This window comes from Pan paniscus, chromosome 2, assembly GCF_029289425.2.
Source record: "Pan paniscus chromosome 2, NHGRI_mPanPan1-v2.0_pri, whole genome shotgun sequence".
Taxonomy (NCBI): Eukaryota; Metazoa; Chordata; class Mammalia; order Primates; family Hominidae; genus Pan; species Pan paniscus.
This window is the reverse complement of record NC_085926.1, coordinates 49,322,237-49,433,545: the sequence shown is the minus strand read 5'-3', so window position 1 is coordinate 49,433,545 and position 111,309 is coordinate 49,322,237. Positions and strand designations below refer to the sequence as shown.

The window sequence follows — 111,309 nt, the reverse complement described above, 5'->3', positions numbered from 1 at the left end:
GTGCCTGGCCTATTTTATTTTATTTTATTATTTTTTTTGAGACATAGTCTTGCTCTGTGGCCCAGACTGGAGTGCAATGGCGCAATTTCAGCTCACTACAAACTCTGCCTCCCGGGTTCAAACAATTCTGCCTTGGCCTCCTGAGTAGCTGGGATTACAGGCGCCTGCCACGACGCCCAACTAATTTTTTGTGTGTGTTTTTAGTAGAGATGAGATTTCATCATGTTGGCCAGGCTGGTCTCGAACTCCTGACCTCAAGTGATCCACCCACCTCTGCCTCCCGTAGTGGTGCTGGGTTTACACTGCACTCCAGCCTGGGAGACAGAGCGAGACTCCGTCTCAAAAAACAAACAAACAAACAAAAGCTCTATGAGAGCAGAACCTTTGCTGTATGTTTCTGTGAGAAAAGTGTTCAGTAAATAATAGTTTTTTATTTTATATATATATATATTTGTTTGTTTTTTCTTTTGAGCCAGAGTCTTGCTCTGTGGTGCCCAGGTTTGAGTGCTGTGGCGCGATCTTGGCTCACGGCAGCCTCTGCCTCCTGGGTTCAAGTGATTCTCCTGCCTCAGCCTCCCGAGTAGCTGGGACTACAGGTCATCATGCCTTGCTAACTTTTGTATTTTTAGGAGAGACGGGGTTTCACAATGTTGGCTAGGCTGGTCTCAAACTCCTGGCCTCAGGTGATCCACCCACCTTGGCCTCACAAAGCATTGGGATTACAGGTGTGAGCCACTGTGCCAGGCCTATATTTATTTATTTTTTTTAGAGACAGGGTCTCACTATGTTGCCCAGCCTGGCCTCAAACTCCTGGGATCAAGCAATCCTCCTGCCTCACCCTCCCAAAGTGCTGGGATTACAGGCATGAGCCACTGTACCCAGCAAAATATTTGTTAAATAAAAAAAATCATAAAGCTGAAACTAGATCTATATACAATTTGGCAGAAGGATTCTATGACCACTCATCAGCTGTGTGGCTTTGAGCAAGTTATTCAATCTTTCTATTTTTCCATTCAGTTTTCTTACCTTTCCACTCAGTTTCTTTTCTTTCTTTTTTTTTTTTTTGAGACGGAGTCTCACTCTCGTCGCCCAGGCTGAAGTGCAATGGCTCGATCTCAGCTCACTGCAACCTCCCCCTCCCGGGTTCAAGGGATTCTCCTGCCTCAGCCTCCCGAGAAGCTGGGATTACAGACGCATACCACCACGCCCGGCTATTTTTTGTATTTTTAGTAGAGACAGGGTTTCCCCTGGCTGGGCATGGTGGCTCACACCTGTAATCCCAGCACTTTGGGAGGCCGAGGCGGGCGGATCATGAGGTCAGGAGATTGAGACCATCCTGGCCAACATGGTGAAACCTCTTCTCTACTAAAAATACAAAAATTAGCTGAGCGTGGTGGCATGCAACTGTAATCCCAGCTACTCGGGAGGCTGAGGCAAGAGAATCGCTTGAACCCGGGAGGTGAAGGTTGCAGTGAGCCGAGATCACATCACTGTGCTGCAGCCTGGCAACAAAGCGAGACTCCGTCTCAAAAAAAAAAAAAAAAAAGAGCTAGACGGGGTTTCACCATGTTGGCCAGGCTGGTCTCAAACTCCTGACCTTGTGGTCTGCCTGCCTCGGCCTCCCAAAGTCCTGGGATTACAAATGTGAGCTGCCACGCCTGACCCATTTACTACAAGTTTATGCATACATCCTCCGAGGGCAGGAGTTCTTACCTTGAAGGCTGTGGGCAGTCTTTATGGGTCTCTGGAAAGAAAGAGAGAGAAGGAAGGAAGGAGGGAGGGAAGGAAGGTAGGAGGGAAGGAGGGAGGGAGGAAAAGAAAGAAGAAAGAAGGAAGGAAGAAAAAAAAAAGGGCTGGGCAGAGAATGAATGGGCTTGCAAAATACTTTCAGCCAGCCATTTCCAGAATTCAGGTGTGGACCATACAAAAGGGAGCCTGGCACAGTGTTGTTGTTTTTCATTGTCTTGGTAATGCTAGGACATAAGAGCAGAGAAAAACCTTTGGAAAGCTGGGGATCCAAGGTTAAGGTAAGGAATATCATTTCAGGCCCCATCAGCCTTGGATAGATGAGCTTGATTCTCAGAGGCAGGTGATGCTCCATCTTCCAGCAGATGGCGCTAACTGTCCTTATTATATCTGAGGGTTGCCAGGTTAGAGACTGTTCTCGGAGACCTGAGATAGGGACTGGTCGCAGGAAATGGTGCCAAGGAAACGGAAGGTCATCATTCACTAATTAAACACCAACTAAACACCTATGTGCCAAGGCCTATTCTAGGCACTGAGAATTTGGCCATGAACAAGACAAAGTCCTACTTTTACAAGGGGTGCATTTTAGAGATGTGTTGTCAAATATGATAGTCACCAGTTTACACATGGCTACTGAGCACTTGAAATGTGGCTAGTCCGCGGAGCGCGGTGGCTCATGCCTGTAATCCCAGCACTTTGGGAGGCCGAGGTGGACAGAATACGAACGAGGTCAGGAGTTCGAGACCAGCCTGACCAACATGGTAAAACCCCGTCTCTACTAAAAATACAAAAATTAGCCGGGCGTGGTGGCGGGTGCCTGTAATCCCAGCTACTCAGGAGGCCGAGGCAGGAGAATCGCTTGAACCTGGGAGGCGGAGGTTGCAGTGCGCCGAGATCGCGCCACTGCACTCCAGCCTGGGCGACAGAGCGAGACTCCGTCTCAAAAAAAAAAAAAGGGCCAGGCGCTGTGGCTCACGCCTGTAATCCCAGCACTTTGGGAGGCCAAGGCGGGCGGATTGCCTGAGCTCAGGAGTTCGCGACCAGCCTGGGCAACACGGTGAAACCCCATCTCTACTTAAATACAAAAAATTAGCCGGGCGTGGGTGCCCCTATAGTCCCAGCTACTTGGGAGGCTAAGCCGGAAAATCGCTTGAACCAGGAAGGCGGAGGTTGCAGTGAGCCGAGATCGTGCCACTGCACTCCAGCCTGGGCGACAGAGCGAAACTCCATCTAAAAAAAATAAAAATAAAAATAAAAGAAATGTGGCTAGTTCAAATTGAGATGTGCTGTAAGTGTAAAATATACACCAATGTCAAATATTTCGTATGGAAAAAATAACCTAAACTAATATTTTAAACATTAATTTTTATGTTGAAATGATCATCTTTTATATACAAGTGAAATATCCTATTAAAATAAATTTAACCTCTTTCTTTCTTTCTTTCTTTCTTTTTTTTTGAGACGGAGTCTTGCTCTGCTACCCAGGCTGGAGTGCAATGGCATGATTTTTGGCTCATTGCAAACTCCACCTCCTGGGTTCAAGTGATTCTCCTGCCTCAGCCTCCCAAGTAGCTGGAATTACAGGTGCCCACCACCACACCCAGCTAATTTTTGTATTTTTAGTAGAGACGGGGTTTCACCATGTTGGTCAGGCTGGTCTTGATCTCCTGACCTCAGATGATCCACCTGCCTTGGCCTCCCAAAGTGCTGGGATTACAGGTGTGAGCCACCGTGTCTGGCCTCACTATGTCGCCCAGGTTAGAGTTTAGTGGCATGATCATGGCACACTGCAGCCTCCACCTCCCAGGTTCAATCGATTCTCATGTCTCAGCCTTCCCGAGTAGCTGGGATTTACAGGCAGATGCTACCACACCCAGATAATTTTTTTTTTTTTTTGAGATGGAGTCTCGCTCTGTCGCCCAGGCTGGATGGAGTGCAGTGGTGCAATCTCGGCTCACTGCAAGTTCCACCTCCTGGGTTCATGCCATTCTCCTGCCTCAGCCTCCCTAGTAACTGGGACTACAGGCGCCCGCCACCACGCCTGGCTAATTTTTTGTATTTTTAGTAGAGACAGGGTTTCTCTATGTTGGCCAGTCTGGTCTTGAACTCCCAGCCTCAAGTGATCCACCTGCCTTGGCCTTCCAAAGTGCTGGGATTATAGGCATGGGCCACCTTGCCCAGCCGAGACTTTTTATTTAGTTAGTTATTTTGAGATAGGGTCTTGCTCTGTTGCCCAGGCTAGAGTGCAGTAATATAATCATGGCTCACTGCAGGCTAAAACTCTCCAGCTCAAGCAATCCTCTTGTGCCTCGGTCTCCCGAGTAGCTGGGACTACAGGCATGTACCACCATGCCCACCAATTTTTTTTTTTTTTTTTTGGTAGAGATGGGGTTTCCCTCTGTTGCCAAGGCTGGTCTTAAACTTCTGGGTGCAAGTGATCCTCCTGATTGGGCCTCCCAAAGTGCTTGGATTACAGTTGTGAACCACCTTGCCCAGCCTAAGGGAGACTTTAACTATGAGTTATATCTATCTATGTTTATGATATTATAAATTAAAACTGAGAAAACTTTAAACTATTTCTTTTTGTTTGCTTTTTATTGAGACAGGGTCTCACTCTGTCACCCAGGCTGGACTGCAATGCTGAGATCATATGTCACTACAGCCTTGACCTTCTGGGCTCAAGTGATCCTCCTGCCTCAACCCCCTGAGTAGCTGGGACTACAGGTGTGTGCAACCCAACCACACCCAGCTAATTTTTCTTTTTTTTTGCAATGTTTGTGGAGATGGGGTTTTGCCATGTTGCCCAGGCTGTTCTCTAACTCCTGACCTCTGGTGACCCGCCTGCCCTGGCCTCCCAAAGTTTTGGGATTACAGGTGTGAGCCACAGCACCCGGCTACTATTTGCCTATAAACAATAGGCCAGGTGGGTCACCTGAGTATTAAATCATATTTATAGCAGGCCATTGGTTTGGGTAGAACTCCTGTACTAGGCCCAAAAGACCAAACCAAACTTGAGTTACTTGTGCTGAAGTGCCATTCCACAAAGCTGCAACTAAATTATTTATCTAATCTTCCGAGAAATCAGGAGAGAGAGGCCGAGTGCAGTGGCTCATGCCTGTAACCCCAGGACTTTGTGAGGGCGAGGCAGGCGGATCACTAGAGGTCAGAAGTTCAAGACCAGCCTGACCAACATGAAGAAACTCCATCTCTACTAAAAATACAAAATCAGCCTGGCGTGGTGGCGCATACCTGTAATCCCAGCTACTTGGGAGGCTGAGGCAGGAGAATTGCTTGAACCCAGGAGGCAGAGGTTGCAGTGAGTGAAGATCATGCCATTGCACTCCAGCCTGGGCAACAAGAGCAAAACTCCATCTCAAAAAAAAAGAAAGAAAGAAAAAGAAAAGAAATAAGGAGAGAGAGAGATAATAGCCAAATCTCCAAACAAGTCAATTTTAGACAACATGATAGAGAAATTCCCTCTGCTTTAACCTCTACAAAGAACATACTTTTGAAAGAACCAATCCCCTTTTGTTCACTGTTTCTGCTTTCCTCAACCCTTTTCTGCCTACGCAGCCAAACTGCTCTGCTCAGTTCATCAGAACACTCACTGTATTTTATTTTATTTTATTTTTTTGAAACAGAGCCTCACTCTGTTGCCCAAGCTGGAGTGCAGTGGCGCAATCTCAGCTTATTGCAACCTCCACCTTCCGGGTTTAAGAGATTCTTGTGCCTCAGCCTCTGGAGTAGCTAGGATTACAGGCATGTTCCACCACACCTAGCTAATTTTTGCATTTTTTAGTAGAGACGGGGTTTCACCATGTTGGCCAGGCTGGTCTTGAACTCCTGGCCTCAAGAGATCCACCTGCCTCAGCCTCCCAAAGTGTTGGGATTACAGGCGTGAGCCACCACGCCCAGCCTCATTCTATTTTATAGAAAGAAGTGTTGCCTGATTGTGGAATCATAGATAAAAGCCAGTTAAGATCCTTAAACTAGCTGGGCACCGTGGCGTGCACCTGTAGTCTCAGCTACTCAGAAAGCTGAGATGGGAGAGTCACCTGAGCCCAGGAGTTCAAGGCTTCAGTGAGCCACTCCACTGCATTCCAGCCTGAGCGACAGAGATTCTATCTCAGAAAAAAAAAAAAGAAAGAAAGAAAAGAAAAAAGGAAAAAAAAGGAGATCCTTGCTGGGCACAGTGGCTCACGCCTGTAATCCCAACACTTTGGGAGGCCAAGACAGGTGGGTCACCTGAAGTCAGGAGTTCAAGACCAGCCTGGCCAACATGGTGAAACCCTGATTCTACTAAAAATACAAAAATTAGCCAGGCGTGGTGGCGGGTGCCTGTAATCCCAGCTACTCAGGAGGCTGTGGCAGGAGAATCATTTGAACCTGGGAGGCAGAGGTTGCAGTGATCCGAGATTGCACCATTCCACTCCAATCTGGGCAACAAGAGCAAAATTCCATCTCAAAAAAAAAAAAAAAAAAGCGATCCTTAAACTAAATTTGTTGTGATTTTGTTTTTGACAAGATTGGAAGATGGATTAAAAGAGACAAGATCCAGCTATATGCTGCCCCCAAGAGTCTTACTTTAAATATAAGGACACTTTGGGAAGTTGAGGTGGGCAGATTGCTTGAGCTCAGGATTTCGAGACCAGCCTTGGCAACACCATGAAACCCAGTCTCTACAAAAAATACAAAAACTAGCTGGGTAGGGTGGCCTATGCTTGTAGTCCCAGCTATTCAGGAGGCTGAAGTGGGAGGATGGCTGAGATAGGCCACTGCACTCCAGCCTGGGCAACAGAGCCAGACCTTGTCTCAAAGAATGAATGAAGGAATGAATGAATGGCCGGGCATGGTGGCTCACACCTGTAATCCCAGCTCTTAGGAAGGCAGAGGCAGGAGAATAGCTTGAGCCCAGGAGTTCTAGACCTGCCTGGGCAATATAGCGAGACCCCATTCTCCACCAAAAAAAAAAAAAAGACAATAAATAAATAAATGAACACAAAGAAATTATAAGAAATGGCCAGGCCCAGTGGCTCACGCCTGGCACTTTCAAAATCCTAGCACTTTGAGAGGCCGAGGTGGGCAGATCACATGAGGTCAGGAGTTCGAGACCAGCCTGGACAACATGGGGAAACCCCGTCTCTACTAAAAATACTAAAAATTAGCCGGGCGTGGTGGTGGGCGCCTGTGATCCCAGCTACTTGGGAGGCTGAGGCAGGAGAAGTGCTTGAACCCAGGAGGTGGAGGTTGTAGTGAGCCGAGATCATGCCACTGCACTCCAGCCTGGGGAACAGAGCGAGACTCTGTCTCAAAGAAAAAAAGAAAAAAAAGAAAAAAAATTGTAAGAAAAAATAGCTCAGAGCAGTCTGAATTATGTGTGGTGTGCAGGCACAGAGAGACTTCCGGTATGAAACTTCAGTCATGCTCCCTCCCTCAAGCCCATGCCTGGGGGCAGTTGCTTAAGGTTATTTTGGATCAGGCACAGTGACTCATGCCTGTAATTCCAGTGCTTTGGGAGACAGAGGCAGGAGGATCCCTTGAGGCCAGGAGTTTGAGACCAGCCTGAACAACATAGTGAGCTCCTGTCTTTACGAAAAAAAGTAAAGAAAAATACTCTTGCTGTAGCCTGAGCCTGCAGTCCTAGTGCTAGTCCCAAGAGGAGTGCTTGAGCCCAGGAGTTTGAGGCTGCAGTGAGCTATGATTACATCACTGCACTCCAGCCTAGGTGACAGAAGCAATAGCTTGTCTTGAAAAAAAAAAGTCATTTTGTTCTTGACTGCCTCACCCATTATCTTCATGCTCCTGGAATTTGTGATATAAAGAAACAATGGGGCCTGGGCAGGGTGGCTCACACTTGTAATCCCAGCACTTTGGGAGACTGAGACTGGAGGATTGCTTGAGTCCAGGAGACCAGCTTGGGGAACATAGTGACACCCTGTCTCAATTAAAAAAAAGAAAAAAGAAACAATATATAAGCAATCAATGGCTTATGTTATTTTAATATAAGTTATTGGTAACAACTCAGGAATTGCTTCTTCTTTCCTTTAAAAATCCACCTGTACAGCCAGCATGGTGGCTTATGCCTATAATCCCAGCACTTTGGGAGGCCGAGGCAGGCAGATCACCTGAGGTCGGGAGTTCGAGACCAGTCTGACCAAAATGGAGAAACCCCATCTCTACTAAAAATACAAAATTAGCTGGGCGTGGTGGCACATGCCTATAATCCCAGCTATTCCAGGGGCTGAGGCAGGAGAATCGCTTGAACCTGGGAGGCAGAGGATACAGTGAACTGAGATCTCGCCATTGCACTCCAGCCTGGGCAACAAGAATGAAACTTCATTTAAAAAAAAAAAAAAAAAAAGACCAGGCTGGGCTCAGTGGCTCACGCCTGTAATCCCAGCACTTTGGGAGGCTGAGGCGGGTGGACCACGAGGTCAGGAATTCAAGACCAGCCTGGCCAAGATGGTGAAACCCAATCTCTACTAAAAATATAAAAATTAGCCAGGTGTGGTGGCAGGCGCCTGTAATGCCAGCTACTCGGGAGGCTAAGGTAGAGAATTGCTTAAACCCGGGAGGCAGAGGTTGCAGTGAGAAGACATTGCGCCACTGCACTCCAGCCTGGGCAACAGAGTGAGACTCAGTCTGAAAAACAAAACAAAACAACAACAACAAAAAATAAATGGCTGGGCACTGTGTCTCACACCTGTAATCCCTGCACTTTGGGAGGCCGAAGGGGGCGGATGACGAGGTCAGGAAATCGAGACCATCCTGGCCAACATGGTGCAACCCCATCTTTACTAAAAATACAAAAATTAGCTGGGTATAGTGGTGCATGCCTGTAATCCCAGCTACTCAGGAGGCTGAGGCATGAGAATCACTTTAACCCAGGAGGTGGAGGTTGCAGTGAGCCAAGATCACACCACTGCACTCCGGCCTGGTGACAGAGCAAGACTCTGTCTTGGCCGGGTGTGGTGTCTTACACCTGTAATCCCAGCACTTTGGGAGGCTGAGGTGGGCGGATTACCTGAGGTCAAGAGTTCGAGACCAGGCTGGCCAACAAGCTGAAACCCCATCTCTACTAAAAATACAAAAATTAGCCAGGTGTGGTGGTGGGCACCTGTAATCCCAGCTACTCGAATGACTGAGGCAGGAGAATCGCTCGAACCTGGGAGGTGGAGGTTACAGTGAGCCGAGATTGAGCCATTGCACTCCAGCCTGGGTGACAGAGCGAGACTCCGTTTCAAAAAATAATAATAATAATCCATCTGTACTTGCTACTAATCAGCATATATATATATATATATATATATATATATATATATATATAGACTCTGTTGCCCAGGCTGGAGTGCAGTGGTGTGATCTCAGCTCACTGCAACCTCCACCTCCCGGGTTCAAGCGATTATCCTGACTAAGCCTTCCAAGTAGCTGGGATTACAGGCACCCACCACCATGCCCGGCTAATTTTTCTATTTTTAGTAGAGACGGGGTTTCATCATGTTGGCCAGGCTGGTCTTGAACTTCTGACCTCAGGTGATCCACCCACCTCAGCCTCCCAAAGTGCTGGGATTACAGGCATGAGCCACTGCACCCGGCCATCAGTGTATTATTATTATTTTGTTTGTTTGTTTGTTTGTTTTTTGAGACGGAGTCTCACTCTGTCACCTGGGCTGGAGTGCAATGGTGAGATCTTGGCTCACTGCAACCTCTGCCTCCCAGGTTCAAGTGATTCTCCTGCCTCAGCCTTCCGAGTAGCTGGGATTATAGGCGCCCGCCACTACGCCTCACTAATTATTTGTATTTTTTTTTAGTAGAGACAGGGTTTCATCATGTTAGCCAGGCTGGTCTCAAACTCCTGACCTTGTGATCTGCCTGCCTCGGCCTCCCAACGTGCTGGGATTACAGGTGTGAGCCACTGCGCCTGACTTTTTTTTTCTTTCTTTTTTTTTTTTTTGAGACAGAGTCTCACTCCATTGCTGAGGCTGGAGTGCAGTGGCATGATCTTGGCTCACTGCAACCTCTGCTTCCCAGCTCCAAGCAATTCTCCTGCCTCAGCCTCCCAAGTAGCTGGGATTACAGGTGCGCACCACCACACCCGGCTAATTTTTTGTGTGTTTTTAGTAGAGACGGGGTTTCACCATGTTGGTCATGCTGGTCTCGAACTCCTGACTTGTGTTCTGTTCACCTCAGCCTTCCAACGTGCTGGGATTACAGGTGTGAGCCATGGCACCTGGCCCAGTGTATATTATTAAGGACAACACAATAGTATGTTCTTGGGTAGAATATTAATCTATGTTCTTGGGTAGCAATCCTCAAGCTTGGCCCAAATAAACTCTCTACTTATATTAATTTTGCCTCAGCTTCCTCTTTTTAGCTTTACATAAGAAAAGGGTGGAAAAATATATTCCATGCAAATAATAACCAAAAGAGAGCTGGAGTGGCTATATTATTGTAAGTGAAAATAGACTCAAATCAGGTTACAAGAGGCAAACAAAGACATTATATGTGTGTCCTTATATATCTGGACAGACACACACAGACACACATGCATATTTTTTCAAGATAGGTCACCCAGGATGGGGTGCAGTGGCATGAATACAGCTCTCTGCACCCTCCACCTCCCAGGTTCAAGTGATCCTCCAACGTTATCCTGAGTAGCTGGGACTACAGACATGGACCACCACACTCAGGTAGTTTTTTTTTTTTTTTTTTTGAGACAGAGTTTTGCTCTTGTTGCCCAGGCTGGAGGACAATGGTGTGATCTTGGCAGCTCACTGCAACCTACGCCTCCTGGGTTCAGGCGATTCTCCTGCCTCAGCCTCCTGAGTAGCTGGAATTACAGGGGCCCACCACCACGCCTGGCTAATTTTGTATTTGTTTTTTTTTAGTAGAGAAAGGGTTTCTCCATGTTGGTTAGGCTGGTCTCCCACTCCCGACTTCAGGTTATCCGCCCGCCTCAGCCTCTCAAAGTGCTGGGATTACAGACATGAGCCACCTTGCCTGGCCAATTTTTTAATACTTTTTGTAGAAATCAGGCCTCCCCAGAGGTTGCAGTGAGCCGAGATTGTGCCGCTACACTGCAGCCTGGGTGACAGAGTAGGACTGTCAAAAAAGAAAAGAAAGGGCCGGGCACAGTGGCTCATGCCTGTAATCTCAGCACTTTTGGAGGCTGACATGGGCAGATCACCTGAGGTCGGGAGTTCGAAGCCAGCCTGACCAACATGGTGAAACCCCATCTCTACTAAAATTATCAAATTAGCTGGGTGTGGTGGCGCATGCCTGTAATCCCAGCTACTCGGGAGGCTGAGGCAGAAGAATCGCTTGAATCTGGGAGGTGGAGATTGCGGTGAGCCAAGACCACACCATTGCACTCCAGCCTGGACAACAAGAGCGAAACTCTGTCTCAAAAACAAAACAAAACAAAGCCGGGGGTGATGGCACACTCCTGTAGTGCCAGCTGCTCGGGAGACTGAGGCAGGTGAATCGCTTGAACCCAGGAGGCAGAGATTGCAGGGAGCTGAAATCTTGCCATTGCACTCCAGCCTGGGCGACAGAGCAAACTCTGTCTCAAAAATAAATAAATAGGCTGGGCGCGGTGGCTCACGCCTGTAATCCCAGCACTTTGGGAGGCCTAGACAGGCGGATCATGAGGTCAGGAGATCAAGACTATCCTGGCCAACATGGTGATACCCCGTCAAAAATTAGCTGGCCGTGGTGGCGTGTGCCTGTAGTCCCAGCTACTTGGGAGGCTGAGGCAGGAGAAACGCCTGAACCCAGGAGGCAGAGGTTGTAGTGAGTTGAGATCATGCCACTGCACTCCAGCATGAGGTCAGAGCAAGACTCTGTCTCAAAATAAAAAAATAAATAGGCCCATGCCAGGTGCAGTGGCTCACGCCTGTAATCCCAGCACTTTGGGAGGCCGAGGCAGGCGGATCACCTGAGGCCAGGAGTTCGAGACCAACCTGACCAACATGGAGTAACCCCGTCTCTACTAAAAAATACAAAATTAGCAGGGTGTGGTGGTACATGCCTGTAATCCCAGCTACTTGGGAGGCTGAGGCAGGAGAATCGCTTGAACTTGGGAGGCAGAGGTTGCGGTGAGCCGAGAATGCGCCATTGCACTCCAGCCTGAGCAACAACAGTGAAACTCCGTCTCAAAAAATATATAAATATAAATATAAATAAATAAATAAATAGGCCTGGCGTGGTGGCTCACACCTGTAATCCCAGCACTTTGGGAAGCCAAACAGGGTGGATCATGAGGTCAGGAGTTCAAGACCAGCCTGGCCAAGATGGTGAAACCCCGTCTCTACTAAAAATACAAAAATTACCTGGGCGTGGTGGCAGGTGCCTGTAATCCCAGCTACTCAGGAGGCTGAGGCACGAGAATCGCTTGAACCTGGGAGGTGGAGGTTGCAGTGAGCCGAGATCGTGCCACTGCACTCCAGCCTGGGCAACAGAGTGAGACTCCAACTCAAAAATAAATAAATACATAAATAAGGCCGAGCACGGTGGCCCACGCCTGTAATCCCAGCACGTTGGGAGGCCGAGGTGGGTGGATCACTTTAGATCAGGAGTTCGAGACCAGCCTGGCCAACATGGTGAAACCCTGTCTCTACTAAAAATACAAAAACTAGCCAGGCGTGGTGGCACGTGCCTGTAATCCCAGCTTCTTTTGAGGCTGAGGCAGGAGAATTGCTTGAACCTGGAAGGCAGAGGGTGTAGTGAGCCAAGATCATGCCACTGCACTCCAGGCTGAGGGACAAGAGTGAAACTCTGACTGTAACAAAGAAAATAAATAAATAAATAAATAAATAAAGCCAGGCACGGTGGCTCACACCTGTAATTCCAGCACTTTGGGAGGCCAAGGTGAGTGGATCACTTGACATCAGGAATTTGAGACCAGCCTGGCCAACATGGCGAAACCCCGTCTCTACTAAAAATGCAAAAATTAGTCAGGTGTGGTGGCACACACCTGTAATCCCAGCTACTCAGGAGACTGAGGCAGCAGAATCTCTTGAACCTGGGAGGAGGAGGTTGCAGTGAGCTGAGATTGTGCAACTGCACTCCAGCCTGGGCGACAGAGCAAGACTCCATCTCAAAAAATAAAAATAAAAAATAAAACTATGAAAAGGACAGTGGTAGGCCGGGCACAGTGGCTCACGCCTGTAATCCCAACACTTCGGGAGGCCGAGGCGGGCGGATCACCTGAGGTTGGGAGTTTGAGACCATCCTGACCAACATGGAGAATCCCTGTATCTACTAAAAATACAAAATTAGCCAGGCGTGGTGGAGCATGCCTGTAATCCCAGCTACTAGGGAGGCTGAGGCAGGAGAATCGCTTGAACTCGGGAGGCGGAGGTTGCAGTGAGCCGAGATCGTGCCATTGCCCTCCAGCCTGGGCAACAAGAGCAAAACTCCGTCCAAGAAAAAAAAATAAAAGGGCAGTGGTAGTTATATGTATATAAACAATTTGTTTTTGGAGAGTCAGGGTCTGGCTATGTTGCCCAGGCTGGAGAGCAGTGGCTATTTACAGGTGTGATCAGGTATGTGCAATCTCTTTTGGCTGACTGGTAATTTTGAAATGAATGCCAAACATTGTAAATTTTACCTTTTCAAATGCTGGATAGTATTGTATTCCTATAGATATTTTTGAGCATTGTTCTTTAATACATTTAAACATTTGATTATTTTGAGGCTTGATTTTAATCTTTGTTAGGTAGGATCAGAGTAGATTTTAGCTTCACACAAATTTTCATCCATAATGTATGGCAATACCCTTTTTTTTTTTTTTTTTGAGACAGAGTATTGGTCTGTCGCCCAGGCTGGAGTGCCCTGTCACGTTCTTGGGTCACTGCAACCTCTGCCTCCTGGGTTCAAGCAGTTCTCATGTCTCAGCTTCCCAGGTAGCTGGGCTTACAGGTGTGCACCAACAATACATCTGGCTAATTTTTGTATTTTTAGTAGACATGGGGTTTCCTCATGTTGGTCACGCTGGTCTCAAACTCTTGGCCTCAAGTAATCCACCTGCCTCAGCCTCCCAAAGTGCTGGCCAGCAATACCCTTTTTTTTGAGAAGGAGTTTTGCTCTTGTTGCCCAGGCTGGAGTGCAATGGCGCAATCTTGGCTCACCACAACCTCTGCCTCCCGGGTTCAAGCGATTCTCCTGCCTCAGCCTCCCGAGTAGCTGGGATTACAGGCATGCGCCACCACACCCAGCTAATTTTGTATTTTTAGTAGAGATGGGGTTTCTCCGTGTTGGTCAGGCTGGTCTCGAACTCCCGACCTCAGGTGATCTGCTCACCTCAGCAACCCAAAGTGCTGGGTTACAGGCATGAGCCACCTCACCTGGCCTTTTTTTTTTTCTGTTTTTTTTTTTTGAGATGGAGTCTCACTCTGTTGCCCAGGCTAGAGTGCAGTGGCGCAATCTTGGCTTACTGCAACCTCTGCCTCCCGGGTTCTAGCGATTCTCCTGTCTCAGCCTCCTGAGTAGGTGGGACTATAGGCACGCATCACCACACCTGGCTAATTTTTTATATTTTTAGTAGAGACGAGGTTTCATCATATTAGCCAGGCTGGTCTCGAACTCCTGATCTCATGATCCGCCCCCATCGGCCTTCAACAGTGCTGGGATTACAGGCATGAGCCACCGCACCCGGCCCAGCAATACCCGTTTAAGCATGCTACACAATGCCCCATGAATTAGGAGGGCTTTAGCTGTGGCTGGTGGAAACACAATTTCTGGCTCAGACTAAGAGTTGCTGATTGTTATTTTTACTCTTTTTGGGTAATTCTTTCACTGGCTTGGGTAGTTTCCTCACATACTCGTAAGATTTGGTGATAGTTATCTTATTCTTGTTTTTTGTTTGTTTGTTTTTTTTTTGAGACGGAGTTTCACTCTTTTTGCCCAGGCTGGAGTGCAATGGCACGATCTTGGCTCACTGCAACCTCCACCTACCAGGTTCAAGCAATTCTCCTGCCTCAGCCTCCCAAGCAGCTGGGATTACAGGCACCCACCACCATACCTGGCTAATTTTTTGTATTTTTAGTAGAGACGGGGTTTCACCATGTTGGCCAGGATGGTCTCGATCTCTTGACCTCGTGATCTGCCCACCTTGGCCTCCCAAAGTGCTGGGATTACAGGTGTGAGCCACCGCGCCTGGCCTAGTTATCTTATTCTTTTTGGGTAATTCTCTCCCTGGGGTTGGGTAGTTTCCTCACATACTTGTGCTGATTATCACTCAGCTGAAGCCTCAAGGAACCGCCTTGGAAATCGCCTGTTATCTCTCTATGGAGTTCTGTCCTCTCTAAGCTCTAATCATTTTTGCCTCTCCAAATTGCCACTTTGTTTCTCTTATTTTTTATTTTTCTTTTTTTAAGATGGAGTCTCCCTCTGTCACCGAGGATGGAGTGCAGTGGCGCGATCTCAGCTTACTGCAACCTCTGCCTCCCAGGTTCAAGAGATTCTCCTGCCTCAGCCTCCCAAGTAGCTGGGACTACAGGTGTGCACCACCACGCCCAGCTAATTTTTGTATTTTTTTTTTTATTTTCAAGATGGAGTTTCACTCTTGTCACCCAGGCTGGAGTGCAATGGCGTAATCTCGGCTTACTGCAACCTCTGCCTTCTGGGTTGAAGCGATTTCTCCTGCCTCAGCCTCCCAAGTACCTAGGATTACAGGCTCATGCCACCATACTGGACTTTTTTTTTTTTTTTTTTGAGACAGAGTTTCCCTTTTGTTGCCCAGGCTGAAGTGCAATGGCTCGATCTTGGCTCACTGCAACCTCCACCTCCTGGGTTCAAGCGATTCTCCTGCCTCAGCCTCCTGAGTAGCTGGGATTACAAGCATGGGCCACCACGCCTGGCTAATTTTTTTGTATTTTTAGTAGAGACGGGTTTCTCCATGTTGGTCAGGCTGGTCTCAAACTCCCGACGTCAGGTGATCTGCCCGCCTTGGCCTCCCAGCGTGCTGGGATTACAGGTGTAAGCCACCGCGCCCGGCCTTTTTTTGTATTTTTAGTAGAGATGGGGTTTAGCCATGTAGGCCAGGCTGGTCTCGAACTCCTGACCTCAAATAATCCGCCTGCCTTGGCCTCCCAAAGTGCTGGGATTACAGGTGTGAGCCACCTCACCTGGCCTAATTTTTTTTTTTTTTTTGAGACGGAGTTTCGCTCTTGTTGCCCAGGCTGGAGTGCAATGGCGCGATCTTGGCTCACCGCAACCTCTGTCTCCCGGGTTCAAGCAATTCTCTTGCCTCAGCTCCAAGTAGCTGGGATTACAGGCATGCACCACCACCCCGGCTAATTTTGTATTTTTAGTAGAGACGGGGTTTCTCCATGTTAGCCAGGATGGTCTCGATCTCCTGACCTTGTGATCTGCCCGCCTCTTCCTCCCAAAGTGCTGGGATTATAGGCGTGAGCCACTGCGCCCGGCTTTATATTCTTATTTTTTGTGATCTTGGCTCACTGCAGCCTCGAACTCCTGGCCTCGGTGATTCTCCAATGTCAGCCTCCTGAGTAGCTGGAACTACCGGCATGGGCCACCATGCTCGGCTAATTTTTGTATTTTTTGTAGAGACGGAGTTTCACCATGGCTGACCTCAAACTCCTGGGCTCACACAATCATCTTGCCTCAGCTTCCCAAAGTGCTGGGATTATAGGCATAAACCACTGTGCTCAGCCTTTTTTCTTTCTTTTTTTTTTTGAGACAGATTCTCACTCTGTCACCTAGGTTGGATTGTGGTGGTGTGATACAGCCGTGACTCAGGCTCAAGAGATCCTCCAGCCTCAGCCTCCTAAAGTGCTGGGATTATAGGCATGAGCCACTGTGCTTGCCTATCTGGTTCTTTTTTTTTTCTTTTGAGACGGAGTCTCACTCTGTCACACAGGCTGGAGTGCAGTGGCGTGATCTCGGCTCACTGCAACCTCTGCCTCCCAGGTTCAAGCAATTCTCCTGCTTCAGCCTCCCAAGTAGCTGGGACTACAGGTGCGTGCCACCACGCCCGGCTAATTTTTTGTATTTTTAGTAGAGGCGGAGTTTCACAGCGTTAGCCAGGATGGTCTCAATCTCCTGACCTCGTGATCCACTCGCCTTTGCCTCCCAAAGTGCTGGGATTACAGGTTTGAGCCACGGTGCCCGGCCGCATTTTTGAGATGAAGTCTTGCTCTGTTGCCAGGTTGGAGTGCAGAGGCGTGATTGTTGCTCACTGCCACCTCTGCCTCCCGGGTTCAAGTGATTCTCCTGCCTCAGCTTCTCAAGTAGCTGGGACTACAAGTGTGCGCCACCATACCCGGCTAATTTTTGTATTTTCAGTAGTGACAGGGTTTCACTATGTTGGCCAGGCTGATCTTGAACTCCTGATCTTGTGATCCACCCGCGTCAGCCTCCAAAAGTGCTGGGACTACAGGCTTGAGCCACCGTCCCAGCTTCCATCTTGGTTTTAAGTGGAAGTTCCTAACACCAAGCAATATGGGCATGGTGGCTCTGGGATGAAACCTCAGATATTAGGGAGGCAGAGGTAGGAGGATTGCTTAAACCCAGGAGTTCCAGACCAGTTGGCAACAAAGTAAGACCCTTATCTTTTTTTTTTGAGACAGATGGAGTTTCGCCCTGTGGCCTAGGCTGGAGTGCAGTGGTGTGATTTAGGCTCACTGAAACCTCCACCTCCTGGGTTCAAGCCATTCTCCTGCCTCAGCCTCCCTAGTAACTGGGACTACAGATGCGCGCCACCATGCCCAGCTAATTTTTGTATTTTAGTAGAGACGGGGTTTCACCATGTTGGCCAGGATGGTCTGGATCTCTTGACCTGGTGATCTGCCCTCTTCAGCATCCCAAATTGCTGGGATTATAGGCGTGAACCACCGCGCCTGTCCTGTTTTGTTTTATAGAGATGTGTGTCACACTATGTTGCCCAGGCTGGTCTTGAACTCCTGTGCTCAAGCAATCCTTTCACCTTGGCCTTCCTACATGTTGTGATTATAGGTGTGAGCCTCTGTGCCCTGCCTTATTGAGAGCTATTGGACATGGCTGTAAAACAGAGAGAATCAATGAGGATTTCACATTGAAAAACCTGCCTGCCACAATTGGGCAATGTAGTGAAGGGGCTGGAGTGAAAGTGGCTGTTTACCAGCAAGCTAAGAGGTGAAACTCATCTGTAACGAGGGGCCATACAGTTCTGTGTCTGCTGGTGGCTGTGCTCACAGAGATGGGACCTAAAGCCAGAGTTTGTCTGGATCCTCCTGATGCCCAGGGGGTCCATACTGTAATCCATGGGATTTGGGAAGGCCTCTGCTTCAGCACGGGCAGGCTTCCTATAGGGGAAAATCTCAGGAACATGGAGGGAGCTACACAGTGAATCATTAGCCTGGGTGCAAATGGAGATGGCAATGATCAGACCAGTCCAACATTAGAAATTGTCTTCCCCTGACAACACCCAAGGAGGAGGCAGGGAATGTTTTCTGTTACTTAAGGTCACCAGGCCTGGAGTGGGAAGGCACAGCTCCTCTAGGCCATTCCTTGGGATGGCCTGGAATCATGTGCCTGGGCTTGTTTGACCTCACATCATGAGAGCCCCATGGGCTGTGCAGGATCTGTGTCTCTGGGGCCCCTCAATATAGAGTAGACAGAGGTTAACTGAAGCTGACCATTGCCTGGGGGGTTCTGACCTGTGAGATGGGAGCCAAAGGGAGGCCAGGGTTCCAGCTTTACTCCACGCTGTTTTCCTGGGTTGGGGAAATCATTGGACATCTTCTGTCTGAGCTTTGCCATCTATAAAACAGGCTTGGCTGGGCGTGGTGGCTCACGTCTGTAATCCCAGCACTTTGGGAGGCCGAGGCAGGCGGATCACAAGGTCAGGAGTTCGAGACCAGCCTGAGCAACATGGAGAAACCCTGTCTCTACTAAAAATACAAAAATTAGCTGGGCGTGGTGGCACACGCCTGTAATCCCAGCTACTCAGGAGGTTGAGGCAGGAGAATCTCTTGAACCCGGGAAGCAGAGGTCGCAGTGAGCTGAGATCGTGCCACCGCACTCCAGCCTGGGTGACAGAGCAAGACTCCGTCTCAAAAATAAATAAATAAATAAATAAATAAAACAGGCTTAACTGAAAATCTCTTGGACATTTTTTCCACAAGTATTTGGAAGAATGGTGATGATAAATATGATGGTTAAATTGTGTGTGTGGTTTTTGCTTGTTTTGTTTTTGAGACAGGGTCTCACTCTGTCACCCAGGTTGGAGTGCAGTGATGCAATTTCAAGGCTCACTGCAGCCTTAACCTCCCAGACTCAAGTGATCTTCCCACCTCAGCCTCCCAAATAGCTGGGACTACACAGGCACACGCCCCTACGCCTGGTTAATTTTTGTATTTTTTGTAGAGATATACTTTCACCATGTTGCCCAGGCTGGTCTCGAACTCCTGAGCTCAAGCTATCCACCTGCCTCAGCCTCCCAAAGTGCTAGGATTACAGACATGAGCCACCGTGCCCGGTCAATATTTACTTTTTTGCTTTACCTTTTCGTTTTTTCCCCCCACAACCACTCCCTCCCCCATCCCCTTCTTGCTCTTTTTTTTTTTTTTTTTTGAGACGGAGTCTTGCTCTGTCTCCCAGGTTGGAGTGCAGTGGCGCAATCTCGGCTCACTGCAAGCTCCGCCTCCCGGGTTCACGCCATTCTCCTGCCTCAGCCTCCCAAGTAGCTGGGACTACAGGCGCCCGCCACCACGCCCGGCTAATTTTTTGTATTTTTAGTAGAGATGGAGTTTCACCGTGTTAGCCAGGCTGTTCTCGATCTCCTGACCTCAGGATCTGCCTGCCTTGGCCTCCCAAAGTGCTGGGATTACAGGCGTGAGCCACCGCGCTCGGCCCCTTCTCACTCTTAAGATCATGTTTATTGAGGTATAATTTAGATACAATAAAATGAACAAATCATAAGTATTCAGTTTATTTGTTTGTTTTTTTAGAGACAAAGTCTCACTTTGTTACCCAGGCTGGTCTCAAACTCCTAAGCTCAAGTGATCCTCTCACCTTCATCTCCCAGGGTGATGGGATTACAGGCCTGAGCCACCCTGCCTGGCCTATGCATTTCTTTATATTGATGAGTAGTATTCCATTGTATTGATATAGCACAATTGGTTTATCTGTTCATCTGTTGGACATTTGGATTATTTTCAAATTTTGGTTATCATGAATAAAGGACTTTGGTTTTGTTATGCTTTCATTTACCTTGGGTAAATACTTACGAGTGCAATGGCTAGATCATATTGTAGATATAAATTAAGAAAGACCCTGTTTTTCAAAGTGGTTGGAGGCCAGGTGTGGGAGGCAGGAGGATTATTGGGACCCAGGAGTTTGAGACCAGCTTGGGCAACATAGGGAAAAATAAACAAAACTAGGCCAGGCACGGTGGCTCAGGCCTGTAATCCTAGTACTTTGGAAGGCCGAGGTGGGCAGACTGCCTGAGCTCAGGAGTTCGAGACCAGCCTGGGCAACAGGATGAAACCCCATCTCGACTTAAAATACAAAAAATTAGCAGGGTGTGGCGGCATGCACCTGTAGCCCCAGGTACTTAGGAGGATGAGGCAGGAGAATCCCTTGAACCCGGGGACTCAGGAGGCGGAGGTTGCAGTGAGCTGAGATCGCACTGCACTCCAGCCTGGGCAAGAGCAAAACTCTGTCTTAAAGATTAAAAAAATAAAAAGGCCAGGCGCGGTGCCTCATGCCTGTAATCCCACCACTTTGGGAGGCCGAGGCAGGCAGATTACCTGAGTTCAAGACCAGCATGACCAACATGATGAAACCCCGTCTCTACTAAAAATACAAAAAATTAGCTGGGCACGGTGGCTCACATCTGTAATCCTGGCATTTTGGGAGGCCAAGGCGGATAGATTGCAAGGTCAGGAGTTCGAGACCAGCCTGACCAATATGGTGAAACTCCGTCTCTACTAAAAACACAAAAAAATTAGCCAGGCGTTGGTGGCGCATGCCTGTAATCTCAGCTACTCGGGAGGCTAAGGCAGGAGAATTGCTTGAATCCGGGAGGCGGAGGTTGCAGTGAGCCAAGTTGCGCCACTGCACTCCAGCCTGGGTGACAGAGAGAGACTCTGTCTCAAAAAAAAAAAAAAAAAAGGAAAAAAAGAAAAAAAAATTAGCTGGGCGTGGTGGCGGGCGCCTGTAATCCCAGCTACTAGGGAGGCTGAGGCAGGAGAATCGCTTGAACCTAGGAGGCAGAGGTTGCAGTGAGCCGAGATTGCGCCACTGCACTCCAACCTGGGCGCGACTGAGCGAGACTCCGTCTCAAAAAAAAAATAAAATAAAAATAAGAAATAAAATAGACAAATCTAGCAGGATGCAGTGGCGTGTGCGTGTAGTCCCAGCTACTCTGGAGGCTGAGGTGAGATCACTGGAGCCCGCGAAGTCGAGGCTGCAGTGAACCGTGATCGCAGCATTGCACTCTAGCCTGGGTAACTGAGACCCTGTCTCTAAAACAAACAGAAAACCCCAAAGTGGTTGGAAATCAGCAATGGATGAGGGTTCCAAGCACTCCACATCTTTGTCAGTCTTTAATTTTAGCCTGTCTAATGACTGTGTGGAGGTTCTAATTTGTATTTCCTCTATAAATATTAAGTATCTTTTCATGGGTTTATTGGCTGTTTATCTACTTTTGCAAAGAGCGTGTTCAAATCCTTTTTTTTTTCAACGGCTAATACGTATTTTTGAGGTTAATCTAGGCTAATCACTGCTGATTTGTGTTTATGTATTATATGCCTTTAACAGACTACCGCCCTAAGGAGTGAAAGAAACCCAAAGGGAGCCGAATGGCTTGCATACAGAAAGGCTGGGCAGTTGCTGCGCGCGGCTCGCGGGTAGGCTCTACGCCTCGCGCAGTGATTGGCTGAAGAAGAACTTCAGTGGGAGGGGCGCGGTGACCCACGCCTGTAATTCCGACACTTTCGGAGGCCGAGGCGGGCGGATCACTTGAGGTCAGGGGTTCGAGACCAGCCTGGACAATATGGTGAAACCTCGTCTCTACCAAAAATTAAAAAAAAAAATTAGCCGGGCATGGTGGCGGGCACCTGTAATCCCAGCTACTAGGGAGGCTGAGGCAGGAGAATCGCTTGAATCCCGGAGACGGAGGTTGCAGTGAGTCGAGATAACGCCACTGCACTCTAGCTGGAGCGACAGAGCGAGATTCCGTGTTAAAAACGAAAGGGAAAAAAACTTCCGCAGGCACTTCCGACTCCCGGCCGATCCTGAGCTTCGGTGATTGGCTGGGCTGGCCGTACGCGGGGCCTCCCGGGATTTGTAGTTCTTGAGGCTCGGCTGAGGATGCCGGGAAGGGCTGGTGGTCGGGGGCCTAGAGCGGCGGTTGCACTTAGTTGCGGCTGCTGTCACAATGTCCCGCGTTTTGGTGCCTTGCCATGTGAAAGGCTCCGTAGCCCTCCAGGTGGGCGACGTGCGGACCTCCCAAGGCCGGCCTGGCGTGCTGGTCATCGATGTCACCTTCCCCAGCGTCGCTCCCTTCGAGGTGAGCAAGCCTGGTGGGCGCGACCGAGGCTCCCGGGCGGGGCCGACCTGGAATCTCGGTCGTTTCCCAGGCATTTAATCTTTTATGGGAAAGCCTCTGCCGTCTTCCTTGCCCTTGCAAATTAGTTAATCATTCATTTATTTAGTCCTTCAGTTAACACATTTTTCCTAGAATTGAGCTTCCTGTCTTGTTCTCTGCTATGTCTCTTGCCCACATCCAGGACAGCGCTGGCATGCAGGTGGCGAGAGTGGGCTAGGTTTTGCTGGAAATACCAAATAGTGAACCAAAATAGAAGTTAGGGGTCATTTTGTCCCTGGCCACAGTTGGGGATCGCTAAGCAATGATTTACCCCAAAACCTGCCTCCCCATTTTTTTTTTTTTTTTTTTTTTTTGAGACGGAGTTCACTCTTGTTGCCCAGGCTGGAGTGCAATGGCACGATCTCAGCTCACCGCAACCTCTGCCTCCCGGGTTCAAGCGCTTCTCCTGCCTCAGCCTCCCAAGTAGCTGGGATTACAGGCATGCACCACCATGCCCAGCTAATTTTGTATTTTTAGTAGAGACAGGGTTTCTCCATATTGGTCAGGCTGGTCTGGAACTCCCGACCTCAGGTGATCCGCCTACCTCGTCCTCCCAAAGTGCTGGGATTACAGGCGTGAGCCACCGCGCCCGGCCACCCCTCCCCATTCTTATAGTCCCTCCCAGAGGTCACTTACCTCATCACCATACCCCCAATGACTCGAGTTGCCAATCTCCAGTTGCACTTCCACATCAGTTGATAGAGTGACTGGACACTGCATGACTCAACAAAGAGGGCAAAACCCACCTCCAATGGCGTGGCATTGAGAGCCCTCTGTGTCTGTGCCCCACCTGTTTCTGTCTCTTTTTTTTTTTGAGATGGAGGTTCACTCTTGTTGCCCAGGCTGGAGTGCAGTGGCGCGATCTCGGCTCACTGCAACCTCCGCCTCCTGGGTTCAGGCAATTATCCTGCCTCAGCCTCCCAAGTAGCTGAGATTACAGGCACCCACCATCACGCCCGGCTAAATTTTTGTATTTTTAGTAGAAACGGGGTTTCACCATGTGGGACAGGCTGGTCTCGAACTTGTGACGTCAGGTGATCCACCCACGGCGTGAGCCACCGTGCCCAGCCCTGTCTCTCTTGTCTCAGGAGCTTTGTGCTGTGGTGTGTGGTTCTCCCCCAAGCTGTTCCTTACCATCAAATGGGAAACTTAATTAAAGAGCCCAACCTTGGAAATCCTGACTTAGTAGACTAAGGTGAAGCCAGGACAATTTATTTGGTAACACATTTTCTTGGGTAATCCTGATGAGTATCCAATGACAAGATCCACTGCAGTAGTCAAGCTGAATCACTGGCTGTTCCAGTGGCACACCAGGTTCTCTCGCCCTTTGGTAATTATTTGTATATGCTACTTTTACATTATCTACATTTCTTTTTTTTTTTTTTTTTTCTGAGAGGGAGCCTCGTTTTGTCACCCAGGCTGGAGTACAGTGGCTTGATCTTGGCTCACTGCAACCTCCACCTCCTGGGTTCAAGCAATTCTCCTGCCTTAGCCTCCCGAGTAGCTGGGACTACAGGCATGCGCCACCACGCTCAGCTAATATTTTTGTATTTTTAGTAGAGATTGGGTTTCACTATGTTGGTCACGCTGGTCTCAAACTCCTGAACTCAAATGATCCACCTGCCCCAGCCTCCCAAAGTGCTGGGATTACAGACAGATGTAAGCCACTGCACCCAGCCTACGTTTTCTACATCTCTTTTTTTTTTTTTTTTGAGATGGTGTCTTGCTCTGTCGCGCCCAGGCTGGAGTGGAATGGCGCGATCTCAGCTCACTGCAAGCTCCACCTCCTGGGTTCACGCCATTCTCCTGCCTCAGCCTCCCGAGTAGCTGGGACTACAGGTGCCCGCCACCAAGCCCGGCTAATTTTTTGTATTTTTAGTAGAGACGGGGTTTCACTGTGTTAGCCAGGATGGTCTCGATTTCCTGACCTTGTGATCCGCCTGCCTCGGCCTCCGAAAGTGCTGGTATTACAGGCGTGAGCCACCGTGCCCGGCCACGTTTTCTACATTTCTTAGTCCACTTGGTGAACTCTTCCTCCTTCAGGCCTCATATGTACATTTTCTGCCTCTTCCAGGGTTAGAGCGCTGCTCTCTAGCAGCATCTTGGACGTGTGGCAAGATGTGCAGTCGTGGTTTGTTTCCATGACCTACTCATTTAGAGTGTGAGCACCTTTAGGAAGGCAGAATTGTCTTTGGGCCCTAGTGATACTTGTTGAAATTGTTAGTTTAGTAGAAGAGTACATTGAAAGGGGAAGAGGCAGGTGGATCACCTAAGGTCAGGAATTTGAGAGCATCCTGGCCAACATGGTGAAATTCTGTCTCTACTAAAAGTACAAAACAATTAGCTGGGCTTGGTGGCACGTACCTGTAGTCCCAGCTACTAGGGAGGCTGAGGCAGGAGAATCGCTTGAACCTGGGAGGTGGAGGTTGCAGTGAGCTGAGATCACGCTACTGCACTCCAGCCTGGGCAACAGAGCAAGATTTCCTCTCAAAAAAAAAAAAAAAAGGTGGGGAGAAGGAAGAGGTGGCACCTTTGACCTTTGAGCTTTTCAGGCCCCTGGGCCTGGGTCTGACTTGTTGTAATGGGTTGTATGTGTTCTAGTTGCAGGAAATCACGTTTAAGAATTACTACACAGCTTTTTTGAGCATCCGTGTCCGTCAGTACACCTCAGCACACACACCTGCCAAGTGGGTGACCTGCCTGCGGGACTACTGCCTAATGCCTGACCCACACAGTGAGGAGGGAGCCCAGGAGTATGTATCGCTGTTCAAGCATCAGGTCAGCTGGGCCTCAGGATGGCCAGGGCAGCCCAGATGAGGACTTACCAGAGGTGGGGGGATTGGATCAATATACCAAGAGGGAAGAGGGGGCCAGTCTGGCCTGAACTGTGGCTTCCAGGGAAGTGCCTTGGAGGGACTACTGTTCCTTCCTTCCCAAGGCCTGTGGGGTGGGCAGCATTCTGGCTCATTGCTGGTTGGGAGGCTTCTGGGCAGTGAGCTGGATCCTCGCTGGGTCCTTGTGTGTGTGTGTCAGATGCTGTGTGACATGGCTAGAGTATCGGAGCTACGCCTGATTCTGCGGCAGCCATCACCACTGTGGCTGTCTTTCACAGTGGAGGAGCTGCAGATCTATCAGCAGGGACCAAAGGTAAGTGACTAGCTCAGCTGCTGGCTGGCCCTTTCCCCAGAAAGCTTCTATGACTGGGAAAGCTAGGTGGTGGGGTGGGTAATGGGTGAAGATTGTGAATGGGGCCTTCATGGAGGTTAGCTGGGTGTGAATGCTGGAAGCTCACAATGAGAGGTGAGGCCATGTCCCCATATCCCCTGACCTTTGGGGCCACCTGCTACTTTCAGAGCTGGAGCCTTTAGGTGCTGGGAGACACTTTTGAGCTTGTGTTTCTGAGGACTCCGTCTGCACAGCAGGAGAACTTAGGTAGTCTGACTGCCTCTTTAGGTCTCTGTGGGCTCCCTAAACAGGGTTTTCCCAGTGTCTGAGGCCCAGCGGCCCTTCTCTCTGCTCCTAGGACCTTGGAATCTGGTCCCAGAGCTGTCCACTTTGTCTCACTCAGTGCAGTACATCTTTGCTTTGCAGAGCCCCTCCGTGACCTTTCCCAAGTGGCTCTCCCACCCAGTGCCCTGTGAGCAACCTGCACTCCTCCGTGAGGTAAGCCCTCACCCTAGGTAAGAACCATGTGTGAATGGCTCTAGTGTCCAACACAGGCCAGGTAGACCCCTTCCTGTAAAATTCTGGGGCTGGGCCCAGGGCCCTTGGGTGTTATCTTCCTCCTGGGTATTCTGTGGGATTTGAGGCATCTCTGTTGTGGGGCTACATCAGGCCCTAACCTCATGTTTCATAAGCCATCTGAGAATGTTGTTGGTCTCAGCTGGAGGGCCCCTAGCCCAGGTTGGCCTCTCTGGAGCCCGAAGGGCACTGCTGGGGAGAGACCCATGGCCACTGACCCCTCCTTCTGGAGCAGGGTCTCCCAGACCCCAGCAGGGTATCCTCCGAGGTGCAGCAGATGTGGGCACTGACAGAGATGATCCGGGCCAGTCACACCTCTGCAAGGATCGGCCGCTTTGATGTAAGTAATCGCTTCCTTCTGCTTGGCTTGCTTTGCCCTGAGCAGATCAGACCTGATGGTCTTTTGTATTTCAGGTGGATGGCTGTTATGACCTGAACTTGCTCTCCTACACTTGAATGGTTGCTCCTAGCCAAGATGTTGGCCTTTCTGTGCCCACCCAGACTTGGTTTGGGCCACCAGAGGCTGAAGTGTGTTTCCTGTGCATTCCAAGTGTTGCCTGCATGCCTGTTCTGTCTGGGCCACGTTCACAGATTCAGGATTCTCAGGGGCTTACCGTGTTACTTCAGCATGAGCTCCTGGCATGGGGGTGCTCTGTCTTCGCCTGGCTGCAACTCAATTCTTCCTTCTACCCAAAAACACTCCAGTCAGTTGTACTTACTGAGAATCCCTGAGTGCCCTCTGCCCCTTCTGGCAACATGCACATTCCTGTCTTCTGCCTGCTCCCTCATGTCAGTGCAGTTGGGCTGGGCTGACCTACTAAAACCTGCTCCATGTATGGACCTGGAAGGCCATTGCTGCCATGGCACTTGGGACACTTGAGGAAGAAACAGAAACCTTATTTCTTCCTGTGTGTCCCCTAGTGGTTTTCTTTCCATTTGTGTTATGCCACAGAGAGAAATTTCCTGTCTGAACTCTTCTGCTGCCTGCCTAGGAAGGAAACCTGAAGATTTGGGCAGCCTGAGTCTCTCGGTTTCTGAGCTGCTCCTGAATATATGTTCAAGTGGGTGTGCCCATAGGGCCTGGGCACGTGTCTCTAGCAAAACCAGGGCCTGAGAATAAGAACTGGGACCCTTCTAGGCAGGGTGCGGTAGCTCACGCCTGTAATCCCAGCACTTTGGGAGGCCCAGGCAGGCGGATCACCTGAGGTCAGGAGTTCAAGACCAGCCTGACCAACCTGGAGAAACCCCGTCTCTACTAAAAATACAAAAAATTAGCTGGGCGTGGTGGTAGGCACCTGTAATCCCAGCTACTTGGGAGGCTGAGGCAGGAGAATCTCTTGAACCCGGGAAGTGGAGGTTGCGGACCTGAGATCATGCCATTGCACTCCAGCCTGGGCAAGAAGAGCGAAACTCCATCTTAAACAAAACAAACAAAAAAAAGAACTGGGACCCTTCTGCCATCTGACATAGCCCAAAGCACATCTCTATCCTTTCTCCCAGTTGCCCCTCTCCTTTTTTGTTGTTTTTTTTTGAGGTTGAGTTTTGCTCTTGTTACCCAGGCTGGAGTGCAATAGTGCAATCTTGGCTAACTGCAACCTCCGCCTCCCAGGTTCAAGCGATTCTCCTGCCTCAGTCTCCCGAGTAGCTGGGATTACAGTCATGCGTCACCATGCCTGGCTAATTTTGTATTTGTAGTAGAGATGGGGTTTCTCCATGTTGGTCAGGCTGGTCTCAAACTCCTGACCTCAGGTGATCTGCCTGCCTTGGCCTCCCAAAGTGCTGGGATTACAGGCATGAGCCACCGCGCCCAGCCTGCCCCTTTCCAAGAGATATGCTCAGCATAATGAGAGATCAACCGTGGTGGGGAGTGGGTCCAAGTAACGGTTCTCATTGTTGCCTTTTAAGAGGCCTAGGTCCTGCATTAACTCAGTCCAACCATTAAGTGATGCAGGCTGCTCTTCCCTCATGTGAGAAAAACCTGTTTCCCTCTGGTTCTTCCTGGCTTTGCACCTGGTGGCTATTACAAAGCAGTACTGCAGTATGTCTTGGACCTGGAAAGTTGGACATGTGTGCGGCTCAACAGTTTTCTCGGGGGAGTTCAGTGACTTTTTGGTGGCCACCCTCTGTTCTCACCTGTGAGTTCTTGCAGGTGGCGACTTCATCTGCAAGGTCACTTACATAGCCCCACTCAGCTGCTTCAGAAAGCGTGATGGAGCAGTAGTCCTCAGTGTGTGTGTAAGTGAAGAGGACCTTGTGGTAGCAGGGACCATGCTTCATTTGTGGCTGTGTCTCCATCTGAGGGCCTGGTATGCAGTAAGATCAATAAATACTTGTGGAATGCATGACTGCTGGCTGCCTGTGTCTGCCTGGTGGGAGAGCTGTGGAACTAGGGGTCCACATGAGGACAGACTACTGTGGTGCTGCCTACCTGCCAGGCTGGCCCACCTTCCCCACCCCCACTTGACCTTACTCTCTTGAGGTCCTAAAGGTATGATTCAGACCTTTCAGCCCTTTCCAGAACTTTGACCCTCTGGAGACAGGGCGGTTCTGCAGGGGGCGGTCTAGCCCCTAGCTTTGTTCTGGGCAGCCCAATCAGCTCTGGATTGCCTGAGCTGCCCTGAAGAGTCAGCCGAAAGAGCCGGAGGCTGCTTCCCTGTGGTTGCGGGTTCCTGCATTCTCTGCTCTAAATCCCAGCCTGCCCTTGGGGCTGCCCACGCCCCCTTCAGATCCTTTGCTCCGGAGAGAGACCTGTCCGAGCAGAGGCCTGGACTACATCTCCCGGCGTGCCTGGCAGTGTGGTGGCCTCTGTGCGCCGTCTGCACTCGTTGCAGGCGACGATGCAGAGGGCTGTAAGTGTGGTGGCCCGTCTGGGCTTTCGCCTGCAGGCAATCCCCCCGGCCTTGTGTCATCCACTTAGTTGCGCACAGGTGGGATAGAGGGTGCTGATCTTGGAGGGTGGGGGAGGGAAGCGGCTGGGGGCTAGGGCCCTGGTGGCACTAAGCCCAGCCGCCCACAGGAGGTGCTCCGCAGGACACCGCTCTATGACTTCCACCTGGCCCACGGCGGGAAAATGGTGGCGTTTGCGGGTTGGAGTCTGCCAGTGCAGTACCGGGACAGTCACACTGACTCGCACCTGCACACACGCCAGCACTGCTCGCTCTTTGACGTGTCTCATATGCTGCAGGTGAGCCAGGGGAGCACACTGGCCACCTGATCAGGCCTTCCTCCCTGTTTACAGTGGTCCACTCCTTGGCTTTGTTTGCTGTAAACTGGATTCCAAGGACAGCCTTCTCAGAAGAGCTAGAGGTCATGGGGTTGTCATGGATAGGTCAATGGCCCCAAGGAAATGAGCTCAGAGGGTCTCATCATCTCATCCTTCTAGCTTGCCCCCATTAAGTGGTGTGCCTTAATGTCCCGGGTTTTCCAGGGCTGACACCCACTCTCATGTATTGGGCTGGATGTTGGTTTGAAAAGGGGTTATTTCAGGAAGGTGCTAGGTCCTGTCCAGTTCCCTGGCAGTCCCCCCACACAGAGTGACTGGGGGAGGTCAGGAAATCAGAAGGTGGTCCTTTGCCACGTGTAGAACCAAAAGACTGGTTAGTCACTTTGGGTGGGCTGGACTGCACTGTGGATGGCAGGGAGGATGCATCCTTGCTTAGTAGCCTTTTGGATTGTAGCTGTTGCAATGGCCTGAGGCTTTCAATCTCTTCCCCAGACCAAGATACTTGGTAGTGACCGGGTGAAGCTGATGGAGAGTCTAGTGGTTGGAGACATTGCAGAGCTAAGACCAAACCAGGTGGGCCCTTTTATTTCTGCTCTATGAGTTTTCTTAGTCATGAGCCAGCAAATGGGCTGAGTCCCTACCTCAGGCTTAGGGGCACAGAGATGAGTCAAACACAGCTTCTCAGGGCTTGCAGTCTTGGACAGAATCCCTGAGTCATTTCCAGAGACACAGACATTTGTAGGGAGGGGAATATCCCAGTCTTACTACATCAGGCTAGGAGGCCAGAAACCAAGGTTAATATGCTGCTCTCTGGCCATCCCTTCTGCTTAACCCCTCTCTATTCAACATGTGGTCCCTGGCCAGGCGACGTGACTCAAACACCTGTAATCCTGGCACTTGGGGAGGCCAAGGCGGGTGGATCACCTGAGGTCAGGAGTTCGAGACCAGCCTGGCCAACATGGCAAAACCTTGTTTCTACTAAAAACACAAAAATTAGCCGGGCGTGGTGGCGCGCGCTTGTAGTCCCAGCTACTCGGGAGGCTGAGGTTGCAGCAAGCTGAGGTTGCACCACTGCACTCTGGCCTGGGCGACAGAGTGAGACTCAGTCTAAAAAGAAAAATAACAACAACAAAGTGTGGTCTCTAAACCAGCATCTTTGGAGCTTGTTAGGAATATAGTCTCAGGCACTGCTGCAGACCTGCTGAATCAGAACCTTCATTTTAACAAGATCCCCAGGTGATTCATGTGACCCCCTCAACCTCAGGCTTTTTGTCCATCCAGTGGGGAGGCTAAGGAAGTTTTTTGGGGGCATTGCTATGGAGTACTTAGGAGAGCCTGGGATCATCAAGATGACCTTTGAAGCTTTTGTCCTGTGGGTTGCCACATGGGCTAAGTCGTCCCAGGTTTGGGTAGGTGAAGCAGCAGGTCCTAGGTGTCATAGATTAAGCGTCAGATGGGACTCTCAGTACAGAGTGGGGAGGGGTGCAGAGGTTGCACCAGATCAGGGAAGCACCCCAAGGTAGGGAGGGGATGAAAACTTACTTGGTGCATGAGGATCAATGACCTTGGACTTGGGCCCAGACTTGTACCTTGCACACCCTGAGTCCTTCACATTAGGGTTCATAACCTTTTGGTAACTAAGTGGGTCCAGGGTTGCGTCTGGCTCACCCTTGGCCTTGCCCTCCTGGACCTGGAAGCCAAAACGCTCCACTTTGGTCCTAGGGGACACTGTCGCTGTTTACCAACGAGGCTGGAGGCATCTTAGATGACTTGATTGTAACCAATACTTCTGAGGGCCACCTGTATGTGGTGTCCAACGCTGGCTGCTGGGAGAAAGATTTGGCCCTCATGCAGGTATACCCCCTCTGTGTTCTAGACACCTTGTCTTCCTTGTTCATAGAGCAGTATCCTTGTTGTCCAAGACAGGGTTGGCACAGACAAGGGACCTGGAAAATGGCTCTTTCAGTGAATGAACAGCTATGAGACTCAAGAGCAGGCCCTCTCTGGAGCATGCCAGGGTTTGGTGGTGGGGGATTACCAGGCATGGGGAGGGGGTCTTGGCCCCTCTGGTGTGAGGTGGCAGAACTGGGCTTGGGTCATCTCTATCACTTAGTAGCTATGTGACCTTGTAAGATGGGAACCAGCCTACTACCTTTTTTTTCCCTCCCTCCTCCTCCTCCTCTCCACTGTCCTACTACTGTCCAGCTCTGCAGCGTCCAGCCCATGGTAGCTGCTCAGTAAGTGGCCCCAGATGCTCTTGTGTTTCTGTCTTTTAGGACAAGGTCAGGGAGCTTCAGAACCAGGGCAGAGATGTGGGCCTGGAGGTGTTGGATAATGCCCTGCTAGCTCTGCAAGGTGAGAGGGCTGGGCTGGGGTTGGAGCCAACCTTTGCCTTCCTGGCTTCATTGACTGCTTAGCACAGAGGCCATACCAAGAAGAATGTGTGGAAGGTGTGATATTTGTGTGCCATAATTTTAAGTTTGGTATCTTGCCCTCCTCCTACCTACCACAAGGCTCCATGGGCTAGGGACAAGGGCATCTTCTCCCACTTGCAGAGTAAGACATGCTCAGGGCTTGTTCTGGTCCCTGAATAAGGCTTTAGTCCAGCTTTGAGGGATGCTGGGACCTGGATACTTGGTCACTGGCTCCCTGGGCCCAGGCCCCACTGCAGCCCAGGTACTACAGGCCGGCGTGGCAGATGACCTGAGGAAACTGCCCTTCATGACCAGTGCTGTGATGGAGGTGTTTGGCGTGTCTGGCTGCCGCGTGACCCGCTGTGGCTACACAGGAGAGGATGGTGTGGAGGTGTGTCAAGAAGTGGTGTGGGGGCAGTACAGGGCACAAGATGCATGTGAGGGGTTGGGGGTATGTGGTACAGGGAGCTTCCCATCTGCCCTCTGGTGTTTCATACAGATCTCGGTGCCGGTAGCGGGGGCAGTTCACCTGGCAACAGCTCTTCTGAAAAACCCAGAGGTGAAGCTGGCAGGGCTGGCAGCCAGGGACAGCCTGCGCCTGGAGGCAGGCCTCTGCCTGTATGGGAATGACATTGATGAACACACTACACCTGTGGAGGGCAGCCTCAGTTGGACACTGGGTGAGCTGGGCCAGCACTAAAGGATAGGGTCCTGGAGGTCGGGGTGACCCTTGATAAGACTAGCCAGCCCATGACTCATCCAAAGGTTATGTAGCCTGAAGCCTTCCTGAGCCTCCCTTCCCTGAAGGTGCCACTGTGGCTTTGCCCATTAGAAACTGCAGATGTTGGCCGGATGCGGTGGCTCACATCTGTAATCCCAGCACTTTGGGAGGCCGAGGCGGGTGGATCACGAGGTCAGGAGATCAAGACCATCCTGGCTAACATGGTGAAACCCCGTCTCTACTAAAAACAAACAAAAAAAAATTAGCTGGGCATTGTGGCGGGCGCCTGTAGTCCCAGCTACTCGGGAGGCTGAGGCAGGAGAATGGCATGAACCTGGGCGGCGGAGTTTGCAGTGAGCCGAGATTGCACCACTGCACCTCCAGCCAGGGCGATAGAGCGAGACCCCATCTCAAAAAAAAAAAAAAAAGAAAGAAACTGAAGATGCTGCCGGGCATGGTGGCTCACACCTGTAATCCCAGCACTTTGGGAGGCCAAGGTGGGTGGATCATGAGGTCAGGAATTTGAGAATAGCCTGGCCAACATGGTGAGACCCTGTCTCTACTGAAAATATAAAAATTAGCCAGGCGTGGTGGCGGGTGCCTGTTATCCCAGCTACTCGGGAGACTGAGGCAGGTAAATCGCTTGAACCTGGGAGGCAGAGTTTGCAGTGAGCTGAGATCGTGCCACTGCACTCTAGGCCTGGGCGACAGAGTGACTCCATCTCAAAAAAAAAAAGAAGAAACTGAAGACGCTCGGCGGTGGGCAGCATGGCCTCCAGGGGATAGGAGGTGGTTGGTTGGCTGACGGCAGTGAGGGGAGGAATAGAGCCTGGAGTAGCCCAAGCAAAGGGGCCTTGATGCTAGATAGTGTGTTACTTGAGGACCTCATAAGGACCTCCTGTGGCCAGGGCTTCTATGGGCTGTGGCTTATGTCTCATGTGTCATTCTCCAGGGAAGCGCCGCCGAGCTGCTATGGACTTCCCTGGAGCCAAGGTCATTGTTCCCCAGCTGAAGGGCAAGGTGCAGCGGAGGCGTGTGGGGTTGATGTGTGAGGGGGCCCCCATGCGGGCACACAGTCCCATCCTGAACATGGAGGGTACCAAGATTGGTAGGTGGACCAGGGAAGCTGGGAAACCCTTGTCTCTTCCCCAGGAGGGTGGGGGCACTGGCAGGGTGGTGCTGATGCGTGGCTTATGCTTGCTTGACAGGTACTGTGACTAGTGGCTGCCCCTCCCCCTCTCTGAAGAAGAATGTGGCGATGGGTTATGTGCCCTGCGAGTACAGTCGTCCTGGGACAATGCTGCTGGTAGAGGTGCGGCGGAAGCAGCAGATGGCTGTAGTCAGCAAGATGCCCTTTGTGCCCACAAACTACTATACCCTCAAGTGAAGCTGGCTCAGGATGGGGCTGTCCCTTCCAGGAGTTTTGCCCCTACAAGGGGTTAGTCAAGAAGCTGAGGCAGAACTCACTGGGGGTGGGCAGTTAAGGTGGAGGCTGATTCTAATTGTCTGGTTGAGGGGCCACACCACCTATTCCCCCCACCTAACTCATGCCATTCCAGCTTCCTTCAGGACCCTGCTTCTGAGTGACGGACCAGCTCACACAATGTCTTGTTTCAGTCCATGATCCCACTGACCTACTCTTGCCTGCTGAAGGGTAATGAGAAGCTTTGGTTCTGCCATCTCTCCCACTCTGCCAGGTGCTGGCTGTGGAGCAAAGGCTCACCTTTGTGGGGAGGATAAAACCTGCCCAACCTACCTCACCATGGTTTTTCACATTGCAAAGGGTAATAACATGGGCAGTGCGGACTTAGGCTACCCCCTCCAGTTTGCTTTCCGTAAATGCAAATTGTCCCTACTGCAAGTCAGGAATGATTGCTGACTCACAGTAGGGCTGCTATGCCTGTGTGTAAACTTGGGGATGGCTGAGGGAACATAGACTCACTCTTCCACATTCCCAAGTTGGTCTAGTGTGCTGCCCAGTAGCAAACCATGGCAGGCTCACCACCTATTCTGAGCTCCAGGGCTGCTGTAGGGCAGGGTGGGCTTCCTCCCAGACTTGCCTTACCCTGGGCTGATCTTTGCCCCTGGTATGCATTAATGGACTCCACTGAATCCTGAAAAAAAAATTAAACTTCCTTCTTACTTGCCAGTCTCTAGCTTCATTGTTCTCTGTTCACAGGGTTCCTGAAATGCCAACCCAATGCCTGCCTTCCTGGCCTCCAAGACAAGCTTGGAATAGGTTCTCCTTGAAAGGGGCCAGTCTATAAAAATGGAGATATTGCCCCTGTTGGGCACCCCATCCCTGCTCCTCCAGGGAGCTGCATCACCTCTCCCCTCCCTGCAAGTTATTGCATCTGGGTCCCAAGGGGCAACAGCTTCCAGGATGTTCCCTCTCTCACTGCCCCTGTGCATGCACACCCTTGTTCTGTCTGAATAACCACAACAACCGATGCACTTCCGTGTTTAATAAGCCACATCCTCAGTTGAGCCTGGGGTGAAATGTGAGATCCTGACTCTGTGCAGTAGTATTAGTGGGTGGGCCAGGGGCTGTGAATAACATCATCCTCAGTACAGCCGCAATTCCAGGGCCCCTCTACCACAAAGATGGCTTAGGCAAAGGCAGCCAGATGGAAGTATGATATCCAACAGGGAGGAAGTAGGCAGGGGTCACTAAAGTGGCTGGTGGCCCAGCAGATGGAAACAGAAGTATGGCCCCGAGGGAAGGAGGCAGGTCCAGGGCTACAGTGCTTTCAGGTACTGGTGTTTCTATAGGGGCATTTGCCACCCACATCTTTGGAAACTCCCCTGGCCTATTGTGACATGGCAGGGCTGCCTGGTTCTTGAAGGTAGAGAAGATGCTAGTGGGGAGGAGCTGAGCCTGTGACGTGCATTTGTACCAGGTCCAGATGGGAAATGATGAGGCTGCAGGCTATGATGGGGCCACTGTGCACTAAATGCTTGGTACCATCCTATGAGAGAACAAGGTACAGACCCACATTCCCATAGGCACTTAAGCAGTGGTGGATAGGAGGCTACCCCAGGGGTTCAGCTGTCCTCCTTCAGGTAATCAGCTTACCCCCAAGAAGGACTGAGAGGAATATGAGTAGGACAGTTGGCAGATGACAATTTCCTTTGCCTGGCTCACGGGAGAAGTCTGGTTGGGCCAGGTATGTGGGTGTTTGGTGCCTCCATCTGGATAGTGCCAGCAGGTACACCACCCTGCCTTATACCTGAATGGCCAGCTAAATAACCATAGAGCTTAAGGTCTGGCTCAGGTCAGGATTCCCTGGCTCCTTGCCAACAAAGCAAAACCAGAGATTCAGAAAACTCAGGGCCTAGGAGAAAACAGACCTGCCTTACAAACCCCAGAGCTGGTCAACCTCAGGCTTCCTCTCAGGAAAAAAAAATTTTTTTTGAGATGGGTCTTGCTCTGTTGCCCAGGCTGGAGTACAACGGCGCAATCTTGGCTCACTGCAACCTCTGCCTCCCAGGTTCAAGCAAATCTCCTGCTTCAGCCTCCTGAGTAGCTGGGATTACTGGTGTGTGCCACCACACCCGGCTAATTTTTGTATTTTTAGTAGAGATGGGGTTTTCACCATGTTGGTCAGGCTGGTCTCGAACTCCTGACCTCGTGATCTGCCTGCCTCAGCCTCCCAAAGTGTTGGGATTACAGGCGTGAGCCACCATGCCTGGCCAACTCAGGAAAAATTTTTATGGGGTCACATCTTGGGGATGGGAAGAGGGACAGGAAAAGAAACCTAAGACAAAAGAACTGATGGTCTTCCCAACCCAGAGGCTCCCTGAGTTATCACCCCTGAGAGAGGAAGAACACAATCTCTCTCCTTAAGGCACCCAGATAAGAGTACAGGCAAACTCTTCACTTGCCCAGTGCCTGGGTGAGGGAGCAGGGTTAAGAGGCAGAAGAGGCCCAGCCCTGTAGGCACTGGGTACTCCCTGCTACCAACTCTGAACCCCCGGCAGTTGTCCCTGAGGTCTGGGGAGTAGCAGAACCCAGTGTAGAAGCCAGCAGACCCAGTGATGCCCTTGGAGACCCTCTGCTGCCTTCCCTTATTCTCTGTGGGTTTTGAGAGGTTCGTTTGCTGCCATTTCCCTGAAAGTGATGGAGAGAGAGAAGAGAGAGTGGTTATTCCATGGGCAGAACAGTTGCTGAAATTGGCTCTCCCGAGCTCCTTCTTGGGGGCTGAGCTAGGCTCAGTAAGGTCACATAACAATCTAGACCTCTCTGCTGATCTCCCACAGCCCACCTTGGGCCCAGCACCTTCTCCCTGCAGACTCATTCTTCTTCCTGGTTCTCCATGTTAGTACAGCATTGCCATCCTTCTCTAGTTTTTTTATTCTTTTTATTTATTATTATTGTTATTACTTTTCTTTTTTTGAGACGGAGTTTCACTCTTGTTGGCCAGGTTGGGGTGCAATGGCAAGATCTCAGCTCACTGCAGCCTCCACCTCCCGGGTTCAAGCAATTTTCCTGCCTCAGCCTCCCAAGTAGCTGGGATTACAGGCGCCCGCCACCACACCCAGCTAATTTTTGTATTTTTAGTGAAGATGGGGTTTCGCCATGTTGGCCAGGCTGGTCTCAAACTCCTGGCCTCAGGTGATCTACCCTCCTCAGTCTCCCAAAGTGCTAGGAACAGGCGTGAGCCACCATGCCCGGCCTGTTATTTTTTTTGAGACAGAGTCTCACTCTGATGCCCAGTCTGGAGTGCAGTGGCGTGATCTGGGCTCACTGCAACCTCTGCCTCCTGGGTTCAAGTGATTCTCATGCCTCAGCCTCCCGAGTAGCTGGGATTACAGGCGTATGCCACCATGCCCAGCTAATTTTTTCTATTTTTAGTAAAGACAGGGTTTCCCTATGTTGGCCAGGCTAGTCTCAAACTCCTGACCTCAAGTGATCCGCCCATCTCAGCCTCCCAAAGTGCTGGGATTACAGGCATGAGCCATGGGGCCTGGCCTCTTCTCTAAGACAGAAACCTGGGCAGTGGCAGCCTTTCTAACCTCTAGCCCTAACTCTTGGACCCCTTTATCTACTTGCCATGAAGTAGGCATTTATAAAGGCAAATTAGATCAGACCACAGCCTTGCTGAGTTAGTCTTTCAATGGCTCCCAGGGTCCAACAAGCTCTCACATTCAAGCTCCAGCATCACAGTCTTACCTATTCTAATATGTCACCCGTATTCTTCCCTCTTAGCCTTGCTCAATCCATTCCCTTTGCTTGGTACACTTTGTCACCCTGTGGCATTTGATCTCAGCTTAGGTGTCTTTCTTGGGAGAAGCCTTTCCTGACCACCCTTGCCCCATGCACTGCTGCCCTCCCCTAATAAATCCCTGGCTCCCCATGAGCAGGGCCCGGGTTGTCTTTGTTCTCTGGGCCTCGTGTGGCCCCTATCACGTGATAGGGGCCCAGAGATTATCTGAATGAATGCCCTGATTAGTGAACGCATGTTTTGCAGAAGAGGAGGCTGACCCTGATGAGGTCAATGTGCTCAGGACAGAGATTACTGCCTTCCCAACTGAGGGGATTGTGCGGAGTGGAATCCAACAAACCTGTCATTTCATCTCTCTGAAATTATGACAATACCACCACCTATCCTACAGGCTGCTGAACAGCATGATGATGGACTGTCCAGACCTTGGTGTCACCCTAACTTGAAGCCTGAGCTCTACGTGCAGACTTGAAGCTTGCTGCAAAGGCCATTAAGCTGGTGGGCTTATAGCCTGAGAACTCCCCTCTCTGTCACCAGCACAGGAGTGTCCTTGGAATGCCAAGCATGGGGTTGCGGTATGGACAGATTTACTCACCACGAAGGGAAATGCGTGGAGCCATCAGGCGTGGATCCATTCTGACCACCCAGACCTGGAGGCAGAAACACATCCAGAGCTGCAGAAGGCTGGGGTGGGAATCTGAGCAGGCATCAGCCCAGGTCAGGTTACAGACCACTGGTATTGTTTGGTGAAGTCTGGTGAGGGTCCTAAGGGACTAATGGTATTGCCAGGTGAGAGTTCTGAGGAACAGATACAATGTGATGGGTGGACTGGTGGGGATTCTGGCGTAAAATGGTATGGTGGCACGAGTCAGGGCACAACGTTAAGTTCTCCCATCCAAGTACCTGGCTTAGCTTCCGAGGTCAGATGCGTTCAGGGTGGTAAGGCCGTGAACCAATGTTAAGTTCTGATGAGCCTCTTGCAGGATAGTGGGGAACCCAATGGTACAGTAGGGAGAGGGTGGGGGCGGGGGCGGCCAGCCCACAGAGGTTCGTAGGAAGCCTCACCTGGACGGTGATACAACCCGGTCACTGTATTCCCGTAGAACCCCCACGCCAGCTGGATGCCCAGGAGACTTAACACCAACCACAGCAGCAGCAGCTTGAAGAGGGTCACGCGCATGTCCTGCGCCTCCCACTCCCGCAAGAACTCGCTGCCTAGCGCGCCCAGCGCGCCCAGCACCGTGGCCGGCAGAGCCTGCAAGGCCTGCCCAGACCAGGACTCCGCCATGACTGGCCCTCGCCCCACCCGGGGTACTGTCACCGTAGTCCCCACCACGCACGCGTGTGGTCTTCCGGGACCAGGCCCGTTAGTGCGCACGCGTAAACCCAGCCAGGGTGGGGCCTACTTCGCGTGCGTGAAGAGTTGGCAGTTCGGGGAGGAGTATTAAAACCGCGCACGCGCACCTAACCCCACCCCGCTTGCTTAAGGAATGAGTGACTCCGGGAGTACAAAATAGCAACCAGGTCTTTTATAGCCCCGGAGTTCCCGTGATGCCCCACGCGGCTGCAATGATTGGTTAAGGGTTTTGCTTTTAGGGCGTGGACGGGCTCCTGAGCAATAGTGGATGAGCTGTGAGTGCGCGCGCGTGCGCGGGGCCGCGACCTGTGCCGGCTCGAGCCCGCTGGGCACTCGGGGGCGCGCACGTCGTTCCCCGCCCTCCCGCCGCCGCCCGCCCTCGCTCTCTCGCGCTACCCTCCCGCCGCCCGCGGTCCTCCGTCGGTTCTCTCGTTAGTCCACGGTCTGGTCTTCAGCTACCCGCCTTCGTCTCCGAGTTTGCGACTCGCGGACCGGCGTCCCCGGCGCGAAGAGGCTGGACTCGGATTCGTTGCCTGAGGTGAGCGGAAGGGTTCCCTCCAGGCGCCGCGGGGCCCCAGGCCCGCCCGCCCGCCCGGTACTCTTCCGGCCGGCAGGCCGCCGCCCCGCCGCGGCGGCACCCCACCGGCTGCTAGTGGCCGAGCCGCCCCTGGCCCCTGACCCTTGACCTGACTCCCAGCCCGGGCCCCGCGCCCCGCGCCCCAAGCGGCGACCCCGCCCGCGCAGTCCCCGGAAGCGCGCCCGGTAGTCTCCTGTGCCCCTTCCCCCGCCCGGCCGGGCCTGGTGGAGCCCAGACTGCCCGCCTGCCCGCCCTCGGTCCCCGGAGCTTCCTCTCCCAGCAGCGCCGGGCAGGGCGGGGGCTTTGGGCTGGGCCCCGCGACCGCGCAGTGTAGCCGGCCGCTGAAAGCGCGCGTGGCTGTCGGAGTTGAAATGGGAAAGAAACTCTTTACAACTCCATTTTGCTTTTCACGTTTAACGAGAAACGAGAATCACTGTTTTATATTGATTCAAGTCCAGTTACACTTTGGGTAGGTTTTCTTTTAATGCAGACTTGTTGGAGACTGTGTAAGTAAGTAAAAGATTGTATTGAACGCTTAGGGGTATGATCTACGGCCATACCACCCCGAACGCGCCCGAACTCGTCTGAAAGCTTTGGGGTCTGTATTGAGTGGAAAAGGGGTATTTTCCATTTGGAAAAAAAAAAAACAACACACAAAACTGTAAATGATTTAAGCGATGTTGCATGAAAATAGATGCAATGTTGCTTAGTCGAAGTCGCTGTATTGATTAGGAATGATCTAAACATCTGTACCTTAGTTACTGATTGGATCTACAGTTACGGGTCGTCTTCATTGAATAGCGCTATTCGCATCCAAGTTGATTTGTTCACAAACCTTGTTTAGTAGTTTACGGTGGAAAATTGGAATCCTTTTTACCTCCAAGTTCGTTCCACTTGTGTTTTTTAATAGTTCTGATTTTAAATTTTTACCTCTGTTGTTGACTTGTTTGGTTCTTTTTGTCTTGAAGAAAGTCTTAAACGTTTCTTGCAGGTGTGTAAGTAGATATTTCACTCTGCCTTTCTGAAGGAGAAAAATTGAAAAACCAAAAAACTTCCATAATTTAAAATGTTGTATGTGGAGAGAATTTTTCAACCACTTAGTATCACCCAGATGTGTAATGTGTACCATGCGGATGATTGTCACCTTAGATGTGGCTAGATTGGCGGAGATACTGTTTTGAGCATTTGGCACAAGTGACATTGGACTGAAAAACTAGTTTTTAATTGTAAAGAATGACTTATTGAAGGATCTCTGGATAACTTGTCTTAATTGGTTCCATCTACTTTTGTGGAGCACTGATGGCTCTTGGGGACATTAAATATATAAGGTGCACCTTGGTTTGAGTTAAAGTCTAGTGCTAGATTTATCCTCTCTGTTCTCATAAAAATCTGTGTTGGAGGGAAGAAGAGAGTAGGAATACTGTGTAGTTCTTGAGTTTTAGATCTAAGAGGAATCTTTCAGGACTGGTTGTCCAACCCCATTTGCAGATGAGCAAACTGAGTCCCAGAGACTTAAGTAAATTTCCCAAGGTTACCTATCTAGTCAGGAGCAGACCAGAACTGTCTGCTCTGTTAAGGTATTTTCCATTTACTCCTAAGCAGTTGGCCTCCAGAGTCAGCTAAAATTCAGGACTTCCAGCTTATTCCATTGTTTCTTCTTTTAAACCTTGTTGATGGTGAATAATTTGGGAGAAACTGTTCATTTGCCAAAAAATTTCGGTTCATTAGCTTACACAGCACTCTCCCCTTGTTAACTGGATGGTCCTGCCTTCAATTGAGGGAGATAGATGAATGTACGAGGGTCCCTGGTTGGCCTAATCATGGCTTTAAGTGTTTGGATTTTTTTTAAGGGACCAACTTCTAGAGCAAGGCCTACACTTTACTGCTTCAAAACCAAGATATTTAGGTCAGGCTAAGATATTTTTAGTTGACTGTGGGCACTTTTGACTGTTGATTTGGGGTACTGCGTGTATCAAGTAAACAATTCCCTGTGCACATGCATGTGGTGGTGGTGGAGTATTTTCGTAGTCTTGATTTCTATCCATTTGTCAGTTAACTGCTTTTTAAAAGTTTATTCTGGTCATATGGGGGTGTAAGTTATTAGGAGAGTAAAAACAGGTAGCTCTTCAAGTGTTTCTTGTCCATGGGGGTGGAGTCCATGCAGTGACTGGAGAAGGTGCTAGTTTGTGTCTTTTTAATTGTCTTAGAGAGCTGAGAGATATATGTTAACTCTGAGAAGAAAGACTGATCAGCTTCTAAGAGAGCTAATTTGAAGCTGCTGGCCTTCTGTAGACAGCACCTTGGGTTTAATTGCATTGTGGTTACTAGTGATTATGATAAATAGTACATAGTCACTGGATTTTAAAATTGGCCATATAGTTGTAGTTTTATATTTATTTTTATTTTTGAAATGGAGTCTCACTCTGTTGCCCAGGCTGGAGTGCAGTGGCGCGATCTCAGCTCACTGCACCGTCTGCCTCCTGGGTTCAAGTGATTCTCCTGCCTCAGCCCCTGGAGTAGCTGGGACTACAGGCACCCACCACCATTCCTGGCTAATTTTTGTATTTTTAGTAGAGACGGGGTTTCACCGTGTTGGCCAGGCTGGTCTTGAACTCCTGACCTCAGGTGATCCGCCTGCCTTGGCCTCCCAAAGTGCTGGGATTACAAGGGTGAGCCACCACGCCCACCCATATTTGTAGTTTTAAAAGGATCCTGGCAGGGCGAGGTGGTTCATGCCTGTAATCCCAGCACTTTGGGAGGCCGAGGCGGGCGGATCACGAGGTCTGGAGACCATCCTGGCTAACACGGTGAAACCCCGTCTCTACTAAAAATACAAAAAAAATTATACGGGTGTGGTGGCGGGCACCTGTAGTCCCAGCTGCTCTGGAGGCTGAGGCAGGAGAATGGCGTGAACCCGAGAGGCGGAGCTTGCCGTGAGCTGAGATCGCGCCACTGTGCTCCAGCCTGGGCAACAGAGCGAGACTCCGTCTCAAAAAAAAAAAAAAAAAAAAAAAGGATCTTAAGTATTTTGTTTGACTCTGCCATTTAGTTTATTCCTTTGTTTACCTGGCCAATGGAACTGTTTGCTTGTAACTACACATTAATATAACTAAATTTTGAACTTAATGTTACATGCCTTGCTATACTTGGGGCTCTTTGGGGACATGCTCATTTGTGGGATTAAAATTTCCAAGACGGTTTGAAGTTTGTAATTACTATAAAATCCCTCATCTTTAATCTGTGGAGCTGTAGTATTAAGTGAAGGCCTTGGTATGTTCATAATTACGATAGTCATGTGACTGAAAATCAGGCACTGAAGCTGCTCGTTCTGGGTGTTGGTCTCAGTTTATTGATGCTTCGTCCAAATACATTTTTATAGCTAATAATAAAGAAAAACATCAAATACCCTTGCTAAATTGCAATCAGTATGCAGTTTATGCCAAACTTAGCTTGATTTCATTTTTTTAAGAGGATGAGTATGTATATTTAAGCATATGTGTGTGTATATATGTATATATACTTGTATATACATGTGTATACGTATATATGTGTACATATACGTATATATGTATATATGTGTGTACATATACGTGTGTGTGTGTGTGTATATATATATATTTTCTCTTTTGAGACTGAGTCTCACTCTGTCGTCCGGGCCGGAGTGCAGTAGTGCCATCTCGGCTCACTGCAACCGCCGCCTCCTAGTTAAGTGATTCTTGTGCCTCGGCCTCTGGAGTAGTTGGGAGTACCAGCATGCGCCACTGTGCTCAGCTAATTTTTGTATTTTTAGTAGAGACGGGGTTTCACCATGTTGGCCAGGCTGATCTTGAACTCTTGACCTCAGGTGATCTGCCCCCCTTGGCCTCTGAAAGTGTTGAGATTGCAGGTGAGAGCCACTACGTCTGGCCATATTTAAGCATATTTATGATAGTATCTTAAATTTAAGTGAAGGGAAAGAGGAAAACATACACAGCCAATGAAGTAAGTTTGAAGTGGAGTGAAAGGAAAAGTTGGAGGTCAAAAGAGATTAGAGAGGTGGGCAGGGGCCAAATCATATAGGGCCTTTAGGACATGGGAAATTCTTTGGATTTGTTCTGAGATTAGAAGTCATTTAGATATTCTTTAGAAAGGGAATGACATGATCTGATATTAAAAAAAAAACTAGAATCACTGTGAGTAGGAGTAGATCTAATTCCATTCTGACTAAATAGTAAACTAATATGATAATTTGGACAAATATAAAAAGGAATTCCTGGCTGGGAGCAGTGGCTGATGCCTGTAATCCCAGCACTTTGGGAGGCCGAGGCAGGTGGATCACTTGAGGTCAGGAGTTTGAGACCAGCCTGGCCACATGGTGAAACCCTGTCTCTACTAAAAATACAAAACATTAGCTGGGCGTGGCAGCAGGCGCCTATAATCCCGGCTATTCAGGAGGCTGAGATAGGAGAATCACCTTAACCTGGGAGGCGGAGGTTGCTGTGAGCAGAGATCCAGCCATTGCACTCCAGCCTGGGAGATGGTGCAAGACTCAAAAAAAAAAAAAAAAAAAAGGGAAAGGATTTCATAATATTAATTTCCTTGACTTAGTGACTTCTGCCTATTTTATTTGAAGTCATTGGTTCTTCTCTTCTCTTCTCTTGAGACAGGGTCTCACTGTCACCCAGGCTGGAGTGCAGTGAGTGATCTTTGTTCACTTCAACCTCTGTTTCCCAGGTTCAAGCGATTCTCGTGCCTCAGTCTCTAGAGTAGCTGGGACTACAGGTGTGTGTGTGACCATGCCCGACTAATTTTTGTATTTTTAGTAAAGACGGGATTTCAACATGTTGGCCAGGATGGCCTCGATCTCTTGACCTCGTGACCCCGTGACCCACCCACCTCGGCCTCCCAAGGTGTTGGGATTACAAGCATGAGCCACCAAGGATTTGTTTTTAAAATTTTTTTGCTTTATTTTTTTCTTCTTTTTTTTGTACTAGAGATGGGGTCTTGCTATGTTGCCCAGATAGATCTTGTACTCCTGGGCTCAAGTGGTCCTCCTGCCTCAGCCTCCCAAAGTGCTGGGATTACAGATGTGAGTCAAGCGATTCTCGTGCCTCAACCTACCCACTAGCTTGATTACAGGTGCCATCCACCACCTGCCCACCACCCTTGGCTAATTTTTGTATTTTGTATTTTAGTAGAGACAAGAATTTTACCATGTCGGCCAGGCTGGTCTCAAATTCCTGACCTCAGGCAATCCACCCGCCTCAGCTTCCTGCTGGGATTACGGGCGTTGAGCTACCCTGGCCAAGATTTTTAATTTCTGAAGCTTATAGCTGCTCTAAAGCACAAGGATTCAGTCCCATGATTTAAAAAAGTTGCTTGTTTTGACTTCAAGTATATGGTTGAGCATTCTAACTTTTGTTATGTATACATTTTTATTTTACTGTATTCTTCTAGCCTTTGTATCCTAGTCTGTATGTTGCAGATGAGTTGTGATTCTCTGGTGTCTCTTCCATGGACCTGGAGATCATATGCTCTACTACTGGGATTTTTTTTTGTAACTTTGTTTGGGATATAGGCTTTGAGAGGTTAAGGAAGTAAATTTAAGATGGATATTTAATGTTGTAACACTTTGTTAATGCTTTTTTCTACAAGATAATTTTATTATGTGATATGGCAGCTTTGTTGGAAATACCTGGTTTTTTTGTGTGTGTGGAAAATTTCTTTTCTGGATGAAATCTCTTGTTTAACTTTTCCAGTTATTCATAATGAAGCTCTGTTTATCTTTTGAAGATCTTAAGTTCAGAAACAGAAGGCAGGCTGCGTATGGTGGCTCATGCCGGTTATCCCAGCACTTTGGGAGGCCGAGGTGGGTGGGTCACCTGAGGTCAGGAGTTCGAAACCAGTTTGACCAACATGGTGAAACCCCATCTCTACTAAAAATACAAAAATTAGCCGAGTGTATTAGTGGGTGCCTGTAATCCCAGCTACTCAGGAGGCTGAAGCAGGAGAATCCCTCGAACTTGAGAGGCGCAGGTTGCAGTGAGCCAAGATTGCTGCACTCCAGCCCGGGCAACAGAGCGAAACTCCGTCTCAAACATACACACAAAAAAAAAGAAGGAAAGAAAAGGAAGGCAGTAGAGTATCTTATTTAAGAGCATGGATTCTGGAGAGAAACTGACAGTTAAATACTAGCTCTGACACTTGATGGCTTGAGACCCTTGGCAGTAATATGTCTCCTTTGTAATTCAGTTTTTTTCTTCTGTAGAAAGGGAATGGTAAGGAAGCGCCATGAGATTTCAGTGAGAGAGAAGCACTTACCTCAAGTGCCAGACATGTAGCCCTTCAACTAACTTATTTTATTTATTTATTTTTTGAGATGGAGTTTTGCTCTTGTTGCCCAGGCTGGAGTGCAATGGCGTGATCCCAGCTCACTGCAACCTCCACCTCCCGGATTCAAGTGATTCCCCTGCCTCAGCCTCCCGATTAGTTGGGATTTACAGGCATGTCACCATGCCCAGCTAATTTTTTTTTTTTTTTTTGAGACACAGTCTCGCTCTGTCACCCAGGCTGGAGTGCAATGGTGCAGTCTCGGCTCACTGCAACCTCCGCCCTCTGAGTTCAAGCAGTTCTCCTTCCTCAGCCTCCCAAGTAGCTGGGACTACAGGTGCGTGCCACCATGCCCGGCTAATTTGTGTGTGTGTGTGTGTGTGTGTGTGTGTGTGTGTGTGTGTGTGTTACTAGAGACGGGGTTTCACTTTGTTGGCCAGGCTGGTCTTGAACTCCTGACCTTGTGATCCACCTGCCTTGGCTTCCCAAAGTACTGGGATTACGGGTGTGAGCCACTGCGCCTGGCCTTTTTTTTTTTTTTTTTTTGGAGAGATAAGGTCTTGTTTTGTCATCTAGGCTGGAGTGCAGTGGCACAGTCATAGCTCATGGTGGCCTCCAACTTTTGGTGTCAAGGTATCCTTCCGCCTCGTCCTCCCTAGTAGCTGGGACTACAGGTGTATGTGCCACTGCACCCAGCTAATATTTTTACATTTTGTAGAGATGGAGTCTTGCTGTCTTGCCCAGGTTGGGTCTCAGACTCCTGGGCTCAAACAGTCCTCCCACCTCAGACTCCCAAAGTGCTGCAAGTACGGGCATGAGCCACTGAGTCCAGCTATCTTCAACTTTCACTATTCAGGTTACAGTTTGTAGTACCTTTTTTCGGGGGTGGTGGGAGGGTAGTGGGAGTAGCACCCTAAGATTTCTTGGAATAAAACAGGGCTTACTACTTGGTTCCTGGTACTTAAGAACAGTGGTTCCTAGACTCGACTGTTCCCAAACTTGGAATCCAGTTCCCCAAATTGGAATCACCTGAGGTTTAATTACCTTCATGGAGGTTTAATTTGCATACAATAAAATGCACATACTTTAAATGATAGTTTGATAATTTTTTTGTTCTTATTTTTTTTAGACATAGGGCCTTGTTCTGTCACCCAGCTGAAGTGCAGTGTCGGAATCATGGCTTACTACATCCTCGACCTCCTAGGCCCAAGAATTCTCTGCTTTAGCCTCCCGAGTAGCTGGGACTGCAGGTGTGCACCACCACACCTGGCTACATTTTTATTTTTTAATTTTTTTTTTGTAGAGGGGTCTCACTATGTGCTCAGGCTGGTCTTGAACTCCTGGCCTTAAGTGATTCTCTCGTCTCAACCTCACAAAGCCCTAGGATTATAGGCATGAGCCACCACAAACCTCCAGTTTGATAAATTTTGATGAATGTGTATACCCAAGTAATTGCCACTCAGTCGAGTTAAAGAGCATTTCCTCAAGGCTTTAAATTTTTATTTTTATTTTTGAGACGGAGTCTTATTCTGTCATCTAGGAGTGCAGTGGCGCAATCTTGGCTCACTGCAGCCTCTGCCTCCCGGGTTCAAGTGATTCCCCTGCCTCAGCCTCCTGAGTAGCTGGGACTACAGGTGCGTGCCACCACACCCAGCTAACTTTTTTTATTTTTAGTAGAGATGGGGTTTCACTCTGTTAGCCAGGATGGTCTCGATCTGATCTTGTGATCCGCCTGCCTCTGCCTCCCAAAGTGTTGGGATTACAGGCATGAGCCACCGCGCCCGGCGGGTTGCTTTTTTTTTTTTTTTTTTTAATGAGATGGAATCTCGCTCTGTTGCCCAGGCTGCAGTGCAGTGGCACGATCTCAGCTCACTGCAACCTCCGCCTCTCGGGTTCAAGCGATTCTTCTGCTTCAGCCTCCCGAGTAGCTGGAACTACAGGCACCCGCCACCATGCCCGGCTAATTTTTTGTGTTTTTAGTGGATACGGGGTTTCGCCATGTTGGCCAGGCTGGTCTCAAAGGCCTGACCTTGTGATCCTCCTGCCTCGGTCTCCCAAAGTGCTGGAATTACAGGTGTGAGCCACTGCGCCTGGCCTAAAGTTTTTTAGACTAGTTTTTTTGTTCATTTGTTTTATTTGCTTGGCTTCCTAGAATATGACAAGTTTTGGTTTGTTTTTGAGACAGAGTCTTGATCTGTTTCCCAGGCTGGAGTGCAGTGGTGCTATCATGGCTCACTGCAGCCTCTAACTCTTGTGCCCAAGTAATACTCCTGCCTCAGCCTCATGAGCATCTGGGACTACAGGCAAGCACCACCATACCTAGTTAATTAATTTAATTTTTATAGAGATGACGTTTTGCCATGTTGTCCAGGCTGGTCTCTAACTCCTGAGCTCTGGCCTCGCAAAGTGGTGGGATTATAGGTGTGAACCACTGCACCCGACCTAGTTTTTTATTTTAAGAAATATATATACTTGGTAAAAGTAAAATCCTGCAATAAGGTTTACAATAAGCATATATAAATTCTTAGCCAGCTCACTGGGAGGTACCTAATGGTTCATTTTTCTTTGTCAGTTTTACTAGATACGCATTGTCTTAGAGGCAATGTAAGTTTGGAATTAGGCCAAACAAAGTCAAATCCTGATTCTGTGCATCCATTGAAGGTTAACCTTATAATATTTACATTTTGAGATAAATGATTTCATGCTCTTATTTAGGAAACTTGACGGTATGTTACCTCAGGGATTGTTCCTTGCCTGTCTTTCCCCAAAGAACTTGAGTTTGAAGTGATTTTCACTTGGCAGTAAATTGAAGGTTTTCTTCATTGCTTACCACCATGTGCCTTATTCCTGCTGCTCTTGATCTCCAAGTGCCCTTACTGCTACAGAAAGGAAAGCTCTTGAACTAAGAGCTTGGCAGCCACTTGATCAGGATGGCCAAATAATGGCAGTACAGGTTGAGCATCTGAAATGCTTCAAGATCCTTTTTGGGCGCTGGCATGACATTCAAAGGAAATGCCTAGTGGTGCCTTTCAGACTTTCAATTTTTGGATTTGGGATACTGAACCAGTAAGTATAATGCAGATATTCCAAAATCTGAAGAAATTCTGAAATCTGAAACATTTCTGGGCCCAAGCATTTTGGATAAGCAGTACTCAACCTATACCAGGCTCAAGTTCATTATGGACAGATGGATGGATGGTAGTTTGGCCCTTTCATCAGGAATTTCCCATGCAGTCAGTAAACAAAATAAACAGCTCTATGTTTTCAACTTCATTTCCTCAATTTTTTTTTTTTTTTTTTTTTTTTTGAGACAGAGTTTCATTCTTGTTGCCCAGGCTGGAGTGCAGTGGCCCGATCTCCACTCACTGCAACCTCTGCCTCCCAGGCTCAAGCCACTCTCCTGCATCAGCCTCCCCAGTAGCTGGGATTACAGGCATGTGCCACCACGCCTGGCTAATTTTTTTTGTATTTTTAGTAGAGATGAGTTTTTGCCGTGTTGGCCAGGATGGTCTCGAACTCCTGACCTCAGGCAATCCGTCCGCCTCGGCCTCCCAAAGTGCTGGGATTACAGGCATGAGCCACGGCACCCGGCCCTGTTTCCCAAAAGTTTAATGGTGTTTCCTCTGTGCTATGCAGTCTTGGTTGTGGGTGAAGTTGGGGTTGATAGGACAGGTTTCTACCAATTGCACTGAAACAGTTTTGGGGTTTTATTTTTTTATTTTTATTTTGATACAGAGTCTCACTCTGTTGCTCAGGCTGGAGTATAGTGTAGCATCTTGGCTCACTGCAACCTCTGCCTCCTGAATTTAACCGATTTTCCCACCTCAGCATCCTATGTAGCTGGGATTACAGGCGTCAGCTGCCATGCCCTGCTAAGTTTTGTATTTTTCGTAGAAATGGGGTTATCGCCATGTTGGCCAGGCTGGTCTTGAACTCCTGGCCTCAAGTGATCCACCTGCCTCGGCCTCCCAAAGTACTAGGATTACAGGCGTGAGCCACTGTGCCTGGTCGAATTCTTGACCTACTAAAAGTATCCTAACTGGTAGCTTCACTGCTATGGTGCGCAGCTGATCCGACTGTGGTGCACAGCTGATTGTGAAACCATTTTCTTTTTAAAATCTCTGTGCCACAAATTGGTTATATGTTTCTTTGCTTCTAGAAATTTGTTTTTTTCTTTTTTTTTTTCTTTTCTTTTTTATTGATCATTCTTGGGTGTTTCTCGCAGAGGGGGATTTGGCAGGGTCACAGGACAATAGTGGAGGGAAGGTCAGCAGATAAACAAGTGAACAAAGTTCTCTGGTTTTCCTAGGCAGAGGACCCTGCGGCCTTCCGCAGTGTTTGTGTCCCTGGGTACTTGAGATTAAGGAGTGGTGATGACTCTTAACGAACATGCTGCCTTCAAGCATCTGTTTAACAAAGCACATCTTGCACCGCCCTTAATCCATTCAACCCTGAGTGGATACAGCACATGTTTCAGAGAGCACAGGGTTGGGGGTAAGGTCACAGATCAACAGGATCCCAAGGCAGAAGAATTTTTCTTAGTACAGAACAAAATGAAAAGTCTCCCATGTCTACCTCTTTCTACACAGACACAGCAACCATCCGATTTCTCAATCTTTTCCCCACCTTTCCCCCCTTTCTATTCCACAAAACCGCCATTGTCTTCATGGCCCGTTCTCAATGAGCTGTTGAGTACACCTCCCAGATGCGGTGGTGGCCGGGCAGAGGAGCTCCTCACTTCCCAGTAGGGGCGGCCGGGCAGAGGCGCCCCTCACCTCCCGGACGGGGCGGCTGGCCGGGCGGGGGGCTGACCCCCACCACCTCCCTCCCGGACGGGGCGGCTGGCCGGGTGGGGGGCTGACTCCCCACCTCCCTCCCGGACAGGGCGGCTGGCCGGGCAGAGGGGCTCCTCACTTCCCAGTAGGGGCGGCCGGGCAGAGGCGCCCCTCACTTCCCCGACGGGGCGGCTGGCCGGGCGGGGGGCTGATCCCCCCACCTCCCTCCCGGACGGGGCGGCTAGCCGGGCAGGGGGCTGACCCCCCAACCTCCCTCCCGGGCGGGGCGGCTGGCCGGGCGGGGGGCTGACCCCCCCACCTCCCTCCCGGACGGGGCGGCTGGCCGGGCAGAGGGGCTCCTCACTTCCCAGAAGGGGCGGCCGGGCAGAGGTGCCCCTCACCTCCCGGATGGGGCGGCTGGCCAGGCGGGGGGCTGACCCCCCCACCTGCCTCCCGGATGGGGCGGCTGGCCGGGCCGGGGGCTGACCCCCCCCCCCACCTCCCTCCCAGACAGAGCAGCTGGCCGGGCAGAGGGGCTCCTCACTTCCCAGTAGGGGCGGCCGGGCAGAGGCGCCCCCCCCACCTCCTGGACAGGGCGGCTGGCTGGGCAGGGGGCTGATCCCCCCCACCTCCCTCCCGGACGAGGCGGCTGGCCAGGAGGGGGGCTGACCCCCCCACCTCCCTCCCGGACGGGGCGGCTGGCCGGGCAGAGGGGCTCCTCACTTCCCAGTAGGGGCGGCCGGGCAGAGGCACCCCTCGCCTCCCGGACGGGGCGGCTGGCCAGGCGGGGGGCTGACCCCCCCCACCTCCCTCCCGGACGAGGCGGCTGGCCGGGCAGAGGGGCTCCTCACTTCCCGGTAGGGGCGGCCGGGCAGAGGTGCCCCTCACCTCCCGGACGGGGCGGCTGGCCGGGCGGGGGGCTGACCCCCCCACCTCCCTCCCAGACGAGGAGGGAGGACGCTCCTCACTTCTCAGACGGGGTGGCTGCCGGGCGGAGGGGCTCCTCACTTCTCAGACGGGGCGGTTGCCAGGCAGAGGGTCTCCTCACTTCTCAGACAGGGCGGCCGGGCAGAGACACTCCTCACATCCCGGACGGGGCGGCAGGGCAGAGGTGCTCCCCACATCTCAGACGATGGGCGGCCGGGCAGAGACGCTCCTCACTTCCCAGATGTGATGGCGGCCGGGAAGAGGCGCTCCTCACTTCCTAGATGGGATGGCGGCCGGGCAGAGACGCTCCTCACTTTCCAGACTGGGCAGCCAGGCAGAGGGGCTCCTCACATCCCAGACGATGGGCAGTCAGGCGGAGACGCTCCTCACTTCCCAGACGGGGTGGCTGCCTGGCAGAGGCTGCAATCTCGGCACTTAGGGAGGCCAAGGCAGGCGGCTGGGAGGTGGTTGTAGCGAGCTGAGATCACGCCACTGCACTCCAGCCTGGGCGCCATTGAGCACTGAGTTAACGAGACTCCGTCTGCAATCCCGGCACCTCGGGAGGCCGAGGCTGGCGGATCACTCGCGGTTAGGAGCTGGAGACCAGCCCAGCCGACACATCGAAACCCCGTCTCCACCAAAAAAATACGAAAACCAGTCAGGCGTGGCGGCGCACGCCTGCAATCGCAGGCACTCGGCAGGCTGAGGCAGGAGAATCGGGCAGGGAGGTTGCAGTGAGCTGAGATGGCAGCAGTACCGTCCAGCTTCGGCTCGGCATCAGAGGGAGACCGTGGAAAGAGGGGAGAGGGGAGAGGGGCAAATTTGTTTTTTTCAACAATTTATTTGAGCACCCAACTAGGTGCTTGTGCCTGTGCTTGTCCGAAAATGGTGAATAAGACGGATATGTTTCTTACATTAATGGAGTTTCGCAAGTAGAAACTTTGGAGGAAAATTATGTGCTCTTACTTTAGACAACTCTGTAAGTCTGATTGGCCAGTAGCACAGTTCACAGCAGTTCAGAAAAATGCATGCTTGGGGCTGGGTGCAGTGGCTCACGCCTGTAATCCCAGGACTTTGGGAGGCCGAGGCAGGCGGATCATGAGGTCAGGAGATCAAGACCATCCTGGCTAACATGGTGAAACCCCGCCTCTACTAAAAATACAAAAAATTAGCTGGGCATGGTGGCACGCGCCTGTAATCCCAGCTACTTGGAGTCTGAGGCAAGAGAATCACTTAAACCCAGGAGCTGGAGATTGCAGTGAGCCGAGATCATGCCACTGCACTCCAGCCTGGGCAACAAAGTGAGACTGTGTCTCAAAAAAAAAAAAAAAGAAGACATGCTTGGGTGAGAAGGTGGTGTAGCCTGTGTTTAAGAACATAGAAGATGGACTGGGCGTGGTGGCTCACACCTGTAATCCCAGCACTTTGGGAGGCCGAGGCGGGCAGATCACTTGAGGCCAGGAGTTTGAGGCCAGCTTGGCCAACATGGTAAGACTCTGTTTCTATAAAAAATAAAAAAAATCAGCTGGGCATGGTGGTGTGGGCCTGTAGTTTCAGCTGCTTGGGAGGCTGAGGCAGGAGAATTGCTTGAACTCGTGAGGTGGAGGTTGCAGTGAGCTGAGATTGCGCCACTGCACTCCAGCCTGGGCAATACAGCGAGAACCTGTCTCAAAAAAAAAAAAAATTAAAATAACAAATGCAGTAAAAATGTGAAAATTAAGTCATGTCCAGAGCTATGCTGTGTAGATTCTATTCCTTGGATAGTTGAGAAATGGAAGAAAGCTTGCTGTAATCATCATTCTTTCTTTTGCAGAATGAGCTCTTTGGAGAATTATGAGGTAAAATTATAATTATTTTAAGTATGATGAATTAGTCTTTTTTTTTTTTTTTTTTTTTTTTGAGATGGAGTTTCGCTTTTGTTGCCCAGGCTGGAGTCAGTGGCACAATTTCGGGTCACCACAACCTCTGCTTCCCGGGTTCAAGCAATTCTCCTGCCTCAGCCCCTGGAGTAGCTGGGATTACAGGCATGCGCCACCACGCCCAGCTAATTTTCTATTTTTAATAGAGACGGGGTTACTCCATGTTGGTCAGGCTCGTCCAGCACTCCTGAGCTCAGGTGATCTGCCCGCCTCAGCCTCCCAAAGTGCTGGGATTACAGGCGTGAGGCACTGTGCTCAGCTGAATTAGTCATTTTTAAGGCCATGATTGTTTTATCTCCATGGAAATTTATTCATTATCCTTCCAAAATATTGTAAAGATCTTGATCTGATAGAAGCAGCATAGTTATCGAGTTGAGTTATTTCTACTTCTGTTTCTTGGCTGGAGAACTGTTTTGTGTCGGCTTATAGTGATTGGCTGATAAATGTGTTTATAATGCATTCATTATATACTAGCACCACCTCAAAACACTTTTGTGGTTTATTATATGCCAAAAGTAAGCTCAAAATTGTGCAAAGAGGGAGATTTGCTATGAATGTAAGAAAATAAGTATTGTAAAATGTGTAGTTCATAAACAGGTTATCAAAATTATTCAGCTAATTTGGGTTGTAAGAATTTTTTTTAGTGTCAGGGTCTTGCTCTGTCACTCAGCCTGGAGTGCAGTGGCACCATCATAGCTCACGTTATTAGCCTCCAACTCTTGGGCTCAAGTGATTCTCCCCCTTCAGCCTCCTACGTGGTTGGGACTACAGGCATGCAGTACTGCACCCAGCTATTTATTTGGTTTTTGAGACGAGATCTCACTCTGACACCCAGGTTGGAGTGCAGTGGTGTGATCACAGCTCACTGAAGCCTTGACTTCCTGGGCTCAGGTGATTATTCCACCTCAGCATCCCCAGTAGCTGGGACTACGGGCACAAGCCGCCACGCTTGGTTGGCTAATTTTTGTGTATGTTACAGAGACAGGGTTTTGCCATGTTGCCCAGGCTGGTGTCAAACTCTTGGGCTCAAGTGATCCATCCGCCATGGCCTCCCAAAGTGCTGGGATTATAGGCATAAGCTACCTTGCCTGTCCGTTTTCATATTTTTTTAAGAGATGAGGTCTCACTGTATTGCCCAGACTGGTCTCCAACTCTTGGCTTCAAGCAGTACTCCTGCCTCCCAAAGTGCTGGGATTGCAGGTGTGAGCCACCGCACCTGGTCAGGAGTTTTACATACTATGCGTTGTTACTTGTAGGTCTTGTTTGGAAAGAAGTAACTTCCTAAGGTCAATTCAGAAAAGAAGGGTAGTAACTTAGAGGAAGTAAATTTGAAGGCCCTAGTGTCTAATATTAGTAATTTGGGCTTTTGAAAGTTTCCTTTCTAAAAGGTAGGAAATTAACTTTTTTTTTTTTTTGAGACGGAGTCTCTGTCGCCCAGGCTGGAGTGCAGTGGTGCAATCTCAGCTCACTGCAAGCTCTGCCTCCCCGGTTCACGCCATTCTCCTGCCTCAGCCTCCCGAATAGCTGGGACTACAGGCGCCCGCCACTATGCCCGGCTAATTTTTTTGTATTTTTAGTAGAGACGGGGTTTCACCGTGTTAGCCAGGATGGTCTTGATCTCCTGACCTCGTGATCCGCCCGCCTCGGCCTCCCAAAGTGCTGGAATTACAGGCGTGAGCCACCGTGCCCGGCTGGAAATTAACCCTTTTATATACCATCCCCCCACCTCACCTTTTTGGCTACAGTCTTGCTCTGTCACCCAGGCTGGAGTGCAGTGGCATGATCATAGCTCACTGCAGCCTTGAACTCCTGGGCTCAAGGGATCCAGCTACCTCAGCCTCCTGAGTAGCTAGGATTACAGACGCATGGCACCAAGTCCTGATACAGTCTTCTCTGTACCAGAACAAAGTATTCAGTGATTCAAGCTCACATAGGCATGAAACAGCACTGAAAGACGAAGTGCTGTAGGAGTTGAGGGATAAAGAAGAATTTATAGTAGAGTAGCCAGGAAGCCACTGAGGCCTCTGGTGGTGAGGGTGTAACTCTTGGCCTTTAAAATGAGGTTTAGGGGAAATGTTATGAGTAGTGGGAATCAACCCTTGGCCTGAACACAGATAATCTTGTTTTATCTCCTTATAGAAACAGGAGGTGGTGGGGGGTGGCCAGTTTTGGTTAGACTAGGGAAGATGTTGGGGGAGAGGGGGGCAGTATGCTTCTGTAGCTTCGTTTTTTTTTTTTTTTTTTGAGATGGAGTCTCGCTCTGTCACCCAGGCTGGAGTGCAGTGGCGCGGTCTCGGCTCACTGCAAGCTCCGCCTCCCGGGTTCAAGCGATTCTCCTGCCTCAGCCTCCCGGGTAGCTGGGATTACAAGCACGTGCCACCATGCCCAGCTAATTTTTTTGTATTTTTAGTAGAGACGGGTTTCACCATGTTGGTCAGGCTGGTCTCGAACTCCTGGTTCGCCCGCCTCGGCCTCCCAACGTGCTGGGATTACAGGCGTGAGCCACCATGCCCAGCCGCTTCTGTAGTTTCTTGAGTTCAGATTCCAAGATGGATTTTTGCATATGTATTGCTTTATTTCTTACCCCCTTGATGTAATCTACTATATAAATCTTTCAAAGTCCCTACATTTAAAAATTTATCTTGTTCGAAAACATAATAGTTTGATTTGGTAAATTCAAACAGTGCAAAAGGATATATGGTCCCTAGAGGTACCTGTTGTGTTTCTTGTAGACCAGCGCATGTAATCCCAGCACTTGGGGCAGCTGAGGGCAGCCCAGGAGTTCTAGGTCGCAGTGAGTCATGATCACTCCACTGCACTCCAGCACTGCAGCCTGAGTGACAAAGCAAGACCCTTTATGGGGAAAAAAAAAAAAAGGTCCTGTGTATTATTCTAGAGACAGTCTATACATATACCATTGTCTATTGGTGAATATTGTACACCTCTGTCAAGCCCTGTTTTGTATATCTATGTATCCCGCCATTACACTATGGTATGATAGCATATGACATATTTGGCACCTCACTTTTTTCATTTAATAATCTTGTCTCAGAGATCATTTGTTAACACACTTTTTTTTTTTTTGAGACGGAGTCTCGCTCTGTCGCCCAGGCTGCAGTGCAGTGGTGCGATCTCGGCTGACTGCAAGCTCCGCCTCCCAGGTTCACGTCATTCTCCTGCCTCAGCCTCCCGAGTAGCTGGGACTACAGGTGCCCGCCGCCACGCCCAGCTAAGTTTTTGTAGTTTTTAGTAGAGACGGGGTTTCACCGTGTCAGCCAGGATGGTCTTGATCTCCTGACCTCGTGATCTGCCTGCCTCGGCCTCCCAGAGTGCTGGGATTACAGGCATGAGCCACTGTGCCCAGCCTTTTTTTTTTTTTTTTTTTTTTTTGAGACGGAGTCTTGCTCTGTCACGCAGGCTGGAGTGCAGTGGCCCAGTCTCAGCTAACTGCAACCTCCGCCTTCTGAGGCAGCAATTCTCCTGTCTCAGTCTCCCAAATAACTGGGATTACAGGCGTGAGCCACCAGTATTAAAGCCCTGTAATAATACTGTAATACTCAGACAGCAAAATTCTTTTTTTTTTTTTTTTTGAGACGGAGTCTCGCTGTGTCGCTCAGGCTGGAGTGCAGTGGCATAATCTCGGCTCACTGCAAGCTCTGCCTCCCGGGTTCACGCCGTTTTCCTGCCTCAGCCTCCAGAGTAGCTAGGACTACAGGTGCCCGCCACCACGACCAGCTAATTTTTTGTATTTCTTTTTTTTTTTTTTTTCTTTTAGTAGAGACGGGGTTTCATGGTGTTTTAGCCAGGATGGTCTCGATCTCCTGACCTCGTGATCCACCCGCCTTGGCCTCCCAAAGTGCTGGGATTACAGGCGTGAGCCACCGCACCCTGCCAGCAAAATTCTTTAAGCCCCCACTGGGGCTTAACATCTATTGATGCTACTGCCTACCCTTTCACTGCTCCTTACCTTTAGTTTATCACTGTAATTACCCCCTTTTATGTATTCTCCATTTCTTGTTCTGTCTCTCATTTTATGTTACCTGGCAAAATCTCAGCCCTGGTTTAGATCTTACTTTTTTTTTTTTTGACAAAGTCTTGCTCTGTTACCCAGGGTGGAGTGCAGTGGTGCGATCTCAAGGCTCACAGCAACCTCCGCCTCCTGGGTTCAAGCAATTCTTGTGTCTCAGCCTCCCGAGTAGATGGGGCCACAGGAGCGCGCCACCACACTTGGCTACTTTAGTAGAGATGGGATTTCACCGTGTTGGCCAGGGTGGTGTCAAACTCCTGACCTCAAGTGATCTGCCCACCTCAGCCTCCCAAAGTGCTGGGACTACCGGTGTGAGCCACCATGCCTAGCCTAAATCCTACTCTTTACCTATTCTGTGCTTTTGACTGAATGTAGCGAAAGAAAAAATTCACTGACTTGTCTCTCTTTGAACTCATGGACCCTTGACCTCAAAGGTGGCTGCTTTTAGCACTGCCTAGCAGTCCCGCTAAGATTCCTTAGTCCGTTTATTCTCCTGCTTTTAGGATAATATAGCACCATGTCCTTTGGCTCAAATCTCCTGTTCCCTTTCCTTGCCTCTATCAGCTGTTATGATCTTGCTTCTTACTTATTTTTCTATTCCTGTGGATCAGTCCCTTGGGAGTCCATTGTTCTATCTAAGGTCAGCCCTTCCACTTGCAAGCTAAATCTCATTCCCCTCTAATCTCGTAATGCTGCTCTAGCAGTTCTCTCCTCTCCTGCATCATAATTTTCTGCATACAGTCTGTTGGTCAGATCTTAATACCCCACCTAGCTGCAGTGAATGCTGGGAAATGTAGTCTTCATAACTGGCAGCCGTGTGACTATGAAGGGGAAAGCTATTGAGGCAGATAAGCAGGCAGTCTCTGCCATACTTTCAACGCTTATTTTTTAAAAAAAAACAAAAACCAACTCTTTTGGTAAAAATTTTACTGAGATATAATTCATATATCACACCATTCATTTGAAATGAACAGTTTGGTGGGTTTTAGTATATTCACAGAGTTTTACGTGTATCACTACAGTCAATTTTAGAACATTATTATCACCTCAAAAAGAAACCCTATGTTCTTCAGCTGTCATCTTCAATCTCCCTATCACCACGCCCAGCCTTAGGTAACCACTAATCTACTTTGTGTCTCTCTAGATTTGCCTATTCTGGATATTTCGTGTAATGGAATCATATATTGTCTTTTGTGACTGGCTTCTTTCATTTATGCAATGTTTTAAAGGTTCATCCATGTTGTAACATTTATTTTCTGACTTTTTTTTTTTTTTTTTTTTTGAGACAGGATTTTGCTCTGTCACCCAGGCTGGAGTGCAGTGTCTCGATCGCTACTCACTGCCACTTTGCCCTCCTGGGCCCAAGCGATCCTGCCACCTCAGCCTGCAGAGTAGGTGGGACCACAGATATATGCTACCACGCCTGGGTAATATTTTTATTTTTTGTAGAGACGAGCTCTCACCATGTTGACCAGGCCAGTCTTGAACTCCTGGGCTCAAGTGATCCTCCCACCTCAGCCTCCCAAAGTGCTGGGATTATAGGCATGAGCCACCAAGCCCAGGCTGACTACTTAAAAAAAATTTTTTTTAGTAAAGATGTGGTCTCACTATGTTGCCCGGGCTGGTGTTGAACTTGTGCTATAGCAGTTCTCCCACCTCAGCCTCCCAGAGTGCTGATAACTGCACCCGGCCTGACTTTTTTTGTGTGTGATGTTTTGCTCTTGTTGCCCAGTCTGGAGAGCAGTGGTACGATTTTGGCTCACTGACACCTCCACCTCCCGGGTTCAAGTGATTCTCCTGCCTCAGCCTCCTGAGTAGCTGGGATTACAGACGTGTGCCATCATGTCCGGCTAATTTTTGTATTTTTAGTAGAGGTAAGGTTTCACTGTGTTGGCCAGGCTGGTCTCGAACTGCTGACCTCGTGATCCGCCCACCTTGGCTTCCAAAGTACTGGGATTACAGGTGCGAGCCACCGCGCCCAACTAATTTTTTGTATTTTTAGTAGAGTCAGGGTCTCACCATGTTGGCCAGGCTGGTCTCTAACTCCTGATCTCAAATGATCCATCCTCCTCAGCCTCCCAAAGTGCTGGGATTACAGGCGTGAGCCACCAGGCCTGGCCCCGGGCTGACTTCTTGAAGGAACATTTTCCACCACATATCTCAGTGCCCACGTTTTCTCAATTCACTGCCATCTACTCTTCCCTGTGGCTATATGAAAAGGTTTTCTCCTCTTGCTGGACACCTCCTCATAGACCTGTGTTCTTTTTGCAAGCATGTAGTTTGGACTCTTTTCTTGAAATGTGTTCCTTTTTTCTTGGTGTTCATTATCATCACACCTTTTTGAGCATTTCAGTTATTTCTGGCTTCTTCATGACCACCACTTCCTTTGTGTTGCTGGCACTCTTTGGCTAGATCACTGCCCCTCTCCATTCCATACACTCGAAGGCTATGCTGTTTTTACCTGTAATAACAGCTTACCTGGGCACTGATATTTTTCAGCTGACTGTGGGGAAATGTTTGTGAGGTTTGGAAAACGCCTCCTTAGATTGTGCCCATTCCACCTCCCCTTCCATTAGGGTTCTTTCTTTTGGGCACCCTCATACCCTTGCCATAGTTTTCTCATCCCTATGCAGTTAACCACTCAATCACTTTTCGTGCCCTGCCAAGGCTCTGTTTCTTCCTCTTCTTTTTTTTTGGAGACAGAGTCTCGCTCTGTTGCCCAGGCTAGAGTGCAGTGGTGTGATCTTGGCTCACTGCAACCTCCGCCTCCTGGGTTCAAGCGATTCTCCTACCTCAGCCTCCCGAGTAGCTGAAATTATAGGCGCCCGCCACCACGCCTGGCTAATTTTTGTATTTTTAGTAGAGATGGGGTTTCACCATGTTGGCTAGGCTGGTCTTGAACTCCTGACCTCAGGTGATCTGCACCCCCCTGAGTCTCCCAAAGTGCCGGGATTACAGGTGTGAACAGCCGTGCCCGGCCAGGCTTTGTTTCTCTATTAATTACAGACCTGATTGTGCTGGTCCAGTGGCTTTCCCTTCCTTACAGAATAGAACGCAGATTGCTCTGCATGACATACCATATCCTCTGGTCTAACCATCGCCCCATCTTTCCAGCCTTATTTTCAAAAATCTCCTGTCCGAATTCTTTTTTTTTTTGAGACGGAGTCTTGCACTGTCGTCCAGGCTGGAGTGCCGTGGTGCGATCTCGGCTCACTGCAAGCTCCGCCTCCCGGGTTCACGTCATTCTCCTGCCTCAGCCTCCTGAGTAGCTGGGACTACAGCCGCCCGCCACCACACCCAACTGTTTTTTTTGTATTTTTAGTAGAGACGTGATTTCACCGTGTTAGCCAAGATGGTCTCGCGCCCGACCGCCAAATTCTTGTGTTACTGGTCATTGAGGTTATTTGCTCAAGCTGTTTCCTCACCTTAGAAAGTATTCCTGAACCATCATTACCGCTCTTTCCAGGGGACTTGTCCTCCTTCTTCAAGGTCCATCCAGGTCAGATATCATCTTATCTGAAGCTCTCTGGCAGAATCACTTGCTTTTTCTCTGAGTTCATACCATTTGTTACAGCACTTAATTACATTGTACTGTTTTCCCTGAGTGTTTTCCAGATAAAGCTATATCTCTAGTAGCTAGAACAAGGAATGGCCCATAGAAGACAGTGGTTTGTGGCCGGATGCAGTGGCTCACGCCTGAAATCCCAGCATTTTGGGAGGCCGAGGCAGGTAGATCACTTGAGGTCAAGAGTTCGAGACCAGTTTGGCCAATATGGTCAAACCCCATCTCTACTAAAATTACAAAAATTAGCTGGGCGTGGTGGTGCGCACCTGTAATTTTAGTTACTCATGAGGCTGATGCAGGAGAATTGGTGGAACCCGGGAGGCGGAGGTTGCATTGAGCCAAGATCATGCCACTGCACTTCAGCCTGGGCAACAGAGAGAGACTCTGTCTCAAAAAAACAAAAACAAAAAAGTGGTTTGTATGAGACCAGTCGGGGCAATAAGAATTGAGACAAGGAGCTGGATGCAGTGGCTCACGCCTGTAATCCTAGCACTTCGGGAGGCTGAGGCGGGCAGATTGCGAGGTCAGGAGTTCGAGACCAGCCTGACCAACATGGTGAATCCCTGTCTCTACTAAAAATACAAAAATTAGGCCGGGGGCGGTGGCTCACACCTGTAATCCCAGCACTTTGGGAGGCTGAGGCAGGCAGATCACGAGGTCAGGAGATTGAGACCATCCTGGCTAACACGGTGAAACCCTGTCTCTAATAAAAAATAAAAAAATTAGCCGGGCGTGTTGGCGGGTGCCTGTAGTCCTAGCTACTTGGGAGGCTGAGGCAGGAGAATGGCGTGAACCCGGGAGGTGGAGCTTGCAGTGAGCCGAGATCATGCCACAGCACTCCAGCCTGGGCAACAGAGGAGACTCCATCTCAAAAAAAAAAAAAAAAAAAAAAAAAATTAGCCAGGCGTGGTGGTGCATGCCTGTAATCCCAGCTACTCAGGAGGCTGAGACAGGAGAACTGCTTGAACCCGGGAGGCGGAGGTTGCAGTGAGCCGAGATTGTACCACTGCACTCCAGCCTGGGCGACAGAGTGAGATTCTTTCTCACACACACACACACACACACACACACACACACACACACAGAATTGAGACAAGGGACCTGTGGTCCTAACTTGTTCTTGAGGCTGAGCCTGTCTCTTAAAAAAAAAAAAAAAAAAAAAAAAGGCCAGTGCAGTGGCCTACACCTGTAATCTGAGCACTTTGGGAGGCCAAGGCAGGTAGATCGCTTGATCCCAGGAGTTGGAGACCCGTCTGGCCCATATGATGGAACCCCATCTCTACAGCAATTAGCCAAACGTGGTGGTGTGTGCCTGTGGTCTCAGCTACTTGGGATACTGAGGTGGGAGAACTGATTGAGCCTGGGAGGTTGAGGCTGCAGTGAGCCATAATTACGTCACTGCACTCCAGTCTGGGTGACAGAGGCAGACCCTCTCTGGAAAAAAAAGTTGACACAAGGCCACTGGGCCTGGCAAGGAGAAGATCACCATTACACTGCAGTAGTAGGTGGCAGAGTGACTAAGAATGAAGCGTAAAAGATGGATGGGAGCACTTAGAATTTATCTTTAAAATACCTGATTTTTTTATTTTTTGAGACAGAGTCTTGCTCTGTTGCCGAGGCTGGAGTGGCGCGATCTTGGCTCACTGCAGCCTCCGCCTCCCAGGTTCCAGCCATTCTCCTGCCTCAGCCTCTCAGGTAGCTGGGATTACAGGCACACTCACCATGCCTGGGTAATTTTTGTATTTTTAGTAGAGACGGGGTTTGACCATGTTGGCCAGGCTGGTCTTGAACTCCTGACCTCAGCTGATCTACCCCCCTTGACCTCCCAAAGTGCTAGGATTACAGAAGTGAGCCATCACTCCCGACCTCTAAAAGACCTGATGTTTGTGGTGACCATTTTCTGGAAAAATTTGTGACATTAAATTGTGGATTTGTCTTCTTTGACCGATCCAGCAACTGTGGGAGACATGTTAAGAACAGCGTTGTCTTTCTGTGATGGTGGACGTGCTGTATATCTGCACTGTCCAGTACCATAGCTCCCAGCCACATGTGGCTATTGAGCATTGAATATGGTCAGTGTGGCCAAGGAACTGAATTTGAAAATGAAAAATTTTAGGCCAAGTGCAGTAGTTCACACCTGTAATCCCAGCACTTGTGGAAGGCTGAGGCAGGCAGATGACTTGAGCTCAGGAGTTTGAGACCAGTCTGGGTAACATGACAAGACCTGTCTTTTATTCAATACTTTAAAATTTTTACTTACTTGATAAAAAGGAAGAATATTTTAAAATTTAAACATCAGTTTTTTGTTCTTGTTTTTGACACAGGGACTCACTCTGGCACCCAGGCTGGAGAGCAGTGGTATGATCATGGCTCACTGTAGACTTAACCTACTGGCTGAAGCTGTCCTCTCACCTCAGTTTCCCACCCTTACCCACCCAGTAGCTGGGATTACAGACACTCACCAACACGCCTGGCTAATTTTTATTATTTGTAGAAATGAGGTCTCACTGTATTGCCCAGGCTGGTCTCGAGCTCCTGGCCTCAGACATCCTGGGATTACAGGTGGGAGTCACTGTGCCTGACCAGCATTGTTTTTTTGTTTTTGTTTGTTTTTTTAAAGATAAATTAATTGGCCATGTGTGGTGGCTCACGCCTGTAATCCTAGCACTTTGCGGGGGCTGAGGCTGGTGGATCACCTGAGATAGGAGTTCGAGACCAGCCTGGCCAATAAGGCAAAACCCTGTCTCTACTAAAAATACAGAAATGAGCTGGACGTAGTGGTGGATGCCTATAATCCCAGCTACTTGGGAGGCTGAGGCGGGAGAATCGCTTGAACCTGGGAGGCAGGATTGTAGTGAGCTGAGATCGTGCCATTACACTCCAGTCTGGGGGACAAGATCGAAACGCTGTCTCAAAAAAAAAAAAAAAAAAAAGATTAATTAGTCCGGGCATAGTGGCTCACGCCTGTAATCCCAGCACTTTGGGAGGCCAAGGTGGGCGGATCACCTGAGGTTGGGAAGTTCAGACCAGCCTGACCAACATGGAGAAACCCCGTCTCTACTAAAAATACAAAATTACCCGGGCATGGTGGTGCATGCCTGTAATCCCACCTACCGGGGAGGCGGAGGTTGTAGTGAGTTGAGATCGCGCCATTGCACTCCAGCCTGGGCAACAAGAGTGAAACTCTGTCTTAAAAAAAGAAAGTCACAATGTGGCTAGTAGCTACCACATTGGGCAGTGAAGCTGTGACATTACCAGTTGTAGGATTGAATGCAATCCAGACTTTTTGTCTGTTGTGTTCACACTTGAAGCAGTGACTCTGTTGCCTAAGTATGTATAATTTTTACTTTTTTTTTTTTTTTTTTTGACGGATTCTCACTCTGTCGCTCAAGTTGGAGTGCAGTGGTGTGATCTTGGCTCACTGCAGCCTCTGTCTCCTGGGTTCAACTGATCTTCCTGCCTCAGCCTCCCTAGTAGCTGGAACTACACGTGTGTACTACCACACCTGGCTAATTTTTGTATTTCTTTTTTTTTTTTTTTTGAGACGGAGTTGCTCTGTCACCCAGACTGGAGTGCAGTGGTGCGATCTCGGCTCACTGCAACCTCTGCCTCCCAGGTACAAGCGGTTCTCCTGCCTCATCCTCCCAAGTAGCTGGGACTACAGGTGCATGCCACCACGCCTGGCTAGTTTTTTGTATTAGTAGAGACGGGGTTTCACCGTGTTAGCCAGGGTGGTCTCGATCTCCTGACCTCGTGATCCTCCTGCCTCAGCCTCCCAAAGTGCTGGGATTACAGGCATGAGCCACCACATCCAGCCTGATTTTTATATTTTTAGTAGAGACGGGGTTTCACCATGTTGGCCAGGCTGGTTTCGAACTCCTGACTTCAAGTAATCTGCCCGCCTCAGCTTCCCAGAATGCTGAGATTATAGGGGAGAGCCACCACACCTGGCCCCGTACTCTTTTATATTAATATCCATGACGCCTTTTACCTTTTCTGAAATAGATTTTTTCAGTTTCTCTACTGTCACTCTATCAAAATTTGTAAATTTTCCTTGGAATATTAGACAGAGGATTAAGCCATGTGTTTTTCCAGTCCAGCTTTTGTTACATCTGTATTTTCCTTTTACATGTTGACTGGTTCAGACTGGCTAGCATCCCAAGTAAGGTGTGAATTAAATCCTGACATGGGGCTGGGCGTGGTGGCTCATACCTGTAATACCAGCACTTTGAGAGGCCAAGGCAGGCGGATTACCTGTGGTCAGGAGTTCAAGACTAGTCTGGCCAACATGGTGAACCCGTCTCTACAAAAAATACAAAAATTAAGGCTGGGTGCAGTGGCTCACGCCTGTAATCCCAGCATTTTGGGAGGCCGAGGCAGGTGGATCACAAGGTCAGGAGTTCAAGACCAGCCTGGCCAAGATGTTCCCCGTCTCTACTAAAACTACAAAAATTAGCCGGGCGTGGTGGCGGGTGCCTGTATTCCCAGCTACTCAGAAGGCTGAGACACAAGAATCGCTTGAGCCCGGGAGGTGGAGGCTGCAGTGAGCTGAGATTGTGCCACTGCATTCCAGCCTGGGTGACAGAGTGAGACTCCATCTTAAAGAAAAAGAAAAAAATTCCTGATAACGGACTGTCAAAGCTATTTGCTTCTCACAGTCTGTGGGTATTATAGATGGACGGGGACCCGCCAATAAAGGAGGGGAAGGCTCCTTTTGTGAAACTGATTTGCTTCTGTCTTCTAAATCAGTATGTGTACTTGGGCCTACTAATCAAGTCTTACTGTTTTTTCTGTAACTTTTTTTTTTTTTTTGAGGTGGAGTCTCACTCTGTTGCCCAGGCTGGAGTGCAGTGGCACCATCTCGGCTCACTGCAAGCTCCACCTCCTGGGTTCATGCCATTTTTCTGCCTCAGCCTCCTGAGTAGCTGGGACTACAGGCACCTGCCACCACGCCCGGCTAATTTTTTGTGTGTGTGGTAGAGACTGGGATTCACTGTGTTAGGATGGTCTCAATATCCTGACCTCATGATCCGCCTGCCTCGGCCTCCCAAAGTGCTGGGATTACAGGCGTAAGCCACCGCGCCCGGCTTCTGTAACTTTTATTTATTGTAAGTTGTTAGCTATTGGAATTCTGGACAGAACAGAGCTCCTGAGTCTGTTCACTGCTGTAAGAAGTAAGAAGTGTCATGACTCTTTTTCAGCAGAGGAATTAGTCTATTAATGACATGTGGCTGGAAATAGACCTGCCACTCAGAACCTGTTCTGGAGTAAGTCCTTCCAAGATGGGCCTAGGGAATCTGAGAAGCACAGCAGGTTCCTCTCAGCAAGTGCTGCTGAACCCCAAACTAAGCTCACACATTCTTCTTGGGTTCTGCCTGGAGAAGTCCCTATTAGCCTCATCCCTAAGCAACCACTATGCTCCTTTTTTTTTTTTTTGGAGACGGAGTCTCGCTTTGTCGCCCAGGCTGGAGTGCAATGTCACAATCTTCACTCACTGCAAGCTCAGCCCCCCGAGTAGCTGGGATTACAGGTGGACGCCACCAGGCCTGGCTGATTTTTTTTTGTATTTTTGTAGAGATGGGGTTTCACCAGGTTGGCCAGGTTGGTCTTGAACTCCTGACTTCAGGTGTTCCACCCGCCTCGGCCTCCCAAAGTGCTGGGATTACAGGCGTGAGCTACCACGCCCAGCAGCTGCTTTCTGTCTCTGTAGATTTACCTATTCTGGATATTTCATACAAATATGGTATGAAATATGTGGTTCTTTGTGACTGGTTTCTTTTTTTCTTTTTTTTTTTTTTGAGACGGAGTCTCGCTCTGTCGCCCAGGCCAGACTGCGGACTGCAGTGGCGCAATCTCGGCTCACTGCAAGCTCCGCTTCCCGGGTTCACGCCATTCTCCTGCCTCAGCCTCCCGAGTAGCTGGGACTACAGGCGCCCGCCACCGCGCCCGGCTAATTTTTTTTTTTTTGTATTTTTAGTAGAGACGGGGTTTCACCTTGTTAGCCAGGATGGTCTCGATCTCCTGACCTCATGATCCACCCGCCTCGGCCTCCCAAAGTGCTGGGATTACAGGCGTGAGCCACCGCGCCCGGCCGTGACTGGTTTCTTTTACTGAGCATAGTATTTTCAAGATTCATCCATGTTGTAGCATGTTTCAGTACAGTACTGTACTTCGTTCCTTATTGTTGCTGAGTAGTACTCCACTGTATGGCTATAACACATGGATATGTAGCTTAGATAGGATTATTTTGTTAATTAAAAGCTAATGAACAAAGATTTCAAAGTGTGAGATATTAGTCATTAGTAGGCTGGCCATTGAACAGCTCCACATTTCAAAATGTGAGATACTAAATTAGTTATTAGTGGGCTGGCCCATTGAACAGCTCCAGAAGGCCTTCAGGAAGTTGTCCAGACAAATGTAAGCATCATGGTCACACAAATGTGAGAAAATTACCAAAGACTGCTATGTGAAATGTGGAGAGTTGCTCATTAATGCATGGTTTTAATTTACCTACTGAAGCATAGTCAGTAGCCACTGTAGCATCTGAAGAACATATGATGGACACACCACTCCCACACTCAGCACCCAGATAAGCAAGGCAGGCAGCAGTGCAGATGAGCTATAGTTATCCCAGGAAATCACTTTGACTTGTAAAGTGTGAAAAGGACTAGCCTTCACCTATCATTCTTTCTATAGCAGAGCTCCCTAAAGCTCAGAAAGCCACAGCTGGCTGGATGTCATGGCTCCACCTATTATAATCCCACCACTTTGGAAGACAGAGGCGGGTGGGTCACTTAAGCCCAGGAGTTCATCACTGAGCCCAGGAGTTCGAGACCAGCCTGGGCAACATGGCAAAACCCCGTCTCCACACACACACCCACACAAATACAAAAAAATTTAGCCGGGAATGGTGGCACACACCTATAATCCCAGCTACTTGGGAAGCTGAGGTGGGAGGGTCACCTGAGCCCAGGAGTTTGATGCTGCAGTGAGCCATGATGACAGCACTGCACTCCAGCCTGGGCAACAGAGTGAGACCTTGTCTCCAGGAAAAAAAAAAAAGAGAAAGCCATCCCCTTCCTTGACATCATCTGTAATGAGTAAACAGACATTAAAACACTCAGTAAGAGTAAAGAGGTGTAAGACATGCTAGAACCAAAGAACCAAGAGGTGATGATTTCAGAGTGACTCAAACATATGTGACATTATTTCTTTCTCTGGTGTGTACAGAAAAAAGATACACACATCTAAAAGAAATGTATGCAAAAACATCATAAAAGCGTAGAAAACAAACATAATAGGGTTTTTTTTTGTTTGTTTTTTTTTTTTGAGACCTGGAGTCTCGCTCTGTCCCCCGGGCTGGGGTGCAGTGGTGTGATCTCACTGCAACCTCTGCTCCCGGGTTCACACCATTCTCCTACCTCAGGCTCCTGAGTAGCTGGAACTACAGGTGCCTGCCACCATGCCTGGCTAATTTTTTTTGTATTTTTAGTAGAGACAGGGTTTCACCGTGTTAGCCAGGATGGTCTCTATGCTGACCTCGTGATCTGCCCACCTTGGGCCTCCCAAAGTGCTGGGATTACAGGCATGAGCCACCACGCCCGACCCTTTTTTTTTTTTTTTTTCCCCGAGATGGAGTCTCGCTCTGTCACGTAGGCTGGAGTGCAATGGCACGATCTCTGCTCACTGCAACCTCTGCTTCTCGGGTTCAAGCAATTTTCCTGCCTCAGCCTCCCAAGTAGCTGGGGCTACAGGTGCGTGCCACCATGCCTGGCTAATTTTTTGTATTTTTAGTAGAGATGGGGTTTCACCATATTAGCCAGGATGGTCTCAATTTCCTGACCTCATGATCCGCCCGCCTCGGCCTCCCAAAGTGCTGGGATTACAGGTGTGAGCCACCACGCCCGGCCTGTTGTTGTTTTTTTTTTTTTTTTTTTTTGAGACGGAGTTTCTCGTTGCCCAGGCTGGAGTGGAATGGCGTGATCTCGGCTCACTGCAACCTCTGCCTCCCAGGTTCAAGCGGTTCTCCTGCCTCAGCCTCCTAAGTAGCTGGGATTACAGGCACCCGCCACCACGCCTGGCTAATTTTTTTTTGTATTTTTAGTAGAGACGGGATTTTGCCATGTTGGCCAGACTGGTCTCGATTTCCTGACGTCAGGTGATCCATTTGCCTCGGCCTCCCAAAGTGCTGGGATTACAGGCGTGAGCTGCCACGCCCGGTCATGTAACAGTTTTAAAAAGTCCATACGGTCATACTGAATATAGACATAGACAGAGTTAATCAAATACATCAGAGACTGAGTTTGTGAAGTTAAGGAAAAATATTCAAACTAGTTAATCGCCCTAAGTTGCATATTAATTAATCGAGTCTTTCACAGTGTCACCAAGGTTTGCCTGAGTAGGCAAAGGAGAATAATACGCTAAAGCTGTAGAATCACTTCTCTTGACACGGGGAAGGAAGGAGGGTAAGACAGTGGAATGTTTAGAAATGTGTACTCTGAAACGGATTGCTTAATTTACTTCAGTGTCCAATTCTGCCTCTTACTGGCTAGCAGTGCGACTGACGTTGAACAAATTAGCCTTTCCGTACTCAGTTTCTTCATCTGTAAATGAGAGTATTAGAACTTACCTTACAGGAGGACTGTTGCGAGGATTGTTTGTTTAAAGTTTATAACTGCATTATTTGTTAGCTGTTTCTTATATTTTTCCTTTTCTACGAAGTAGTAGTGGGAGACAAGGCTTCCCTACATTTAGTTTGATGCCTGTGGTTCTAAGTATAAGGAGAAAACGGAGGGGAGGAAAGAGGAAGTAAAAAAATGAAAGATGACCTAAATAAATGGAAAGGCGTCCATGTTCATATGTCAGAAGACTTAACATTGTAAAGATGGCAGTACTCCCCAAATCGATCTGTAGATTCAGTGTAATTCCTATCAAAATTCCAGCTGGCTTTTTTGCAGAAATTGACAAACTGTTCCTAAAATACATACCGAAATTCAGGGGACCCAGAATAACCAAAATAATCTTGGAAAAAAACAAAGCTGGAGGACTCACACCTCCAGATTTTAAAACTTACTGCAAAGCAACAGTAATCAAGACTGTGGTACTAGTATAAGGGTGGACAATATAGACCAATGGAATAGGATTAATCCAAAGTAAACCCTCAGTTGCTAATTAGTTGATTTCTCAAGTGTGCCAGGACCATCCAGTTGGGGGGAAAATAGTCTTTTCAGTAAATAATGCTGAGGTGACTAGATTTCCAAGTGAAAAAGAATGAAGTTGGACCCCTTACCTCATATCATGTATAAAAATTAACTCAAAATGAATCAAAGGCCTAAAGTGTAAGACTTAAAACTATAGAAAGAAGCATATATATATTTTTTACGACCTTGAATTTGGCTGTGGTATTTTAGATATGCCACCAAACCATCAGTAACCAAAGGGAAAAACAGATAAATTTGACTTCAACAAAATAAAAAATGTTGTGCCCCAAAGGGCATCATCAAAAAAATAAAAAAAAAACTGAGTTTAAAAATGGGCAATGGGGGCTGGGTGCGGTGGCTCATTGCTGTAATCCTAGCACTTTGGGAGGCCGAGGCAAGTGGATCACCTGAGGTCAGGAGTTTGAGACCAGCCTGGTCAACATGGTAAAACCCCGTCTCTACTAAAAATAAAAAAATTAGCCAGGCGTGGTGGCAAACGCCTATAATCCCAGCTATTTGGGAGGCTGAGGCAGGAGAACTGCTTGAACCTGGGAGGTGGAGGTTGCAGTGAGCCAAGATCGCGCCACTGCACTCCAGCCTGGGCGACAGAGTAAGACTCTGTCTCAAAAAAAAAAAAAAAAAAAGGTGGGGGGGCAATGGACCAGGCGCAGTGGCTCACCCCTGTAGTCCCAACACTTAGGGAGCCAACACGGGAGAATCACTTGAGGCTAGGAGTTTGAGACCAGCCAGGGCAACACAGCAAGACCCTGTCTCTACATAAAAGATAATTAAATTTGTTTTTCCCCCGAGACAGAGTCTTGCTGTCACCCAGACTGGAGTGCAGTGGTGCCATCTCGGCTCACTGCAACCTCCGCCTCCCAGGTTCAAACAATTCTCCTGCCTCAGCCTCCCGAGTAGCTGGGATTACAGGTGCCTGCCACCACGCTAGGCTAATTTTTGTATTCATAGTAGAGAATGGTTTCACCATGTTGGCCAGGCTGCTGGTTTCGAACTCCTGACCTCAAGTGATCTGCCCATCTGAGCCTCCCAAAGTACTTGGATTACAGGCGTGAGCCACTGCACCCAGCCAAGATAATTAAATTTTTAGAAAGTGGGGGCATCACTTGAGCCCAGGAGTTTAAGACCATCCTGGGCAACATGGTGAAACTCCATCTTTACAAAAAAACCACAAAAATTAGCTGGGCGTGGTGTGTGTGCCTGTACTCCCAGCTACTTGGGAGACTGAAGTGGGAGGATTACCTGAGCCTGGGAGGTCAAGGTTGTGGTAAGCCATGATAACACCACCTCACTCCAGCCTGGATGACAGTGAGACCCTGTCTCAAAAAAAAAAAAATTAAAAGTTGTAAAAGAAATACTGTTATTTGTGTATTGTTACTGGTGACTTAATTAGATATAACTGACTTTTGGTTAAATAAACCTCTACTCCAAACTTATAAGTTATTTCTGAGACTAAACCTAGCCTGGAAAATGACACGTCTGGGAGAGCTAAGCGTGATTTCCTTTCTTGACAAACCATGTACTTGTAAAGAATGCTGCATTATAGCAAAGTGGAAAGGAGAGATAATTCTGCAAAATTTCTCCTGCGTTTTTCAAGGAGAAAACAGCAAGTTTGATTTTCTGTGCTTGTACTTTTTACTTCTCAACATCTGTGTATTGCCACATTCCCAGTATCCCAGAAATCACTTAGGCTTTCATTTTGTCCGATAATCACTTGTAATTTTTGTCTTTGTCACCATTAGTGGCTAAATGATTTTATACTTTTTCTGGGCCAAATGCTCTTTATCAGATATTTTTCTTTTTCTTTTCTTTCTTTTTTCTGAGACACAGTCTCAGTCTGCCGCCCAGGCTGTAATGCAGTAGTGCAATCTCGGCTCACTGCAACCTCCACCTCCCAGATTCAAGTGATTCTCGTGCCTCAGCCTTCCAAGTAGCTGGGATTACAGGCAGATGCCACCATGCCCGGCTAATTTTTGTATTTTCAGTAGAGACAGGGTTTTGCCATGTTTGCCAGGCTGGTCTCGAACTCCTGACCTCAAGTGATCCGCCCACCTCAGCCTCCCAAAGTGCTGGGATTATGGGCGTGAGCCACCGTGCCTGGCTGGACTGGGGTCTTTAAACGTGAATTCCCTCCCTATAAGCAAAGGTGGAGACAGAGTCTGGACATTCTAGGAAGGGAAGGCACAAACAGAATAGAAGACACATGCAGTAATCTCAGACACACCAAAGCACCCAGAAGGAATGGAGTGCAGGCTGAAAGTGCAGAGAGGAAGGTGGGGCTGGAGAGGGCCCAAGGACAGGCAATGATTTATTCCCCATCTATAAGGAAACTTTTCAAACCATAACAGAAGATTTAAGTCAATACTGGAACAAATATTGTGCGCATGTTGAACTATAAACAAAGCAAAGATAGCTCTTTTTTTTCTTTTTTGAGATGGATTCTCGCTCTATAGACCAGGCTGGAGTGCAGTGGTGCGATCTCAGCTCACTGCAAGCTCCACCTTCCGGGTTCACGCCATTCTCCTGCCTCAGCCTCCCGAGTAGCTGGGACTACAGGCTCCTGCCACCATGCCCGGCTAATTTTTTGTATTTTTAGTAGAGATGTTAGCCAGGATGGTCTTGATCTCCTGACCTCGTGATCTGCGCGCCTCGGCCTCCCAAAGTGCTGGAATTACAGGCGTGAGCCACCACACCTGGCCAAAAGAGATTATTTCTCAAGAATTGAATGTCTTCTAGGTAGGGTGCTACGCAAAGGTGGCAGCCTTTTCTTTTTCTTTTTCTTTTTCTGATACGATGGAGTTTTGCTCTTGTCGCCCAGGCTGGAGTGCAATGGCGCTAACTCGGCTCACTGCAACCTTTGCCTCCTGTGTTCAAGTGATTCTCCTGCCTCAGCATCTCAGTAGTTGGGATTACAGGTGCCCACCACCACGCCCACCTAATATTTGTGTTTTTAGTGGAGATGGGGTTACACCATGTTGGTCAGGCTTGTCTCGAACTCCTGACCTCAGGTGATCTACCCACCTCTCAAAGTACTGGGATTCCAGGCATGAACCCCAGCACACTTGGCCAAAGCAGCCTTTTCTTGAACTGGGGAATTCCTGTTGACGTTTCTTTGCATCCCATAGGGTCCTGGTTGTTTGACTTTGGGCAAAAGCCTATGCAGATTAGGCCTTATGAGAGACGTAAAGTTTATTAAATCTTTATTTTGTGAGACAGGGTCTTACTGTGTCACTCAGGCTGGAGTGTAGTGGCGTGATTTCAGCTCACTGCAACCTCTGCCTCCTGTACTCAAGTGATCCTCCCATCTTAGCCTCCTGAGTAGCTGTGACCACAGATGCGCACCACCACAGCCAGCTAATTTTTTGTATTTTGGGTAGAGATGGGGTTTCACTGTGTTGTTTAGGATGGTCTCCAACTCTTAGACTCAAGCAATTTGCCTGCCTTGGCTTCCCAAAATGCTGGGATTACAGGTGTGAGCCACCGCGCCCAGTGTCTATTTTTTTATTTTATTTTATTTTATTTATTTATTTATTTTTGAGACGGAGTCTCTCTCTGTCACCCAGGCTGGAGTGCAGTAGCACGATCTTAGCTCACTGCAAGCTCCACCTCCTGGGTTCACCCCATTCTCATGCCTCAGCCTCCCGAGTAGCTGGAACTACAGGCGCCCTTCACGACGCCCGGCTAATTTTTTGTATTTTTAGTAGAGACGGGATTTCACTATGTTAGCCAGGATGGTCTCGATTTCCTTACCTCGTGATCTGCCCACCTCAGCCTCCCAAAGTGCTGGGATTACAGGTGTGAGCCACCACGCCCGGCCAATATTTTTTTATTTTTATGAGATAGGGTCTTGCTATTTTGCCCAAGCTGGTCTCAAACTCTGGACTCTAGCTATCTTCCCACCTCAGCCTCCTGAGTAGATGGGATTACAGGCATGAGTTGCCACACTTGACTCTAACTGGGGAACTTCACTCTCTCTCTTTTTTTTTTTGAGACGAATTTTCACTCTTGTTGCCTAAACTGGAGTGCAATGGCACGATCTCAGCTCACTGCAACTTCCTCCTCCCGGGTTCAAGTGATTCTCCTGCCTCAGCCTCCTGAGTAGCTGAGATTACAGGTGCGGACCACCGTGCCCGGCTAATTTTTGTATTTTTAGTAGAGATGGGGTTTCACCATGTTGGTCAGGCTGGTCTTGAACTCCTGACATCGTGATCCACAGGCCTCGGCCTCCCAAAGTGCTGGGATTACAGGCGTGAGCCACCATGCCAATCCTTTTTTTTTTTTTTTTTTTTTTGACCGAGTCTCACTGTGTTGCCCAGGCTGGAGTGCAGTGGCGCGTTCTCAGCTCACTGCAACCTCTGCCTGCCGAATTCAAGTGATTCTCATGCCTCAGCATCCTGAGTAGCCTTTCAGGGGTTACAGGTGCCTGCCACCAACCCAGCTAATTTTTTTTTTTTTTTTTTTTTTGAGACGGGGTTTTTCTCTTGTTGCCCAGGCTGGAATGCAATGGCGAGATATCGGCTTACTGCAGCCTCTGCCTCCTGAGTTCAGGAGATTCTCCTGCCTCAGCCTCTCGAGTAGCCGGGATTATGGGTACATGCCACTACATCCAACTTATTTTTATATTTTTTGTAGAGACGGGGTTTCACAATGTTGGCCAGGCTGGTCTTGAACTCTGGACCTCAAGTGATCCGCCTACCTCAGCCTCCCAAAGTGCTGGCATTACAGGCATGAGCCATTACTCCTAGCCTTGACTGCATGCTCTTGTTTGAAGATTTGCATTGAGCACATTTCCCTGTCATCGATATGCTTCTTATTGTGCTTTCATGATTAGTAGTATCTTCAATTTACTCCCTTTTTGCAAAAAAAAAAAAAAAAAAAGTTACTAGATTTTGTAGATTTGGATAAAATTCTATAATATCTATATCTATATATATACACACACACGTATTCACTGCTGTATGTAATATTGTCCTGAGAATTCACAAATGAGTAATGGCAGCACTGTCAGCCCTCTGAGTTTTTTTGTTTTGTTTTCATTGTTTATTTTTGTCATTGTTTGCCCTCTGAGTTTTCTTCTGGTACCCCTGTGGATTGTCTTATCCATTCTGGTTGGGGAACATACCCTTTAGACAATATAGTTTTGATAATGAGTATTTATTATTATTATTATTATTATTATTATTATTATTATTTTTGAGACAAGAGTCTCTGTCACCCAGGCTAGAGTGCAGTGGCATGATCTTGGCTCACTGCAACCTCCACCTCCCAGGTTCAAGCGATTCTCTTGCCTCACCCCACCACGCCTGGGTAATTTTAATATTTTTAGTAGAGATGGGGTTTCATATGTTGGCCAGGCTGGTCTCAAACTCCTGACCTCGTGATCTGCCCGCCTCGGCCTCCCAGAGTGCTGGGATTACAGGCGTGAACCACCATGCCCAGCTGAGTATATATTATTTAGGATTAGTTTGACTATAGGTAACAGAGACTTGAAAAATACCACCTTAAATAAGACAGTCATTTATTTCTCATTCATATGGAAGAAACATGGAAGGTAGGCAGTCTTGGGGCTGAGATGGTGGCTCCCAAGATCACCTGAGATCCAGGCTCCTTTTTACCTTTTGGTTCTTCCAGCCCCACGGTATGGCATTCATTCTCACATACCAGGATGGCTGCTTAGAAACCAGCCCTTACTTTAGATTTAAGCAGCAGGAAAGGAGGAAGATAATAAAGACTTCCCTTTAAGAAAGACTTTCTGGAAGTCCCACAACATACTGCTGATTCTCACATCTCATGGTACATGGCCATGTCTCCAAGGGAAGCTAGGAAGTGTAGTCTACAACAAAGTACATAGCTAAAAATCGAAGTATGGTCTAGGAGGGAAGGGTGGGAATTGGGATGGTTGACCATCACTGTCTGCCAGATGGAAGGAATCTGCAGATTTCTCTCTTTTTTCCCCCCACTGGGGGCGAGAGTGGTGGTAACAGCTTTATTGAAATATAATCCACATATCTTACAATTCACCTTTTTAAAGTGTGAATTATATATACTGTGGGCTGGGTGCGGTGGCTCACGCCTGTAATCCCAACACGCTGGGAGAGACAGGCAGGAGGATCGCTTGACCTCAGGAGTTTGAGAGCAGCTGGGGCAACGTGGTGAAACCCGGTCACTACTAAAAATACAAAAAATTAGCTGGGTGTGGTGGCATGCACCTTTAGTTCCAGCTACTTGGGAGACTGAGATTGGAGGTTCACTTGAGCCTGGGGAGGCTAAGGTTGCAGTGAGTGGAGATCGCACCACTATACTCCAGCCTGGGCAACAGAGTGAGACCCTGTCTCAAAATAAATAAAATGTGTGAATTATGTATACTATAATCAATAGTTTATAGTATATTCATAGAGTTGTGCAGCCATCACCACAATAATTTTGGAAAAATCTTTACCTGAGAAACTCCACTATTCCATTAGTCATTTTCCATTTCTCTCCACCCCCAAGTCCCTGCCCTAGGCAACTACCAGTCTATTTTCTCTTTCTGAATTTGTTTATTCTGGACAATTTTATATAAATGGAATCATGCATGTTGGTTTTTGTGACTGGGTTCTTTCACTTATATAACATTTCCAAGATCTATCCATACTATAGCATATATCAGTACTTTATCCTTTATCGCTGAATAATATTCCATTCCATTTTATGGATATATTTATATTCATCAGTTGTTGGATATTTGGGTTCTTTACATTTTTTGACTATTATGAATAATCCTGCTATGAATATTCATGTAGAGGTACAAGTTGTTATGTGGACATATGTTTTTGTTTCTCTTAGATATATACCTAGGAATAGAATTGCAGGGTCATACCTACTCACATCCTTTGCTCATTTTTTAATTGGATTAGATTATTTGTCTTTTTATTATTGAATTGTAAGAGTTCTTTATTTTTTAATTTTTTCTATATACTGTATTTAGGCCTGGTGAGGTGGCTTATGCTTGTAATCCCAGCACTTTGGGAGGCTGAATCGGGAGGATTGCATGAGCCCAGGAGTTCGAGACCAGCCTGGGTAATATAGTGAAACCCTATCTGTATAAAAATTAGTCAGCTGTGGTGGCAGGAGCCTGGTAGTCCCAGCTACTGGAGAGGTTAAGGTGGGAGGATCACTTGAGTTGAGCCTGGGAGGCAGAGGCTGCAGTGAGCCAATATTGCACCACTGCATTCCAGCCTTGGTGACAGAATGAGACCCTTTCTGAAAATAACTACATAATAGAGAAACACATAGATAGGTTAGATAGGTACATAGATTGGATAGATGCATAGATAGATGGGCAGTGGCTCACGCCTGTAATCCCTCAGCACTGTGGGAGGCCGAGGCGAGTAGATCACTTGAGCTCAGGAGTTGGAGACCAGCCTGGGCAACATGGCGAAACCCCGTCTCTGCCAAAAATACAAAAATTAGCTGGGCGTGGTGGCGCATGCCTGTGGTCCCAGCTGCTGGGGAATCTGAGGTGGGAGGATCACTTGAGCCTCGAAGGTGGAGATTGCATTGAGCCAAGATCACGCCACTGCATTCCAGCCTGGGTGACAAAGTGAGACCTCATCTCAAAAAAAAAAAAAAAAAAAGATAGATGGATAGATAAATAGCGTACTTCATGTCAGAAGGAGTTCTCTTTTTTTTTTTTTTTAAAGACACAGTTTCACTCTGTTGCCCAGGCTGGAGTGCAGTGGTTTTTTTTTTTAAAGACACAGTTTCACTCTGTTGCCCAGGCTGGAGTGCAGTGGTACAATCTGGGCTCACTGCAACTTCTGCCTCCTGGGTTCAAGCGATTCTCCTGCCTCAATCTCTCGAGTAACTGGGATTACAGGTGCCCGCCACCACACCCGGCTAAGTTTTGAATTTTTTGTAGAAACAGGGTTTTGCTGGGTTGGTCAGGCTGGTCTCGAACTCCTGACCTCAAGTGTTCTGCTCGCCTCAGCCTCCCAAAGTGCTGGGATTACAGGTGTGAGCTACCGTGCCCAGCCCAAAAAGAGTTCTTTATGATTTCAACCTTGCAAGAGATCCTGAGCCAGACCACCAACCTAAGCTGCTTTTTTGTAGTTGAGTCATAAGAGTTTGAGACAAGGTTCCACTCTGTCACCCAGGCTGGAGTGCAGTGATGCAATCATAGCTCACCACATCCTCCACCTCCTGGGCTCAAGCAATCCTCCCACCTCAGCCTCCATGGTAGCTGGGACTACAGGTGCATGCTACCACAACTGGCTGATTTTTTTTTTTTTCTTTTCCTTCTTTTTTTAGAGACAGTGTCTCACTGGGGTTCCCCAGGCTGGAGTGTAGTGATGCAATCTCAGCTCACTGCAGCTTCCACCTCCAGGGCTCAGGGGATTATCCCACCTGAGCCTCCCAAGTAACTGTGATTAGCGTGCACCACCGCTCCTGGCTAATTTTTTGTATTTTTAGTAGAGACAGGGTTTCACTATGTTTCCCAGGCTCGTCTTGAACTCCTGGACTCTCAAGCAATCCACCTGTTTCGGCCTCCCAGATTGCTGGGATTATAGGCGTGAGCCACTGCGCCCGGCCCTTTTCTTTCTCCCCTCCCCTCTCATGCTTCCGTCCGTCCTTCCTTTCTCAGTGTCTCACTATGTTGTCAGGGCTGGTCTCTTAACTCCTGGGCCTGAGTATTCCTCCTGCTTCAGTCTCCCAAAGTGTTGGGATTACAGACATGAACCACTGTGCTCGGCCTCAATTGATTTTTCTTTTTTGAGACGGAGTTTCACTCTTGTTGCCCAGGCTGGAGTGCAATGGCACGATCTTGGCTCACCACAACCTCTGCCTCCCGGGTTCAAGCGATTCTCCTGCCTCTTGCTCCTGTGTAGCTAGGATTACAGGCATGTGCCACCACGCCCGGCTAATTTTGTATTTTTGGTAGAGATGGGGTTTCTCCATGTTGGTCAGGCTGGTCTCAAACTCCCGACCTCAGGTGATCTGCCTGCCTCGGCCTCCCAAAATGCTGGGATTATAGGCGTGAGCCACCGCGCCCAGCCGAGAATGCTGTTTCTTTACAAACAAATCTAGATTGGTAAAAGAAGGAATATCCAAACTTAGAAAGATTGCAGAATGTCTACCCAAACAACCTGCCAATGACTTTTTCGGTTCTTTCCTCCCTTGGGTACTCCCTTTCATCAGTCCTTTCATTGTTTTTACCCTGCTTGACAAATTGTTTCCTTTTTTTTTTTTTTTTTTTTTTTTTTTTTTGTGAGATGGAGTCTTGCTCTGTCCCCCAGGCTGGTGTGCAGTGGCCCGATCTTGGCTCACTGCAAGCTCTGTCTCCTGGGTTCATGCCATTCTCCTGCCTCAGCCTCCCAAGTAGCTGGGACTACAGGTGCCTGCCACCATGCCCGGCTAGTTATTTGTATTTTTAGTAGAGATGGGGTTTCTCCGTGTTAGCCAGGATGGTCTCGATCTCCTGACCTCGTGATCCACCCACCTCGGCCTCCCAAAGTGCTGGGATTATAGGCGTGAGCCACTGCGCCTGGCTCAATTGATTTTTTAATGTTAATATTGTATCCTGCAACCTTACTGAACTTGTTTATTCTAAAAGTTTTCTTTAGGATTTCCCACATTACAAAATCATCTCATGTGTGAATTGAGATAGTTTTACTTCTTCCTTTCCAATTTGGATGTCTTTTATTTCATTTTCTTACCTTATTGCCCTGGCTAGGACCTCCAGTATCCTGCTGGATAGAAGTAGCAAGAACAGGCCAGGCGTGGTGGCTCACGCCTGTAATCCCAGCACTTTGGGAGGCTGAGGCAGGTGGATCACCTGAGGTCAGGAGTTCAAGACCAGCCTGGCCAACAAGGTGAAACCCCATCTCTATCAAAAATTAGCTGGATGTGGTGGTACGTGCCTGTAATCCCAGCTACTTGGGAGGCTGAGGCAGGAGAATCGCTTGAACCCGGGAGGCCGAAGGTTGCAGTGAACTGAGATTGGGCCAGTGCACTCCAGCCTGGGCGACAGAGCGAGACTCCGTCTCAAAAAAAAAAAGAAGAAGTGGCAAGAACAGACATTCTTGTCTTGTTCCTGATCTTAGGGGGCAGACCTTTTTTTCAGTCTTTTACCATTAAGTATAATGTTAGTTACGAGTTTTTAATGTATAACCTTTTGGTGCCAGGTGGATTGGCATACTAGAAGTTTGAATTTGAGTATGCTAATAGAGGTTTATGCCCCATGGTTACCAAAGCATGTGTCATAGCCTGTAAGCTACCTATGACTTCTTGTGCATTGCAGGTAATATCTGTGTTTTGTGTTTCAGCAATGGCTGCCATCCGGAAGAAACTGGTGATTGTTGGTGATGGAGCCTGTGGAAAGACATGCTTGCTCATAGTCTTCAGCAAGGACCAGTTCCCAGAGGTGTATGTGCCCACAGTGTTTGAGAACTATGTGGCAGATATCGAGGTGGATGGAAAGCAGGTGAGTATACTTTTCATAACAACTGATGCCATTTTCCATGTTAGAATATTTATGGAGCATGTAGAGAATTAGAGCTTTTTGCCTCTTCAGTATACCATATAACAAAAATGTTGGAAAGAAGAATCCATTCTCATCCTGCCATCTTAGTCCAAGTTTGTTCTTTTTTTTTTTTTTTGGAGACGGAGTCTCATTCTGTTGCCCAGGCTAGAGTGCAGTGGCTCAGTCTTGGCTCACTGCAACCTCTGCCTCCCATGTTCAAGTGATTCTCCTGCCTCAGCCTCCCAAGTAGCAGGGATTACAGGCATGTTGCCACCATGCTGAGCTCATTTTTCGTTTAGTAGAGATGGGGTTTCACCAGGCTGGTCTCAAACTCCTGACCTCGGGTGATCCACCCACCTCAGCCTCCCAAAGTGCTGGGATTACAGGAGTGAGCCACTGTGCCCAGCCTTCCCCCAGGTTTAAAGGATTCTCCTGCCTCAACCTCCCCAGTAGCTGGGATTACGGGAATATGCCACCACACCTGGCTGATTTTTGTATTTTTAGTAGAAATGGGGTTTCACTACGTTGGCCAGGCTGGTCATGAACTCCTGACCGCAGGTGATTGGCTGTTTTTTCATTTTTAACTGCTACTCATCCAGACTTTGTTTACATTCATATGTATTTGACATGGTGTCCTTAGCATATGTGTTTTTTTTTGTTTTGTTTTGTTGTTTGAGACAGAGTCTCGCTCTGTCGCCCAGGCTGGAGTGCAGTGGTACAATCTCAGCTCGCTGCAACCTCCACCTCCCGGGTTCAAGCAATTCTTTGCCTCAGCCTCCAGAGTAGAGTACCTGGGATTACAGGCGCACACCACCATGCCTGGCTAATATTTGTATTTTGTAAAGATGCAATTTTGCCATGTTGGCCAGGCTGGTCTCAAGCTCCTGACCTCAGATGATCCACCTGCCTCAGCCTCCCAAAGTGCTGGGATTACAGGCGTGAGCCACCTTGCCCAGCCATATATGCTCTTTTCAAGTTTACGTATATTTGAAGTTTAGTTCATTGCCATATCGATAATGCTCAGATGAACTTCTTTGTATGCTTGGACTTTGACAAAAATTCTGTCAAAGTATTTAATCAGATGTCCCAGTATTAGATTACTAGTTCAAGCTCTGCCTCCTGGGTTCGTGCTATTCTCCTGCCTCATCCTCCCAAGTAGCTGGGACTACAGGTGTCCACCACCAGACCGGCTAATTTTTTGTATTTTTAGTAGAGACGGGGTTTCACCGTGTTAGCCAGGATGATCTCGATCTCCTGATCTCGTGATCTGCCCGTCTCGGCCTCCCAAAGTGCTGGGATTACAGGCATGAGCCACTGCGCCCGGCCAAAAGATTTTTTTTACTTTAACATAAAATAGCCTGCCACAATTGTTGTATTTTATTGTCATTGATGGTGAGAACAGTGCTTCCCCATTTCTGTCCTAAAAGCCCTCTGGCAAGACTGGAACAAAGCTCTTGTGAAATTGGAGGGTTTTTTGGGGTTTTAATTTTGGTTTTGGTTTTTTTTTTTTTTTTTAATCTTCTGCTTCCTTTTGTTGTCTAAGTAATGCTTTACTTGGCCTCTCATACTTTTTTTTTTTTTCTCTTAAATAAAGAGACAGGGATTGTACTTTGTCTCCCAGGCCTGCGGTGCTGTGACATGATCATAGTTCACTGCAGCCTTGAACTCTTGGGCTCAAGTGATCCTTCCACCTCAGCCTCCCAAATAGCTGGCACTGTAGGTATGCGCCACCACACCTGGGTAATTTATGTTTTTAGAGATGAGGTCTTGTGTTGGTCCAGCTGGTTTCAAACAACTGGGCTCAAGTTCTCCCATCTCAGCCCCAAGTGGCTGGGCTTACAGGCGCAAGCCAGCGTGCCCAGCTCTCCTACACATCTTTTGAAGTGGGTCAGCTGAAAGGAAAAAACCCCTAAAACTAGAATGAGGTGCTCTTCTCCAACATTCTCATTTTTCTTGAGCATTCAGTTATATGTCTCATATGCTGCTAACACTTGATATATTAGCTTCCATTCATCCCCTTTCTCCTTTCTTTGTTTTTGTTTGTTTAGAGACAGAGTCTCCCTCTATCACCCAGGTTGGAGTGCAATGGCATGATCTTGGTTTACAACAACCTCCGCCTCCCGAGTTCAAGCAATTCTCCTATCTCAGCCTCCTGAGGAGCTGGGATTACAGGTGCCCGCCACCACGCCCGGCTAATCTTTGTATTTTTAGTAGAGACGAGGTTTCGCCATGTTGGCCAGGCTGGTCTCGAACTTTTGACCTCAGGTGATCCGCCCGCCTTGGCCTCCCAAAGTGCTGGGATTACATGCATGAGCCACCGTGCCTGGCCACTTCTACTTGTCCACATTACTTATTTCTTTCTGTCCCAGGGCCACCTAGCCTCCTTTTGTGGCACTGTGTGAGGAATGTGGGTTAGATCAGCTGCTCAGAACTCCAGGGTCTCTCATTGTAGGGCTTCCTGATAGTTGTTTGACCATCAGTAAGCTCCTGACCTTTGAGCCTTCCTCATTTGTAAAACGGTTTTTATAGGTGACATCAAGGTTCTGTGAAGTAACGGAAAATGTTTGGAAGCACCAAAGCGCTTTCTAAGAGATGAATACTGCCATGCTCAAAACCCTCTTTCATAGTTTGTAGTCTTTTTTTTTTTTTTTTTTTTTTTTGAGACAGAGTCTCGCTCTGTCGCCCAGGCTGGAGTGCAGTGGCGTGATCTCTGCTAACTGCAACCTCTGCCTCCTGGGTTCACGCCATTCTCCTGCCTCAGCCTCCGGAGTAGCTGGGACTACAGGCGCCCGCCACCACGCCTGGCTAGTTTTTTGTATTTTTAGTAGAGACAGGGTTTCACCGTGTTAGCCAGGATGGTCTTGATCTCCTGACCTCGTGATCTGCCTGCCTCCCAAAGTGCTGGGATTACAGGCGTGAGCCACTGCGCCCGTCCTATAGTTTGTAGTCTTTTTTATTCAAATACAGAGTGAGCCACGATGATTGCTCTTATGCTAATAGGAACTCTAAGATACTTTCTGGCCCAAGTATAGATGGAAAAAATACAACAAATACCAGCCTAACAGAATTTTGGGATGTACCCTGAAGGTGGCAAACCAATACAGAGAGTGTTAATTCAGCCTCAGCCAAGCATGGATGCTTGGACATAGGTGTTTTTGTGGTCCTGATAGGAAGACTGGTTTTATATGGACACAGGGCCCAGTTGTGACAAACTAGGTAGAAATGTGATGACATCTTCAGGATTGGTGTCAAGTTATAGCCCTCTTACCTAACTTAGATTGATGCACCATACATAGAAAGATCCATTGGCTTGGGGAAGCAATGTCAGGTTGGCATTTTCATAGCTTATTTCTCAAAAGCCTAGTAGTGAATGTATATTACTGGTTGTATCCTAACATTTTCTCCAGAGAGTGGTTAATTGCTGCATGTCTGTAAGCATGAACTGGAAGGGTCTTTTCCATCTGTGGCAGTATGTATGTTTTGGAAGCAGCTCTTTGGTTCTCCTGGAAACATTATTTCTGCCTGGGCATCTTGAAACAACCAGAATCTTGCCCATAAGAAATTTAGAGACATTGACTTAAAACCTTGAGGCATGGTCTGTGAGTATTTTTCTTGTGCTGCAAACCTTGGACATCACTGACCCTCGCAAGATAGGGGGAGGTTCTCACTTGAGGAGAGTCCCCTGGAATAAAAGTGTTTGATTGAAGAGCATATCACAGGCTACCTGCCTGCCTCAGAGCAACTCAAGAGTCCCCAAGATGGGAGAGGGTACTGTGTAGGAATATTCATTTAACAGTACGCAATAGTATAAGGCCAGACGTGGTAGCTCACACCTGTAATCCAGCACTTTGGGAGGCTGAGGCAGGAGGATCACCAGAGGTCAGGAGTTTGAGACCAGCCTGCCCAACATGGCAAAACCCAATCTCTACTAAAAATACAAAAAATTAGCTGGGCATGGTGGCAGGCACTTGTAATCCCAGCTACTTGGGAGGCTGAGGCAGGAGAATCACTTGAACCCGGGAGGCAGAGGTTGCAGTGAACTGAGACTGCGCCACTGCACTCAAGCCTGGGCGACAAGGGCGAAACTCTGTCTCAAAAAAAAAAAACAGTAGGCAATAGTACAGCCTAGGGAACCATACAAGATTGTAGGTGATCATGGTACCAAGAGTAGGCCTGCTCACAATGAAAAGGCCCCTTTTGATATGAGACAGACTCAACATCTTGGAAGCATTTTATCAAGCACCAATAGAGGCTGGATATATGACTAAACACCGTGGGGTGGAGGGGGCCGGGAGAGTGGGATTTGCCAGGGAGTAAATGAGCTCCATTATTGTGAGGGCAGACAGATTGTGATAATTGGGCATCAGTATATCTTAGTTACACATGCCAGAATGATGGTTTGCATGACAGAAGTACAGTGGGCCTTGTGGAGGTTATTTGTGATGCATCCTGGGGCAAAAGTTCGGGGGTGGAAGAGCCATCAATTTTAAGGAAGAAATCATTTAGAAACTGAAATTTGGGCTGTGAAGGTGCTAAGAGAAGAAAGATGTGTTCCAAGTATTGGAGGGAGACCTCTTGGGCCTCAAAGGGCCTCTGTACAGAGGATGTTTAACATGGAGTCTGGTGATAAGAATGGGGTAGCAGAGCTGGGTGCAGTGCTGGGCAGTGTTGAATGGGACTTGTATTCAGAGCCCAGGCATCAGTTTACCCTTCTACCACAGGAGGGTGAGGATGTACCCGGATGTGAAAGGAGTACTCTCTCACCTTATGTGATGCATTATTTCAGACATTTCTTGAGTAGTAAAGGCACAGCCAAAAGGGCTTTCCTGTCATCTCAGGCCTTGCTTAACAGCCAGCATGGTGTCTTTTCCTACCTACCAACTCAAAATACAGATTTGTTTCCATGGTTTCCACATTATAGCAGAAAATTTACTTAGTCTTGTATCTTCCTCTCTCGCCTGTATGCCTGGTAGAATGTTATTTAAAATTTGATTTCTTCCCTCCTGTCTGCTTTCTTTCCTAGTAGAATGTTATTTATAATTAAACACTTTCATAAGCTACAGAGTTATTTTTGACTTGACATTTTGAATTATGCCACTTGGTTCAGTTTTAGTATCTGTTTTGTTTTTTTGTTTTTTTCCTAATTGAGTCAAGGTCTCACTGCCTAGGCTGCAGTGCAGTGGCACAATCTCTGCTTACTGCAACCTCCGCCTCCCGGGCTCAAGCAGTCCTCCCACCTCAGTCTCCCAAGTAGCTGGGACTACAGGCGTGCACCACCACAGTCAGCTAATTTTTTTTTTTTTTTAAATGGAGTTTCGCTCTTTTTGGCCAGGCTGGAGTGCAGTGGTGCAATCTCAGCTCATTGCAACCTCCACTCATTGCAACCTCCGCCTCCTGGGTTCAAGCGATTCTCCTGCCTCAGCCTCCTGAGTAGCTGGGATTACAGGCATGCTTCACCACGCCCAGCTAATTTTGTATTTTTAGTAGAGATGGGGTTTCTCCACATTGGTCAGGCTAGTCTCGAACTTCCGACCTCAGGTGATCCGCCTGCCTTGGCCTCCCAAAGTGCTGGGATTACAGGCGTGAGCCACCGCACCCAGCCCACACTCAGCTAAGTTTTATTTTATTTTTATTTTTATTTTTTAGAGATGGAGGCTCGCTTTGTCGCCCATGCTGGAGTGCTGGAGTGCAGTGGCACGATCTCGGCTCACTGCAACCTTTGCCTCTCGAGTTCAAGCAATTCACCTGCCTCAGCCTCTCCAGTAGCTGGGACTACAGGCGCACGCTGCCATGCCTGGCTAATTTCTTTCATATTTTAGTAGGGACGGGGTTTCACCATGTTGCCCAGGCTGGTCTCGAACTCCTGAGCTCAGGCAGTCAGCCCGCCTCAGCCTCCCAAAGTGCTAGGATTACAGGCATGAGCCACCGTGCCTGGCCACACTCAGCTAATTTTTAAGGTGTTTTTGTAGAGGTGGGTTCTCAGATTTTCAATTTTGAGAAATTTCAACCTAAAATAATTTAAATATACTCTCATTTGAGCTTGATGCTCATAAAAGTGAATACTCGGCCGGGTGTGGTGGCTCATACCTGTAATTCCAGCACTTTGGGAGGCAGAGGCAGGCGGATCACGAGGTCAGGAGATCAAGACCATCCTGGCTAACATGGTGAAACCCCGTCTCTACTAAAAGTACGAAAAATTAGCCGAGCGTGGTGGCGGGCGCCTGTAGTCCCAGCTGCTCAGGAGGCTGAGGCAGGAGAATGGCGTGAACCCGGGGGCAGAGCTTGCAGTGAGCCAAGATCTTGCCACTGAACTCCAGTCCGAGCAACAGAGTAAGACTCCGTCTCAACAAAAAAAAAAAAAAAAAAGAGGCCAGGCGCGGTGGCTCACGCCTGCAATCCCAACACTTTGGGAGGCCGAGGCGGGCGGATCATGAGGTCAGGAGATCCAGACCATCCTGGCTAACACAGTGAAACCGCGTCTCTACTAAAAATACAAAAAATTAGCCGGGTGTGATGGCGGGCACCTGTAGTCCCAGCTACTTGGGAGGCCGAGGCAGGAGAATGGTGTGAACCCGGGAGGCGGAGCTTGCAGGGAGCAGAGATCGCGCCACTGCACTCTAGCCTGGGCGACAGAGCAAGACTCCATCTCAAAAAAAAAAAAAAGGAAAGAAAAAATGTAAGTACTCCTGTGTTTTACTGTTTTAGACCGTCTGCCATTTCAATGTACTATGGTAAGTGTCACTTTTTCTAAAAGTGGGTGGGGGGATTAACCTTGCTCTCTTGTGGTTGTTTTTCCCATTACAGGTAGAGTTGGCTTTGTGGGACACAGCTGGGCAGGAAGATTATGATCGCCTGAGGCCCCTCTCCTACCCAGATACCGATGTTATACTGATGTGTTTTTCCATCGACAGCCCTGATAGTTTAGGTGAGTGGCCCTGCACCCTGATATTTGTCACTGCCTGTGTAGCTAGTTGGCATCTGGTTTCTGGGCATCAAGTGGCTGAAAAGCAGACATGAATTTCAGAGAAGCAATCATCGTCAGTGGCCGGAGTCCTGGAGTTTGGGATTGTAGAGCGTGGGCCTTGGGTCCCTTTCAGCCTAGGTCTCCCATGGGTACTGTATTTAAAATGTATCCACCTAGGCAGGGCATGGTGGCTGACACCTATAATCCCTGCACTTTGGGAGGTCCAGACGGGTGGATCACCTGAGGGTCAGGAGTTCAAGACCAGCCTGGCCAACATGGTGAAACCCCGTCTTTACTAAAAGTACAAAAAAATTAGCCGGGCATGGTGGTGCACGCCTGTAGTCCCAGGGACTTGGGAGGCCGAGGCAGGAGAATCGTTTGAACCTGGTAGGTGGAGATTGCAGTGAGCCGAGATTATGGCACTGCATTCCAGACTGAGCGACAGAGCAAGACTCTATCTCAAAAATAATAATTATTATTATTACTAAATAATATTAAATGTTATTTAAAAATCTAACTGCCTTGTAAACTAGATGAATTCCAGATACAAAGATGAGTAAACTAAGGCTGGTGCGGTGGCTGACACCTGTAATCCTAGCACTTTGGGAGGCCGAGGCTGGCAGATCACCTGAGGTCAGGAGTTTGAGACCAGCCTAGGCAACATGGTGAACCCCTGTCTCTACTAAAATACAAAAATTAGCTGGGTGTGGTGGCGTGCGCTTGTAATCCCAGCTATTCCAGGGGCTGAGGCAGGAGAATCACTTGAGCCTGGGAAGCAGAAGTTGCAGTGAGCCAAGATCGTGCCACTGTACTGCAGACTCCATCTCCCAAAAAAAAAAGATGAGCAAACTAGATGAGTTCCAAATGTAAAGCCATCTCTTTTGGGGAAAGACTTTTTTTTTTTTTTTGGTTGCCCTGTCTTAGCCTTTTTCTGAAGTGTCTTAGCTGATAGAAGCTTGAATGTGATCATTTCATTAGCCTAAACACAGCCACATAATTCAGAAGTCAGTAAGTCAGTATTCTCTTTTTTTTGAGAGGGAGTCTTGCTCTGTCTCCCAGGCTGGATTGCAGTGGCTTGATCTCAGCTCACTGCAAGCTCTGCCTCCTGGGTTGATGCCATTCTCCTGCCTCAGCCACCCAAGTAGCTGGGACTACAGGTGGCCACCACCACGCCCGGCTAATTTTTTGTATTTTTTAGTAGAGATGGGATTTCACCATGTTAGCCAGGATGATCTTGATCTCCTGACCTCGTGATCCGCCTGCCTCGGCCTCCCAAAGTGCTGGGATTATAGGCGTGAGCCACTGCGCCTGGCCCAGAAGTCAGTATTCTTTAGAAAAAGACTGAAGAATGCTAACCTGACATTCTGTGAAACCAGGCTTGAAAAAACTTGCTTTAGGTTTGTGCTGAAGATGATGAGGTATCTATTAATAAACTTGTGCTGCAGCCCTCCCTGTCATGACAGGGCAGGAGGTGGGTCAAGGATGTTGTCATCATTACCACAAACAGCCTTTGAGGGTCTGCTTGTGGCCTCGGGTTGCCTGGATAGTTAGTGTTAGAGTGATTGTGTTGTTATGGTTGTCCCTACCTTAATGATGATAACGGGGGTTGCTCCAAGATATTGAGCCACTCGTTTAAGGTCATGCTGGCCCAAGGAGCTGAGCTAAGATTGAGTCCTCTGTGCAGTATGTCCCAGGACAGAGAAAGAGCACGTATTCCATGCCGTTGGTTCACTTAGATCATTTTCAGCAGCTTTGATTGATTGATTTAGAGGCAGGGTCTCGCTCTATTGCCCAGGCTGGAGTTTAGTGGCACAATCTTGGCTCACTGCAACCTCCGCCTTCCAGGTTCAAGCAAATCTCCTGTCTCAGCCTCCCAAGTAGCTTGGACTACAGGCATACGCCCCCACGCCTGGCTGATTTTTGTATTTTTAGTAGAGACCGGGTTTCTCCCTGTTGGCCAGGCTTCTCTCAAACTTCTGACCTCTGGTGATCCACTCACCTTGGCCTCCCAAAGTGCTGGGATTACAGGTGTGAGCCACCACACCCAGCCTAGTTTTGGTTTTCAAACTAATATGACTTCCTTTTGTGAAGCTGCTGGAAGGCCCTGGAGGCTGGGCAGAGCTTTAGGCCACAGAGAAAATTTGAGCTAGTTGACACTCTCCTATCAGATACACACATAAATAACTTCACCTAGATCCTATTGGAATGAGAAGGACTGTGTGCCTTTGCCCTCGTTATCTAGTGTATAATTTCTTGAGGGAAAAAACTGCCTCCAGAGCAAAACATTTTGTCTCTTCAGTCTCACTTTTTTCTTTTTGAGACAGGGTCTCGCTTTCTTGCCCAGTCTTGAGTGCAGTTGCAGATTCAATTTACTGCTGCCTCGACCTCCTGGGCTCAAACAATCCTCCCATCTCAGTCCCCACCCAGTAGTTGGTACTACAGGCACACACTGCTGCACTTGGTTAATTTTTATATTTTTTAGGCCGGGCATGGTGGCTCACGCCTGTAATCCCAGCACTTCAGGAGGCTGAGGTAGGCGGATCACCTGAGGTCAGGAGTTCGAGACCAGCCTGGCCAACATGGTGAAATCCTGTCGATACTAAAAATACAAAACTTAGCCAAGTATGGTGGCATGTACCTGTAATCCCAGCTACTCAGGAGGCTGAGGCAGGAGAATTGCTTGAACCTGGGAGGCAGAGGTTGCAGTGAGCCGAGATCGCATCACTGCACTCCAGCCTAGGTGACAGAGTGAGACTCTTGTCTCAAAAAAAAAAAATTTTTTTGAAAATTTATTCACCAAGAGTGGCGACAGTCAATTTATTCAAATTCTATGTACCTCAAACTCCAGGAAGGGGGTAGACTATTGGTATAATTTCACATATTCAGGAAATAACTACAGCACCTACTAACAGAACATCTATTCTAGGCCAGGCACTGTGGCTCACACCTGTAATCCCACCACTTTGGGAGGCCAAGGTGGGTGGATCCTGAGGTCAGGAGTTCAAGACCAGCCTGTCCAACATGGTGAAGCCCTGTCTCTACTAAAAATACAAAAAAATCATCCGGGCGTGGTGGCGAGTGCCTGTAATCCCAGCTACTCGGGAGGCTGAGGCAGGAGAATTGCTTGAATCCAGGAGGCAGAGGTTGTAGTGAGCTGAGATTGTGCCACTGCGCTCCAGCCTGGGCGACAGAGCAAGATTCCATCTAAAAAAAAAAAAAAAACTGTTCTAGATGAGGGAAGACAGAATAGGCTCCCCTCAATGCCCCCAAAAAAGTAAATCAGAAAATAACAACAGTAAACCCAGTAACAGTAAATATTACAAATAACATTTGTAGAGGTGGGTCATGGTTGTATGCTGTTTTGTTTTATTTATTTTTATTTTTGTTTTTTTGAGACAGACTTTTGCTCTTGTCACGCAGGCTGGAGTGCAATGGTGCAATCTCGGCTCACTGCACTCCGCCTCCCGGGTTCAAGCACTTCTTCTGCCTCAGCCTCCCAAGTAGCTGGGATTACAGGCATGCACCACCATGCCTGACTAATTTTTGTATTATTAGTAGAGACAGGGTTTCAACATGTTGGCCAGACTGGTCTCAAACTCCTGATCCACCTGCCTCGGCCTCCCAAAGTGCTGAGATTACAGGCCTGATGAGCCACTGCGCCTGGTCTATTTTTTTTTATTTATTTATTTATTTATTTATTTATTTATTTATTTATTTATTTATTTATTTATTTATTTTGAGACGGAGTCTCGCTCTGTCGCCCAGGCTGGAGGGCAGTGGCACGATCTTGGCTCACTGCAACCTCCACCTCCCTGGTTCAAGGAATTTCCCTGCCTCAGCCTCCCTAGTAGCTGGGATTACAGGCATGCACCACCATGCCCAGTTAATTTTTTTGTTTTGTTTTGTTGTTTTTGAGACGGAGTTTCGCTCTTGTTGCCCAGGCTGGAGTGCAATGGCATGATCTCGGCTCACTGCAACCTCCGCCTCCTGGGTTCAAGCGATTCTCCAGCCTCAGCCTCTCAAGTAGCTGGGATTGCAGGCATGTGCCACCACGCCCAGCTAATTTTGTATTTTTAGTAGAGACGGGGTTTCTCCATGTTGGTTATGCTGGTCTCCAACTCCCGACCTGAGGTGATCCACCCGCCCCGGCCTTCACAGTGCTGGGATTATAGGCATGAACCACTGCGCCTGGCAATCTTTTTGTATTTTTAAGAGATGGGATTTCACCATGTTGGCCAGACTGGTCTCGAACTCCTGACCTAACGCGATCCACCTGCCTCAGCCTCTCAAAGTTTTGGGATTATAGACGTGAGCCACTGCGCCCAGCCTATTTATTTGTTTTTAAGAGATGAAGTCTCACTTTGTCACCCTGGCTGGAGTGCAGTAGTAGCGTGATCATAGCTCACTGCTACCTTGAATCCTGGACTCCAGTGATCCTCCCACCTCAGCCTCTCAAGTAGGTGGGAATGCAGGCACATGTACCACTGTAAACTGCTAAGTTTTTGTATGTTTTTGTGGAGATGGGGTTTTTGATTTTTTTGATACAGAGTCTCACTCTGTTGCCCAGGCTGGAGTGAGTGTAGTATCGCGATCTCGACTCATCACAACCTCCACCTCCTGGGTTCAAGTGTTTCTTCTGCCTCAGCCTCCCAAGTAGCTGGGACTATAGGTGCACGCCACTGCACCCGGCTAATTTTTGTAATTTTAGTAGAGATGAGGTTTCGCCATGTTGGCCAGGCTGGTCTCGAACTCCTGACCTCTGGTGATCCACCCACCTAAGCCTCCCAAAGTGCTGGGATTACAGGCACGAGCCACCACGCTGTCTGGAGATGGGGTTTAGCCATGTTGCATAGGCTGTTCTTGAGCTCCTAGGCCAAAGCTGTCTACTTGCCTTAGCCTCTCAAAAGTGCTGGAATTACAAGTATGAGTCACCACACCCAGCCTCTTTTGGTTATTTTCAAAAGTCACTTTTTTTTGTTTGAGACGGAGTCTTGCTCTGTCGCCCAGGAGTGCAGTGGCGCGATCTCGGCTCATGGCAAGCTCTGCCTCCTGGGTTCACACCATTCTCCTGCCTCAGCCTCCTGAATAGCTGGGACTACAGGTGCCCACCACTACACCCGGCTAATTTTTTTGGTATTTTTAGTAGAGACGGGGTTTCACTGTGTTAGCCAGGATGGTCTCGATCTCCTGACCTCATGATCCGCCCACCTCGGCCTCCCAAAGTGCTGGGATTACAGGCATGAGCCACCACTCCCGGCCAAAAGTCACTCTTGAGCCATTTGAAATACCAGTAAACCCCATAGGGTAGAAGTTATGCTGAGAGTCGATGAACAAGTTAGAAAAAGAGCATGTGGACCCTGGGTCAGCTGCTGCCCTAGAATGGGGACCCCTTCTGTAAGCTATGTCAGAATCTTCTACCAGCAGTGACAGATGTCCTGTAAAGTGCCTGCCTTTGTGGGGCAGGAAGTGCCCCCCGTGAAACTACCTTGTGTTGTGGATCTTTTGCTCCTCCAGAGCCCTTACTCGGGCCCCACCTACAGAGATGCTCAGCACCACTCTTGGCTGGACTGAGAAAAAGCTGTTGGTTCTCTGTTTAAAGGAAAGGGATTATATTTCCTTTTTATGGTTTTGAAACTAGTGGGTTTCATTAAATGTCTAGCATTCTTCTGAAGCCACAAAGAAAGTGTCTCTGCAGTTTCACTGAGGTTCTTGGAAAGTCTTCAAGATAGAATTGTATGTATCCCCAAATTCTCTACATTTTTCTTTCAGAAAACATCCCAGAAAAGTGGACCCCAGAAGTCAAGCATTTCTGTCCCAACGTGCCCATCATCCTGGTTGGGAATAAGAAGGATCTTCGGAATGATGAGCACACAAGGCGGGAGCTAGCCAAGATGAAGCAGGCATGATCTGGGGCAGGACTGTCTTGTAGTATTCTTGAACTAGGGCCCCAAGTTTGGAGGTTTGGGGAGCCCAGCAGGAACCTTCACAGGCCAGGTTGTTTTAGAGGCTCAGAAGCCCCTCTGTGGCCCTCTGACCCTCATTAATTGGGATCTTCACAGAAGATCCCTAAGATAGTTCACCAGTCCTGTGAGATGGAATGTTTTTTTATGAGGTAGTGCTATGCCCATAAGGACTGCTGGCCTGAGAATGAACCATTTCATCAGTAGCTAGTAATCAGTGGCTCTAGATGTAGGAACTTTCTTTTTTTTTGACATGGAGTCTCATTCTGTCACCCAGGCTGGAGTGCAGTGGCACAATCTCAGCTCACTGCAACCTCCGCCTCTGGGGTTCAAGCGATTCTTCTGCCTCAGACTCCCGAGTAGCTGGGACTACAGGCATCCTCCACCATGACCGGCTAATTTTCTTTCTTTTTTTTTTTTTTTTTTTAATAGATGGGGTTTCACCCTGTTGGCCAGGCTGGTCTTGAATTCCTTACCTCAAGTGATCTGCCCACTTTTGCCTCCCAAAGTGCAGGGATTACAGGTGTGAGCCACTGTGCCCGGCCTCTGTTAGACTCTTTATTTTTATTTTTTGAGACACAGTTTTGCTTTTGTCACCCAGGCTGGAGTGCAGTGGTGCTATCTCGGCTGCAAACTCAGCCTCCCAGGTTTAAGTGATTCTCCTGCCTCAGCCTCCCAAGTTGCTGGGATTACAGGCATGTGCCACCACGCCTGGCTAATTTTTGTATTTTTAGTAGAGATGGGTTTTCTCCATGTTGGTCAGGCTGGTTTCAAATTCCTGACCTTAGGTGATCTGCCCGCCTTGGCCTCCCAAAGTGCTGGGATTACAGGCGTGAGTCACCACGCCCGGGCCTGTTAGACTCTTGATTGCCTTCCCCAGCTATTACTTTGGTACATGTGAGGCCAAAGATAAATTAGTGGCAACTGAAAGATAAGGAAATCTTGAAGGCTGGGAGTCCAGATAGAAAGCCCTAATGCCTTCCCTCTCCTCCACTCCCAATGCCTTTTTAAAAGTGATGATGGATGTGGCATCTTGGCCTCTCAGAAACCAGCTGGCCTAATGGCAGGGCTTCCTCACTGGAGGAGAAGCATTGAGATCTTCAACCTAAGTTCTCTTACTCAGGTTTCTCTGTCTGAATGTCAAGGGTAGGCTTTATTTCCTTCAGGGCATTTAGTCCTGGATTGGTAGCTTGAGTAATTTTGCTCTTGATTGACTCCTTAACCTTCCAGGGCTCCTCTGACCTCTTCCCTCTACTTCCCAGTGAATACCATGTTTATTAGAGATTTTATGTTTGGTAGGGGGTAGTTACCATATGTCAGTTTAAAAATTTCATAAGTTTAGCAGTTTTGTTTTGTTTTGTTTTGTTTTTGAGAAGGAGTCTCACTCTGTCGCCAGGCTGGAGTGCTGTGGCACGATCTTGGCTCAACTGCAACCTCCGCCTCCCAGGTTTATACGATTCCCCTGCCTCAGCCTCCTGAGTAGCTGGGGTTACAGGCGCCCACTACCACGCCCAGGTGATTTTTTGTATTTTAGTAAAGAGGGGTTTCACCATGTTGGCCAGGATGGTCTTGATCTCCTAAACTCGTGATCCGCCCAGCTCAGCCTCCCAAAGTGCTGGGATTACAGGTGTGAGCCACCACACCCAGCCAAGTTTAACAGCTTTTGAAAGTCTTTTTTTTTTTTTAGGCTGGGTACAGTGGCTCATGCCTGTATCCCAGCACTTTGGGAGGCCGAGGTGGGCAGATCACTTGGTCAGGAGTTCGAGACCAGCCTGGCCAAAATGGTGAAACCCCATCTCTACTAAAAAATTACTTGGGCACGGTGGTGGGCACCTGTAGTCCCAGCTACTCGGGAGGCTGAGGCGGGAGAATCCCTTGAACCCAGGAGGTGGAGGTTGCAGTGAGCTGAGATCATGCCATTGCACTCCAGCCTGGGCGACCGACGAGCAAAACTGTCTCAAAAAAAGAAAAAAAAATCTTTTAGCTGAATTTGAATACTTTTTACTTACTATATGTATGCCACACTATTAGCTAAAAGGACTATTTTTTTTTCTTTGCTAGGAGCCGGTGAAACCTGAAGAAGGCAGAGATATGGCAAACAGGATTGGCGCTTTTGGGTACATGGAGTGTTCAGCAAAGACCAAAGATGGAGTGAGAGAGGTTTTTGAAATGGCTACGAGAGCTGCTCTGCAAGCTAGACGTGGGAAGAAAAAATCTGGGTGCCTTGTCTTGTGAAACCTTGCTGCAAGCACAGCCCTTATGCGGTTAATTTTGAAGTGCTGTTTATTAATCTTAGTGTATGATTACTGGCCTTTTTCATTTATCTATAATTTACCTAAGATTACAAATCAGAAGTCATCTTGCTACCAGTATTTAGAAGCCAACTATGATTATTAATGATGTCCAACCCGTCTGGCCCACCAGGGTCCTTTTGACACTGCTCTAACAGCCCTCCTCTGCACTCCCACCTGACACACCAGGCGCTAATTCAAGGAATTTCTTAACTTCTTGCTTCTTTCTAGAAAGAGAAACAGTTGGTAACTTTTGTGAATTAGGCTGTAACTACTTTATAACTAACATGTCCTGCCTATTATCTGTCAGCTGCAAGGTACTCTGGTGAGTCACCACTTAAGGGCTTTACTCCGTAACAGATTTTGTTGGCATAGCTCTGGGGTGGGCAGTTTTTTGAAAATGGGCTCAACCAGAAAAGCCCAAGTTCATGCAGCTGTGGCAGAGTTACAGTTCTGTGGTTTCATGTTAGTTACCTTATAGTTACTGTGTAATTAGTGCCACTTAATGTATGTTACCAAAAATAAATATATCTACCCCAGACTAGATGTAGTATTTTTTGTATAATTGGATTTCCTAATACTGATATTTGTCATCCTCAAAGAAAGTGTATTGGTTTTTTAAAAAAGAAAGTGTATTCGGAAATAAAGTCAGATGGAAAATTCATTTTTTAAATTCCCGTTTTGTCACTTTTTCTGATAAAATATGGCCATATTACCCCTTTTCGGCCCCATGTATCTCAGTACCCCTTGGAGCTGGGCTAAGTAAATAGGAATTGGTTTCACGCCTGAGGCAATTAGACACTTTGGAAGATGGCATAACCTGTCTCACCTGGACTTAAGCGTCTGGCTCTAATTCACAGTGCTCTTTTCTCCTCACTGTATCCAGGTTCACTCCCAGAGGAGCCACCAGTTCTCATGGGTGGCACTCTGTCTCTCTTCTCTCCAGCTGACTAAACTTTTTTTCTGTACCAGTTAATTTTTCCAACTACTAATAGAATAAAGGCAGTTTTCTAAACTTTCTGTATCCTGTTGTTTGTGTTGCTCTCTCCAGGGCTGGGGGCAGGAGGATGCAAGGACTTCCTGGCCTAGCTCACCCTGGAGAGGTTTGTTGAGGGTGCAAAGGACTAGCTTGTGCCCCACCTCCCACCCACCCAGCAGCTAATCTGGTCCCTCCCAACAACATGGAAATGATTACCCTGTACCGCATTCTGGTTCAGATTTGGGGGTAGGGTGAATGCAGCCTTCTGAGGAGGCCAGGGAGGGAGGACTCCGGCAGCGTTTCCTTGGCCCTGGCGAGCTACTGGGCTCCACTTCAGGAGGCTGGGGCAGAGCTTCCAGGACTCTGCTCGGTTAGAAAACCCGCACGAGGGCGGTGCCGCTTTGGAGACAGGGAGGAGGGAGACCGGAAGCCTAGATCCCTCTGGCTGTCCCCTGCACTGCCGGTAACATGGCACAGGAGAGGAGGGCTGTTTGTGCACGGGCAGCTCCTGCAGCTGCTGCCGTCGCCCACCAGCCTCCTATGCCAAACCCCACATCCTAACTCAGGAACCTCTGAGAAAAAACGGAGCCCTCGAGGGCCCCAGCCCTTGGAAGGGTAACCTGGACCGCTGCCGCCTGGTTGCCTGGGCCAGACCAGACATGCCCGCTGCTCCTTCCGGCTTAGGAGGAGCACGCGTCCCGCTCGGGCGCACTCTCCAGCCTTTTCCTGGCTGAGGAGGGGCCGAGCCCTCCGGGTAGGGCGGGGGCCGGATGAGGCGGGACCCTCAGGCCCGGAAAACTGCCTGTGCCACGTGACCCGCCGCCGGCCAGTTAAAAGGAGGCGCCTGCTGGCCTACCCTTACAGTGCTTGTTCGGGGCGCTCCGCTGGCTTCTTGGACAATTGCGCCATGTGTGCTGCTCGGCTAGCGGCGGCGGCGGCCCAGTCGGTGTATGCCTTCTCGGCGCGCCCGCTGGCCGGCGGGGAGCCTGTGAGCCTGGGCTCCCTGCGGGGCAAGGTACTACTTATCGAGAACGTGGCGTCCCTCTGAGGCACCACGGTCCGGGACTACACCCAGATGAACGAGCTGCAGCGGCGCCTCGGACCCCGGGGCCTGGTGGTGCTCGGCTTCCCGTGCAACCAGTTTGGGCATCAGGTGCGCCGGGCGGGGCGGGGCGGGGGCGGACGTGCATTAGTGGCTGGGGGCGCCGGCGGTGTGCTGGTGGGTGCCGTCGGCTCCATGCGCGGAGAGTCTGGCTACTCTCTCGTTTCCTTTCTGTTGGTCGTAGCTGCTGAAATTCCTGTCCGCCCTTGGGATTGCGCATGGAAGGCAAAATCCCGGTGACTCATAGAAAAACTCCCTTGTTTGTGGTTAGAACGTTTCCCTCCTCCTCTTGACCCCGGGTCCTAGCTGCCCTTCTCTCCTGTAGGAGAACGCCAAGAACGAAGAGATTCTGAATTCCCTCAAGTACGTCCGGCCTGGTGGTGGGTTCGAGCCCAACTTCATGCTCTTCGAGAAGTGCGAGGTGAACGGTGCGGGGGCGCACCCTCTCTTCGCCTTCCTGCGGGAGGCCCTGCCAGCTCCCAGCGACGACGCCACTGCGCTTATGACCGACCCCAAGCTCATCACCTGGTCTCCGGTGTGTCGCAACGATGTTGCCTGGAACTTTGAGAAGTTCCTGGTGGGCCCTGACGGTGTGCCCCTACGCAGGTACAGCCGCCGCTTCCAGACCATTGACATCGAGCCTGACATCGAAGCCCTGCTGTCTCAAGGGCCCAGCTGTGCCTAGGGCGCCCCTCCTACCCCGGCTGCTTGGCAGTTGCAGTGCTGCTCTGTGGGGGGGTTTTCATCTATGAGGGTGTTTCCTCTAAACCTACGAGGGAGGAACACCTGATCTTACAGAAAATACCCCCTCGCGATGGGTGCTGGTCCTGTCGATCCCAGTCTCTGCCAGACCAAGGCGAGTTTCCCCACTAATAAAGTGCCGGGTGTCAGCAGAACTGTGTGTATGTCCTGTGTCATTGTCATTTGGGGATTCTTTTTCTTTCCTTTTCTTTTTTTTTTTTTTTTGAGACGGAGTTTTTTGCTCTATTGCCCAGGCTGGAGTGCAGTGGCGCAATCTAGGCTCACTCGCAAGCTCCGCCTCCCGGGTTCACGCCATTCTCCTGCCTCAACCTCCTGAGTAGCTGGGACTACAGGTGCCTGCCACCACGCCCAGCTAATTTTTTGTATTTTTAGTAGAGACAGGGTTTCACCGTGTTAGCCAGGATGGTATCGATCTCCTGACCTCGTGATCCACCCGCCTCGGCCTCCCAAAGTGCTGGGATTACAGGTATGAGCCACCGCACCCGGCCTGGCGATACTTTTTCTAACCTCATTGTCATAGTGGTGGGAACTTAATCCTCCTTCCCTTATCCTAGCCAAGTCTGAACTTTCTGTCCTTTTGTCTGCAGCGTGTAGGATCCACTCTTTCCTTTGTGGGAAGTCTGGCTCCTGGCCTGCATTTCTGCCTTCACCAGAACATGCAAAGGGCCATCCCAAGACCCAGTTAAAACAAAGTCCTTACTTCAAAAAAGACACAAGGCAATGGTTGACTGCCTAACTCAAATAATAGACTTCTGACTACTTGCTGCACGCTGAAATGACTGTCACAAAATAACATGAGCCCCCACTCACATTTGGAGTCATGGCCTTTCCAATTGTTAGGTCCACACAAGCCCATTTTACATGGAAGCTCATGCAATATTATAAATTCTGTTATCTGGCTAGATCTTTCCATGTTGCTACCAAGTGCCTGTATCTGCTGTGACGATGATCTTACAAGTTTCTGCCTCATATATTCAAGAGTGAGAAAACTATAATTTAACTGGCCCTTCTGACTATGCCCTGCCCAACACTTAACGTGCAATTAATTGCACATTCAGGCCCAGGATAAGGGCTTGTCTTTGAAGCCAGCTGCTGCTTCTCGGGCACCACTCAGGTCCAGCCTCTCCATCTGTTGACCCTGCTGCCAATAATCTTTAATTTTTTTTTTTTTTTTTTTTTTTTTTGAGACAGTCTTGCTCTGTCGCCCAGGCTGGAGTGCAGTGGTGTAATCTCGGCTCACTGCAAGCTCCGCCTCCCGGGTTCATGCCATTCTGCCTCAGCCTCCCGAGTAGCTGGGACTACAGGCGCCCGCCACCACGCCCGGCTAATGTTTTTCTATTTGTTAGTAGAGACGGGGTTTCACTATGTTAGCCAGGATGGTATCGATCTCCTGACCTCGTGATCCACCCGCCTCGGCCTCCCAAAGTGCTGGGATTACAGGCTTGAGCAGCAATAATCTTTCAAGACAGATTTGGAGCCATTTCCTAACGCAGTGCAGGGGACTACAGGGCCTGGGTGTAGCTTCCGCTTGTGCAAACAGGTACCCAGAGACATGGTAGTGCTGTTCACCCGCTGACTGTGGACCAGAGGTTCTGGAGTCCCAGTATTTGTGTTCAAATTCGTGACTCAAGGTCCTTCTTAGTCTGAACCAACTCTCAAGGACTTTTCCTCTTGCCCTAAGCAGTGATCTTTGCTGCTGCTTTTCCCCTTTGTCTGCCCTTAGGTCACTAAGGATTGTAGGGCCTTCTGGACCTGCTCTGGCTCCATCCTGAGAACTCCTGAACAGGCCCACCTCCCTCTGGTTCTCTCTGCCCCAGCCTTTGAGTCCCCCTTGCGGTGACCCAGGTAGAACTATCAGCTTCCCCTTTGGACCTCACTCTACCTGTGTTGTTCCTTGGAACTCTCAGGAGTCTCACTCTTGCCCAGGCTGGGGTGCAGTGGCATGATCTCAGCTCACTGCAGCCTCCACCTCCCAAGTTTAAGCGATTCTCCTGCCTCAGCCTCCCCAGTGGCTGGGATTACAGGTGCCTACCACCATGCCTGGCTACTTTTTAATATTTTTAGTAGAGATGGGATTTCGCCATGTTGGCCAGGCTGGTCTCAAACTCCTGACCTCAGGTGATCTGCCCGCCTAGGCCTCCCAAAGTGCTGGGATTACAGGCGTGAGCCACTGCGCCCTGCCAGAATGGAATGTTATTATATTAATAGATCAATATTTGTGATGAATATCATATGCCGGGCCCTGTGGGCCCTGAGATGGCTAGCCCCTGTACCCCTCCCAGACTGTTAACTTCTGGGGAAGATTAGTCATTCATAAATGCAATCAAGACTCCTGAGTGGCCATTCATGGACGCTCACGCCTATAATCCCAGCATTTTATAATCCCAAGTAATCCGAGGAGGGCAGATCACTTGAGGCTAGGAGTTGGAGACCAGCCTGACCGACATGGTGAAACCCCCGTCTCTACTAAAAATACAAAAATTAGCCAGGTATGGTGTCGGGCGCCTGTAATCCCAACTACTCCGGAGGCTGAGGCAGGGAGAATTGCCTGAACCTGGGAGGCGGAGGTTGCAGTGAGCCGAGATTGCGCTATTGCACTTTAGCCTGGGCAACAGAGCGAGACTCTTTCTCAAAAAAAAAAAAAAAAAAAATCCACTCAAATGGTACCAAGGCTTTTTGACATTTGTAGACTTCAAATCTGACTCCTGGAATGGAGAATAGCAACCTGTAAATCTGGGTAGACCCAGATTACCTGTGACCCCTAATGTCCTACATGTCTCTTCCCCAAAAGCACTTTGCTCCCTCATTCATTCATAATCCAGTCCTGTGCCATGTGCTCTGCCAGGTGCCTGAAGAAGTCAGAAGGACAGTATATAATTATCAAAAAAGCATGTTTTGTGCTTTGAGAATAGGAAAAAAAGACAAGAAAAAAATTGCGCACCTTACACTAGTTAAAGAATAAAGAAGAGGACCAGGCCCAGTAGGGAGGCTCATGCATGCCTCCTGGAAAAAGTGACAGTGAGGCTGGGTGCAGTGGCTCACACCTGTGATCCCAGTACTTTGGGAGGCCAAGGTGGGCAGATGGCTTGATGGCTTGAGGTCAGGAGTTTGAGATGAGCCTGCCCAACACGGCGAAACACGTCTCTATTAAAAATATGATAATTAGCTGGGCGTGGTGGCGGGCACCTGTAATCCCAGCTACTCAAGAGTCTGAAGCAGGAGAATCACTTGAACCCAGGAGGTGGAGGTTGCAGTGAGCCGAGATGGTATCATTGCCCTCCAGCCTGGGCAACAGAATGAGACTCCATCTCAAAAAGAAAAAGTGGCTGGGCGCGGTGGCTCACACCTGTAATCCCAGCACTTTGGGAGGCCAAGGTGGGCAGATGACAAGGTCAGGAGATGGAGACCATCCTGGCTAACACGGTGAAACCCTATCTCCACTAAAAATACAAAAAATTAGCTGGGCGTGGTGGCGAGCACCTGTAGTCCCAGCTACTCGGGAGGCTGAGGCAGGAGAATGGCGTGAACCTGGGGGGCGGAGCTTGCAGTGAGCCGAGATTGCGCCACTGCACTCTAGCCTGGGTGACAGAGCGAGACTCCCTCTCAGAGAAAAAAAAAAATTGAGACTGAAAAGAAGTCAAGAAGCAGTTGGTTAAAGAATAAGCTGATGGCGGGTGAGCAGGCAGGGAGTATAGTGTGTGAGATCCTGAGATGGGAAGGTGGCATTCTTGACTAAGTCAGCAACAGGAGGAGCAGGTTTTGGGGGTAGGTGGATGTGTTCAGATTCAGCTATATTGCATTAGACATCCAGACAGAGGTATCTGGGGCAGGCAGTTACAAGAGGCGCAGAAGAAGAGAATGTTGAAAGGCAATGGTCTAGCCACGGGAGCAGTAGCCACTGGAGAGGATGAGGTCACGTGGGGAAAGTGGCAAGAAAAAGATTAGGGGACCTGGGCCTGAGGCCTATAGATTCACAATCCTTCCAGATTAGATGGCAGAGAGAAATAGCTGGGGAGGAACAAGGTTGGAGCAAGGAGCCAGGGGAAGGGACAGTTCCTAAAGAATAGTTAGCTGGAACCCATGCTTCTGGACTGCCTGCAGTCTCGGGGCAGCTGGAACCAAAGCTAGAAAGCCATGTGTCTAGGAGGTACCAGGTCCTATTCTAGGAGATGAATATACAGTGCCCAGGAGTCACCCAGGTACTTGTGAAAATATATGTTCCACGACCCACCTCCAGAGACACTGAAGTGGAAAGTCTAGGGACCTAGGGTCCTACTCAGTGTTCTACCAGCTGGACCTGTGAGAAGAGACATCCCACTTCAACTCTCCCCTTTCCTGTACAGGGTCAATGTGGCCTAGGCCACACTCTCTGGTTAGGCTACAGGATGGGAACCCAGAACTTTCCAATAAACTCTAACTTCTCTCCAGGATGCCTGGTGATTCACCCCTCCTTGCCCCATGCCACCCCCACCATCTCAGTTTATGCCTTGGACTACGAGTGAAGGGAACTTTTTTTGGTTTCCCCTGAAATTACTCAGCTTCAGTAAAGGGAACTTCTGAACTCCCAGTATGCCTGATCCTGGCTGAAGAACATTCCTCCTCAGACTTTAAGCTGTATGCCTCCTCTCTCAACTAGAAGTCATTTCTTTTTTTTTTTTTTTTTTTTGGACAGGGAGTCTCGCTCTATTGCCCAGGCTGGAATGCAGTGGTGCAATTTCAGCTCACTCCAACCTGTCTCCCGGGTTCAAGCAATTCTCCTGCCTCAGCCTCCCGAGTACCTGAGACTAATTTTTTTGTATTTTTAGTAGAGGCAGGGTTTCACCATGTTGGCCAGGCTGGTCTTGGACTCCTGACTTCAAATGATCCACCCACCTGGGCCTCCCAAAGTGCTGGGATTACAGGCGTGAGCCACCATGCCTGGCCAGTCCTTTCTAACTCTCTCTTCTCCAGGAAGTTTCAGAGTAAAGCCAGTTAAGACTTCACTGTCTTCCCCCAACACACACAGACACACTCTCACACATACACATTCTTTTCATTCAACCATGCAACTGCTGCTGCTCTGACTGGTACCCACCCCACCCCATTGTGAATCAGCAGCTCAAATGAACAAGTAAAAGAGTAGAAATCACATTCAGCCTATGTGAAGTCCTGGCTTTAAAAGCAGAAATGGCTGCAGAGCATTGCTTGCACAGAAAACACATACAGCATTTAGGCCACTGACCTAGGTTCAGAAACTTCCATTTCAGCAGTTCTTACAGAAGGGCTGCTTTTGGGGGTTTTTTTTCAAACATTAAATCTGATAAAATTAGGTCAGGCATTTCTTGCACAATTAGCAGTTGATCAAATGACTTCCTTATTCTGACTCAATGTAGTCCTAAAAACAACACTTAAAACAAGTTTATTTTCAGGCTCGGTGCAGTGGCTCACACCTATAATCCAAGCACTTTGGGAGGCTAAGGTGGGCAGATTGAGCTCAGGAGTTTGAGAACAGCCTGGGCAACATGGCGAAACACTGTTTCTACAAAAAAATACTGGCCAGGCAAGGTGGCTCGTGCTTGTAATCCCAGCACTTTGGGAGGAAAAGGCAGGTGGATCATGAGGTCAGGAGTCCAGCCAATATGGTGAAACCCCGTCTCTACTAAAAATACGAAAATAAGCTGGGCGTGGTGGTGTGCACCTGTAGTCCCAGCTGCTCCGGAAGCTGAGGCAGGAGAATCGCTTAAACCTGGGAGGCGGAGGTTGCAGTGAGCTGAGATTGGGCCACTGCACTCCAGCCTGGGTGACAGAGCAAGACTCTGTCTCAAAAAAAAAAAGAAAAAAAAAAAAAGAGCCAAGCTTGGTGGCACATGACTGTGGTCCCAGCCAGCTACTTGGGCAGCTGAGGTCAGAACATTGCTTAAGCCCAGGAGATCGAGGCTGCAGTGAGCTATGATTGCGCCACTGTACTCCAGCTTGGAAGACAGAGTGAGACCCTGTCTCAAAATAAATAAAACAAGTTTATTTTCAGAAAAGCATTCCTGGCCTGATAAGTCTAATAAATCTCTTACGTTTTAACTTTTGGATAAGAGAGTAAAAAGTACTGGCTAAAGATTTCCCCAAGGGGCCAGGCATGGTTGCATGTACCTGTAGTCCCATCTACTCAGGAGGCTGAGGTGGGGGGAATCACTTGAGCCCAGAGGGTCAAGGCTGCAGTGAACTGAGATTGTGCCACTTCACTCCAGCCTGTGCGACTCCAGCCTGGGCTGTCTCAAAACAAACAAACAAAAAACCCCCCAAAAAACCAACCTGGCCAACATGGTGAAACCTTGTCACTACCAAAAAATACAAAAATTAGCCGAGTGTGAGGCGGGCGGATCATTTGAGGTCAGGAGTTTGAGATCAGCCTGGCCAACATGGTCAAACCCTATCTCTACTAAGAATACAAAAATTAGCTGGGCATAGTGGTGCGCTCCTGTAATCCCAGCTACTTGGGAGGCTGAGGTAGGAGAATTGCTTGAACCTGGGAGATCGAGGTTGCAGAAGCCAAGATTGTGCCACTGCACTCCAGCCTAGGTGACAGAGTGAGACTCCATCTCAAAAACAGAAACAAAATTAGTCGCACATGGTGGCGTGTGCCTGTAGTCCCAGCTACTTGGGAGGCTGAGGTGGGTGACTCGCTTGAACCCAGGAGGCGGAGGTTGCAGTGAGCTGAGATTGTGCCACTGCCCTCCAGCCTGGGCAACAGAGACAGACCCTGTCTCAAAAAAAAAAAAATTTTTTTTCCCAAGAAAACACAGCATGGGTTTATAAAGAGCAGGCCATGATCCCTATCAGAGTACTCTGAATTGACATGTTTTTGTTACTGCACTCACGAAGTAAGCGGGAAGAGTATGCATTCACATACAGGTGTGACACACCTGGGCGGGCACTGAAATAAAGCCCAGCTCCAGCCAGCCACAGAGATTAATGGGTATCTGCCTCACATCAGACACTAACTGATTGGGACCTGAGGGGGACAAATGTCAGAAGTCCTTGTCCAAGAAATGAGGTCTCATAGGCCTTGGCCCTGAAATGGTGTAATTCTCACTGCCTCTCAGAGAGGCTGTGTACAGAGACATTGCTTATCTCTACTCAACAGCCATTCCCAAGTCCTTCCTCCTGGCTGGCTGGCAGAATCTACTTTCCTGCTGCAAAGATAGGGGCAGGTGACCTAATCTTGGCTACAAAGAGATGCAGAGGCTCCTGGGAAAGCCCCCATGATCCCAGGAAACAGGATCTTGTTTCTTCTCTCCCTTCTCACTGGTGGGTGTTGTTGAGGGTACCCAAAATTCTGGGAGCAAGGCAGCCATGTTGGAGCTTTGAAGGCAAAGAACTAGAAGGCCCCAGATAAACAAACTGATGTCTTTCAGCTTTGACCTTCCCAAGAACTCAACTCCAGACGTGTCATGTGAAAAAACAAGAACCACCAAATAGGTGGGCCAATTGCTGCTGGGGATTCTGTTAGTTGCATCTAGAAGCATTGAGACTGACATGACATGACAGTGGTGTACTGGGCAGGGGTGCTAGGCAACTTGTTGCCCCTAACTGGCTGGCAGAATATTTTCCTAGCCAGCCTTACCTGTTGTAAATGTAAGGGCAGGTGACCTGATCTTGGCTGTGAAGAGACGCAGAGGCTCCTGGGAGACCCACTTTTAGTGCCCCTCACAGGTCCAGTTTACTAATTGTGGCCCTCAAGACCAGTAGAGGAGACCACAAAGCAAGCCCACTTGATCCAAATTCCTAGAGCTCTAGCAGCATTCAGGAACACATGTAGCTTACCCTCAGTGGTGTCCTACAGTTCTGAAGACCACCTGGCTTCATAGGGAAGCAAGTGAAGGGAATCTAAATCTCCCTGCAGCAGAATACCCCAGTCACCTTTGTCCCCAGCACATGACTGTGTGTGTGTGCATGTACATGTGAGTGAATCTAAAGTCCAGGTCTCAGGCCAGGTACAGTGGCTCACGCCTATAATCCCAGCACTCTGGGAGGCCGAGGCGGGTGGATCACCTGAGGTAAGGAGTTCAAGACCAGTCTGGCCAACATCCAACATGGCGAAACCACATATCTTTTTCTTTTTTCTTTTTTTTTTTTGGAGTTTTGCTCTTGTTGCACAGGCTGGAGTGCAGTGGTGTGATCTCGTCTCACTGCAACCTCCACCTCCCAGGTTCAAGTGATTCTCCTGACTCAGGCTCCTGAGTAGCTGGGATTACGGGCGTCTGCCACCATGCCTGGCTAATTTTTTGTGTTTTTAGTAGAGATGGAATTTCACTATGTTGGCCAGGCTGGTCTTGAACTCCTGACTTCAGGTGACCCACCCGCCTCAGCCTCCCAAAGTTATAGGGTTACAGGCGTGAGCCACCACGCCTGGCCCGGCGAAACCACATCTCTACAAAAAATACAAAAAAAAATTAGCTGTGTGTGGTGGCGCGCGCCTGTAGTCCCCAGCTACTGGGGAGGCCGAGGCATGAGAATTGCTTGAACCCAGGAAGTGGAGGTTGCAGTGAGCCGAGATTGTGCCACTGCACTACAACCTGCATGACAAAGTGAGACTCTGTCAAACACACACAAAAAAAAGTAATAAAAAAAATAGGCCGGGCACGGTGGCTCACGCCTGTAATCCCAGCACTTTGAGAGGCTGAGGCCAGCAGATCACCAGGTCAGGAGATCGAGACCATCTTGGCTAACATGGTGAAACCCCATCTCTACTAAACAAAATACAAAAAATGAGCTGGGCGTGGTGGCGGGAGCCTGTAGTCCCAGCTCCTCGGGAGGCTGAGGCAGGAGAATGGCAGGAGCCTGGGAGGCGGAGCTTGCAGTGAGCAGAGATGACGCCACTGCACTCCAGCCTGGGCAACAGAGCGAGACTCTGTCTCAAAATAAATAAATAAATAAATAAAGTCAGCTGTGTGGGGTGGCTCACGCCTGTAATCCCAGCACTTTGGGAGGCCGAGGCGGGCAGATCATGAGGTCAGGAGATCAAGGCCAACCTGGCTAACACAGTGAAACCCTATCTCTACTAAAAATACAAAAAAAAAAAAAAATTAGCTGGGCTTGGTGTCAGGCGCCTGTAGTCCCAGCTACTCAGGAGGCCGAGGCAGGAGAATGGCATGAACCCGGGAGGCGGAGCTTACAGTGAGCCAAGATTGCGCCACTGTGCTCCAGCCTGGGTGACAGAGTGAGACTCTGTCTTAAAAAAATAAATAAAAATAAAAAATAAAGTCCTGGTCTCCTGAGCATCCTTTGTGGATGTCATCATATACCCCCAAAGGCCAAAAGGAATATTAAGTATGCCTTTGCTTTCTACACTAGTTGCTTAAGTTTCCTTCCCAGGGAAGTATCTGCAAGCATGACCCTTCATGTTCTTGTGACACTTTTTTTTTTTTTGAGACAGAGTTTTGCTCTGTTGCCCAGGCTGGAGTGCAGTGGCTCGATCTCGGCTCACTGCAAGCTCTGCCTCCCGGGTTCACACCATTCTCCTGCCTCAGCCTCCCGAGTAGCTGGGACTACAGGTGTCCACCACCACACTGGGCTAATTTTTTTGTATTTTTAGTAGAGATGGGGTTTCACGGTGTTAGCCAGGATGGTCTTGATCTCCTAACCTCGTGATCTGCCCACCTCAGCCTCCCAAAGTGCTGGGATTCCAAGCGTGAGCCACTGCACCCGGCCCCTGTGACACTTTTACCACACAACATACAATACTGTATTACATATGTAACCATCCTCCATCCCTAACCACACTGTGAACCCCTGGAGGGTAGGGACCATGAGCACATAATACTCAAGTACTATTAGTCCAGTGAAGAAATGACTAATAGCCGGATCATTCTTTCTTTCATTTATGCAAGAAATGCCTACTGAGAATTCGCACTGTGGAAAGGGCAAAGGATACACGCAAATTAACGTTAAATACTGGTTCATGGTTAAGACCGTGATGGTAATAGAATTACAGGAGGAAGACAAGACACTGGCGGCACCTGGGCCCAGGCTGCCACACCCTGTGCCCGAAGAGGGCTGGCCATCAACACAAGTGGCATAACCAGAATGGAATCTGTCCATTGGCACAACTCCTCCATATAAAAAAAGTGATCCCACTTCCTCTCTGTGAGACTTGTTCAGTTTTTTGCCTCTATTATCTTCTGCAAGAACCTAATCCTTATATAACAGAGGTTAGAAATCACTGAGAAGACATTTAATTCTTCTAAAGTGTGCTTCTAGAATCTTTTTCTTTTCACAGTCCCCTGGGCAGATTAAGGAGGCACAGGTGAGAAGGAACCAAAAATATTTCTCCCCTGTTGCCACCTCCAATTAAAATATGTCTAATATTTGTGAATACTGCCATGTGTGCTCTGTTAGTGCTGGCCAAGTGTGGACCAAGAATAACTTGGGAGAGCCAAATCCTATCAGGTGTAAAGAAAACTGTGGTAGCAGCTAAGACAAAAACCTTATGATTTGGAATAAAATAAAGCTTAAAGGCCAGGCGTGGTAGTTCAAGCCTGTAATCCAAGCACTTTGGGAGGCCGAGGTGGGTGGATCATCTGAGGTCAGGAGTTCAGGAACAGCCTGGCCAACATGGTGAAACCCCGTTTCTACTAAAAATACAAAAATCACCTGGGTGCGGTGGCCGGTGCCTGTAATCCCAGCTACTAGGGAGGCTGAGGCAGGAGAATCCCTTGAACCCGGGAGGCGGAGGTGGCAGTGAGCCGAGATTGCGCCACTGCATTCCAGGCTGGGTGACAGACTAAGACCTTGTTTCAAAAAAAAAAAAAAAAAAAAAAAGCATAAAGTTCACACACCCAGACATTATTAATCTTTTTTTTTGAGACGGAGTTTCGCTCTTGTTGCCCAGGCTGGAGTGCAGTGGTGCGATCTTGGCTCACTGCAACCTCCGCCTCCTGGGTTCAAGCTATTCTCTTGCCGCAGCCTCCCAAGTAGGTGGGGCTACAGGAATGCACTACCATGCCCAGATAATTCTGTATTTTCAATAGAGATGGGGTTTCACCATGTTGGTCAAGCTGGTCTCAAACTCCTGACCTCAGGTGAACCACCTGCCTAGGCCTCCCAAAGTACTGGGATTACAGGTGTGAGCCACCGTGCCCGGCCCAACATTATGAATCTTTTTTTTTTTTTTGAGATAGGGTCTCGCTCTGTCACCCAGGCTGGAGTGCAGTGGCGCAATCTTGGCTCAGTGCCAGCTCCGCCTCCCAGGTTCATGCCATTCTCCTGCCTCAGCCTCCCGAGTAGCTGGGACTACAGGCACCCACCACCACGCCCGGCTAATTTTTTGTATTTTTAGTAGAGACGGGGTTTCACCGTGTTAGCCAGGATGATCTCGATCTCCTGACCTCGTGATCCGCCCTTCTCGGCCTCCCAAAGTGCTGGGATTACAGGCTTGAGCCACCGCGCCCGGCCAACATTATGAATCTTTAATTAGACATCACAGTCCAAGATCAACTAGTATGTGACCAATAAGCCAGGTTTTCTTCTAGCTCCCTTCCTGGTTTCTCTTCTGTTCTTGTGGCCCAAGGTCCTCTGGTAATGGATGGATTGTCCACTTCTGGGATCTTGGTGTCCTACCGGGCCTATGGTTCTCTCTAGGATAAAGTGGCTCAACATAGAACACAGCTCTGGTGCCAAGATGTCTCTGAGCTGAATCAGTCACCCTTGTCATTTCCTCCCAAGTCCCTAGGTCACTACCACAACAGGAACACGCAGGCAGATGTTCATTGTTTCCAGTTCTCTTTTTTGTTTTATTTTTGAGACAGGATCTTGCTCTGTCACCCAGGCTGGAGTGCAGTGGCACGATCATAGGATCACAGCTCTCTGCAACTTCAAACTCCTGGGCTAAAAAGATCCTCCCACCTTGGCCTACTTAATAGCTGGGATTACAGGTGCACGTCACCATGCCAGGCTAATTGTTTTATTTTAAATTTTTAAATTTTTTTTTCCTTTTTTTGAGATGAAGTTTCACTCTTGTTGCCCAGACTAGAGTGCAGTGGCGTGATCTTGGCTCACGGCAACCTCCGCCTCCTGGGTTCAAGTGATTCTCCTGCCTCAGCCTCCCAAGTAGCTGGGATTACAGGCGAGCACCACCATGCCCAGCTAATTTCTGTGTTTTTAGTAGAGACTGGGTTTCACTAGGTTGGCCAGGCTGGTCTCAAATTCCTGACCTCAAGTGACCCGCCCACCTCAGACTACCAAAGTGCTGGGATTGCAGGAGTGAGCCATGCCTGGCCCTGGTTTTTTTGCCTCCTAAGTAGCTGTGACTACAGAATGAGATTCTGTCTCAAAAAACAAAACAAAACAAAAAACGGCTCAGCATGGTGGCTCACACGTGTAATCTCAACACTTTGGGAGGCAGAGGTGGACAGAGTGCTTGAGCCCTGGGGAGCAGG

The 111,309-nt window shown here is 48.8% G+C and overlaps 5 protein-coding genes across 11 annotated transcripts; 4 read left to right on the top strand and 1 right to left on the bottom strand.

Moving 5' to 3' along the window:
- Positions 1-21,705: 21,705 nt before the first annotated feature.
- NICN1 (nicolin 1, tubulin polyglutamylase complex subunit) lies at positions 21,706-28,428 on the top strand. 2 transcript variants are annotated; one of them, XM_008972270.4, is made up of 6 exons: positions 22,036-22,264; positions 24,944-25,120; positions 25,376-25,489; positions 25,934-26,005; positions 26,319-26,423; positions 26,498-28,428. In XM_008972270.4, exons 1-6 carry the CDS (start codon positions 22,133-22,135, stop codon positions 26,537-26,539), a joined length of 642 nt encoding a protein of 213 aa, XP_008970518.1. In that variant the 5' UTR covers positions 22,036-22,132; the 3' UTR covers positions 26,540-28,428. The 2 variants fall into 2 exon arrangements, with proteins under 2 accessions (XP_008970520.1, XP_008970518.1); XM_008972272.4 differs by lacking the exon at positions 25,376-25,489 and having other exon boundaries at positions 21,706-22,264.
- A 154-nt stretch (positions 28,429-28,582) lies between these two features.
- AMT (aminomethyltransferase) lies at positions 28,583-34,590 on the top strand. 3 transcript variants are annotated; one of them, XM_008972268.4, is made up of 9 exons: positions 28,583-29,010; positions 29,114-29,267; positions 29,799-29,879; positions 31,029-31,160; positions 31,583-31,661; positions 31,966-32,111; positions 32,220-32,400; positions 33,394-33,549; positions 33,650-34,590. In XM_008972268.4, the coding sequence occupies exons 2-9, from the start codon at positions 29,154-29,156 to the stop codon at positions 33,826-33,828; spliced, it is 1,068 nt and encodes a 355-aa protein (XP_008970516.1). In that variant the 5' UTR covers positions 28,583-29,010; positions 29,114-29,153; the 3' UTR covers positions 33,829-34,590. The 3 variants fall into 3 exon arrangements, with proteins under 3 accessions (XP_008970516.1, XP_003818906.1, XP_003818907.1); XM_003818858.5 differs by having other exon boundaries at positions 29,100-29,267; XM_003818859.5 differs by lacking the exon at positions 29,114-29,267.
- Positions 34,591-34,891: 301 nt separating this feature from the next.
- Positions 34,892-38,986, bottom strand: TCTA (T cell leukemia translocation altered). The gene is made up of 3 exons (XM_003818862.5): positions 38,732-38,986; positions 38,262-38,316; positions 34,892-36,552 (listed from the first exon to the last, which is right to left on the bottom strand). Exons 1-3 carry the CDS (start codon positions 38,952-38,954, stop codon positions 36,510-36,512), a joined length of 321 nt encoding a protein of 106 aa, XP_003818910.1. The 5' UTR covers positions 38,955-38,986; the 3' UTR covers positions 34,892-36,509.
- A 302-nt stretch (positions 38,987-39,288) lies between these two features.
- On the top strand, positions 39,289-97,071 carry RHOA (ras homolog family member A). Of its 3 annotated transcripts, none has more exons than XM_063602359.1 (5): positions 39,289-39,561; positions 80,645-80,802; positions 87,646-87,766; positions 93,575-93,705; positions 95,142-95,369. In XM_063602359.1, the coding sequence occupies exons 2-5, from the start codon at positions 80,647-80,649 to the stop codon at positions 95,352-95,354; spliced, it is 621 nt and encodes a 206-aa protein (XP_063458429.1). In that variant the 5' UTR covers positions 39,289-39,561; positions 80,645-80,646; the 3' UTR covers positions 95,355-95,369. The 3 variants fall into 3 exon arrangements, with proteins under 3 accessions (XP_063458429.1, XP_063458430.1, XP_003818417.1); XM_003818369.6 differs by lacking the exon at positions 95,142-95,369 and adding an exon at positions 95,827-97,071 and having other exon boundaries at positions 39,322-39,561; XM_063602360.1 differs by lacking the exons at positions 87,646-87,766; positions 95,142-95,369 and having other exon boundaries at positions 93,575-93,691.
- A 221-nt stretch (positions 97,072-97,292) lies between these two features.
- GPX1 (glutathione peroxidase 1) lies at positions 97,293-99,033 on the top strand. Of its 2 annotated transcripts, none has more exons than XM_003818370.6 (2): positions 97,293-98,188; positions 98,463-99,033. In XM_003818370.6, exons 1-2 carry the CDS (start codon positions 97,943-97,945, stop codon positions 98,820-98,822), a joined length of 606 nt encoding a protein of 201 aa, XP_003818418.2. In that variant the 5' UTR covers positions 97,293-97,942; the 3' UTR covers positions 98,823-99,033. The 2 variants fall into 2 exon arrangements, with proteins under 2 accessions (XP_003818418.2, XP_024783865.1); XM_024928097.4 differs by having other exon boundaries at positions 97,846-98,188; positions 98,444-98,704.
- Positions 99,034-111,309: the final 12,276 nt, after the last annotated feature.

Coding starts and splice junctions, on each gene's coding strand:
- AMT (XM_003818858.5), top strand. CDS start 28,921: ATGCAGAGGGCTGTAAGTGTGGTGGCCCGTCTGGGCTTTCGCCTGCAG. Junction 31,161..31,582: donor AAGATTTGGCCCTCATGCAG/GTATACCCCCTC, acceptor TCTGTCTTTTAG/GACAAGGTCAGGGAGCTTCA. Junction 32,112..32,219: donor CAGGAGAGGATGGTGTGGAG/GTGTGTCAAGAA, acceptor TGTTTCATACAG/ATCTCGGTGCCGGTAGCGGG.
- TCTA (XM_003818862.5), bottom strand. CDS start 38,954: ATGGCGGAGTCCTGGTCTGGGCAGGCCTTGCAGGCTCTGCCGGCCACG. Junction 38,317..38,731: donor CGGGTTGTATCACCGTCCAG/GTGAGGCTTCCT, acceptor TTCTGCCTCCAG/GTCTGGGTGGTCAGAATGGA. Junction 36,553..38,261: donor TCCACGCATTTCCCTTCGTG/GTGAGTAAATCT, acceptor CATCACTTTCAG/GGAAATGGCAGCAAACGAAC.
- NICN1 (XM_008972270.4), top strand. CDS start 22,133: ATGTCCCGCGTTTTGGTGCCTTGCCATGTGAAAGGCTCCGTAGCCCTC. Junction 22,265..24,943: donor CCAGCGTCGCTCCCTTCGAG/GTGAGCAAGCCT, acceptor TATGTGTTCTAG/TTGCAGGAAATCACGTTTAA. Junction 25,121..25,375: donor TATCGCTGTTCAAGCATCAG/GTCAGCTGGGCC, acceptor TGTGTGTGTCAG/ATGCTGTGTGACATGGCTAG.
- RHOA (XM_063602359.1), top strand. CDS start 80,647: ATGGCTGCCATCCGGAAGAAACTGGTGATTGTTGGTGATGGAGCCTGT. Junction 80,803..87,645: donor TCGAGGTGGATGGAAAGCAG/GTGAGTATACTT, acceptor TTCCCATTACAG/GTAGAGTTGGCTTTGTGGGA. Junction 87,767..93,574: donor CGACAGCCCTGATAGTTTAG/GTGAGTGGCCCT, acceptor TTTTTCTTTCAG/AAAACATCCCAGAAAAGTGG.